General features: G+C 37.5%; 1 protein-coding gene across 1 annotated transcript; it reads right to left on the reverse strand.

Annotated features, from left to right (window-relative positions):
- Positions 1–9,175: 9,175 nt before the first annotated feature.
- On the reverse strand, positions 9,176–87,939 carry st3gal5 (ST3 beta-galactoside alpha-2,3-sialyltransferase 5). The gene is made up of 8 exons (XM_039751785.1): positions 87,822–87,939; positions 46,089–46,179; positions 31,949–32,072; positions 24,224–24,338; positions 23,666–24,006; positions 20,470–20,656; positions 13,512–13,670; positions 9,176–10,133 (listed from the first exon to the last, which is right to left on the reverse strand). Exons 3-8 carry the CDS (start codon positions 32,053–32,055, stop codon positions 9,861–9,863), a joined length of 1,182 nt encoding a protein of 393 aa, XP_039607719.1. The 5' UTR covers positions 32,056–32,072; positions 46,089–46,179; positions 87,822–87,939; the 3' UTR covers positions 9,176–9,860.
- Between the last annotated feature and the right edge of the window lie 56,240 nt (positions 87,940–144,179).

Genomic DNA, 144,179 nt, shown 5'->3' on the forward strand with positions numbered 1-144,179 from the left:
GGTCACCGAGAATGACTTCTTTGAAAATGGAGCACCAAACAAGTAAGACATAAGAAAAAAAATATTAAACCGTGAAGGCCTGGCTGGCTTTGTAAAGGAAATCTTGTTCCTTCTCCTCTCTATATACTTTGTTCTGTACACCTACCTCTATTCAGCAGGAATCCAGTGGCTTACAGCTCAATCAGAACATGACAGCAGCACAGCAGACGTTTTAACTCCAAGTTACATCCATACAAAACAATCTTTTCCAACCATCCTTAACTTGAAAATTTTTCAATATTGCCATTACGACACTTACAAATTTAAATATTAGTGAATACTTTTGCATCATTCAAACTTTCTCAAACTTAAACTTCCACTAATCCATTTTCTTGGGATGCAAGTCATATATTTGGTTACAGAACCCCTTTCACTTTCTGCACACTATATTGTTGTATATTTAATTTTAAATAGATACATTTGCCATTTTTGCACACTAATCTTCAATAACCCATAATGACCAAATGAAAACGTGTTTTCCAAGAGGTTTGCAAATTTATTACAAATCAAAAACTGAAATCTCCCATTCACGCAAGAATTCTAACCCTTTGCTTTGATCTCCATATTGTGGTCAGGTGCATTCTGTTTGCTTTAATCCTCCTCGAAATGTGTCTAGAGCTTGACTGGAGTTCACCTGTGGCAAACTGAACTGATTGGTCGTCATTCAGAAAGGAACACGTGTATCTGTGTATAGAAGGTTCTGCGCGATTCACATTGCATTTCGGGACACAAACCAAGCCATTAAGTCCAAGGATCTCAGCGCAGACCTCCATCGAACAAACTGTGGTAAGGCATAGATCAGGACAAGGGGATACATTTATATCTAAAGCTCTTGAGTGTTCCCAGGAGTATAGTGGCCTCAATAATTGTGAAATGGTATAAGTTTGAACCCAATCAGGACTCTTCCTGAAGCTGGCTATCTGATTGAACAGAGTAACAGGGGAAGAAAGGCCTTTTTCAGAGAAGTGACCAAGAACACAATGGTCACTCTAAAAGAGCTTCATCTTCTGAGATGGGGGAATGTGACAGAAAAACGACCATCGATGAAGTGTTTATGGTAGAGTGGCCAGATTAAGTCACTCTTGCATAGAAGGAATAGGACAGATGTTCAAAAACTAAACGCATGGGGAGAAAGATTCTATGGTATAATGAGACAAAAATTGATCTTTTTACAGAGTTTCAAGCACTTTGTCTGGTGAAGACCAGGCACCGCTCATCACCTAACTGGTACTATCCCTATGGTGAAACATTATGATGGCATCATCTTGTAATAGGGCTGCTTCTCAGCGAAAGGGACAGGGAGAATGCTCAAAACTGAGGGAAAGATGAATGCAGCCAAATACAGAGAGGTCCCTGAAGAAGACCTGCTCCAGAATGCACATGACTTCAGACTGAGGTGATGGTTCACATTTCAACATCACAGTGACCTGAACCCAAGACAATACTAGAGTGGCTTTAGGATAACTCTGACAGTTGAATCCAATAGAACATCTGTGGAGAGACCCGAAGATGGCAGTTTACAGATGCTTCAAGTCCAGTCCAACAGAGCTTGGGCGGGTTCAGCCAAGAAGAAAAGGACAAACTGCCCAAATTCAGGTGTTCAAAGGCAGCAGAGACTATTCCAAGGAGATTCAAAATAAATCTACAACACAGTAAAGCATGCAGAAAGTGAAGGGCTCTGAATAACTTCTGAATCCACTATATAAACTGCTCAAAAAAATTAAAGGAACACTTTGAAAACACATCAGATCTCAATGGGAAAAAGAAATCCTCCTGGAAATGTATATACTGATATAGACTGGGTAATGTGTTAGGAACGAAAGGATGCCACATCGTTTGATGGAAATGAAAATGATCAACCTACAGAGCCCTGAATTCAAAGACGCCCCAAAAATCAGAGTGAAAAAATTATGTGGCAGACTAGTCCATTTTGCCAAAATTTAATTGCAGCAACTCAAAATTGTACGCAGCACTTTGTATGGCCCCTGTGTTCTTGTATACATGCCTGACAACATCGGTGCATGCTTCTAATGAGATAACAGATGGTGTTGTGGGGGATCTCCTCCCAGATCTGGACCAGGGCATCACTGAGTATGAGACAGTCTGAGGTGCAACCTGGTGGCATTGGATGGACCAAAACATAATGTCCCAGAGGTGTTCTATTGGATTTAGGTCAGGAAAGTGTGGTGGCCAGTCAATGTTATCAATTCTTTCATCCTCCAGGAACCGCCTGCATACTCTCACCACATGAGGCCAGGAATTGTCGTGCACCAGGAGCCACTGTACCAGCATAGGGTCTGACAATGGGTCCAAGGATTTCATCCTGATACCTAATGGCAGCCAAGGTGCCTTTGTCAAGCCTGTAGCGGTCTGTGTGACCCTCCATGGATATGCCTCCCCAGACAATCATTAACCCACCACCAAACTGCTCATGCTGAATGATGTTACAGGCACCATAATGTTCTCCATGGCTTCTCCAGACCCTTTCACTTCTGTCACGTGCTCAGGGTGAACCTGCTCTCATCTGTAAAAAGCACAGGGCACCAGTGGTGCATCTGCCAATTCTGGTATTCTATGGCGAATGCCAATCGAGCTGCATGCTGCTGGGCAGTGAGCTCAGGGCCCATTAGAGGACATGGGGCCCTTGGGTCACCCTCATGAAGTCTTTCTGGTTGTTTGGTCAGAGACATTCACACCAGTGGCCTGCTGGAGGTCATTTTTTAGGGCTCTGGCAGTGCTCATCCTGTTCCTCCTTGCCCAAAGGAGCAGATACTGGTCCTGCTGATGGGTTATGGACCTTCTATGGCCCTCTCCAGCTCACCTAGAGTAACTGCTTGTCTCCTAGAATCTCCTCCATGCCCTTGAGACTGTGCAGGGAGACACAGCAAATCTTCTGGCAATGACACGTATTGATGTGCCATCCTGGAGCAATCAGTCCATTTATAATGCCAACTATAATACCGAGGATAATGTAAATAGTAAAGTGGAAAACTTTAATTCTAAAGTAAGAACTGCTGTTGACATAGTTGCACCTGAAAAGACAGTTAAAAAATCCTCTAGTACTGTTGTAACGGCCGACCCCTTTACCCAGCCGGCAGCTACACCTCCAAGACCTGTGGCCTGGATAATTTACTGAGAAAATCTAACTATCAAGCCGTACTTCTACACAATTAAACTTTTCCCCACAATCGACGGTATAAATGCAAGTACACAAAAGCAGGATGTAAAATTAAACGGATTAAATGTATTAAATGAAACAAGACATGCCACAAAACAGATATAAATATAAATATCCCTCCACCCCAGCAACACCAAGACAGCACCAAATATAAATACAAAAACCCTCCCTTGTCCCTGTAACATATAACACACAACACGAACAACAAAATGACTGATAAACAGAATGATTGTGAACTTGAGTCTGAATATAAAAAATGTCCTGAATACGGATGACTGAACTAGCGGCAATTGTGGTGTTTGATTTTCCCGGTGATTGGAGCAACCTCACCGTGATTCCTCGGCGTATGGTGGATGGTGAATCGACCCCGGGGTCTCAGCAGATGCAGGTTGAAAGACAGTCCGGAAAATGAAAAGCAAACTGGTGAAAGGCGCGATGTGAAGAAACAGCAAGCAAGTTGAAGTGGTTGAAACAAAATGGTCTTTTTTCCTTCTCCTCCCTTTTTCCTCTTAAATAGTCTGTGACGGCTGTGATTGATTAATTAAGAACAGGTGTTTTCCAGGTTTGCGGCTGTGGTCTCCTTCCATCATCCGTCCTCCTTTACGGGGACGGCATTAACTGATACACATACAAACAGCAAACGGGACAATGAAACGAGACTCACTCAGAACTGACATTTAAACACTAACTATGTGGCCCCGCTACACTGTTATTCCATGGAAGACCCAAAGAGTGTCTGATTTAAAAAGAACATACACTGTTATTCCATGGAAGACCCAAAGAGTGTCTGATTTAAAAAGAACATGTCGTAGAGCTGAGCGTAAATGGAGGAAAACTAAACTAACTATCCATTATGAGATAATAAAGGCTAAAATAACAGAATACAATAACACAGTCCGTCTTGAGAGGCGCTGCTATTTCTCTAATATTATAAATAACAATGCTAGTAATCCCAGAGTCTTATTTTCAACAATTGATCGTCTGTTAAACCCAGGTAACACAAAGGAATGCCCCCAGAGTACTTCCAGTGAAACCTGTGAGAACATTGCTGTATTTTTCACTCAAAAAATTAATGATATTAGAGATAACATAGTATATCTCCCCAACACTGCAGAACCTCCAAAGCCCCGGTACTCCGTTATAAACAAATTAAATGCTTTCACCAGGATAGATTTACCTGAATTACATAGTATAATCTCTCAACTGAGACCCTCCACCATCGTCCTTGACCCGATACCAACCAGGTTTTTCAAAGAAATATCAGGCGTGCTAATTGACAATATTCTGGACATAGTTAATTGTCATTAGATACGGGGTCTTTCCAGACTGTCTTAAGACTGCTGTAGTTAAACCCCTGCTCAAGAAAAATAATCTTGACCCCTCTTCCTTTGAAAATTTTAGACCCATTTCTAACCTGCCCTTCTTAAGTAAAATTCTAGAGAAGGCAGTCATTATGCAGTTAAATGACCACCTCAATAAACATGCTATTCTTGATACATTTCAGTCAGGCTTCAGAACAAATCACAGTACAGAAACTGCACTCGTTAAAGTAGTAAATGACTTGCAGGTAAATGCAGACAGAGGCCATTTATCTGTTCTCATCCTCTTAGATCTGAGTGCTGCATTTGACACCATTGATCACAATATTCTTAGAAATCGCCTTAGTCAATGGGTGGGCCTCTCTGGCAGTGTCTTAAATTGGTTTGAATCCTACCTGGCAGGAGAAAATTCTTTGTGAGTTGTGGTAATCACATCTCAAAGACACATGATATCCAATATGGTGTTCCACAAGGCTCTATCCTGGGTCCGCTGTTATTCTCAATCTACATGCTTCCGTTAGGTCAGATTATCTCAGGTTACAACGTGAGCTACCACAGCTATGCTGATGACACACAGCTGTACTTATCTATAGCACCTGATGACTCCGACTCTTTGATACACTAACACAATGTCTTACTGGTATTTCTGAATGGATGAATAGTAATTTTCTCAAACTAAATAAAGAGAAAACTGAAATTTTAGTAATTGGCAATAATGGATTCAGTGAGGTTATCAGAAATAAACTTGATGCACTAGGATTAAAAGTTAAGACGGAAGTAAAAAATTTAGGGGTAACCGTTGACTGTAATCTGAATTTTAAATCGCATATTCATCAGACCACTAGGACAGCATTTTTTCACTTAAGAAACATAGCTAAAGTTAGACCTCTTATATCATTGAAAGATGCTGAGAAATTAATTCACGCTTTTGTTTTCAGTAGACTAGATTACTGTAACGCACTCCTCTCAGGACTACCCAAAAAAGACATAAATCACTTGCAACGAGTGCAGAATGCAGCTGCTAGAATCCTAACTGGGAAAAGAAAATCCGAACACATTTCTCCAGTTTTGATGTCACTACACTGGTTGCCTGTGTCATTCAGGATTGACTTTAAAATACTGCTTATGGTTTATAAAGCCTTAAATAATCTCGCTCCATCTTATATATCGGAATGCCTGACACGTTATATTCCAAATCGTAACCTTAGATCCTCAAATGAGTGTCTCCTTAGAATTCCAAAAGCTAAACTTAAAAGAAGTGGTGAGGCGGCCTTCTGCTGTTATGCACCTAAAATCTGGAATAGCCTGCCAATAGGAATTCGCCAGGCTAATACAGTAGAGCACTTTAAAACACTGCTGAAAACACATTACTTTAACATGGCCTTTTTATAACTTCACTTTAACTTACTCTATATAAGTATATATATAAGATACTCTGTATGTTCAATTCATCATAATAACTATTCATAGTGGCTCTAAAATCCGTACTGACCCCAACTCTCTCTTCTGTTTCTTTTTCCGGTTTCTTTGTGGTGGCGGCCTGCGCCACCACCACCTACTCAAAGCATCATGATGCACCAACATTGATGGACTGAAAGCCAGAAGTCTACGTGACCATCATCATCAGGTCCTTCCATGAAAACCCTAAATACAAAGAGGACTGTTTGACTTATGTTAGGTAGATTGCCCAGAGGGGACTGGGCGGTCTCTTGGTCTGGAACCCCTACAGATTTTATTTTTTTCTCCAGCCTTTGGAGTTTTTTTTTGTTTTTTCTGTCCACCCTGGCCATCGGACCTTACTCTTATTCTATGTTAATTAATGCTGACTTATGTTTATTTTTTATTGTGTCTTCTATTTTTCTATTCATTTTGTAAAGCACTTTGAGCTACATTTTTTTTGTATGAATATGTGCTATATAAATAAATGTTGATTGATTGATTGATGGCAATGTTCACCTAGGAGAACTGCCCCTTACAATAACAGAGATACAAATCAGATCGTGACACATGCACCACAACTACCACTGATGTCGCAAAATGATACGCAAAGACAGCCTGGCAGCCAGCTTCCAGTGCATTCCTGTCCAATGTGCACCCACAGCATGCAGCAACAGACATTTTATGTTGATTTCTGTGTCACACCATTGATTTGTTTGCTTTACAGAAAGCAGTGTTTTTTGGAAACATTAATCAGCCCTCAAATAATTACAAAGCAACTGATGGCCAGTGTATATACACAGAAGAAAAACTGGTCATAAAACACCTTTAAAAATTATCTATTATTATTAAAAAATACAAATATTATGTACATATTTTCATTATATGTTAGTAAAACACAACACGAGATTTTCTTGATATAACACTACACTTTTGATATACAGTACACAACACTATTGCACTTTTAAAAGGTGATGAGAAACATTTTTGGAAATGCTGCACAGTGTTATGCTACCGCACTGAAAATATTCCCTGATTAACTTTACATTGTAGCCTTACCAATACATTTTTATCCTTGAGTAATGTACCAAATTTCAAAAATAAAAAACACATACAAATAAAAAACAACATATTTTTAATACAGTAATGGTGCTCAAAAACAAATCCACTTTTAAGACATTCCAGTACTAGACTTTGGAAAAACGTATAATACTGAATTTGTCACAAATATAATACTATTCAAGTGTTCTGGAGCAGAAGTGAACAGGAAAAAATGAAAATGTTTGAGTGAAAAAATGAACCTGAACACTAATTTACCAAAATGAACTGCATAGATATGAAACAAGACAATAAAATAATAAACTGCATAGAAAATTACTCATATTTCATTTTTACTAAGAGAGAAGAAATAGCTGGAGGGAAATAAATTTAGGGCAAAATATAGGAGGAAAATGATTTTGAAATATTAAAGGTTATACTGTATACCACTTGCATCAGTTGCACTGCTTATTTATTAAGTGGCTATGTCTAAAATCAGAAGTGTGAAGTATAGCTGGAATAAAAGATACACAGCTTATAGCAGAGGAGGTCATGATAACAGATATTTCACACAGGCTTAAAGGTAATTTAACGCAGAGCAGTTAAGACTGTTTTTGTTCTTTCATTTCAAAGGGTAATTCTAGGAAATTAACATCATGAAGCAATTATTTCTACTGTATTTAACACTAGAATTACCAGAGTCTACGAAAAAACTTGTAGATCCGTCCCACCTTAAAACGCTTCACACCTCTCCGTCACATCTTTTGTCTTCTAAATTTGTGGCTAAGCAGCAAACAGCAAGCAGCCTACTATCACACCCCTCACCGGCGCACAGTTTTCTCAGCTCAAGTCTGTTTACCTGTGTGTTGGTTGCTTAGAGTTGTACAGAGTGAGAAGTCAAGCAAACACCTTTTATAAATACTATATCGTTATTTGGAACACTTTCATTTCATGTGTGTTCCGTGTCTACATAGATCTACGTACACACATCGTTAAAAAATAAACGTTTTTCATGTTTTAGTCATAACTGACAAAATGTAGACATGAAGTGTATAATGTGTGAAGCCTGAAGCCCAAATATCAAAGAAACAGTTTCACAAAAAGTACAAATGTAATAGAACAAGTGAGCTTTTATTCAAAAATATAAGTACAGAAAAACAACCCGTGTTAGAGTGCGATATTGACACGCATTCACTAAGAGCGCTGTGATAATGCAACAGTATCAGCTCTTGACTGGTAGTCTGAACTTTACGGGTTCAATTCCAGATGAGTCCGTTTTAAAAAGTGGGCTACACGTATTCTTACTATTTTAAAATAAAAATATACATTTGATTCTAGTCTGCAACAGCTGGTGTAATTTATGATACTTGTAAAGGTTAGCTTTTTCTTTTTATTCTGTTATTCTCTCAGCTGCATTCACGGTCCCAACTCAACCACACCGAATCCCCCCCATATATCACCATTTTACACTGCTGTTTTCTCAGAGGCACTATAACAGAGGCAAAATCACATCATGATGACTGTTCTACATCGGATCAAGAATGCACATTTGCCATCGCTGTGCTTTGTATATGTACATGGGAAGCTCTGCACTCGTGACTTTGTGCTGTAGGAAGTAAGTAAATAAATAATAATATTCAGGAATGACTTTATCTATTCTAATGACGACTTTATATATTCAGGAATTACTTTATATAATGACTTTATGTATTCCGAAAATCATTGTAATTGCCTGTTTATCACCCCATAGGGCACTGTATAATAGATATATAAAAAAACAGCTAAGGGGATAGATAGGCACTATATGATAGGCAGACAGGGAAGCTGCTATAGAATAATAAAATTACTGTTATTACTATATAGATAGACAGGGAGTTAAGGCAGGCAGAACGGCGAAGGTTAAAAATAAAAAAAATAAAAACATTTTTTCCCCAGCGGGTAATCAAACTCGGGTCACTGAGGTATGGCAAGTCTGCTGCACATTACGTGACAAAATCTTACCAGTACGCCACTGAAGCTGTTGTGACATATTTAAACCTTCTATGAAAGTGTTTATTTGATCTTTGGCCTTCAGGCTTCACACATATAGTTTATGCCTACATTTTGTAACATTTATTACTAAAATATGAAAATGTTTCTGTTTTAACAATGTGTTTACACAGATTACTGTAGAAATGGAACACACATGAAATGAGTGTGTTCCAAATAATCTATTATTTCCAGTCTAAAACTCCACTTCTCTCTCAGATAATCAATCTAGGAATGAGCTAGGAGAAATTTGTGCACATTCTAAGTCGGTGGGGGGATGGAATAGCTGGCTGCTTGCAGTTTGTCTTTATCAGCACATTTAGATGAAGAAAAGAGGCTGGTGGAGAGGTAAAAACTATTTTAAGAAGCGAAGGTGGGACGGATCTACGAGTTTTTTTCGCAGGCTCTGGTAATTCTAGTGTTATAGAATTATAGAAGCTTGAAAAATATCTCACAATGTATACCTTATGTACCAGTAGGATAACACTACAGCATCAAGTCTGAAATCTACATCTAAATCTATTAAAAATCTGTAAAACATTCCTAGATATAGCTCAAAAAAGTGCATTCATTTCAATACAGAGACATTTCTAAAGAATGAACAGTAGCAGCATTGTCTATTGTTTCATATGAAGGCAATCTACTTCAGCAACATTGGGAATACTGTACAAACAAACAACACAACTTGTAAATTACTTTCAGCAATGCTATACATTTGCATAATTTATTAATTGTATGACATTGTTGAAAAATAAATATATAAAATACTGATATTGGACTATTTAAATTATCATAAAGGCTAAAAAAAAAGTTTCAGATGATTAAAGCTGCAAAGTCTTCATTTTGCAGAATGTACAGTGTATGCCACCAGTGAGGTCCTTAATCACACCAGCTTTCACCAAGGATGCCAGAAACTGTCTTTCATTGTCCACATTATGCATTGTCTGACTTTTCATAGCATCCATACGAGTATTTTCATAGTAGTGCAGGGGTGCTTCTGGTTGGCTGAGGTCATATCCAAAACCCGCCAAACTCACCTCATCACAAAGGTATGTAGCCATAATTGAAGCAATGGCTCCCAGTGTGGGCACATTCTGAGGAGAAATGAGAAACAATGTCATGCACTAATGTTTAAATAAGTGCCACAACTTAACCAGCTGATTACATTACTAACATAACAGGTCGTCTGCAATCTGACTAGTCTATAACAATAGTTTAAATTTAGTTTTCTTAAATTCTACTATAGGATTTCTTATGTGTTTCTCATCTTTCTGCATGACCCATCTAAACTTCTCATGGCCCCTAAACAGCACCTAACAACAACTTCATGTTTTAAGGTGACTGAGGAAAAAGTCCACATTAACTTCTACTTCTACAGATGCATAATGCACAGCTTACTGATATTTAAATGAGTGTGGACCATTAAATCATGAACTAACATCCAGTTATTTTCTAGAACCAGTTAACCAGCTGCCAGTAGACCAGTTAAACACCTGCAATACTCATTGTATATTGCTAATTCAACGTTGCTGACCATTCCAAAGCTCAAATGCTGGTCCTGTTTGTTTGCTGCTTGTTCCATCCATCCATTATCCAACCAGCTATATCCTAACTACAGGGTTATGGTGATCTGCTGGAGCCGATCCCAGCCAATTCAGGGCGCAAGGCAGAAAACAAAGCCCGGGCAGGGCACCAGCCCACATGCACACACACACCAAGCACACACTAGGGACAATTTAGAATCGCCAATGCACCTAACCCTTTGGACTGTGGGAGGAAACTTGCAGCTTGTTCTGTCTGGTAAATACCACTCAACTGTATGTATTATGGTCCTGACTGATGTTTACTGTACAGTGTTTCGTCAGCCTCTGCTGATGGTCTTTCTGAATCCAGGAACTCTTGTTGGAACATGGCTGCATTCACTTTAAGTCTGGATGGAAATTTCACTTTAGTAGTGTTCCAGTTAATTTGAACTAATGTTCTCACGTTAAAGCTTAAAAAAGCACTATGTGGTGGTACACATTAATGACAGGTTGTACTAGTCGTGTAAAACCACAGAACTATATAAGAAAGGGCAGAGTAGACTTTTTTTAAGAGAATGAATTCCTTTAATGAGGGTAGTGACATCCTTCACATCTTCTACAACTCTGTGATAACCAATACAATTTTCTATGCTGTGGTGGTAATATCATTCCAAGAGAGGCCAACTGAATCAAGAAACTAATTTAAAGGGCAGGATCAGTTATTATACACAATCTGGACAAACTTGGAGGTAGTAGCGAAGAAGAGAATGAAAACAAAAGTACCATTACAAACAATGCTGTACATTCTCTCTCTGACACACTGAATACTTTCAGCGAATGAATTATTCAGCAGAAGTGTGTCAAGAAATGCTACGGGGGCTCCTTTATACCAAAATAAAATAAATATTAACAAATATATTTATTTATATTTAAAACTTAGATTAAAGACAATAATTTAACGTAAGATCCACATAAAATCCTGCAGAGAGGCCACAAAAATCGGTTGTGTAATGTTAAACAGACTCTGGCTACTTGAGAAAGGGAGACAGAAAAGCAAATGTTAAATCAAAATGACTGGAGCATATAAAGATTTATGTCAATAATTACTACAAAATGGATGCTTCCTCCTACTAGCTAAACAACAACAAATTGTTTTCCTGCTTTGCAACCAACACTGACAGGATAAGATCTTGTCCAGGTGTCCGTAAACCAGATTAAGTGGGGTCAAAAGTGAACAGAGAGGTTTATGCTTTTTTTTTTTAAATAAGCATGTTTAGTTCACTCTCAGAAATAATAGTCTTTAAGAGTCACAAGACAACTCCAGAACTACAAAGAAAGAGTTAAATAATGTAGGGATCTTGCCCAAAAACAAATACAGAATCATAAACTCAGTGGTCATTTACTGCAATTCATTCTCACATTCACTGTCAGAGCACAGCCTCTCCTGGCGCATTGCCTACACTTGCACCTCTTACTGTCATTACTGACTGTGCACTGTTGCAGCTGAAGATACTCATGATCACTAAGTATGAAAGCATGCGGTATCAAATTATTTATCTGCAAAACTGTAAATAAATTATAATCCTAGTACACCAATGGAAAAGGAAATTTTGTTCTGAGGCAGGGTGTTTAAATTGATACTAATTAGAAAAAAGTGTTAAGACAGCATAAAACCTATGTGGGTGTACTATATATACATTTTTCCGAAGCTATAAAAAAAAAAATGGATGACCTTTAGTAAAGCATTTAAACAAGCAGTACTGTCCAGGTGGTTCGCAAAACAGACTAAGCAGATAGACATGTCAGAAGTGCCATGCTCTGAAGTTAATTCTGAAGATGCAAAGATAAATTATACAACTAATCTTGGTTTCAGAATGTGACTAATCCAGCAACAAGCAGTAAGTCAATTGCTTTAGAAATATAACTACACGTATAAAAACCGCAGACTAGCACATGTAAAAAACTCACGTATAAGAAGTGTGCATTCTACAGTATAAACCATATCAAGGACAGACAACTATTCCATGTAGGGAGGTTGCATAATGGCTTCCAAATCACTGTAGTTGATAAATACTCGAACATTTGCATACGCCAAGCACATTTTAGGCTGGCTTTGTTATCAAGGAAATTTGTTTTTTAGAGGATTCATTAGCTGAGGTATTACTGTAGACAAAAGGAAAGAAAACGGGAAAAAAAAAAACACAAATTGAAGAGTAACTGTAGTGTGCACCACATTATGTGCACTCCTTGAAAAAGTCAAAATGTGGCCATATGTCAGTATTTTCTACAGCAGGTGGCAAACAAACTGGACATATCTCAATTATTAAGGCCTATAGTCCTGGAAGGAAAGTATCAGCAAGTTTTTCAAAAGCAGCAGGTGTGTCATCACATGGCACAAAACTTAAAGATAGTAACATTTTAACATGTAGGGGAGCCTTTCCCTCATTTTTGGCAAGCATTTACTCAATTAAATTCCTGCATGTTTCTCCAGAGAGGCTGTCCAAGATGGGCTAGAGCATCTAACTAGCTGTGTGTATCTGTAATTGTGAACACTTTTCCTGTATGATTTTATCAGCACCCATTTTCTGCATGCTTTTCCCCTACACTTTGGTTGATGCACTGCCATTGCCAACACATCATATTGTGCTCTACGTGATTTGAAAACCAAAAGAAAACTTAAATATATTTAACAATATATGTGAAAATTATCACTTTCAGTGAAGTGCATTATTCAGTTATATTCACATGGCATTACCAAATTAAACTGAGGTCCATGAGGATGTTATTGCAGTAATGGCAGTAATTTCTATCGAAAAAGGATGCATTTGTATTACATTAGCTGTTCTTTTCATTACATGAACCATTATGACTAATTAAACATTTTCAAATCGTATAGGCAAAGCAAATACTGCCAAAAATTACCAGTAAGTAAAAAACATGCAATTTTACCTGGTCCTGACCCCACAGTTTCCAGCGAGGGGGTGGAAGCTGAAGAAGGTCCATAGCTGTTTGAATGACTATTTCAGGGTTTAAGATTCGAAACTGTGAGGGTTTGATGGGAATACTTCCTGCAACTTCTTGCCAAAAGAAAATCCAGTCAAATAAAGACTAAAAGATAAGAAAAATAAATTTTAAAAAACTTTTGACAATATTTAGCATTCACATAACTTTTAACACTATAGAACCATTTACAAATATTTCCACATAGGCACGTCAAGCTTGACATTAATGGTTTACCATTAAATGCCAGTAATTCTGCAATATTATTTGTATATATACTACTGGCATTATCCCAAACTGAAGAGCACACATTCAGAGTAATGAGTGCAAGGTATGATTCACAAATAGTTGGATGTAATTCTGCTATAGATCTTATACCTGAATTTAATACCTAACTTCAACAGACTTAAAGGCCACTTTAAGAGACACCTGCTATTAATACTTAATTTACAGAGTTATTATTGTCCCAAACAGAGAACTGTCAATCAGTGACAATGTCATAAGTATGGACCATCCTATTTAGGGATTACAGTAATTGTGTGTACCATTCAGAGGGGCTAAATATTTAAGTGGCTTTGTAAGAGGCACACCTAAGAACAGAGGCAACCCTGCTGGGGATTTCACACACAACAATGACACATATAACATGACAATAAACACTAGTTGTAAATGAATCGTTAATGCAAATGTTAGACAGATGATGACATGACATGTGCAGAGTAATCTGGAATGAGACAGGTCAACTAAACTTCATTAGCAGCAGTGAAGTTCGTCAGAAAGCATATTAAGGGAAACCATGTGATGCTTTGTGGCAGATGAAAGCCATTTGAGGTTGTACTGATGGCTCACTTGCTTTTTTGCCCTATTTTCATTATTTATTCTCCAAAATCTGTGGATGATAAATAGGGTATGAGGAACAAAATGTTATGAAATACCACCTCAATGCTCGTTTTGACTTCAGCTGTATAGTAATAAAAGTGACTTGAATATTTTTTTCTTTATTATGCCTCATTCTTTCAGGCACAGAATGTCAAGTCAGCAGCCAACACAGTATAAAGAAATGTGAGCTGACTGAGGTAACTAAAGTGAGCATTACTGACATTGAACAGGCTCTTTAAGACTCGTTGTGATAACAAAAGGAAAAAGTCAGAAATATAGTGGGCATTTTTCCACAGTCTTTAATGTAGCTAGAGTTTGCCTGTAGTTATAGATGTTTAATAGTTCTAGCACAAAACAGCTAGAAATCAAGGATCTCATGTTAAAGAGGGACTTTCAGGTTACCAGTGAATTGCTTAAAAATCTGTTATTACTACAATGGTAGAGCCAGTAGACTTTAGGGTAGAAAAAGCTGTCCTGAAATGAGTTGTTATGGATTGTTTTCAAGGAGGTCTCCTGTTTTACTAATGACCATACAAGCTAACAATGCAAAAATACAATTAGGCTCATAGTGGAATTACAAAAATTGATCTGAAAGATACCGCAATATTGTATAAAGTGTGGAATGATACAATGGCAAGATTAGTGTATGTAAAAGAAAAAAAAATAAACAACACACTATTCCAATTCAAATGTTAGTTTTTGCCTTCAAGCACATATTTTTATTTTTAAAATGCACATGTGAACTGTGTCATTCAATTTTACAGCCCTGCTGAATCCATAGTGCTAGGGCTGTAGTACTCGAATCTGGTCTTATGTTCAAGTAATTTCTTCTGTTGACTTGGATTTGTCTCAGTTTTGGCCCTAATCAAGACTATCTACTTGCCAAATTATATTTATTTGTATTTTTTCTAATTTGTTTGTTATGTCTCTGCACACAGGGCATATTCTAGTCTGGACTTCATTAAGTACAAGTTTGAACTCTTTGTTCACTTTTGTAAAAAATATTTTATCTGTTTAATCTTTTAAAGAATTACTATTCTCCTTTTCTTTGTAATAAAAGCACAGTTCTTAGCCAGTAAAAATGATCACATGCACAACACCATTTCTTTTGTTTTTTTAAATTATTACTTGAAGAAAATAACATTCCATACAATCAAATTGAACTTAACAAGACAGAATTCAACCCCCACCTGAGAGAAAAAAAGGAGAGTCATCAGCAATGGCAAAGCTTTAAAAGCAACAAAGAAGGGAGAAAATCTGACCCGACATAAATACTTATTCTAAATTTTTGTTGATTAGATCTTGCCATATTTTAAAAACGTTTTGAACAGATCCTCAAAGCGAGAAATAGATTGTTTCCAATTTCAAATAGCATATGACATCAGTTAAGCGTTGACATAAAAAAGGTGGATTGGGGCTCTTCCAGTTGAACAAAACAAGTCTACATGCTAGTAGTGTTGTATAAGCAACTACAGTCATTTGTCCTTCTTCAATTTAATCCCATGAGGGAGTACACCAAACACAGCTATTAATGGGTTGGGAGTGATTATGACACCAAGACTGTCTGGTAGGCATTCAAGGAGTTTTGTCCAAAATTATGTAAATCTGGTGCACTTCCAAAATATTTGGCTCAGTCAGTCCGGAGCTAGACTGCAAAGTTCACAGGTTGGATCTGTGATCAAAATGATACATTTTGGACAATTTTAAACAAAATAAATGTGATTTTAAGTTGAATGAATGAATTCTTTGCGCATATGGAGCTACAGTGTATTCTATGCATTGCTGCCTTTAAATTAATTTCTGAGATATTACACCACCATTTCATGAAGACAAGGAAATGACTTAGGCTTGTTCTGGACAAGAGCATTCACGAGAACTTTCTGGTTAGTACCTTGGTCTGATTTATTAAACTGTTAAGAATTTAACTGTACTGACTTCTACTTGTTAGAAGACTGTTCAATCTGCCCCTAAAGTACAAAGACTTGTAACAACAACTGCAGCTTCATTTGTTTCAAATAACTATTGCTACTGCAAGTAAAGCTTCCTTTGCTATGTGAAAAACCAGTTTGTTCTCAGGATGTGCATTATAAAAGTACTTCACTGGAATGATTTGAAAACTTTTTGCCTAAATATGAAGTATATTGTCAATTGCTTAAAAAAAGTAATGATGCATAGCCTCTATCACCTAGGCAGATTTCATACACTACAGATAGCACAGTTGCAAAGACTACATATATATATATATATATATATATATATATATATATATATATATATATATATATATATATATATATATATATATATATATATATATATATACTGCTCAAAAGAATTAAAGGAACACTTTTTAATCAGAGTATAGCATAAAGTCAATGAAACTTATGGGATATTAATCTGGTCAGTTAAGTAGCAGAGGGGTTGTTAATCAGTTTCAGCTGCTGTGGTGTTAATGAAATTAACAACAGATGCACTAGAGGGGCAACAATGAGATGACCCCCAAAACAGGAATGGTTTAACAGGTGGAGGCCACTGACATTTTTCCCTCCACATCTTTTCTGACTGTTTCTTCACTAGTTTTGCATTTGGCTACAGTCAGTGTCACTACTGGTAGCATGAGGCGATACCTGGACCCTACAGAGGTTGCACAGGTAGTCCAACTTCTCCAGGATGGCACATCAATACGTGTCATTGCCAGAAGGTTTGCTGTGTCTCCCTGCACAGTCTCAATGGCATGGAGGAGATTCTAGGAGACAAGCAGTTACTCTAGGAGCGCTGGAGAAGCCATAGAAGGTCCATAACCCATCAGCAGGACCAGTATCTGCTCCTTTGGGCAAGGAGGAACAGGATGAGCACTGCCAGAGCCCTACAAAATGACCTCCAGCAGGCCACTGGTGTGAATGTCTCTGACCAAACAACCAGAAAGACTTCATGAGGGTGACCCAAGGGCCCCATGTCCTCTAATGGGCCCTGAGCTCACTGCACAGCAGCATGCAGCTCGATTGGCATTCGCCATAGAATACCAGAATTGGCAGATGCACCACTGGTGCCCTGTGCTTTTTACAGATGAGAGCAGGTTCACCCTGAGCACGTGACAGAAGTGAAAGGGTCTGGAGAAGCCATGGAGAACATTATGCTGCCTGTAACATCATTCAGCATGAGCAGTTTGGTGGTGGGTTAATGATTGTCTGGGGAGGCATATCCATGGAGGGTCACACAGACCGCTACAGGCTTGACAAAGGCACCTTGGCTGCCATTAGGTATCAGGATGAAATCCTTGGACCCATTGTCCGACCCTATGCTGGTACAGTGGCTCCTGGTGCACGACAATTCCTGGCCTCATGTGGTGAGAGTATGCAGGCAGTCCCTGGAGGATGAAGGAATTGATACCATTGACTGGCCACCACACTTTCCTGACCTAAATCCAATAGAACACCTCTGGAACATTATGTTTTGGTCCATCCAATGCCACCAGGTTGCACCTCAGACTGTCTCATACTCAGTGATGCCCTGGTCCAGATCTGGGAGGAGATCCCCCACAACACCATCTGTTATCTCATTAGAAGCATGCACCGATGTCAGGCATGTATACAAGAACACAGGGGCCATACAAAGTGCTGCTGCATACAATTTTGAGTTGCTGCAATTAAATTTTGGCAAAATGGACTAGCCTGCCACATAATTTTTTCACTCTGATTTTTGGGGCGTCTTTGAATTCAGGGCTCTGTAGGTTGATCATTTTCATTTCCATCAAAGGATGTGGCATCCTTTCGTTCCTAACACATTACCCAGTCTATATCAGTATAGATATCCAGGAGGGTTTCTGTTTCCCATTGAGATCTGATGTGTTTTCAAAGTGTTCCTTTAATTTTTTTGAGCAGTTTATATATATATATATATATATATATATATATATATATATATATATATATATATATAATATAAATTTTCACATTTATATATATATATATATATATATATATATATATATATACATTTTCACATACACACATATACTTAATTAAATAAAATTGAATACAAAAGTGCTATGATATTCAAGTATTTAGACTAACATTTTCTGTAAACAGCTTACATGTGCTCTGTGGTAAAAGTATAGTGGTAAAAGTATAGTTATAAAGTATCATTAATAAAGCATATACACATATAGTCTTACTCAAAACTCTGATGTAGGTTTTTGGCAAGAAACATTATCAACAGTTTAATATCAACTTTTGTCAATTTCTTTATTGTGTATGACCTCTACACCACTCTCATGTTCTGACTAGCTCATTACACCAAAGATTTACTTAGCTTGCCTTTACCTCTGCACTGCTGCCAGCTAGTTATCTAACAAAAGCGTAAACATCATAATTTCTTCAGTTGTTCACATGTGAGTTAGCCATAACAATGCTTGGACAATGCTAAACTTAACGAGATTTTCTGTCAGCTGGTTCTAGTTGAATGTGCATTTGGAATGAAGTACAGATTTAAAGGGTCATTACTGTCACATATAGACTACAAAGGAATTGTTACATGCATGAGCCAATCAACATATACCACGTCACCGCTCTCCGGTACTATGATTAGTGAGTATACTACCAAACCTTCAAAATTCTGTCTTAGAGACTCATGTTCCCACAGTATTCATCTTAATAGTTTGTAGCAAGTCATAGATTTAGGAATAGGAAGTGGAACTAAAATACTTGAACTGTTAACAGCTTGATAGGACTGTTCTTACTATCTGCTAACTGGTGGAGGAAAGTAAAAAATGTGTCACCAACCTTGCTCTTTATTTTATGTTTTATTTTTCAACCTTCCTGAATAAAAGCAGTTTAGAAATAGTTCTGCTGGTGATGTTGTCAAGTGACAAAAATAATGTATTGTTATTAAGTGCATTGGAAACTGAAACATTTTCTTAGACAGTCAGTCAGTTGTTCATTATCCAACCCGCTATATCCTAACACAGGGTCACGGGGGTCTGCTGCATCTTGTAAAATATATACAGAGCAGAACACAAGGTGTTTTTTTGTTTTTTTTTCCCCAGGAGAATTATAGGCAATACTGGCTGCCTGCTCTGCCCACCACATTCCTTACATTTCCAAAGAATAAAAAGCAAACCTTGCAGCCATAGTATGTAAGTAACTCAAGTAAAACACCACAAGTACTGGATGAAATCCAGTTCATAAAAATGGATGGCTGGACGAATGAACCCATAGCTGGTGAATGCTGCCAATTGCAGTCTTTATTTTATTAGGAAGTAATCAATGTTTTCAAAAAGTATTTAATGCTAAAAATGAATAATTGCCCCAATATTGCTTTGAAAAAAAAAAAAATAGGCTGATAATAAGTCATCCTCATGACATTTCTGGATGGGCTATGTCCTCATATCTGAAATCAACTAATGTGACAAACGTATTCGAGAATTTTTTCAAGAATGTTTTTATATTGTTTGCTCTTGTTCAACATTCTCAACTGTCGTACTCTACTGAAGTGCACTGTATAAGAAGCATAGTTATCTCTGTTCAAAATATGAAATGAAAAATTATTTGTGATAAGTACAATAACATGGGGGATAAGGAAAGGATTAAAAAGATTATCATTTTTGGGTTGAGTATTCCTTTTAGACAGGAGCCAGGAATCACCTTGTCATGTGAGTTGTGGAAATCTGGAACAAACTACCAAGTTATGTAGTTAACAAAGAAAAACTGACAACTCTTAAAATGTATCTGGATAAGAAGATATTGGAACACTTACTTGGAACACTAGCTAACCACAGAAGTTTGTTGGATTGAATTTTCTTCTATTACTTGTCAAATTCCTATGTTCTGCTTTTTGACACCCTACCAAAGTCTTTCTCTTATGTCTTACTGAACACCAAATGCTTAATGCTGAAAAAAATGTCATCTGCAAGTGGAGGGATACTATAATTTGGCAAGAAGAACAGGTACAAAGCTGAAAACAATCTGCAAACAAAGACAACCTGATGAAAGTACCATGAAAAGATATTCTGCTTATAAAAAGTACTCACCAATTGTTCTTTTGTTACCATTGCTTTAAGCCAGTTAAAGTCAACTCTTTTGTAAATGACAGCAACAAACAATATATTAGGATCAAAATCATCCCATGTTTTGGGGGAACCTTCAGGATAACTCATTCTGATTGTAGTTCTGGTGCCAACATCTTTAGAAAAGTCTTTGACTGGAGCATTGTTCAGTCTGAAAATATTAAAGAGAAAATACTTTTCAGATTTTTTTATTTTTTATAAACACAATGCTACCTTTGCGGTGGGCTGGCACCCTGCCCGGGATTTGTTCCTGCCTTTCGCCCTGTGTTGGCAGGGATTTGCTCCAGCAGACCCCCGTGACCCTGTGTTAGGATATAGTGGGCTGGATAATGACTGACAATACTTAAACTTTAAATACATTGCTGTATTTCCAAAATAAGCTTTATCTATTCTTTGGCTATTTACTAGATGTTAAATTTTACATTTGTTTCTTTTCAGACTACTTCTGACATGCCAAAAGCTTTACCATACCTGCCATTTTCAGGGCCCCTTTATACACCCGTCCCCCCACCTGCAAAACCCCTATATTACATTATCTAAGTAGCCTAAGGCACAAGGTAGGAACAAACCTGACTGAGCTAGTCAATTGTGACACACCTGATGAAGGCTACATAGCCAAAAGATTGTGTTTAACATTCTTTTCAATGTTTCTTTTCAGCATGGAAATTAAACTGAACCCTTTTTCCCTTTTATACTGTTCACATATATACACTTACTCATACTCATTGCGATTATTACAACAGTCACATATTGGGAGTTTGGGAGAAACCCACAATCCAAAAGAGCTGCTATTCTCCTATACCAGATAGATTATGATTCCTTATCAATATAAAATTTTAACTGCACAATGCTGTTCTCTATAGCCCATATAGAAAGCGAAGCCAATATGCTTTCATCTTGACAGAAGAACACAGCTTTAGTTCACACTATTGCCTTGACATATTTACCATCGACTAGTTATAAATTAGCTCTTACCACTTTGGGAGTGGTTTCTGGCAAAAAATGTGTTAGAATTAGACACAATTTGCCTTTTCTTTTTATTTAATCATATTGTTAAAGAATTATGTTGTTTAATTAATTTTTAAAATATTCTGGTAATATTTATTTTATTATTTTAAGAAAGTAAATTTTTCCTCATTAAACAATAAACATAAATGTTTTTTTTTTTCTTTTCAATATTCCTTTCAAATTTGTATTTCCCAGTTAAATCTATTTGTATCAGTAAGGTTTGTAAGCTAGGCCCCAGATAAACATCTTGCTGTACTGCAGCCATGTTTGTGGCTCACCAAAACTGAACATGACATTTACTACTTGCAGAAAAGCTTTCTAGCAGCAGTTGGGAGCAGACAGTTAGCAGTGCCTTGATTATACTTGTAATAAGTTCACAGTCACCACTTAATTCATATGCTGTCATAAGACAGAACACTAAAACAAAGCAGTTCAAAGAATTTGAAAAAGGAGTATGCATAAGTGCAAGTGGGTCTTTATACTATGTCATGCTGTTACAAATCAGACAAAATTAATATTTTATTTGTACAATTAAAAACTTTAACCATGACAGCAACGTATATATATAATCTACACTGTAGTATATATTATCAATATGGTACATACTATACATTAGGGCTGTGGAATTAACTAAAAAATAAAGGTTTGAATATCTATATTAAAAAAAGTAAATATTCAAATATATTCAAATGTAGGCTTAAACATCTAGATGCTACATATACATATACATCTTTTGATGTTTTTCTTATTTATATTTTTGTTTTATTGCTTGTGGTATCTGCAATGCAGTAACTGTGACTAATGCACCGTTACTTAAAACATGTAGCATCCAAACTACTTGAAAACATAGCCCTTTACAAAAACAGGATTCTGTGGGAGTAAAAAGTGATGCAATCAAAGAAAGTAAGTAAGAAAATGCATCCAGGATGTAACATTCATGTGCATTTGAAGGATTGGAGCAGCTCACTGTTTACAGTTTCCATGTTTTACTCATGTTCATGGACTTCACCAAGGTGCTCTGGTTATGCTGGAAAAGTTCAAGGCTGATTTCTATCATGTGCTCAATACTCTCCCCAACACATGAACCGGTACCAGGAGAAGTCGACTAACTAAATGTAGATCAAGTTAACACAGAATTGTTGTGTGGATTAGTCACAATATTTTTTCAAATCATTATTCTTCTTAATTCGCAAATTCCTTTTGCACATAATGTATTTCTAAACCATTTCATTCTCACTTTAAAAGAGTACTTAAGATATCCTGCTGATTTAAAAGTATGACTTTTAAAGTAGGCTGGCTCAGTGGTAGTACTGCTGTTCTAAAGTAAGAGGAGCAAGGTTCGTGTCCTGAGTCCTCCCTGCATGGAGTTTGCATGATGTTCAGTGTGCCCCGGTTTCCTCACAAAGTCTAAACACATGCAGGTTAGGTGAATTGGTGTTGGTCGAACTGGCCCTAGTATTTGTGTTTGTGTGTTCATCCTGCAATAGACTGTAACCCTGTCTAGAGATTATTCCTGCCTTATGCTTGGTGGGACAGGCTCCCCCACAGCTCTGCTCAGGATTAAGCATGTTTAGGAAATGCTATGGTATTTTTAAAATAAAATGTGCTTTTTTCCTTGAAAATTTACATCTGTTACTATATTCTGAACGATTGTTTAGTTTGCATATAGCAACGTCCCACACATATCTGGACATACCATGGAATAAAAATTGCTATTACACCATCTGCAGAAAACTAAGAATGTGATTTAAGAAAGAAAGAAAGAATCTTAAAAATATACAGTAATGCAAACCCAATAGGAAAAATATATTTTATAATAAAGTCAATTTCACAGGAAATAATTCTCAACCTTGTTTATAACACTGAAAGAACATTTTATATATAAGAGAAAGAAAGGTAAAGACCTCTGTAGGTTAAATATCAATCACAGCATCTCTGGACAAGCTACCTTTGAAATACTGAAACACAACAAAACAATTTTTAATGCCCAATTGTAAATGCGTATAATAGCCTGATATATATCCCCCCCAAAAAATACTATATAATTACAATTAAATAAAATTTAACAATTCAATTTCTCAACATATTCTAATGTTAAACAAAATAACTGGTTATAAGAATGCTAGGAAGACTTTAAGCATAAAAGGCTTACCTGATTATCACATCAAATTGATCCAGCAGATGACCAAGCTCTAATCCACGTAGAATTCCACCACTTCCTACCACAACACAACGTTTACAGGGTTCCACTGTGACTTTATTTTTCGGTAAATCAGGAAAAAGACTTAAAATCTCTTCCAGTTTATGCTGAAGATTATTAAATCCAAAAGGTGGAAAGTACTGGAATATTGTGTCATTCAGAATTGTATCCTTTGTCAGAAAAGGAAGGATGTAAGGTTTGTATTTTCCAGAAAACAAGACTGACATGTTTTTTTTAACTGAAGATGGAATGCATTCCTGCTGCAAGACTTTAGATACAAACTTTTGGACAATCTGTAAAAAATATTATTAATAACTATAATTATAAAAAACAGGAAAAGAGGGTATGTAAATTGAGTACCACAGAAAAAGCTATTCTAATCTTTCTCTTAATTTGTTTCCCAAATTAATTCTTATATGAATACCCCACCCAAAAATAAGTAACCAGGGATTTTTTATGTATATTTTATATATAATACATATTTGAAGATTAAAAAGAAAGTCTTCCAACCTCAACATAGTTTGGATCAATGCTGTTCTGCTCCCATGGACTGGATTCATTGGGAGCCTTGTAAAGAATAAACCAACGCAGAGTGATGATAAAAACTGTGAAGACAACTCCAATCCTAAAAATAGAAACCAAATTAGTTTTTTGTATATAATTCTACTCTATTTTACACATTTTTGGTAACATATTTAAAAAATAGATTAAAAAAAAATAAATTCCTGGACTGCTGTAACAGACAAAAAAAAAATCAGATATCATAATTGCATGAGCATTTTTGAACAAATTTATGTTGGAATATTTATATAAGATTTTTTCATTTAGTCATAAATAAAATATTTTTATCCCCAGAGACATGACAAATGAACAAAGAAAACAAGAAAATTTCACTAAATTTAAAAACATTTACATAATTTAAAAACAAACCTTAGGTAACCACTTTTAACAAATGAAAATGGCTTTGTCTAGATATACTGTATGCACCATACTAGTGAAGAAACCTATACCACCAATATGATGTTACTTGCAATGTTTTGTGTCAAAAATCCATATGGTACTCAAGAGAAAAGAATTTCTGGAGCATTTTCTGGATTTTTACAGTGACAACCCTTCATTAAAGAATATTTTCTTACAATAAATACATAAATACTGTACATATACTGCACATATATATATATATAGCCCAATTTTGCTAATTTTTTAAAATTTGCCAAAAATGGGTTTCTGATAGATCTCTCCAGAAGAGATGTACAAGACTGAATTTATCTAGTACCTGTGCTAGTTGATGAAAGATTTTTGTTCAGAAGCAGTACAAGTGGTGTGCTCCAGTAGACAGACTCACATGCAGAGCCATTCTATTCCATTTTCCTGACTTTGCAAGCTGTGCAGCAATAAACAATGCATTTGGAAGGTGTAAGAGAAACACTTAAACAAATTATATTTCTTCTCTGTACTGTTACTGTGTCTTTTGAATGTTGAGAGCACTTTGATATAAATAGACAGATCATGTAGCATTTATTCTTTTACATAATATTACATTTTTTAATTAATAATTAGATTATGATAATCTGATGTGTTTTGTCATCCTTCATATATCATATTAGGTTCTTAATAAAAAGTACGCAGATAGCCAACATATCATACTTGGTTAAAAGCCAGAGAGTAAATAGGATTTAAAGACAGCTAGCGAAGGAGCCTGCCTAACGTGCAATGGCAAATCGTTCCAGAGTTTTGGGGCTGCAACTGAAAAAGCTCAATCACCTTGGAGTTTGCATCGTACCTTGGGAACACATAAAAGCATCTGGTCTGCTGACCCTAGAAAGTGAGACAGTACGTAAGGGTGCAGCAGTTCTGACAAATAAAGTGGGGCACAACCATTAAAAGATTTTAAAACAAATACAAGGATCTTAAAATGGATTCAAAAACAAATTGGAAGCCAGTGAAGGGAAGCCAAAATTGGGGTAACATGCTCATGCTTTCTTGTGCCAGTTAAAAATCGAGCAGCAGTGTTTTGCACCAGCTGTAGGTGAGCAATGGAGGCCTGGCTAATTCCAAAAAGAAGCGCATTGCAGTAATCTATACCAGGGGTCCCCAACCCCCGGTCCGTGGCCCACTACCAGGCCGCAGCCCGCGAGAGAACTGCCAGCAACGGCGACTCATTCAGACTTTTCAGAACACTTGGCGGCCGGGGCTTTGCAGTGGCGCAGAGAGAGGAGTGAGACCAAGGTGAGAGAGTATTACAACAAAGTATTTTTATGGTCCCAACAGTTTCCCCATATGACACAAATCTATAGAAATCTCGTTACTACAAAGTACATTCAGCAGATACTTTCATTACAACGAAGTGACCTTGAAATGCCTAAATGAATCATCCTCAGAGAAATTAGATCTGTGGTCGCAGGTCTGTTGTTCACATTTGCACAACAATCCCCAAACAGAAACATTGTAAAAAAAATTCTTTCTTCGAACTTTCCTTGTACTGTTTTTTTTTTGCTGTTCTTGTTTTCTGTGGTTTTCAGTGATACCTTTTGCTTATTGCTCATCAACATTTGAAAAACATCCATTGGAATTTAACTCATTGTCACCCTCCTATAGAAACGGCAGACACAAAAAAACGATAACAGTGTTAATGTTTGTGATGTGCAATCTGTTGGAATGACAAATGCAATACAAGAAGAAAAATCTCGGGTTGCAAACGTATGCAAACTGCTTAATCTATACTAATAAAAGGCAAAGCCCTCAATGACTGACTGACTGACTGATTGACTGACTCACTGACTCATCACTAATTCTCCAACTTCCCGTGTAGGTAGAAGGCTGAAATTTGGCAGGCTCATTCCTTACAGCTTACTTACAAAAGTTAGGCAGCTTTCATTTAGAAATTCTATGCGTAACGGTCATAATTGGAACCTACTTACGTACATATGTACGGCCATAGCCTGCAGCTCGGTCGCCGTTTGAGGCAGAGTTGCGTCCCTCATCGTCACGCCTCCCACGTAATTGAGTGCCTGCCCATATAAGGCCGTCCGTCAGCATTACACAATTGAGAAGGCAGCAAAAGAATATGAAGCGAGTGACGCATACAAGCATATTCGTAAGTGCGGCTACTGCAGAAACAAAGCACGGTGTAAACCTTAAGTTTAAATTAAGTTCATAGACACGCTGCCGCTGGCGTTTGTCATGCCTACGACGAATACGATATTCGCGAGATACAAGTTTAATGAGAAGACGCAGGGTATAAACGAGACTTTTGATCACGGCTCACGTGAACTGACTGTGAACGCAGTACGCACACAAAAAGCAAGACCTCCAAAGAGCGCTGAACAAAAAACGCATTACACAATTGAGAAGGCAGCAAAAGAATATGAAGCGTGTGACGCATACAAGCATATTCATAAGTGCAGGTACTGCGGAAACAAAGCACATGGTGGAAAAAGTCAATGTCCAGCTAAAGGAAGTGTAAAAAATGTGGTAAATTGAACCACTTCGCTAAAGTTTGCAGGACTGGGAAAGGTAAACCCGTGCATGCAGTGTGTGATGTCTCAGATAAAGAGGAAGACGAGCTGACAAACACAGAATATAACTTGAACACAACACATCCTCCAAATATGAACCTGATTGAAAGAAATAATGATAATCAAATCCTTGACTTGATGACAGCAACACTCATAACAGTCACAAAACAATTACACTGACAATCATGTTACATTATGTTTAAAATGTTTCCTTTCCTTTTTCATAACTTCTTTAACACACTACTTCTCCGCTGCGAAGTGCGGGTATTTTGCTACTAACTTAATAATAATAGAAATGTAATGAAAATTGGGTATAGAACTACCCTACAAATCCCCAACCCTCTTCCCCCCAACCCTCAGGTCCTTGGAAAAATTTGCTTCTAGTAAAGTGGTCCTTGCTGTCAAAATGTTTGCAGACCACTGATCTAGACGAGATGTTATAAAAGCATGTATCACTGTTTCAAGGTTGCGCTTTGACAAAACAGGCTTGATTTTTGACAGCCGCCTCAACTGGAAAAAGCAAGATTTTACCACTGATTTCACATGGCTATCAAGTTTTCAAGTGGAATCCATTTTCACACCTAAATTTGTGATCATGGATTTCTCAAATTGAGCCAAGGTCGATGCAGGGGGTCCCTCTGGTGCTATTGGGTCTAAATAGTATGACTTATGTCTTGTTCTAATTAAAATTTAGAAAATTTAATGCCATCCAACTCCTTATGTCAATAAGGCAATCAAGCAGGGGCTGGAAAGAACATTGACCAAGGCGCTTCAGAGGGAAATAAACCTGACAGTCATCTGCATAAAGATGAAAGGAAATACCATGTTTCTCTTCAGTTCTTATGCATTGATGTGTTTCTGTTTCATTTACCCTTTGGTTTTGTGTGTCTGATATGTTGGGTTTTATTTTTTTATTGTACAGCACTTTGGTCAGCCTTGATGTTGTTGTTAAAGTGCTTTATAAATAAATAAATATCACATTAGGTTAATAAAATACAAAATTATTGTATATTATAACTGCTAATGCCAAATATTTACAGTTTCTAAAACTGTGGAACAAACCCTATACTTCAGCTCCTAAATGGCCACTTTCCCCACAGTACAGTAATCTTTATAAAAACATGGCATCCACAAGATGTGGATATACTGTATATGTTTGTACTTGCCTATATGGCTGTGGATGTCTTCATGGTAATATTTGTGGGCTATATGCATGACCACATTAATGGAAAATAAAAATTCATAACACATCTTCATAGCATTGGTGTCTGTAAACAGCTTTTTATTGTTAAGCTAGTAACATGACAATGCAGTTGATATAAAATTTTTAAAATGTTATTATTGATTTGTAACTATTGCAGGCAGTATCCCTAAACTGGAGGTGATCCTCGTGAAACAGCTATACAGCACAGCACCTCAAAACATTTCTTTGCTCTTGAAGACGCAAGAGTTTCTTCCTTGCATTGTTATCAAATAGCCATAGCTGCTGTATCTCACTCTCCGTAGTGTCTTCTCTTCACACTGTTCACAGCTCTTGCCTCATTTATCCCAACCTGGTTTCAATTTATTTGAACACATAGTGTGTAAAAAGATTTGCATATAACTGAGTCATTGGATCACACTGTCTACTTGTTACAACAGCAAGGTATTAGGATAACATATTATATATATATATATATATATATATATATATATATATATATATATATATATATATATATATATATATATATATACACACACAAACAGGTGCATCTCAATAAATTAGAATATCATTGAAAAGTTAATTTATTTCAGTAATTCAATTAAATAAGTGAAACTCCTAAATTATATAGATTTATTACACAGAGTGATATATTTCAAGTGTTGATTTCTTTTCATTTTGTTATGGCTTATAGCTAATGAAAACCCAAAATTCAGTATCTCAGAAAATTACAATATTGTGAAAAGTTCAATATTGTAGACGCATGGTGTCCCACGCCACTCAGCTAATTAGCCAAAAACACCTGTAAAGGTGTCCTGGGCCTAAAATGTTTTCTCAGTCTGGTTCAGTAGGCCACACAATCACGGGAAGACTGCTGACTTGACAGTTTTCCAGAAGACAGTCATTGGAGAGTAAGCCACAAAAGGTAATTGCTAAATAAGCTGTCTGTTCACAGATTGCTATATCCGAGTATATTAATGGAAAGTTGAGTGGAAGGAAAAAATCTGGTAGAAAAGGTGCAATAGGGATAACCACAGCCTTTAGAGGATTATGAAGCACAGCCCATTCAAGAATTTAGGGAGATTCACAAGGAATGGACTGCGGTTGAGTCAGTGCTTTAAGAGCCACCACACACAGACGTATCCGGGACACTCCTGAACCAGAGACAACGCCAGAAGTGTCTTACCTGGGCTAAGGAGAAAATGGACTGACTCTGCTCAGTGTCCTCTTTTCAGATGAAAGTAAATTTTGCATTTCATTTGGAAATCAAGGTCCCAGAGCCTGGAGGAAGAGTGAAGAGGTACTAATTCAAGTTGCTTGAGGTCCATTGTGAAGTTTCCACAGTCAGTAATGATTTGGGGAGCCATGTCATCTGCCTTATGTTGGTCCACTTTGTTTTATCAAGTCCAAAGTCACCACAGCCATCTATCAGGAAATTTTATTGCACTTCATGCTTCCCTCCGGTGACAAGCTTAATGGAGATGCTGATTTCATTTTCCAGCAGGACTTGGCACCTGCCCACACTGCCAAAACTACTGATACCTGGTTTAATGACCATGGTATCACTGTGCTTGATTGGCCAGCAAACTCGATGACCTAAACCCCACAGAGAATCTATGGGGTATTGTCAAGAGGAAGATAAAAGACACCAGACCCAACAATGCAGATGATCTGAAGGCCACTATCAAAGCATCCTGGGCTTCCATAACATCTAAGCAGTGCCACAGGCTGATCACCTCCATGTCATGCCACATTGATGCAGTAATTCATGCAAAGGAGCCCTGACCAAGTACTGAGTGCGTACATGGACATACTTTTCTGTAGACCAACATTTCTGCATTAAAAATATTTTTTATTGGTCTTATGTAATATTTGAATTTCTGAGATACTGAATTTTGAGTTTTCATTAGCTATAAGCCATAATCAGCAAAATGAAAAGAAACACTTGAAATATATCACTCTGTGTGTAATAAGTCTATATAATATGAGTTTCACCTTTTGAATTGAATTACTGAAATAAATTAACTTTTCAATGATATTCTGATTTATTGAGTTGCACCTGTCAGCAAATTGGAGAATAGCCCAAACACAAAACAAACCAAAGATGGAAAAAAACTCAGTTTGTAAAGAGATTTGTTTTAGGAATGTTGTCAAAGAATACAAAATGTTTTGGATGGCACTAGAAAAATACAGATAAACTGCATCATGTATGTAAAAAACTCTGTAAGAGTGCTATAACAAGAGTTGTGTAACATCTCATACTGTATAAGATGGCACACTCTGTCCTACATATATCCTCAATGGTTGCTTAAATTCATATGTTTCTTAATAAGCCAATGTAGTTTGTTTACTTTAGAATTCATGAGTTCTTTTTCCTTTTCAACATTTTAAATTTTTGTATTTAGGGTGGGGATTGATTTTTGTTCATTTTGCCACTAACATCTTGGTTTTGGTGTTCGATTTCCTATATTACTGTTTCATGGACTTCTGCAATAAAAACTCAATGCACAGACAAAAAAAAGAAAACCATACCACAAACACACCATATTCTATAAACAGGAACTCCCGGCATTATTAGCTATATGAAAAACTATATCAATGCCCAAACATACTGTGTTGAATACCTTTTAAATAACTCATGACAGTGCATTATGTAAATATAAAGAAAACTTCTGTAATTTTAAGCCTGTAAAAGATCTTGCTTGAGACCTTTTCAAACGATCAGGCAATAAACCATTCCTGTTAAAAAGTATTTTTATATGGTTTGCTTAAGTACTGTCAACACACAGATTTGATCGTTCCTTGTGGAAGACTTTGCAACCAGAAATTGACTCTGATCTGAAAAGCTTAAATTATATTTTTTAATTTGTGTTTAATGTATTCCCACATAAATACTTTTACTAGTCATTAAATTACATTACTGCAGCCATGCATGTTTATGTTAGGCAGCATGGAGCAAAATATTTAGTTCCAAAAAACTGGGACTGAATCCCAGTCCACCAGTTGATGTGGAGCTTGCATGTTCACCTTATGTCTGATGGGGTTTATCTTCTCCAGGTTCCTCAAAAATTTCAAAAATATCCAGTTTAAGATGACAGAAGACTCTAACTTGACCCTATTATGAGTATAACTTTACCCATCTTTACATTCTACCTTATAACAAGTAGTAATACAGTAAGTCCCTGCAATTGTGACCTGGAATCAAAATATTCAGAAAATGAATGGTATGTTACAATTTGACCATTCATTTCTTAACCCATTTATTGCAAAAAATCGTTGCAATATTAAGCTGCAGTACTTTACCAATAACTGTGATCCCCACTGCAATCTTATATTACATGCACCTTAGTTTGGTAGGTTTTTAATCAATTTTGTACAAAGGTAGCATGAGCATCTGGGAGGTAGGATATCATTTGGCTTCAATTCTTCTGTAAGAGGCAAAACATACAAGAGACCCTAGCGTACATAAATGAGCCTCAGCTTATAAATGCTCAAATGTTAATGGGTACATACCTGAATATACCTCTGTATAAAAACATGGTCCTTGGCATGTTTTTATTTGGCACTTCATATGGCTTTCTATTCCACACTGCATTTAGAGTGGTTTGTCTTAACCTCATTAGTGTTGGATACAAATCTGTAGAAAGAAAGCAAACACAGAACACAGCATGAAAACAAACACTCAACTAACATTTGCTGCTAAGCAATTCTTTATTAAAAATTTCAAAAAAAGTAGGATTTTGATCCTCATAAGTCATTGTTTCTTGGATTTACACTCTTGTTCACTTGCCATATTTCTTAAATATTACAAAATAACTTTATTCTCTACTCTGTGCCCATTTCATTAACTGGGCAAGATAGTCGTATTATGTATCTTAATCCATGCAATCTTTGGTTCGCCAATTTCTTAATATAATGAGAGTAGAGAGCATTTTGGAATTCCACCATTCCTTTGCTCTGCTTTCATATCTGCTTCCTTAAAGTGTAAGGTCGCAAGAGGCTGGAGCATCACCTGAAGTAAGACAGAGGAATGGGAAGTTTCACTTACAATAAAAAAAATGGTCAGATATCAAAGAACCACCCACACACCACTGCAAAGGACATCTCTAGCATAGTTCAGTTAACCTTACTCATAGATAGATAGATAGATAGATAGATAGATAGATAGATAGATAGATAGATAGATAGATAGATAGATAGATAGATAGATAGATAGATAGATAGATAGATAGATAGATAGATAGATAGATAGATAGATAGATAGACAGACACTTAATCATCCTCTCAGGGAAATTCAGGTATCCAGTAGCTTAAGCACATCAGGATAAACTGCTACAGTTAATTAAAACAGGTAAGGAGAACAAAGCATACATACATACATACATACATATATAAAATAAATAAACAGTAAAAAGTACAAATGGTCAATTGCTACAGTATCGGAAGGTAGTGTTGACAATGGAGTTATAAAATCTCACAGCAGTAGGAACAAATGATCTTCTAAAGCGTTCTGTTCTGCAGCACAGTGAGGGAAGACGACTGCTACGTTTACTTCACTGACCTACCAAAATGTTGTGGAGAGGGTGACTGCTATTGTCAAAGATGGCCTAAACCTTCCTCCCCATGCACAATTCCCAGTATGATGTGCAGAGACTAATTGTAATTGTTTTAAATTAATGGCCTCAGCACAAAAGTCAAACATTTATGTTTGCAAAACAGTATTTAGGAAACCCAGAAAATCTATTGAACAAAATGGTATGCACAGATCAAAAACAATTAAATAAAAACTGGTAAAAAAAATTGAAGGAAAAACACTGTCCACTAACTCAAGTGTTTGCTGACATGCTGAGTTGCCATTCATCATTATTGTCATCTTTCTAAAGGTTCTACTTTTTTCTTTTTTTTTCTTATTAACTTTTGGTAGATAATGAACTACAGATATATTTGATGGTTAGTGAAATACAGATTTGTGAATTAAATGGGAGTGGGTCTGAGTGTAAATGTGTCATCAGAACGTTAAAATGTCCTGCAATGAACTAACACCGAGCTCAGAGCTAATCCTGATAACAAGGCCACAGCCCATGCAACAATGAACTGGAGTCTCATAGTTAATAAACAGTGAAATACTACATTGAATTTATGACTTCTCTAGCTAAAATGCATTTTTATGAGTGTGTGTAGAAGTATTGCCTTAGAATGGTTGAAATGGGTTTGTAAAAACATATTGCAGAGGTAGCATGGGTGTAAATTAAAGATTTACTTTGAAGATGGAGGAAACTAACAAATTACAGAAGAAAAATGTTTAATCTTTAAAATTGTCACTTTGCAGAAACTACAGCAAAATGAGTTAATAAAGTGTGGCACTTTAAAATGCTTTAAATAATATGGAAATAAAAACAGCCTATGGGCACATCATGACAGTTCTATGGTATCATCTGAAAAACACTAGTCAGCATTAACTTCTTTGTCAGAAATCTGGAACCAACCATTAGAATGTCAGGAAAATAAGTGTTTATATGGCTGTAAAATGATGTTGATGGAATACAAGCCAAGGTCATATGTGTTTTATTTTACTAAGAGTATAACAGCAATTGATTATTATAAGTGAATTTTTATGTTAATCATCAATGTATTGATAACTTTATTATTTCCTTTTTCTGCAGTGGGCTAGCACCCTGCCCAGGGTTTGTTTCCTGCCTTGCGCTCTGTGTTGGCTGGAATTGGCTCCAGCAGACTCCCGTGACCCTGTAATTAGGAAATAACGGGTTGGATAATGGATGGATGGATGATTTCCTTTTTATTAATTTTATTTCTTACTCTACGGCAAGCACCCAAGTGCTAAAAGTTGTTCGATTGTCCCCATAGAACCACACAGCCAAATGAACAAGGTAAAATTCCTTTGTTTTACTTATTTGAGCCTTTGATATCTTACACTTTGTCCCCTGCAGCAAATAGCTACCTGATCTGCTCAATTCAGAATATGGCACAAGTGTGGCAGTTTCTTTCAGAACTGTTGCTACACTGGTTCCAGGCAAATTTGCTTTTGGAGATGTGAATACTGATAGTACTGGCACTTTGGAATAGGTTCATTTAGTTAAGGGCTGCTAAATGTGAAAGCCATTTTTAGTAAAACCTATTATGCAAACTCAAAATGTACTGCATGATGTAACTAGAGGTTTTTAAATAAATGATTTGTTTCTTCACAGTAAATGAAGAACCTTGATTGCAAGTTCCCCAGGTGTTTGAGTGCTATCATCCAAACAATCAAATTTCTTCTTAAGAGTTCAAAAGCATACATATTGTTGTTTTCAGATAACTCTACAGGTGCTCTGATGTGTGTATGTAATGGTGCTCTCTGATGGATTAACACCCAGTTTCTAACAGGATCGTATCTTGAGTGTTTTGTAGTTAGCATAGGCTCAGAGGAAGAGACAGAATACAGTTGGTAGGTTGATTTTTTTTCTCTTTTTTCACAGTAACGTAGCAAAAAGAACTCTTACTCAGGAGCAGGGAAATACCTTTAAAAGATAATGGTTACCATCTTATTGAATTAACAGTAAATGTAAGAACAATATAATGCAATAAATCATTATTTGTATAATGAGTAAATATCTGTTCAATACCATAGTCAAATAAACTCCAGTTAAACATACAATGCTGTATCAATATTATAACACAAAGAATAAGAGATACTTTCTGAGGTGTGTATACGAGGACAGTTTTATTGCTTTGCATATTAAGGATCATCTGCAAAGGGGAGATTGTGTTATTGCTACTGTATATTTATATTTGTATCGATTTTCTTTATCTCCACCAATTTCTTCCAGTATAGGCAAGCAGGGGAATGAATAATAAGCAAAATGCAAGAAGCAGCTCAATTTGGGGAAGTAGTTATTAGGCACCCACTCGCTCATCACAGGCCAATTTAGGGTTGCCAATCAACCATAACGTGTACAATATATTTGTAGGAAAAGGGGAAACCTGTTAAACATTAGAATGTGCGTCTTCCTAAGCTTCTTTTTTCATTTCAAAAAACATTCCAATATACATCAATAAATAATTTTTTAAGCAATTAGATTCAACAATAACCTAATTTATTTGGAACTCAAAAAACATCCATGTATCCAAAGAGCGACCCTACAAAGACCTAAGGCAGAAGGTGGCCTGGATCTACCCAGTTTTCAGTTTTATTACTGGGCAGCAAACATACAAGCTATAAAAACCTAGACACAAATAGATGAACATACACAGGCTTGGTCCGCAATAGAAGTAAAATCCTGCAGTACTTCTTTATATTCCCTGCTTTGTGCCCCAATAAATGCAAGTTATCAGCAATATACTAAAACCCAATTGTGCTTCACTCACTCAGAATATGGAACCAACGCATAAAGCATATTAAGATGGAGACTCAATTATTTGTGGCACCTCTGCAAGAGAACCACCTCTTTCAACCAGAGGATGGATGGATGGATAGATAGATACTTTATTAATCCCAAAGGAAAATTCACATAATCCAGCAGCAGTATACTGGTACAAAAAACAATATTAAATTAAAGAGTAATAAAAATGCATGTAAAAACAGACAACAACTTTGAATAATGTTAGCATTTACTCCCCCCGGGTGGAATGGAAGAGTCGCATAGTGTGCGGGAGGAACGATCTCCTCAGTCTGTTAGTGGAGCAGGACAGTGGCAGACTACTCCTCTGCCTGGAGATGACACTGTTCAGTGGATGCAGTGAATTCTCCATGATTGACAGGAGTTTGCTTAGTGCCCATCGCTTTGCTACAGATGTTAAACTGTCCAGCTTTATTCCTACAATAGAGCCTGCCTTCTTAACAAGTTTGTCCAGGCGTGAGACGTCCTTTTTTATGCTGCCTCCCCAGCACACCACCACGTAGAAGAGGGCACTCGCCACAACCGTCTGGTAGAACATCTGCAGCATCTTATTGCAGATGTTGAAGGATGCCAACCTTCTAAGAAAGTATAGTCGGCTCTGACCTTTCTTACACAGAGCATCAGTATTGGGAGTCCAGTCCAATTTGTCATCCAGCTGCACTCCCAGGTATTTATAGGTCTGTACCCTCTGCACACAGTCACCTCTGATGATCACGGGGTCTATGGGGGGCCTGGGCCTCCTAAAATCCACCACCAGTTCCTTGGTCTTGCTGGTGTTCAGGTGTAAGTGGTTTGAGTCACACCATTTAACAAAGTCTTTGATTAGCTTCCTGTACTCCTCCTCCTGCTCACTCCTGATGCAGCCCACAAGCAGTGTCATCTGCGAACTTTTGCATGTGGCAGGACTCCGAATCATATTGGAAGTCTGATGTATATAGGCTGAACAGGACCGGAGAAAGTACAGTCCCCTGTGGTGCTCCTGTGTTGCTGACCACAATGTCAGACCTGCAGTTCCCAAGACGCACATACTGAGGTCTGTCTGTAAGATAGTCCACATCCATGCCACCAGGTGTGAGTCTACTCCCATCTCAGTCAGCTTGTCCCTAAGGAGCAGAGGTTGGATGGTGTTGAAGGCGCTAGAGAAGTCCAAAAACATAATTCTTACAGCGCCACTGCCTCTGTCCAGGTGGGAGAGGGATCGGTGTAGCATATAGATAATGGCATCCTCCACTCCCACATTCTCCTGGTATGCGAACTGCAGAGGGTCGAGGGCATGTCGGACCTGTGGCCTCAGGTGGTGAAGCAGCAGCCGCTCCATGGTCTTCATCACATGTGACAACAGAGCAACAGGCCGGAAGTCATTCGGCTCACTAGGACGTGATACCTTTGGGACTAGGGTGATACAAGATGTTTTCCAAAGCCTCAGGACTCTCCCCTGTTCCAGGCTCAGGTTGAAGATGCGCTGTAGAGGACTCCCCAGTTCCAATGCACAGGCCTTCAGCAGTCGTGGCGATACACCATCTGGACCCGCTGCTTTGCTGGCACGAAGTCTCCTCAGCTCTCTGCTCACCTGTGCTGCTGTAATTGTGGGTGGGGATGTCTCACCTATGCTGGTATCAGCAGAAGGATGGTTGGAGGATGCAGTACTCGAGGTGAGAGTGGGTTAGGGTGGTCAAACCTGTTGTTGTTCATTTGGTTTGCTCTCTCCACATCTCTCTTGAAGGTGGCACTCCACTTCGAGCTGCAGCCAGTGATGATCTTCATCCCATCCAACACTTCCTTCATGCTGTTATTCTGCAATTTCTGCTCCAGCTTTCTCCTGTACTGCTCCTTTGCCACCCTGAGCTGGACTCGGAGTTCCTTCTGCACGCGCTTGAGTTCATGCTGATCACCGCCTTTAAAAGCCGTTTTCTTCTGGTTCAAAAGGCCCTTGATGTCACTTGTAATCCATGGCTTGTTGTTAGCATAGCAGCATACTGTTCTTACTGGAACTACAATGTCCATACAGAAGTTGATGTAATCAGTTGTGCAGTCAACAGCCTCTTCAATGTTCTCACTATGTGACCCCAGCAGTATATCCCAGTCTGTAGTTCCAAAGCAGTCTCTCAGAGCCTGCTCTGCCTCAGGGGACCACTTCCTGACTGATCGTGTGGTTGTAGGTAGCGCCTTCACTCTTGGTTTGTAGTGAGGCTGAAGCAGAACCAGGTTATGATCTGCTTTCCCAAGCGCAGGTGGCGCTGTATGCATCTTTAACGTTTGCATACAGTAGGTCAATAGTCCTATTTCCCCAGGTTTTACAGTCCACATACTGGGAGAAGGCAGGTAATGTTTTGTCCAGCGTCACATGGTTAAAATCTCCAGAGATTAGCACAAGTGCCTCAGGGTGCTGCGTTTGTAACTTAGCAACTTCAGAATGGATGATGTCACTCGCTATCTCGAGGGAGGATGTAAACAATGACAACAATCACGTGTCCAAACTCTCTTGGCAAGTAATAGGGACGCAGACTTACGGCCAACAGTTCGATGTCCCTGCAGCAATTGGAGCTTTTAACGTTTATATGTCCAGATTTGCACCACCTTGTATTCACATAGAGAGCGAGTCCTCCTCCTTTCCGCTTCCCGCAGGTGTTTGCATCTCTGTCCGCTCTAACTGTGCTAAACCCGGATAGCTCGACGTTAGCATCTGGGATGGTAGTTGTTAGCCACGTTTCACTAAACCACAGCAAGCTGCATTCTCTGTAGGTTCTGACATTTTTCACCAGCAAAGCCAGTTCGTCAATCTTATTTGGTAGTGAGTTCACATTTCCAAGGATCACAGAAGGCACTGACAGTTTATAACGCCATTTTCGAGCAAGCTGCTTGGCTTTTATCTTATCTTTTATCTTTGCGCCGGCTCAGATGGCCCGATATCGTTTTCTTACCTCGTCAGGTAAATAGGGAACCACATCGGCGTGGGCATTTCTTCTCAGTTCTTTAAGTTGACTACTTGAATAGACGAGTCTCGGAGTGTAAAAATCCATGTCAAGTAGTAAAAAATAGTAAAAAGTGTCTAGATAGCCAATTCCACATAAAAGAAAGTGGTAGAAGTGATCAGTGAAATAGAGAAAAATAGAAAAAAGGTAAAAAGATAAAAGTCATACAAGGAGCTGCTGGAATGGCTGCCACTCGCTGCAGCGTTTTTAATATCTGGAAAAGATTTGGGATTAAATTGACAACATCTTTGCATCCTATGAACATTTACACTCCAAATTTAACTTTCCAGCCCCACATTTCTTTCACTATCTTCAAATTAGAAACTTTGTTAAACAGAACCTGCCCGAGTTTCCTCATCTTGCACCCTCCTCCATACCAGAAAAAATATTGCTCAATTTCAAGGACTTAGACACCATCTCTGCAATATATAAAATTATTTTACAGTCCCTCCCTTTTAAAGATCCAAGAGGACAATGGGAAAAATATCTCTTAATCAATATATCAGAAAAGGAGTGGAAAATAGCAATCCAGAGACTTCACTCGAGCTCCATATGCGCAAAGCATACAATTATTCAACTCAAAATTATATATCGAGCACATCTGTCTCGCCTAAAACTGTCCAAAATGTTTCCATGGCAGGATCCAACCTGCGAACGCTGCAATCAAGTCCCAGCCTCACTGGGTCACATGTTTTGGGCCTGCACCAAATTAACATCATTTTGGACCAAAATTTTTAAGTGCCTTTCAGACAGCCGTGGTGTCACAATCCCTCCTAACCCGTTAACAGCTGTATTTTGTGTTCTTCCAGATGGGTTTAAAGTGGAGAAGGACAAACAAATTGTGATTGCCTTCACTACCCTTTTGGCACATAAAGACTTATTTTGCTAAACTGGAAGAATCCTAACTCTCCACTTTTAAGTCAGTGGGAAACCGATGTTTTATACTATTTGAAATTGGAAAAAATCAAATATTCAGTTGGAGAATCTGTACAGATTTTTTTCAAAACCTGGCAGAATCTAATCAGTAATATTTTAGAATAAGCTCTTAAAGCACTGAGGAAGCAATTATCTCTGCATTTCTTTTTCTTCTCCATTTATCTCTATTGCCCTATTAAACTCATCAATTTAGGCATGTTTACAGTCTTAAGTTTTACTCCATTGGCCATGCTCTCTCTCTCAGGGGTGGGGGGAGGACTTGTTTTTCAATCCTATTTTTTTGTAAAAATTGATCTATTTGTATGGAATGATTACAATAAAATTAATAAAAAAAAAAAAAAAATTAGAATCTGCATTGAGAACTAAAAAAAGTCACCACGCAGAAATTTTGAGCTGATACAAATGGCATCAATTTGGACACAACCAAGGACGACTGTTATTTTTGTTTAAATAACATACAGTTCTAAAGGATCAGGAAATCTAAATTGATTATATGAGTTTATAATGAATTAATAAAGTAGATATGGTTAGATTTTCAGCACCTGCATAAAATACTAGACTAGACAGCATACACAATACCAAAACATCTTAAAGTGCAGCCTAAACAGGAAAATAAATCACATAACAATAATTATTAAGTACCACGTATTTAGCTGTATTTAAACCCGGGCCCACCGACTACTACAGTACTCCATCCCATGCCTGCCCACCCCCACATACACTTGGCCTCATTTGTCCTGTTCCCATCTGCACTGTAGCAGTTTTGTCCCACTCCTGCCTGCCAATTGCTTCAATTCAGGGGGAAAAAAAAGTTATGTATGGTTGATAAGCCTGTTTAACATGATCGTGTACAAGAAGGTAGCTGAAGCTTTCCCCTCTTTGACCCAGTTGTCCTTTTCACTTTTTGGTAACGTTTCTGCTTCATCAGTATTTATTACAGACCTTCCGATGGGTAATAATTTCTAAGCACAAGTCTGCACGTCTTTCTGCAGAAATGAACGTAAAAGAGCAGTGTAAGCAACATGTCCTGTTAAAACTTTGTATGTAACCGCTTACTATTCCATATGAAAATGAAGTATGAGCCATGTTAAATATTCATTCCACAAAATGTGGAACAGGCACAGAAGGTAGATGTTGTCCACGTACAAGTTGCACATATAGATTTTGCTTAAAACATAAGCTTTTCTAAGCTTTCATAAGCTTTTTATAAGCTGTACTTATCAATAGTATCTGATGACACGACTCTCTCGATTCACTAACACAATGTCTTACTTGTATTTCTGAATGGATGAATAGTAATTTTCTCAAGCTAAATAAAGAAAAAACTGAAATTTTAGTGGTTGGCAATAATGGATTCAATGAGGTTATCAGAAATAAACTTGATGCATTAGGATTAAAACTCAAGGCAGAAGTAAAAAACTTAGGGGTAACTATTGACTGTAACCTGAATTTTAAATCGCATATTTATCAGACCACTAGGAAAATATTTTTTCACTTAAGAAACATAGCAAAAGTTAGACCGCTTATATCATTGAAAGATGCTGAGAAATTAATTCATGCTTTTGTTTTCAGTCGACTAGATTACTGTAACGCACTCCTCTCAGGACTACCCAAAAAAGACATAAATCATATGCAATGAGTGGAGAATGCAGCTGCTAGAATCCTAAATAGAAAAAGAAAATCTGAGCACATTTCTCCAGTTGTGATGTCACTACACTGGTTACCTGTGTCTTTCAGAATTGACTTTAAAATTCTGCTTATGGTTTATAAAGCCTTAAATAATCTCGCCCCATCTTATATATCGGAATGTCTGACACATTATATTCCAAATCGTAACCTCAGATCCTCAAATGAATATCTCCTTAGAATTCCAAAAGCAAAACCTAAAAGAAGTGGTGAGGCGGCCTTCTGCTGTTATGCACCTAAAATCTGGAATAGCCTGCCAATAGGAATTCACCAGGCTAATACAGTGGAGCACTTTAAAACACTGCTGAAAACACATTACTTTAACATGGCCTTTTCATAACTTCACTTTAATTTATTCCTGATACTCTATATGTTCAATTCATTATAATAACTATTCATGGTGGTTCTAAAATCCTACTCTAACCCCTACTCTCTCTTCTGTTTCTTTTTCCGGTTTCTTTGTGGTGGCGGCCTGTGCCACCACCTACTCAAAGCATCATGATGCTCCAACATTGATGGACTAAAAGCCAGAAGTCTACATGACCATCATCATCAAGTCCTTCCGTGAGAACCCTAAATACAAAGATGACTGTTTCATTTATGTGAGGTAGAATGCCCAGAGAGGACTGGGCGGTCGCATGATCTGGAATCCCTGCAGATTTTATTTTTTTTTCCAGCTGTCTATAGAGTTTTTTTTTTGTTTTTTCTGTCCTCCCTGGCCATCGGACCTTACTCTTATTCTATGTTAATTAATGTTGACTTATTTTATTTTTCTATTCTTCATTACGTAAAGCACTTTGAGCTACATTTTTTGTATGAAAATGTGCTATATAAATAAATGTTGTTGTTGTTGTTCTAGTCAGCATACAGTATTACTGTTAACAAAACACTTCATGGCGCACAGTACTTTATGCTTATCAACAAAAACACAATGTATCCAAGCAAAGCACTGTCAATATTCAAGGCATCTCTTTGCCTACTCACTAGCTCTGTGAAGAAAGAGGGTGGTACTAACAATGAATTTCACTGCACACATTGATTTAGTGCAGTTGCATTAATGCATGATTATCACAAATTATTATAAATCTCTTCTTGCATCTTTGCAATCCTCCTAAATAAAAGACATTTGTGGGTTCCATTGCATGTTTTCTGTTTATTGATTATATCCTGTCATAAAAAAGCTATGGGCTGAAAAATGCTCCTACTTTGTAGAACACATGGTTAGAAATTGGTGCTGAACAGTTTGTTGACATGTTGTTTCAGACAGCATACTATCTGATTCTAAATCAGTCGTCATATCTATGAATGGTTTCAGGAAAGAGACCACCATGGTTGTATTTTTTTTCAATAAAGACAATTGACAGGATCTAACCAGAAGCAAACATACATTGTGTTCCTATGTGAGTATCTTTTGGTTGGTGCGGACAGTCATGAAACTGCTGCAGTTTTTGGGCTTTTTCTACTACGTGCCACAATACTTTCATTGGAGGGGGCAGTATCTCTTTAAACTTCATACTTTCCAATTCTGACTGCCATGTCACACACTGACACCAGACACTTTGTCGAAAAGCATTATATCCTTGCAAATAAAATCTGCACATTCTTTTAAGTGTTGTTTCAAAGCTCTGCAATCTTGAGAAGGCTGTGTTAGACAATATATGCAAGTGTCCTATCTGCTTAGGCAAATAAATGTGTTTTGAATTTCCCAGACTCTAGCTCCCGCTCACACAGGTGTCAACCCCTTACTTCACCTGCAATACTAAAAATCAGTCCTGAGTCACAAGCAATTATATTGGGTCATGTGAGTCCCATCGGAGTGCAGACCTGTATTTTAGAATCTACTTCTAAACTACTTTAATCTGCATTTATGCAGATTATACAAGTAGATTTAGCAGCATTCTGGAAATAAGGCAATTCCTAAAAAATGCTAATGCCATCAGGGATGTAAGGCAAATAAGGTATCTTTTCCATAATACATTAAAATATCAAGCCAAATCGCAGGACTGTTGCTCCATTTCTCACTTAATCTGCCATTTTTCATGGCTTTTTTCTGTTTTCCTGAGGTTGCCAAGAACAATTTAACTTACATCATTTCCAGGATGATCTTTTTTTCTAGTTCCCTGGCTCCTTTTTCAACCTCTCTCTGGACATGTTTTCAACCTCTCTTTTGACTTGTTTTGAAGCATGTTTTTACTTTCAAATATTAAAACAATGACTTCTGAGAAAATACCCAGAGTTTTTTTAGGTTTGCTATGAAACTAATCCTGAAAACTTAAATCTTGATCCTGCAGTAATGGTTAATCATCACTCCTGTTCTAACCTTCCTTTTATATAAAAAGTGCCCAAGACAACTGCTGTTCTGTAGTTGCAAACCTATCTAGACTTTAGTAAGTTAAATTAAGTCTTCCAGATTCGTTTTCAAGCATTCAAAAGTAATGAGAGTGTATTATTTACAATTGCCGATTATCTAATTATGTCAGCACACTCTAGGGGTCAGATTTATAAACTTGCATACGCACATAAACTGGCCTGAAATGTGAATATGTGAATTTACAAGCAAACGCTGTCATATGTTAAAGTAACCTTTATGACAGAATGTGAAAAAATCTATGGCAACTCTAACCCATTTCATATACAATGTTTTGAAGAAAATGGGAAAATAACACCTTTGATAAAGCAAGGAAACACAGCCGAGCCAGCTAAATGATAACTTGCATGTAAAATAATTCATATCACTGAGCCGTTATTACAATGTGCTGATGAAACAAGCATATTAAACCTATAAAATGATGAAAATGACATATACTCTATTGTAGCTAGCTGCCTTTTAGAAGGACCAATGCTGAACATTTGTAGTGAAGAACTTACTTGGGTTTTCCTTGGTTTATATAGGTTTCCTGTTGTCACTTCTCAGGATTATTAACCACTGCAACGACTTATTATCACTAATTGAATTAAGTAAAAACATAGGTATGATTCACTTGTATACAGAAAGCTATAAATACCATGCTGTACGTATCAGTGCAGTCAAAGTCTAATGGTTTGACTCGGCATGGCTTGTTTGGTGCTACTGAAGCAATGGTTGGCTTTTGTCAGAGGATAAAATAAAAATAAAATCTCAGCCATGCTTCAGCTCCATCACGCCTGCTCTGCCAGAAGCCATAAACCGACTGACAAGGCGCTATATTCAGTTTCCATATGGTGTGGGTATACAAGTCAACATAAAAAGGCAAACTGCGGCAGCGTATAGTTTTCCTAACATAATGAAGCTGCATTTGTTAATCATTAGCAGTGACAGTAAACAAAAAGTCACCTGTGACAGCAAGATGAGACCGATAAATGCTGTGGCTTGGTGGCCTGTGTCAATGCATGATTATTATACCAACCCATTTTTCTTTTTGAGGCAACTGCTATCCACAACTGGCTTCATGTTGCTCAATTAGTAAAGAGCAGGTATAGAGTTGCTCCGTTAGTCAGTCAGTTTCTCCTGTCAGCTTTTCCTCAATTTTATTCCCTCTCGCTCTACTTTGATTTGCACTCTTGAGTGGTGTGTGCATGTGTCAGTTCACTCATAGATTTTTTTCTCTCTCTCTCTGTGTTTCTGTTTAAATAGTTGTCTCAGGTGGGGTGGGATGGGCATTTTTTTTTTCGTTCTTATATAGCCCAAAAACCTGAATTGTTCCTGTCTGTTAAATTTAACTTTCTTGTCTTCTAGATGCACACTTCATTACACTGGTAGATTAAGTACAAGTTTTTTTCACAGAGCTTGTAGCATACAATTAAATGTTTTGCCCTATTGGCAAGTTTGAATATTCTTATATAATTATCCCATCAGGACCTTGTAAGCAAGACTGACATTTTCTCCTGACCATCAGGAAGCAGCAGCTGGCTCTAAGTTTGGAAGAGTGATCCAAAATATAAACTAGCCCCTTCAAAGACTGTTTAGGGATTAATTAGGTGGTACAGTCATAACTAACTTTGTCTATACTGATGGCTCTACATATTTGGAAAGGCAAAGCAGACCATAAAATGGAGTTTAAATGCCACCCCTTACTGGTGCCTAGACAGTGTTAGAATGATGTTCGCTCATTTGTATGATTTGATTAAAATGAGCACATAAATCAAAACTTAAGAGTCTCTGTCTAATTACTACAGCTGTGGATATTACTCTATACTATGCATATCTCCATGTCAAAAAACAAAAAACACACAATGCTTTCTGATAAAAACTTGCCTAAGACCCCAACATTTTCCAATCAAAGGGTTGTAGACCTAATTTTACATATGCTTCAGCATTTTTGTGTTTAATGCAGGAACACTGCTTTTGAAATCAGTCAATTACATCAGTGTAACAAGTGTCTCAGTGTCTAATGGATGACTGAAGAAGAAACATAACTGCATGAATATGGATGTTCATGAAGATCTGCTTAGTTTAGGATCTAAATACACAAAAAGTGTTAAGCTTACATTGGACTCCACCCCCACCCATGCTAATTCCAAGGAGGATTAGGGCAATGTTTTCATGGTTAGAATTGTTGACTCTGTTATAGAAACCCATTACATATATAATGTCAGATGGTCAGAAGTGGACCACAATAACTACATAAAGAAGTTTAGTTACTCTGTTTGTAAATTTCAGTAGAAAATCTTTAGAATCCCCACCTTGGTAATCTGGAACCGTTTTTATCCTCTCCTTCTTGTTTACATTTCATTTTGGTCACCAACTCTTATATATACAGACCACTCCATCAGCCTATTCAAAAAAGCAAAAATAAAAAGGAGGAATATTAATGTAGATGAGTACTGCAATATCACAATAACTTTTTAAGTTAATACAGGTGGAATACTGCTGTAATGAAATTCATGGGATTATAAAAATAATCGTTATAATGGAAACTTCATTATAACGAATATGAGGAAAATGTACATACTACTGTGGCTGAGGTTGCCGGAAATTCACCATCTCTAATGGCAGCAGGGCAAGACACCTCCATGGCTGTCCTGCTGTGTCTTACCATGTAACATGCATGTTGCACAATGTTTAGAACATTTAACACCCAACCTGGACTCAGTTTTCTATCTCTAGTGCAAAAAACTCTGTGACCCAAACTTGACAATATCTGTAACTAAAAAAAACAGTGCTTCTTAAACTGCAAAAAACATTTTTATTTGAAAATGAGACATTAGATGTAAGTTTTTCTTTTATTAGAAAAATATAAATGCACTTGTAATTTTTTTTCGTTCAGGTCCCTCGCTCATTCTTTAACTTTGTCTTCTATTTTTTTTTCAGTCCTTCAAAATTGTTCACAGCATTGAAGTTGCGATTCCAAATGCTTTCGTCACCTTATTTTCCTTTATTCCAGAATAAACTTTTTCACATATTGTTCATTTTTCTTTTGGCATAAACTGACACCACTTTTCACTTTTTTTGTTCATTGCAAGGAAAATTTTGAGACGCTCTATAAACTCAAACAGTACAATATCCACACACGAGACTGGCCAATACTGGAAATTTCATAACAGAGTGTCACATTCTTTTGGTCTATCATTAAAGAGACGGCCTGCTGCAAGTTTCCCGAGGCTCATCGAAAGTGTGAGCACGGCATTAAGTATTTTTTGTATTGCATTATCACTTTCAGTTGTCATTTTTGGTAAAAAAAAAAATGTTATACTGAAATTTAAATTTTGTTAAACAAAATCCATTTAACAAAATTTTAATGAACTTTTGTCCAGGCCAACAAAAAGTATTTGTTATTCTGAAAATTTTGTTTTTGGTATTCGCGTTAACAGGATTTGACTTATATGTGGTGACAGCCGGTATACTACTTGGTGTAATTACTATTGTCTTTTTGAAGCAAACAATGGCTCAATGTGATGAAGATAGGGAAGGCTGCTGGTTCACTTTAGCAGAATACTTTTCAATTAAATTAATGCAATGCTGGATCAGATAAAGCAACATTCAAGTCTTGTATTTAATGTTAATAAAAGCCTTTAAACATGACCACTTGTCTAATACAAGGTCTTCTTCAATCAAAGTTTGTCTGTCTTTCAGCTCCTTGACGAGAGCAGTGCAACAACCCACATCTGGACTGCAGCTCTGATGAAAGCGTCTCAGAACTTTAAAGAATATAACAGGACAACTGTAAACAACTTAGCAACTTACCAGAGAAGTTCTCCACCCCCATCCCTCCCCCAGTACTTTCTTAAATTTAATTTTATATTTACTTTTTAGTTTTATTTCTGATTTTAGATGATTTTGCAATCTTACCAATTCTTGTTACGAGTGTAAATAAAGCATGGTATAAAAAGAAAGTCTCTGGATCATTTGTACAATGCACAGCTCAAAATACGATAGTGTAATAAATGCTATATCACATTTAAACATTTAAAAAAATCATGGTTTTATATATGGTCCCTGCTGACAAAGCGTTTTGCCTTTAAAAACTTTAATATTCTGTAATAAACGATTGTATGCATGACTTACCCCCTAGCAATTTAAGTAACTTTTAAAAGGTCTGAGTAATTTTGCAAAGCACTGTAAATATTTAACAAGCATAAAGAAGTATGCTGTACACCGTATGCATTTCCAAAATATATTCTGTTTTGATAAACATTATTCTAGTATGACAGCTCTTTTACACAAATTCAAACATTTATAAAGAACACTTATTGTACCACTTCTATAAAATTTAGAATGACATGAAACCATGCCTGAGCTAAGCACCTGAAAGGTTTTGCAAAATAAGTTAAAAAAAGGTGTATGGTGTAACATTCAGGTGCATTTGGCGTTCTTTGCTAACTGATTTGAAAATTCAGAGCTAGAGTTTGTTACAAAAACATTTATTAAACAAAAATGTGGTAGCAGCGAGTCATATTTGAAAAAAACAGTGATAATAGAATGCAATTACATGTGTTAGCAGACGTTAAATAAACAATTTTTAACAGCCCTTTACAATGTCACATAGTTTGTGCTAGGTTATTTAGGCACCCAAGGCCAAGCATATTAGTGTGCCAACCAACTATTGGGTAGCTAACACGTGTGACTGGGTACCTCCCTCCCCTTATGATCTGCACACTAGGAGAATGCCTAATTCACCTTAATGGTGGCACCAGCCCCGCATGTAGTTACAAACGTAGCACAAATAAACAGGTGATGGCTCAATAGCTTTCCACAGTCAGCAGATTCCAATTCAAGTGATGTACTGTACAGATTACATAATTGATGTCCTACAGTTGGAGGTTATGTTATTAAATATTGCTCAAATTCCTTGAACATAATATTTTTAAAAGAAGTGAAGAGTTAGGTTCTCTGTTAAAGTCTTAAAGTAGAATTGTTGGTTACTTCACATCATGAAGGGAAGAGGTCTAGAGCTTTGATGATAAATTATAGTGTCAGAGAAATACTGAAACATAAATTGCAGATAATGCAGCCTCAGTTTGTTTTTTTTAGTGCAGCGTAAATACATATTTGCCTGCTCTGTGCTTGCTTGGGTTGTCAGATCAAATACAAGCCTTTGAAAATAATGTAAATTTATTTAAAGAAGGTCTTATTCAAAGGTAAAAACTGATATTCGATTGCTAAAGAACATAGGGTTGCTGTACCCTCATTAATTCTGGCATGATTTATTCCAGATTTGCTTTGCAAAGCTGCAACATATTGCAGATCTGCATATGCACCTAATTTCTATGCTCAGCCTTTTCATAAATTGTTCTCACTAGTTATCTTAATTAGTAAAACATACAGCCAGACACCTTCACAGCAGTTATTTTTTTCTAACCCACTACTTTGTGCATTTGGAGCATTTTTTTTCTTACTAACTGACCCATATTCATGCAGTAAGCCACAAAAAGAGATTTAAAACCTTATGAGATACATGTGCTGGCACCACTATTCGCTTCACTATTAATAATATTTTTCTTTTATCTCTTTTTTTTGACTCTCAGTTCCTCTACAAAGCATGAAGCTCTTATAAAAATGTTGTGCAAGTCCCATTTGTAGAACTCAGTTGGTTTCCTGTGTTACAAACATATTGTGATGCATCTTGCTGCTACAAGGGCAGCTGTGAGGAGTGGAAGGCAGGGCTGGAGTGGAGCCATGACGGAAGCAATTTTTGTGAGGGCACAGAGCACTTCTGAAGGAGGAGTTGAGTGATGGGGGTGAGGGATAGTACTCTCATACCCAACAGGCTAAGTGTTTTATCACTTGAACATCCAGTTGTCTATACTAAACTGAAAACAAAATGGTGGTGCAGATGCTTCCCTTTTATAGGGTGCAGCTGCTTGGGATTTTGATGGCTTTTGTATTTAAATAACAGCTACCCTGAGTACTGCTAGGATTTTTTTTGTGGTTTCTGGTGTTTATTCTTGCAGTTGTTCAGTTGTTACTATAATATTCTCCTATTTAATTGGTCAGTTTGGCTTTGGTGACAAGACGAAAGATGAAGTGCAAGTGTGTGACAAACGAGGACATGAAGCATCATGGGAGGCATGTGGACATTTGCCTTCAAAGGCGCCAGTTATGAAAGTGGAAAGAATGCAAGAAAGTCACCCCGAGTACAAAAATCATGCTCAAATATATGTTATTATTTACTTATTTTTAGTTTAATATTTAAACAAGCATTAAACTGATAGTCAAGTAGAACACGAAAGTACACATAATGTAAGTTGAAGTGACCTCTCTCAAGTTAAATTGGAATCAGTAAATTAATCTGTAAATGTTTGCAGCATGTTTATCTGTTTCAAGATAGTCTTGATCAAAGATTCACCAAAACATTTCAATGGGACACTGAAATTCCAAAAATTTTTACAGCAGACTCAATTTTTTTTTTTTTTCCCAATGAAAATGAAACTTTCCTGAAGAAGAAGTGTGCTAAATTTTAACAAAGACTTCTCTGGCATCTGAGTTGTTTCATTCAGAAAAAACAGTTTGGTGACATACATAGAAACTGCGGTACATGCCTTCTATGCAAGTACACCTAACAAACACTTTCAAAAGCAAAAGCCAATGTGTTGTCAGGTTTTACACTACAAATAAAAATCTGTGCATGGATTGGTTACAATGCTCTAATTTGATGAATAGCTTAGGAAGTAAATTAAATATCGGTTCTTTATATACATTGAATAAATCAGCAATTAACACTATGTCTTCAATCACAAAGTGTAGATTTACTCCACAACAGAAAATATCAAAAATTTCTGCAGTTTTACATGCATGTGCTAAACTCCTAACCTTTAAATCAAGTACAATTTTTCTGATCACATTGTTATTAACACTAGAATTACCAGAGCCTATGAAAAAACTCGTAGATCTGGCCCACCTTAAATCCGTTCACAACAGGTACACACGTCGTAAATGTAGGAACGACGGTCCTTGCGCATGTGTGTGAACTGTTAACATTTGAATTTGATGATTGCATATAGCGCTGAACTGACCTCTCTGTACTATTCTTTCCTCTGCATGTCCTGGAGTACAAAAGAAACCACCCCATACAGCAACATAGAGAAAGGCAAGATCGGGGGGGGAAAAAAAACCCCAAGGTCACTGATTTATAACCGCAAGATGTTATGCGAATGATTATGAATAATATGAATAATGTTGCATCTGTGCCACAATGTTTTCCGAAATGTACTATACAGGTCATAAAATTAATAATTCCAAATATCATATATACCTATGTCTCTGTGTTTTTTTTGACATCATAGACCATAAGGCGCATACTAATTCAGCATGAGCAGGACACTCAATAAAACTGAATAAAAAAAAAATCAAGCGACAGTGAGATACGAAGAAGGCAGATTTGCCAGCGTTTGTGTGTCAGCTTTTATCCCTCCAGATCAGAGAATGTCCAGTTCCATTGCCTCAAAACACCACTCACATCTACAGTTATTCCCAGTTTCAAATAAAAACTAACAGCGTCAGATCCCTAGGACGGTAGTATGTATCGTGATCATGACTGAGAGAAAAAATAGTGAAAAAAAAAGGTAACTTTTATAAGTCCTATAAGTGTACACCATCTGTTACAGACAGAAACCAAATGTATGTGTGTACTGTTTATTAACTACTAGCCAAACCGCGGCGTAGCATACGCTGCATAATTATCAACGTGGCTCACAGCTACATGTGGACCAAAGTGAGTGAGGATGTTTTTGGTAATGTGTTGGGGGGCGGGCACATGAGCAAGCAGTGCGCATGCCTCGACAGCAAGGGTGGACACGGGAGGAGGGTGAGAGTTGGTGGGTGGGGCTCTGTCGTGTGTTCCCCATGACGTGGGAGAAGGGTTAGAGTGGGCGGTCAGGGCTGTCTCGGTTCACGACCAGAGTTAAAATTATTCCGTTCCAGACCATATGAACTGTATGTAAATATATATATTTTTATATATATTAAAATAAATATATAAAAAATAAATATATAAGTTTTTAAGCACAAATATATAGTTAATTATACCATAGAATGCACAGTGTAATAGTAAACTAAATGTAAATTCATTGAATAACACAGAAAACCTTGAACAACCAAAACTAACACTGCAAGAGTTTGCGCTATAGCGCTACGAACCGCTCGATAAAAACACTTTTTTAATGAGTTTTAAGCACAGGGAAAAAAATGAACATTTGAAAAATCCGTAATTTAATAAACAACCAAGAAAAGTAACATTGCAACAATGCACACGCGTACCTGTGTGTGTGTGGGTGTGTTGTCTCTCTCTCTCTCTCGCGTGCATGCGCACGTGTTTATTCGTCCCCATAAACAAACCAACATGCAAAAGACATTAGTGGAAATTAGTTATGTGCTGCTAATCAGGGTGGCAGGGTGGAGAAGTAGTTGGCACCACTAACAGACAGATCCACAGTCCTGCGTTTAAATTCTACTTCAAGTCATTGTCAATGTGAAATCTTTAAATTCTACCCAAGTCTGTGTTAGTTTTTCTACAGGAATACCAGTTTTCATCCGACACCCTCAAAGACAGGTATTCTGGATTAACCATGGACAGTTATTTGGCTTGTGTGAGTTTGTACACAAGCTGTGCCTACAGTGAACTCTTACCCATCCAGGCCTGGGTCCACCCAAACCTGCTGGGATAGGCTTTGGCACCTTACAAGCCTGAACTGGATTAAGTCATTTTCAGAATGTTGCTGATGCTGCTAAGCAAATGTGCTTAATTAGTTGATGATCAGGTAGTGTTATGACATATGTATGTCACATTTAAATGTTGCATTTAACTAGTCACATTGTTAAATAACGTTTTCTGAAGTTTTATTCTGGGTACAATTTTGCACTAAATAGGAATTTGAATACTATTAAAATAAGAATACAATGGATTTACAAAAGGATAACAACTGTTGATAAATAAATGTTCAGTAAGTATTAAACCGAATTGGGGCAATTTTTTTGTGCATGAATGTGTACACCTATTGCTTTAAAGAGGTTACTTCTACTAAATGAAGAGTTACAACCCATGTGTACTATAAACAGAGCTGGACAACTACCATATAAAGGGCTTGAGAAACCAGATTGTAACATCACATTTATAAAAAAAGATAGGTACACACTGTGTTCACATTCAATATGGTACATTACTGCATAGAACTGAAATTTAAACATTTAGAAAATAACTGTGTTCAGAACATGCTGTCAATGTCACATACAGAAAATCCTCTGTATCAAGTTAAAGTAATATTAGTTAGGTTAGTTTGGGTTAGGTAGACTATATTATCCCAGTGGGATAATTGTTACTACAGGAAGAAGGTAACAAGCATGGAAGCTACAATTATCCAAAATAATATTTTTGGGATTTGACAGATTCTGGACTTTTAATGGTAGGCTAGAGTCCCTCAAGTGAAATGCAGTAGGGATGAGCAGACAAAACATGTCAAAAAGATGCCTTCATTGCCAAAATGAAAAAATGAATTGCCAGCACTACTAGTTGTGGGGTCTGCACATTGTGGTAGATGGAGGTAATCTAGGACAAACTGTAGGGTTTCAAATGAGCCAAAAATTAAGGTTTCAATACTCAGGTTAAAAACAAGTATTATACAATACAATATTCAAAATTATTATATTATAACGTATCTTAAAGGAAAAGTTTGATATTTTTCAAGTTGAAGTTATTAGGAGAAAGAAACAGAAGCAGGAGTGCTGGCCTTAGATCCACAAGTCGGGACAAACAGTTTAAACTTAACGGGTCCCCCATGAGCTACTTCATTACAATATACATTCTACCCTACAGACTTTGAAAGGACACCCAGCCTTCAGCCTCAAAAATTGTTTACATGCGTGTCTGCTTACTTTGAACAAGGATGCCCCAGCCTGCCCCACTCTCCAAAATCTTTGTTATTTTCATTTGTTTATGCTAAAATTTAATAAAGATAATATCTACTAAAATTATTCCTTCTATCTACACATTAAGATCAACACATTACTCTTTCTGAAGAATACACTTTCCTGTAACACTGTTTTTTGCAATGAACATCAATAAAAGCCAAGTCACTAGGAAAAGAAGGAACTGATGTAATGACGGAATGTTTTACTCGTGTACAATTGTGTAAAGCATGTCATGAGCTTCAGTAACCTAATAACCTTTTCATTTTGATTTGATATACTTTGCTAATCCCCAATGGGAAATCATCTTTTCACATGAACTTTGGGAGCCAGAAGGCAGGGTCAGCCATTGTATAATGGCAATTTTCAGGTTAAGGGATTTGCTCAAGGGCCCATTAAAGTAGGATTCCCTCTGGCAGTAACAGGATTTAAACTGGCAAATACAGTATCAGCACAGATCCTCAGCCCCAGAGCCAGCACTTCTTATTACTTATTATCTAACTGATGCCTTTATCCAAGGAGACATAAAAAATTTGAGTTAAACTGATTACATTTCTTTTGTTTTTCCATTTGAAGCACATGCAGTAGAAATCCACATGGTCACAACGACAGTAGCAAGATTTCAACCCACAACCTCTGGGTATGACGTCTTTGGTTCAAAACCTTAACCACTATACCACACCACCTGGCAATAAAATTAACCCTTAGTAAAATATATACATACTATGTATTTACTGTACATAGTAGTTTTTTTTAGTTGTTACACCACATTCTTTATGTAAAAAAAAATCAATATTCCTGTCTTCACTCTCTCCTAAAGCCTGACCATCTATGTTTATAGGACTTTCGAGGTGCAAAATGAGACATGTTTCTTCTTTGAAATAGACCAATTTACTGATTGAGCCATTTAGACTGAAAATTTGGTGATTTAGATCATCAGGCAATTGATCAGAACATCACGAACATTCAAAAGATATTCAAATGATATTTAATATGACAGGCCTAACAGACAGTTTAAACAAACAGTAAAAATGGAGGAACAAACATAACAAGGCTCTTGTTAAAAATTATGTGCAACACATACTTGGTAATACCTGGCAGCCTAGCTGTGGATATCAAATTGATCTCTGGCACACTCAGCCTCATTGACCAGGAATTTGAAAAAAAAATTAATTAAAGAAAATTCTAAAAAATCGAATTTTTTATAAGTGTTGTGAGAATTACCCGGACACCACCAGTCGGAAACCACATATTTATAAAACAAACATGTTTATTATTCACAAATAAACCCAGGTTTCAGTCCCGAACACCACACAATGCACACAGCAATTAATCCCCACATTAATTCTCTTCTCTATCTCAGTTTTTGGCCGCCTGTCTCCTCCTGAGAGCTTTGTCCTGCTCCCACTCCTGACTCAAGCTCTCCGACAGTAAGGAGGCAGCACCTTTTATTCCCACCTGGATGTGCTCCAGGTGGCTGGTGACGATCTTCTGGCAGCACTTCCTGATGTGGCGGAAGTGCTGCCCTTTGCACTGGAAGCACTCCGCGTGTCCCTTGCAGGTTCATCCGCCATCTTGCCTGGCGTGGCGGAAGGGACAGTTTCCCTGGGTCTGACGAGGTTTAAGGCACACCCTGGAGGTGGCCACGGGTCCCAACGAGTTAAAATCTTTTCCCTCTTCTACCGTGATCCTTTCTTAGTCCAAGGCGGTTGCCCCCTTGTGGCCTGGAAGCTATACTTGTCCCTTTCCGGTCCTTCCAGGCATCCTGGCCAGGTAATGACCCCAACAATCTGCCACAACATTTACTGACAACTTCATCATTCAACATTAACATATTTATGTATTACAATTTAGCCTGTTAACCCTGAAGAGCAAAACAGCCAGACAATTTAAATAAATCATCACTGAAAAGGCAAAGAATGGGAATCTGTCATCTCTTTAATGAAAGTATGAAACTAAACACATTATTTTAAATAAGTACACAAAAACACTTACTGTACAGCCTTATCCTAAAATTCTATACTTCTAAAACACAATGCAATGTTCTGAGTTCGCTTTCTTTTTAGTTCTCTAATAAGAAACATATACTATAGATATAGAAACAGATGTAAACTATATGAATATCCGAAGAAACAGGAAGTTGCGATGCTGTATTAAACACCTCAGAGGCCTATTATATACAACTGCTTCAAGCAAAATTTGTTACATATACTACAGCTCTGCTAAATAAATGACTCATTGTGAAAACAGGCACTCGGTTTCTCTGGCTTGATAATTAGGTTGGGCTACTGGTCAGTTCCTGGGAATACAACTGAACAGAACATTCACTCTCACTTAGTTTCATCTTTTGCCTTTAACAACCTGATCACGAATATGCTGTAAACTAAAACAAGCTACACATTGGGTCTGAAACTCATATGTGATGGGTATGGGGAATTCTGCCCCCAACACACCCTCCAGTGCAACAACAAATTAGTTGGTATATTATTGGCTTACAGGGGATTTCAGAGTAGGGTTCATAATGAGAGGTATCATCATTATGGACTACCTGAATAATCTTAACATACACATGTAAAAAGTGCATTCACTCCAAAAATATTTTCAAACTGACATTACTAGAGAGTGGATATTGACCGACATACTTAATCTTCACTAACTGAAAAATACTGATTAAAATGAACACAAATTCAACATTATTACAAAATTGTCACTATATACCACAGTAATTCAGGACAATTACATTTACATATACTTCTTCTAACTCTTTTGTCAGCATCAGTAAATGAACACTAGCTGGTTAATAATACTTATGAAAACTATAGTAATATTTATTACATAACTCAAATTAATGCATGTTTCAAACACTGAATGCTTTAATTATCCAAATCACTCCCTCTGTTTTAGATTGGTCACAGCTTAAAGGCTAATTTTGTGAAATCGTTTTTTTTTTTTTTAATTTAAGCTTATTATTTCAGAATTCCTGTAAAACAGACTTTGTTCTGTTGTTTTTAAGATATCTTACATATGTGATCAGACTTTGATGTTGCTTATGCCTGGGCACTAGTCCAAAATTAGCCACTGAATTAGACTTCAAGTCTAGTAACTACTTCTAACAGGAGATGCCATCTCCTTTGCTTCTATCCCTTTCAAACATTTGTCAGACTATATATGCCTCTAACCGTTTTGCCCACATGTTGGTAGTTATACTGTACTAGTAAACATTTCTTTGGCTTCAAAAACCCAAAATATGAAAGATATTTTAATGTTCATTTTCAGTACTAATATATGCTGTATTAATAGCCCCACTAATTTCCCCTCTGTGACTATGTAGTTCCATTAACACATTACATGCATTGTTGAAGAGGTTTCCTCATGCTTCAAAATTATATTTTAAGTTTAAACCTTTACAGTAACTCATTCTGTCACTGTTGTAGGCAGGTGTGTGAAATGTGTGCCCCATCCAAGGCTGGGCTCTGTCTCACACTCAATACAGCAAAGATGTTCCCAGTAACCCTAAACTAGATAAGCCTACTGCAAAAAGAACTCAACAGACTGCTGTAGTCATGTCCATAACAGTATGAGGAGGAATGCAATTTTTTTTTCTTTATTGAGGGAATGTATGACACCTGACTAAAGAGCTAATATCGCTATCACTATTATGTGTGACACTATTATGTAAAATGATTACAATTCGCAGCATTTTTACCAATTTAATGAGTTAAACCACGCAGAACCTGCACCGAACAATAAGATCTGATATCCAATAAATATCGTACAACTAAAATTATTGATTCTTTTTTTTAGACTTTTTAAAAATTACAGGGTGCTAGACCAAGGCAAGAAAACAAAATAGCCTTATTTTCCAACTACAATCATGTATCATTCAAGAAACTTACTGCAACCTGAAAATACATTGTGGGAATATAATTCTATTTTACTGTTTTTAATCAGTTTCTTCAGTGCCTGATCCACACTTTCACATATACCTTAATGTAGTGTGTAAAATGAAAGGTGCCGGTGTTTATATGGTCTATAAAAAGACTGCTGTGGGGACACAGTGCTGCCTGCCATGTTTCTGCTTCTGTTTCCCTTTTGATGTATATATTTTCATAATAGGTCTTTGCTTTTTGCTATCTATCCAAATTGGGCAGGAGTGTGACTTTTGTTTACTGTGATTTAATGCAGGTGGTATTGATGTTTTCCAAATTAAGTGTCAATTTGCAATCATTAGAAAACTACCATGTCAGTGGACAACAGCATACAGATTATTTTCCATTTTTGCCTTGCAGTTGTACTGTTAATGGCAAATTAAACTTATCTTAATCATTATTAACTTATGCACTGACAAAACATGTTCATAATTCTCATTAATGTACACTGAAAACTTTCAGACAGTGCATTTACATGCACTTCAATAACGAGATTACTGACAGAAATCTGATTTCTAAAATGCCATATAAACAATATTCCAGTTATAGAAACTAGGTTTTTGGCCTCTGAGAAACCTGATTAACAGGTAGATTTTCTGTGAATAATCTGATTATATTGCAATGTAAACCCATAACCAGGTTACTATTGTTAATGAATATTGTAGTATACACATGTTATTTGCAATCTGTCAGACCATGCATGTATTTGGTTTGCACACGAGTAAAAGCGTCCAAAAAATTAATTTTCAAGGGCAAATGTTTGGGTGATCACATTACTCCTTCCCCTGGCTGAAATAATCAGTCTCAATATTTCACAAATAGCTACATTAATGTTGATGACCTGTACATACAGTGCTAAACTTAGCAACAGAATCGTGAGAACAGTAGGGTAATAAAAGTAATGGGTTAAATAGTTTAATTACTTTTTAAAATACTGAGTAACCAAATACAATGCTTATCTTTTTTAAGTTAAAGTTACCTGTGCTTTTATTATTCCAGCAGCATGGGCTTAAGGCAAGAAGCACACTGGCTCCTTGCAGAGCTCAGTCACAGTCAAGCACAAAAGAGTGTGCTATGTGCATTCCAGAAACAGAAACATACAAATAAATCATCAATTTCACTAAACATTTTTATAAAACACAAGAATATTATCACGTGTCCTGTTTATTTTCAGATCCAAGGCCAATGATGAGATTGAGCAGTTTAATGTAACTGGAGCATTTTGCCAAAGGAGAAGTCCATAAGGTAACTTGCACATCCATAGTAAAGATGTTTTGTGCTCAATCTGCTACATTTCAAACTCTTCAATCCTCATTCACTCAAACATGGCAAAGCCAGGTTATTCTCCAAAAAATTTTCTGGATTGATCAAAAAAACATTGGGCCCTTTTGTTCAGTTTTGAAATATGGTAGAAAATTCCATTGAATTCATGATAGTACAAAATGAGGTTGACAGGCTCAAGTGACTGAAATCACAAAAGGTTCCAGTTTGAATGTCACAACATTCAAAACATTAAACCACTAAATAAATAAATACAGTTGATCTTAAAAATTACCTTAATAGTATTCAGGGAGGCTGTCCTGACCTCAACTTTTGGAAATTTCTCATCACTACTTTGAAAGGTGGAACTAATAAGTCCCATTTGCCTTTCATTTCAAGACAGTTGGTTCTGTTTCATTAGCACAACCCTCCGAGCTTGCAGGATGCGATTAGCTTTGTGCCACTTATAATTTAATTTTCACCATAAAAGCCTTCCAAGGATTGAATAAAGATTACACAGTTTGGCACATGCCTTGTAAACACAGATTTAGTATACTGAAATGTCTTGTAATGCCTGTCAGAAACATAAATTTTACAAGCCATTGCTCATTCTTTAGCTTTGGGTAGTTTAAACACTTTCTCTACTAAAATCTTGCAGATGACATTAAAAGACTCAACAAGCTGCTTCAAAACTTTCACACTACTGACTCATTTCCATAATCAAGAGGCAAATCTTTGTTAACACCATCCACCTTCTCGACTAGAGATCAAAACTGCCAGTGGTTAATGAGGAGTCAGTAACTGCTGGAAATTAATAGTTTTTGCTATTTTGGAAATCCACCTTTTTTACAGTTCTTGCTGAAACAGGCAAATCTTTAACTTCGGACAATTGTTTCTTTCTTTGGCAATCTATCAAATAATCCCTCAGCACTCTGGAGGAATGCTTCTTTCAAGTACTCCTGCATCTGTAAATACTTTCCTATATTTGGCAAAACATTCTTAGAGTTTATAGCTGCCTTCTGTTTAAACAGTGTTGCATAGCGTTTTAAACACTACTTTGCTTCTCACACTTTGTTCCTGCTTTTTCTGACAAATTCCATTGTCTGCTTTTTCCAGATTTTTTGTTTTTTGCAAGGTTTGAATCAAAGTGATGCTGTGCACTTGACGTTTAGCACATAATATTTTCACAATGCAGAGTACACATGGCTCGATCCTCTCTCACAACAAAACCAGACTCCTTTGTCCACCTGATTTGAAAAGAATGACTGCTACACTTGTCTGCCATTTTGCACCATATTAACACAATGGCACATTGAGCAGGTAGTTTTGACAAAAGTTAGGCCAGGTTTATAACTCATGCGACATGCGTTCCAGCAGACACCACTATTACACAAGCGATGTACTGTTTATACTTGTGCGTATACATTACATAAATCTGGAAGGTTCCACCAGGTAGCAGTGTGAGATATCATCATAGTGAAAAAATGTTCGGGATCCCGGTGTTGTGAATTGCATGAAACATCCATTAAACCCCAAGGATACCTTACCACAATATCTCTGAAAAGGATGCTTAATGATTACATCCATCAATCCAGAGATGCGCCCATTCCAGCAAGCGCGAGGGCAGAAATAATCCCTGGACGGGGCATCAGCTCATCACAAGGTGAATACAAACACATACATACACTAGCGTCATTTTAGCATCACCAAATCCCCAAACCTTCATCTCGGGAGCACACTGTGGAAACCCATGAGGAAAGCATGCAAATTCCAGGCAGGGAACGCCAGGGACGCGACTCCTTGCAAGGCAGCAGCGCTACCACTCTGCCACCATGCCACCTCCACATGTGTAATTATTAACAGTATTCACACTGAGTGTCATCCAAAATGTCAACATTTCCAATCAAAGTGTTAATACAGTGTGTGTGTGTGTGTGTGTGTGTTTAAATTTGTATTTCCTTCATTTATAAAACTCTTTTTTATATGTACTTGCAATTTAAATATTCTGTGTTTTATTCAATGTATTTCTTTCAGGTCATTAAACGTAAGTAATCTGTAAGCAACTGAAAGAAAGAAAATGTATTGCTGCTAATGTGTACCATGCAGTTGGGCAAACCACGGTTGCGTCTGTACTGAACTTTTTCTTGTCATTTTTTCCTAAACCATACAGTATTTTATTGTAACAATTTACATAGCATTTATATTATATCAGGTGTTATAAGTAATCTAGAGATCATTTAAAGTATATGGGAAGATTTGCATAAATTTTATATATGTGAATTTCACCTTGGGATTAATTTTATCTTTTTACCTTTTTTTTTCTATTTTTTTTTCTCAATTCACTGATCACTTCTACCATTTTCTTTTATGTGGAATCGCTCCCTGGAATTTAATATTTTTTTTGTATCAGTATACTGCTGCTGGATTATGTGAATTTCCCTTTGGGATTAATAAAGTATCTATCTATCTAAAAGTATCTATCTATCTATCTAGTATTTTGCAAATAATGTGCCATTTTATTTTATATAGGGGACTTGAGCATCAATAGGTACAGAGGGCCAAGTGTATTTTAATTTAAACAAACTCTTTAAAGCAATTTTCTATTGTAAGATTTATACTTGCATCATTATCCAATTAAAAAGTAATATTTAAAAGATAAGTTAAACTGACTCAGTTTTCAAATGTCACAAAATCCTAGCGGTTTAATTTTCCAATTTTCTATTTTTTTTAAACCATTTGTCTAAACATTAAGGTTTCCTTTGTGAAATCAAACTTACCAGATTTATATTAATTCACTGTTTCAGAGCTCCTGTAAAATATACATTGTTATGCTGTTTTCAAAGTATCTTGTATGCCTGAGAAGATTTTTGCTTTGCTTTTTAGCCTGTGATCTAATCTAAAATTAGAATATTAACTGGAATGATGGTACCTGCACTCTAAGTGGTAGCCTTCATTACACGTTCCAACATTCCTTTCAAATATACGTTATGTGCTTTTACTACATTCATCACACTTTTAGAGTTATTCTAAAATGAATGACACAGATGTAGAGTTTACATATTATATACCTATCAATGAAGTATGCCGTTTTGCCTGTCCTCCTAAAGAATGTGTCACTTTAGACTTCTTTTCCAGCGATTTGTAGTTGTAGGCTTCATTTATATAATCTTAGCCAGTCGGAGGCAGTCAGCAGCGCACTCCCAAGAAGCCAATCTAATGTGCCATATAAGGATTGAGAGTAAATTGTCTGCAATTAACTAGGATAAAATCAAACATGTTTTTCTCTTTAGCCAGGGGGGCAGATTGTGTACAAAGGAAGGCTGGCAATCAATTAACCAATGAACTCTCATCCATAAGTGCAATGTGTAAAATCTAGCAAAGAAGCAAGGAACACACGTTGTGAACCTCACAAACAGAAGTGAAATTCATCTGTCGGATGTCTTGTATTTTACATACTATAACGAATGAGAGAAAAAAATTAAAGAACAGATATTGCTGCTGAACTCACTACAGCTACTAATCCTTCAAACAACACCATGACCATCAGGCAGCATGCTATTAGCTGTTAGAAAAGGGGCAAGCTACTACTGTGCTAGAAGATCAGCGCTTGGTTGGTAAATGTGACATGGGATGTCATTTTCATTCATGTAATTTGATAGGGTGCAGCAACAAGATCAGCAAATCTGACATACCCCATGACAAAAAGTCATGTAACGTGTCATTAGCTTAAGTGGCATTATTGCATGCTATGTGCTTTAAAGCAATAAATAAATAGATCTAAAAAATGTCTTAATAGTATTTTGGGAGGCTGTCCTGAGCTCTGCTTTTGGAACTTCCTCATCACTACTTGGAAAAGTTGAAGTAATCAGTCCCATTTGCCTTACATTTCAAGACAGTTGGTTCTGTTTCATTAACAAAACACCCCCAACTTACAAGATGTGATTAGCATTGAAACATTTATACTTACTGAGGTACTCATTTCTCTTCTGGGTCCAGAACGCATTTGCTAATGCTTGTACCTGTCTCCATGGACACTTGAAGAGGTCCTTGTCTGTGTAGTTGCCAAATGTACCTGGTAACTCTAGCTTCTGGGTTAATAACATAGTAAGAATGAGTAGGAATGGTGAAGCAAGGTCAGAGGAAGCATAAATTAATAGCCTTGCATTAATAATTCGAGACACTTCTTAACTGACACATGATTTGCTTTGTACTTTATTGGCAGAACATTTTGTTTGTAGCAACATGGAGTCTAAAATTCACTGGCTTATGCCAACCATGCACTCCAGTGCACCCTTCATGTGTGATACATGTGGGGAGTTGAATTCCTATTGAATTCCCATATACAGACATTCTTGCAGAGATGCCACAAGGAATTACTACTGCTGCCAGCATCATGCCCCATGACCAATTTTAAAGTAGCTCAAACAAAAATGGCTCCCCAATCTGACCCAACCTGCTTGACTGGACCTTTCATGGCAAAAAAAAACCTTTGCAAAACATTGATACATTGATATAGCTGGTAGATTTCATGGACTCAATAAGCCCATTCTCACACAAATGTTTTTCTAGTGTTTTAAAGCAAGAGAAGAAACACTCCTCAATGTATTTGCCCTTATTTTAAATGACTCCATTCATGTCTATGTGTTTTAACAAAGAACGGTTTAGAAAACTCATGTCTACAGCGGTTTTCAAGCAATTTCAACCAAAGGCTTGATCCATTGAAATGAATGAATAAATACCCTTGTAAAATGCTGGCTAAAGAAAAAAAGCATGGCAGCATTTTTATAAGATGTCACTATACTTTCCTGTGGGAAGGGCCAGAAATGATGTAGGAAGTTTCTAAATTACACAGGGAAAAAACATGTCAATTAAAACTTCTCTCCAAGGGGAGAGACCTGGTCAAGAAGCACCCTGAACTCTATGACCTAGGCCAGGGGTCCTCAATCACGGTCCTGAGAGCCGCAGTGGCTGCAGGTTTTGCTCCACCCCAGTTGCTTAATAAAAGCACTTATTGCTAAAGTAACACTTCTGCTTCACTTTAGTGATTTTGAGCCCTTATTGCTTAATTTTGTCTTAAACAGCTATTTTAATTGCTCCTTATTATCAATAATATGCAAATGACAAGAGAGAGCAGCATTTCTCCATTTAGCTTATTTACATTTACACCTGTGTGTTTTTATCTGCACTATTGGGTTTAATTAAATACTTGGGAGAAAAATGAAGAGAAAAAAGTAAAGGACTGAGAATTACTCTATCATTTGCATGATAGAAAGGGAAAGAAAATCTAGGATATGAGAATGACCTGACCTGATATAGCAGAGTTAATTTAATTTCATAGCTTGTTAGTGCTTTATTGGCAAGAATTGCTTTCAGTGTGTCCAGACTGGGTGTCGTATTATCTTAGGTCTTTGATAATTAGGAACACCCCATTATGTATTCAAGCCATAAATTGTTTCTTAGGGAATGCAATTATTCTATTAATGAATAAGAATGTCATGAATAAATAGCGTGGTTGAAGTACTCAGTTATTAACTTTGGGGATGCAAGTTTACATTGGTAACCATTCACTAGGGCTACACCAAACAACAATTTTTTAAATGATTAGTCTATTGATTATGTTTTCAATTGATCAACTAATATAATAAATAACTTGTAGCATCTACAGAGACAACTGTTATTTTAAATGTAAGGCTGATAGGATTACCTGCGTATTATGGTAAATACATTATGGTATATAGATAAAGGAAGTAAATGGCACACGTGTAATAAGCCATCCTGTGGTTCTGAATACTTTTAATAGAATAAAGTGGCAGAAAATAAAACATGGTTTAAGAGTATAAAACTAAAAAAGTAAACAGTTAAGGATGTTGCCAGAGTTCCTTAACCTTGAATGGACTGGGATTCAGAGTGCAGTGATTTACCAATCAGAACTAAAAAAAGTAACTAGAACATACGGCACTATCTTGGAGGAGTCTTCATAGAAAACTCCAGAATACTTCTGTCTTAGATGCTCCTATATAGCTGTTGTGTTGCTATAATACATCATTTCATACCTACAGAGTGTACAGAACACAGCATTATTTGGCTTTAGCTTAAAACTAGAATCCCTGAAGCCTACGAAAAAAACTCATAATTCTTAATTAACCTTAAATTCCTTTGCACCTCTCCATAAGGGTGTTTTGTTTTGTAAATAAGTTGTTCAGCAAAAGCAGCAAGCAGCCTGCTATTCCATCCCCTCCACTGCTGCTGCTCAAGTCAGTCAAAAATTTCTCCCAGCTCAAGTTTGTTTATCTGGGTGTGAGGTGCCTGGACTTTTATAGGGTAAATAATATATCGTTATTTGGAACACATACATTTCATGTGTGCTCCGTGTCTACAACGATCTATGTAAATGTAGGACAACAGGAAATGCGAGTCAGGAATTAGTGTTGTGATGTGAGATTTTGCATTTAACTTGATAAATATTTTGTATGTCTTTATTTGTAATTTAGGCAAAGCAATGTAATTTAGTGTTTACCCCCAACCTATGACCGAGTCTTTTTGAATTTTGCCACAGAGTTGGGAGAGGATGTGTCTTAAACCAGTTTGGCGAGTATTTCTCTGTTAAAGTCTTTCAACCCCCCCGCAAGGAAGCCAGGATGTTTAACATATGGTTTCGGGGCAGGTGTTAAGATGTTCTTTGGTCTGAGGTATGGCTGTTTGGAATTGACCAACCTATACTGTTAAAGGCTGATGGCAGTCAAGAGTTGCGCCATGGGTAGGAAAGCACAAGAGGCAACTAAATCAACCCCAAATGTGTGAAGAGGGGCCACAGATGTTGGTTTGTGAACAGTTTATGCAGTGGCACATGTGCTCTCACTTGGGAAGAAGTGGTTGTACTGGCACCTGTGGCATGTTACCTTTCAAATTTTGATGTTAATTGTACAGCTGCATATGGTTAAACAGATAGTTTGGGAAGTGTCTATTTAGCAATCAGACACAAAACCAGTACAGATAAAGAATTTACACAATAGACTTAAATTTCAGTGGGCTAGTTTAGTGGAAGGTGTGGACTTGTCTCATTTTGAACCACCAGATCTGATGACATATGAAGACTGCAGAAAGCTAAAGAAACAGTTGAAGCAAGCCAGGGCAGATACAAGTCATCAGGAGCGCTTCCAAGTTCTTCAGATGGTCTTTGAAATAAAGAAGATATTTAATGGACAAATGGTCATGGACAACTTTTAACACTGGGAGAGCAAATACTGCAAATCAATGCACAAGTTATTCAACAGACTCTTTAAACAATTAAGACTGTTTATAAAGACATTGTACAAAACATTCATCGGGGTGGAGTGTTGTGATGTGAGATTTTGCATTTAACTTGATAAATATTTTGTATGTCTTTATTTGTAATTTAGGCAAAGCATTGTAATTTAGTGTTTCCAAACCCCAAACCATTATACGACTGTGTCTTTTTGAATTTTAAAACAGAGTTGGGAGAGGATGTGTCTTAAACCAGTTTGGCGAGTATTTCTCTGCTAAAGTCTTTCAACCCCCGCAAGGAAGCCAGGATGTTTAACATATGGTTTGGGGGCAAGCTTTTAAGTACCATGATGTCCTATTAGCTCTAGTGTTTGGACAGAACATATATAAATGTACATGCTTAACCGCACAATCTCTCTCTTACTAACATCTGAAAGAAGCTCTCTCTTGCTAACCTGTGATGATGTTGAAGTCTCTCTCTCTTAGTAACAACTGATGAAGACCATCACAATAAAGAGCACAGCTTGGCAGCCATATTGAGACAGAGTTGTGGCCTGTTCTGAAGAAAGCTGAGCACCAATGATGCCTTAACTTGAGACATTAAGTAACAAACAAATCTGTGTGCCACCTGAAACTACACATCACCATTTAATGTTGTATGGTTGCCAATATTCAAATGTACTTTGCATTTTGTTATTATTTATTAATATTATCAGTAATACATAGATAGACAGATAGACAGATAGACAGATAGATACTTTATTAATTATTTTATGTGTAACTTATCTCCTGCTTGTCTTTTTACATCTAATTGCCTGAGGTTATAAAAGGGAATGTGGGGATAAATTATATAAAATAATATCTTATAAACAGTGGTAAGTCTGTGAGATTAGGCATTCTAAGGCTACATGTTAATAATACAATAGGAGAAAGTACAGCAATAAATATTACTCTACCAAGATAAAACACAGTTAAAAAAGAAACATTTTTCATGTGTTAGTAATAATTAACAAAATGTATACATGAAGTGTTAATGCGTGAAGACTGAAGTCCAAATATCAAATAAACACTCACAAAAGGTACAAGTATAACAAAGCAAGGGCATTTTTCTTAAGAATATAACCGCAGAAAAAGAAGTACAAAGTAGATACGTCTGCTTGGTTGGTGTAGCAACCGCCACCCCATAATCAAGAGGCTGTGGGTTCAATTCCTGGGTCCTCCAACATTTACCATTTTGAGTACTGAACTGCTATTTTTATTACTATTATATAATAAAAACATACATTTGATATGAATCTCTAAAAGCCAGTGAAAATTTATGATACTTGGAAAAGTTAACTTTTGACACTGCTAGTTTTCAAATAAAGACGTGCTATAACAGAGGTGAACACAGATGAGGATTCTACATCGGAGAAAGAGAACAGAAACCCTCCCTGCAAGAAACGTCCACTCACACATAAGAACAATGCAGCTGCACCAGGCATAAATGCGAAAGATGGCACCGTTTGGATGCAGCAACAGGTTGGGTGTCATCCTGCCAGTGAATCTCGCACACAAATGACCTTCAACGAAACAGCAGGGCTTACAGTGCTCGCCAAGGTATCATACAAAGTCCTGTTTGTGATTTTATTTTGTGATGGTCCTTATATAAAATAAATAATTTATATGCTACTTATATAAAAGCCAGAACAAATGTTATTTATCTTGATTTATTTACTTATCTTCCTATAGTGTAAAGTCACAAGTAGACTGCACAGCTTCCTGTGTTTGATCGACACGGGCATGCTGAAAAAGTGCATGTGCAATGCTACTTCAGTACGGGGATAACTTTAGCTGCAGGTGGAAGCTCCTGTCACACTGTACACAACTGTTGTTATGGTTCTGCCTTTGTCCAGAAAACGGCTCCATAAGCTTTATGACCTTAATCTCAGAAACTGTTTCTCCCGTGGGACAACTGGGATCTTCTCCTAAATAAGGAGTGGCATTGCACATGTAGTTTGACAGCTCTGAAGACTAGGCCCATGAGTATGTTTTAATTTCAGGAAGACAGAAACGGAAATGTCCCTAAGTTTTATTAAGTTTGCAGTTTGCTTTTGAAAGATTTCAATATTGTTACTAGTGCTGGGCGGTATGACCAAACTTCTATATCACAGTATTTTTCAAAATTATACTGGTTTCACAGTATTCAACTGTATTTTTTTCCCATGCATGAGTGGATGTTTCACATTTTCCACTGCAATTACTGCAGTAGACTGGCTAAGAATAGCCTATTCCACTGTCATGAGAATTGTTCATTGTACAAAGCAATATTTTAATGTACACACAAGTATTAATACAGGTTTGCATGGCCCCATAAAGTGATAGCTTTCAAGGGGGTGGCACTAACGAATAGAAGGAATCACACTGCATGACAGTTACAGTCAAAACATACTAACTTATTATCCTCTTTAATAAAACCCTTGTATGCGTCCAGTGTCCGTGTGTGTGCGTCTTCTGGTGAAGTGCGCATGCGCGGGGCCACACAGCACGTGTTCAGTCTTTTCCTGTGCGAGTCACACACGCGCGACACACAGACACACAGGCGAGAGACAGACACACACACAGACACAGAGGCGTGCGCTTGAGAGACACACACAAAGGCGCGCAGAGAGAGACACACACACAGGCACGCGCGTGCATTGTTGCAATGTTACTTTTCTTGGTTGTTTATTAAATTACAGATTTTTCAAATGTTCATTTTTTCCCTGTGCTTAAAACTCATTAAAAAAAGAGTTTTTAGCAAGCGGGTCATAAGGCTATAGCGCAAATTCTTGCACTGTTAGTTTTCTGTGTTGTTCAAGGTTTTCTTAGAGTTAGTCAATGTTTTTACATTTAGTTTACTATTACGCTGTGCTTTCTATGGTATAGTTAACTATATTTGTGCTTAAAAACTTAAAAAAATATATATTTACATACAGTTGATACGGTCTGGAACAGATTATGGTCGTGAACCTAGGTTCCACTGTATTACTGTCATACAAAATTACAGGCATTTCACGGAAATACAAACCAGTATTACTGAGAGAGAAAATTAAAGGCACACAATACAGTGACACATATTACAGCCACATACAAGGTCCCTTGCCATTTAATATAGACTGTTCATACAAATGTTTATGCACTACTGTTCTAGCGCCCGTTATTTTACCAGGCTTAATGTCTAGTATATTAGATAATAAAACTGCAACTTGCATTTATAATGCTATTTTTGGTATAGCCCTACAGAAGCGTATTAGGGTCAGGGTGAACAAAATAAAATATGAACACAGTGAAGAAAAAAAAACTATGTCAAGAATAAAGTCGACATGTTAACTTTATTCTCGACATTTCCATATTATTCTCGCCGTTTATGTCGAGATTAAAGTCAACATTTCCACTTTATTCACATAGTTTATTGTCATTAAAGTAGAATGTCATAAACTAAACTTCATCCTAAAATCAATGTTTAATTTACTAGATTTTCTCTAACCCCGTCATAAGTTAATGTAGCACATTAAATGCTTTGTGTTAAGTGTTCCCTGACCCAGTTCTTAATCGCTACGCGCTTATTAAACTGACTTCCCCTATATTAAGAGGCAGCACAGGCAGCGATCACCACACATAATCCATTCACTTCATGATATTCCTGCTTTCTGAAAATTTTGAATGCTAAGATAAATACTTGACATCATTGTCATGATGAAATGCATTATGCGTGTATTAAACATGCACAGTACTGTGGCGGTAGGTCTGCTCCCTCGCAGTAAGGGGTCCCCAGGTGTACGTTCAGTGTAGAGAACATTATGGCAGGTGTGATGAGGCTCCAAAAAACTGGATGTATGAATGGGTATCGCACGGGTTTAACTGAAATATTGTGTAAATGTTGGGTTTGTGATCTGGTGGTCAGAGACAAGAATACAGAATTCAATGGATGTTCTTCTACACAGTGTTGTCACTACACTGGTTACCTGTGTCATTCAGGATTGACTTTAAAATTCTGCTTATCTATACTAATAAAAGGCAAAGCCCTCACTCACTCACTCACTCACTCACTGACTCATCACTAATTCTCCAACTTCCCGTGTGGGTGGAAGGCTGAAATTTGGCAGGTTCATTCCTTACAGCTTCCTTACAAAAGTTGGGCAGGTTTTATATCGAAATTCTACACGTAATGGTCATAACTGGAAGCTGTTTTTCCATTTACTGTAATGGAGATGAGCTTGAACGCCGTGGGGGCGGAGTTTCGTGTGACATCATCACGCCTCCCACGTAATCACGCAGTACATAGAAAACCAGGAAGACCTCCAAAAAGCGCTGAAGAAAACATGCATTATATAATTGAGAAGGCAGCGAAACAATAAGAAGCGAAGCGAAAGTGACATATACAACCATATTCATGAGTTCTGCTACTTCGGAAACAAAGCACGATGTAAACCTACACTTTAAATTAAGTTCATAGACAGGCTGCGCTGGCGTTTGTAATTTAGTGCCTGCCCATATAAGGCCGTCCGTCAGCGGCAATCCAATAGCAAACTCCACTAAATATTCACGGGTGAAGGACTGTGCTTATGGAGAGGAAGATGAGATGGTCAGGGTGGTGTTTGACACAAACTCAGCGAAACTGCGAGAGAAAGTTTTAAGTGCCAGGACTAAGGTAACATTAAATACAGCCATGGACATAGCACGAGATGGCCCCAGCACAGCTGGGAAACTTTGATGCATGTACACCGAAGGCTCACGGAACTGACGCGAGTGCACAGATAAAAGCAACAGTTCCAAAGAGCGCTGAACAAAAACCGAATTACACAATTGAAAAGGCAGCAAAAAATATGAAGCGTCTGATACATACAAGCATATTCATAAATCCAGCTACTGCGGAAACAAAGCACACGTGGAAAAAGTCAATGTCCCGCTAAAGGAAGACAGTGTAAAAAACCCGTGCATGCAGTGTGTCAGGTCTCAGATAAAGAAGAAGACGAGCTGTTTATTGATGCAGTAAGAAACGAATCGATGAATGAAACCTGTCATCTTTACAACGATTGACAAACACGGAATGTAACTTGAACACAACACATCCTACAAATACGAACCTGATTGAAAGAAATAATGATAATCAAATCCTTGATGACAGCAACACTCAGTAACACTCACAAAACAAATACTGTATATTGACAGTCATGTTACGTTATTTTTAAAATGTTCCCTTTTCTTTTCTAGCTTTTTAACACACTACTTCTCTCGATACGCTGGTATATATATATGTATATATATATCCCGATCTACATACTCGAATAATGGATACTTTATTCGCCATCAATGATTGTTTTGGTAAAGCCATACTCAGTGTATTCATTAGATGAACGGTAAAAAGTAAGAGCGAGGGAGGATGACTTATTGAGGCATGCAGGCTGTAGTCGCGTCAACTCTATCTGAATTGCGATCACATTTGAAAAAATATATCTTTTCAAGTTCTATTTAGTCCATATGTGTCAAACTCAAGGGCAGGGCCACATCCGCCCGGCGTAATTATATCCGCCCGCGAGATCATTTTATATACTGTATTATTGTTATTAATGGCCCGGTATATGAAGCGCTGGTAACACAATAAACTACAGATCCCATAATGCAGCGCTTCAGCTGCCTTGCCGAACACTTACCGCGTTAATCAAGTCTAGCTTATGATGCTGCAAGTTATTGCGAAGCTAGCTCACACGATGCTGAAGAGAAAAGTTGATTCTGAAAATAGAGCCTTTAAAACCGATGGGAGGCTGAGTATATGTTTACTGAACCCGTGTGTCTCATTTGTGGAGCTAATGTGGCTGTAATTACAGAATTTAATCTAAGACGGCACTATGAGACAAAACATCAGGGTAACCTGAATGCAATGCAGAAGATACAGAAAGCAGAAGAATTAAATAAGAATCTGACACTTCAGCGGACGTTTTACCGTGCACAATCACAAAGTGATTTCAAGTGAAGCTGCTTTTATGGGAGACACAAATGCACCAGTGCAATTTGCCCCACTTTCCCTGTTGCCAAGTAATGTTAAACCAAGTCGTCACTACGGTGTTCCCAAATCGCACTTTGCTGATAAACTGAGCGCACTGAGTTTGCACGGCGCTTTGGTGACTTTGAAGAACAAAAAAAGTCCGTCTACATGCGGCTCGAACCTTGTGCATGTTTGGTAGCACATATCTGTGTGAGAAGCTCTTCTCAGTGATAAAGACTAACAAAACAGCACACAGGAGTCGCCTCACTGATGAGCACCTGCAATCCATCCTGAGAATCTCCACAACACAGAACCTCACACCAAACAGAAACGAACCTGTTGCCAAAAAGATGCCAGGCGTCCAGCTCTAAAATGACATATGAGCAAAGACAACTGAATGATTTGATTTGTTATTGCTGAAAGGAACACATTTTATTTATATTTCCAGGTTTTGTTATGCAGCATGTTCATATTTGAATTTGTATAATTTTGACAGGATATATTTTTATGGAGAGCAAAATCTTTTGGGATATTTAAAATCTAAGTTTATTTTTTATATAAAATTACATAAGAGTAAAGAAATTTGAATGTTTGTTCTTTTAACGTTTACTTTATTTCTAACTTGTATAATTTAGACAGGATATATTTTTATGGAGAGCAAAATATTATAAGTTGTTTAAGGTTTGAGTTGATTTATTCACGAATAATATTCCTGTCTGTTTTTACCATTCCTACCAAAGATATTTCTGTCGACTAAATAAAAATTCCTTCTATTTAAAATTTAAATAGAACTTGAACAAATACTATAGTTCATAATATCCACGCAGACTTGCACGTAAGAGCGGGAGTTATCCGTTTTAACAAGCAGCGTATTGCACTGATACGAAATAGCTGTGTGTGTATATATGAAGATATGTAAGTATATGTATATATATGTTTATATATGTGTGTGTATATATATATATATGTATTTGTGTGTATATATGTAGATATATATATGTATGTATATATGTGTGTGTGTATATATGTGTATATGTATAGATATGTATATATATATGTTTATGTGTGTGTGTGTGTGTGTATATATATATATATATATATGACAACAACACTCATCACTCACAACAGTGACAAAACAATTACATTGACAATCATGTTACGTTATTTTCAAAATGTTTCCTTTTCTTTTTCATTGCATCTTTAACACACTACTTCTCCGCTGCGAAGCGCGGGTATTTTGCTAGTCTATACTAATAAAAGGCAAAGCCCTCACTGACTGACTGACTGACTCACTCACTCAGTGACTCATCACTAATTCTCCAACTTCCCATGTAGGTAGAAAGCTGAAATTTGGCAGGCTTATTCCTTACAGCTTACTTACAAAAGTTAAGCAGGTTTCATTTCGAAATTCTACACGTAACGGTCATAACGGTCAACAACGTCCGCCATGTTGAACTTTCTTATTTACGGCCCCATCTTCACGAAATTTGGTAGGTGGCTTCCCTGAGCTAACCAAACCAATGTACATACTTATTTCGTGGTATGACGCCACTGTCAGCCGCCATATTGAACTTTCCAACGTCACTAATTCTCCAACTTCCCATGTAGGTAGAAGGCTGAGATTTGGCAGGATCATTCCTTACAGCTTACTTACAAAAGTTAAGCAGGTCTCATTTCGAAATTCTACGCGTAATGGTCATAACGGTCAACAATGTCTGCCATGTTGAACTTTCTTATTTATGGCCCCATCTTCACGAAATTTGGTAGGCGGCTTCCTGCACTAACCAAAACCGATGTACGTACTTATTTCGGTGGTATGACGCCACTGTCGGCCGCCATATTGAATTTTCCAAACTCACTAGTTCTCCAACTTCCCGTGTAGGTAAAAGGCTGAAATTTGGCAGGCTCATTCCTTACAGCTTACTTACAAAAGTTTAGCAGGTTTCATTTCGAAATTCTACGCATAACGGTCATAACGGTCAACAACGTCCGCCATGTTGAACTTTCTTATTTACGGCCCCATCTTCACGAAATTTGGTAGGTGGCTTCCTGAGCTAACCGAAACCAATGTACATACTTATTTCGGTGGTATGACGCCACTGTCAGCCGCCATATTGAACTTTCCAACGTCACTAATTCTCCAACTTCCCATGTAGGTAGAAGGCTGAGATTTGGCAGGATCATTCCTTACAGCTTACTTACAAAAGTTAAGCAGGTCTCATTTCGAAATTCTACGCGTAATGGTCATAACGGTCAACAATGTCTGCCATGTTGAACTTTCTTATTTATGGCCCCATCTTCTCGAAATTTGGTAGGCGGCTTCCCTGCACTAACCAAACCAATGTACGTACTTATTTCGGTGGTATGATGCCACTGTCGGCCGCCATATTGAACTTTTCAACAGTCTTTGTTACTTATGGCCCCATCTTCAAGAAATTTGGTACACGGGTTCCCAACGCTAACTGAATCCTACTTGCGTACATATATACGTCCATAGCCTGTAGCTCGGCCACCGTGTGAGGTGGTGTTGGGTCCCCCATCCCAACGCCTCCCACATTGTTGGCTGCCTGCCTATATAAGACCATCCATCACTCCGGTCTCTACATTCCCTTCCTTGCTTCGCCACGGGATTTACGTCTCCCTACTGATAACTAAAGCCTTTTTGTTTAATCCACGGCTTTTCCACTGTTTTATTATTTGTTTATTACAATTATAGTTATTGTATAGGTATTTTAGACTTACTTTACATTTCTCAGGTACCCATTTCCTTTACCATTCCAACCCCCATTACCATGTCTATCGAGGTGATCACGATCGATCAAAGAACTGTCACTTACCGAGTGGTTTCCATGCCCGGAGATGGCACCTACCTTTTCCATTCTCTTTGTTACATATTGCACGGCCATATCAGGCTCACTCTTGATATCCGGAGGAACATTGTGTCTTATGTACTGAATGACTGGGACAGGTTCAAGGTGTGGACTGATGACGGTACAGGAGATAATTATACTACACAGGAGCACTAGAAGAGTAAAATGCTTAAGCCCTTCACCTATGGTTCTGCATGTGAGTTGATGGCTGCCGCTGAATTGTTCGGTTGTCGCTTTCAAGTGTACCGAAATGGCCAAATATTTTACACCTTTCGACAACCGCCAATGCCTCTTAAACATCTTAGATTCACAGGTGACGATTTCAGTAGTGGACACTTTGATGTTTATGAATGTTTCAACTTTCAAAAGCTGGATGTGATTTTATCGATGAAACCGGTTGTGTGCTTACAACGCTTGACAGATGCTGAATGTCACTTCAACACAACAAATCCTGCAAATACTGTTGTAATTGAAACAAACCATGAAACTGAAACCGATTAAAGAGTAAGTTCAGTGCACAGCTTGGTCATGTTACAATCGTTGGGCCAAACTGACAACATGGTATACAAAGAGATCCTTAACAAATAATTATTGGCACATTTTCCCTCAGTTTAAAAAGGTTTAATTTTCTTCTTAATAAAAATTTTAATGCAGTACTTCGATGCGAAGCGCGGGTATTTTGCTAGTGGTTTATAAAGCCTTAAATAATCTCGCTCCATCTTATATATCGGAATGTCTGACACCCTATATCCCAAATCGTAACCTTAGATCCTCAAATGAGTGTCTCCTTACAATTCCAAAAGCTAAACTTAAAAGAAGTGATGAGGCGGCTTTCTGCTGTTATGCACCCAAAATCTGGAATAGACTGCCTATAGGAATTCGGCAGGCTAATACAGTAGAGCACTTTAAAACACTGCTGAAAACACATTACTTTAACATGGCCTTCTCCTAACTTCACTTTAACTTAATCCGGATACTCTGCATGTTCAATTCATCATAATGACTATTCATAGTGGCTCTAAAATCCGTACTAACCCCTACTCTCTCTTCTGTTTCTTTTTCCGGTTTCTTCGTGGTGCGCCACCACCACCACCTACTCAAAGCATTATGATGCTCCAACAATGATGGACTGAAAGCCAGAAGTCTACGTGACCATCATCATCAAATCCTTCCGTGAGAACCCTAAATACAAAGAGGACTGTTTCATTAATGTTAGGTAGAATGCCCAGAAGGGACTGGGCGGTCTCATGGTCTGTAATCCCTGCAGATTTTATTTTTTTTCTCCAGCTATCTGGAGTTTTTTTTTTGTTTTTTCTGTCCACTCTGGCCATCGGACCTTACTTATTCTATGTTAATTAATGTTGACTTATTTTATTTTTTTACTGTGTCTTTTATTTTTCTACTAGACATTAAGCCTGTTAAAATAACGGGCGCTAGAACAGTAGTGCATAAACATCTGTATGAACAGTCTATATTAAATGGCAAGGGACCTTGTATGTGGCTGTAATATGTGTCACTGTATTGTGTGCCTTTAATTTTCTCTCTCAGTAATACTGGTTTGTATTTCCGTAAAATGCCTGTAATTTTGTCTGACAGTAATACAGTGTAACCTCAGTTCACGACATTAATTCGTTCCGAAACTTTTTTGGTCGTGAACCGAAGTAATTTCCCCCATAGGATTGTATGTAAATACAATTAATCCGTTCCAGACCGTATGAACTGTATGTAAATATATATATTTTTAAGTTTTTAAGCAGAAATATAGCTAACTATACCATAGAAAGCACAGCCTTATAGTAAACTAATTGTAAAAACATTGAATAACACTAAGAAAACCTTGAACAACAGAGAAAACTAACATTGCAAGAATTTGCGCTATAGCCTTATGACCCGCTCGCTAAAAACTCTTTTTTTAATGAGTTTTAAGCATAGGGGAAAAAATGAACATTTGAAAAATCTGTAATTTAATAAACAACCAAGAAAAGTAACACTGCAACAATGCATGCGCGTGTGTGTGTCTCTCTGTCGCGGGACTGCGTGTGTGTGTGTGTCTCTTAAGCTCGCACCTCTATGTCTGTGTGTGTGTGTGTATCTGTCTCTCTCTCTCTCTCTCTCTCTCTCTCTCTGCACAGGAAGAGACTGAACACGTGCTGTGTGGCCCCGCACATGCGCACTTCTCCAGAAGACACACACGGACACCGCGCGCCTGTGTGTGTGTGTGTGTGTGTGACGCACGCGGGCCTGTGTGTGTGCGTGACTCATGCGCGTCTGTGTGTGTGTGTGACTCGTGCGTGCCTGTGTGTGTATCGGTCTCTCTCTGCACAGAGAATGCACAGGAAGACACTGAACACATGCTGTGTGGCCCCGCGCATGCACACTTCACCAGAAGACACACACACACGGACACAAGGGTTTTATTAAAGAGGACTCTTCATTATGTAAAGCACTTTGAGCTACATTTTTTGTATGAAAATGTGCTATATAAATAAATGTTGTTGTTCTGAGCGGGCTTTCTTTATTGCATGCGTGCAGTCTCCATCTGACGTACCAAACCCTCAGCTCCCATCCTTCCTTTTTCTTTTTCCACCAACCAATTACCACATAATAAATGTCATTGTGAAATTAAAACTAGTTATAAACTTAGACCACGGAGTGTTCAGAACTTTAAAAAAAATCTTAGTTGTACATGTTTAATTATGCCATCCATTCAGGGTTGCACCCATCCCAGTAAGCATCGTGCACGAGGCAGGAACAATTCCAGTACAGGGCGTCATCTCATCGCAGGGTGAATACAAGCACACACATACACACTAGCAGGGTCAATGTAGCATCACAAAACCCAACATCCTACTTGACTTTGAAAGGAAACTGAAGCACGCCGAGTAAACCAGAAAAACATGCAAATTCAAGGCAGGGAACACCGCCACCGTGCTCCCACATGATTAATACATGCTTTAATGCATTTCATCATGAAAATGATGTCAAGTATTTATCTTAGCATTCTAAATGTTCAGAGAGCAGGAATATCATGAAATTAATGCATTCTGTGTGGTGATCGCTGCCTGTGCCTCCTCTCAGAGCAAGAGGAAGTCAGTTTAAGAAGCACGTAGCAATTAACATGGCTCGGGGAACACTTAACACCAAGCATTTAATGTGCTACATAACTTATGACGGGGTTTGAGAAAATCTAGTAAATTAAATATTCATTTTAAGATTAAGTTTAGTTTACAATGTTCTACTTTAATGACAAATTATGAGAATAAAATCAACATGTCGACTTTAATCTCGACATAAACAGCGAGAATAAAGTAGAAATGTTGACTTTATTCTCATTATAAGCGTCAAGATTAAAGTAGAAATGTCGAGGATAAAGTCGACATGTCATCACACTATTACACAGTACCCAGGTACATTACACAGTATTGAAAAAAATAAAACAAGTACAACTTGGCTTGCAGTATTATCCAGTAGTATAGAACCAGTATTCATACATTTGAACATAATGGTCCACATCCGACCTTATAAAACCAAAGCATCTCCAGACAACAGACATGACTTCTTTTTTCGGCAAAAGTTCTTCTGTGTCATCATGTTCAACTTTATTGTCTGCTACAGCTTCAGTTTCGGAATGTTCCATTTTCACTGTTCAATACCTCCACTAATGCATGTACTCCTTTGCATTTGTGTTTAGCAGCAATGAGAAAGGTCCCCCCTTAAACAGTTTCCTGCTGCGCCACGTTCCGAACATTGTTTAGGATATTTAAACTGGTGTTGCAGTATAAGAAAAATCCTTATCATAACAAAGATAAAAAACAGTATTTGGTATGAACCGGTATACCATCCAGCACTAATTTTTACCACAAGTTAAAGAATAAAGTGTGATTAAAATGACCATTACTGTATTTCTGCAACCAGATACAACACATATCTACACTCAAAATGCTGAATGACATCTCCCCTTTAATACTATCATCACCAGGATATAAAGCACTATAAGTCACATAAGGCATTCTGAAGAAACAACCTCACAACACAAGAATGCCTCAGAACCCACAAAATGGTGACAGAAAATTATGTTAATCATATTCTACCTGCAAAACACTTTTAAAAACACATGAAAAACAACCTATAAAACAGCCAAAAATCATCAATATATGCATGAAAAATGTCAAACTTTGGAAACTTACAAAGCTCAAGTGAGAACTCTATATGTACTACTCTGTTACTCGTACTGTACATGTAAAAACAATGGCCTACTGCTTTCTTCGAGTTGCACCTCCTCTAGCATGTCAGATGACCACTCTTGTCCCAGTGCCAAAAATATCTAAACACACTTAGGCAAAGACAGGAGAACTCCTTAGATGTTCTGCCATCATCTACACCTGCTACTTTCCTCTAAGTTTGCAAGGTCAGGAACAACAGAGTTTACAAACTTCTTGCCAGCAATAATCCACAAACCCTAATAGCGGTCTCTGTTAGCCGTCACCCCAGTGCTTCACCTTTTCATGTTAATGACCTAGTAACAGTCGGGTGATATGACCTTGCTTTGGGAAAATGACTGGATTCCTAACCTCTTGATCACTAACGGCATGCTCTGCATATCCACCTGTCCCAATCAAACTATCATTAATAAAAGGGTAAATGTCCCAAAGAAGGTTTGTGTAAAAATTGGCAAATACCTGCAGTCTTTATTTTCTTGGACTGGAAATGCTTCCTCAGCATGCCTTAAGAATAGAGACAATTGTAAGGAAATGAGATAAGAGTGCTGCGATGGGCTGGCACCCTGCCCTGGGTTTGTTTCCTGCCTTGTGCCTTGTGTTGGCTGGGATTGGCTCCAGCAGACCCCTGTGACCCTGTAGTTAAGACATAGCAGGTTGGATAATGGATGGATGAGATAAGAGTGTGTGCACTCTGTATAATTCACAACCTTTGGTCTAGGCAACCTAAAAGGTAAGGGGATAAGCCTGCTGTTGTGTTTGCCTCTATATAATTGTTCTTGCATGGTTTTTAAGAGCTAACCCTTAAAGGATACAGCACACTTGACATTGTTTCCATGAACATAGTGTGCCAAAGTTTGTCCATCACCTTCACACTAATACAGTAATTTTTGAACACCTGAAGAAAGACCCCATCACTTGGCCCCCAACCATAACTTGGTCTCTCTTTCACTCTTTTGTGCTTCTGGCAAAGAGAAAAAAAAAGATGGGCATGCACTGTGCAAAACATTTGTCTTAAAGACACTTACAGCTAGTTTGTGAGCATTATCAGTGCAAACCTATTTCACTATTACCTACTTTGATTCTAAAGGCTAAGCAAAGGATGCTATCAGTTATTGGCAGCAGTTACACAGTTGGTCAAGACGTTCCTTCCTGCCCCGCCACCTAGGTGCATTCTAAAAGGTGATCTAATAATAAAACAGCATCATATTATGTAGATATTTACAGTATTCTTAAATGGTTACAAGTATTTGTATGCAAGTACAGTATTTGTAAGAGATTTCTTTTCTATGTGAATACTGTACTGTAATATTCTTTGAATGAAAGAAAATGATAAAATAACTGAAAATGAAATAAAAAATTTATAGAAAATGCATATCTTAGAGGGCAAAAAGTATGCTAATATTAATGATAAAAAATGTAAAGTTGTGAATAGTATTGTGCAATGATGTACTGTTAAAAAAGTTAACACAGACACGTTTTGGGAATAGGACCAAGCTGATTTTGCATTTGCACAAAAGCAGCAGTTTTCTACACTAATTTTAAAGTTTCATTTACATTTATGTTTATTCTAAAAAAGTAGACTTGGCAACTCTGAAAGTTCTCAAAAACATTAACTTCACAAATATACTTAATGCAAAACAATGACACTGATTTTGTGGATTAGTAATAGCACATGGATATACTGTGATTTCCAGTCTAATTCAATTAACACTATAATTACCAGAGCCTACGAAAAAACTTGTAGATTCGTCCCACCTTAAATCGCTTCTTAAATCCGTTCACACCTCTCCGCCAGCATCTTTTATCATCTAAATGTACTGATAAAGAAAAGCTGCAAGCAGCTGGCTATTCCATCCACCCACCAACTTAGAACACGCACGAACTTCTCCCAGCACATGCCTTGATTGATTATCTGGGAGTGAAGTGGAGTTTTACAGTGAAAATAATAGATCATTATTTGGAACACACGCATTTCATGGGGGTGGGGCAGGATCAATGCACATGTTGATCTTTTTTTTCTTTCAGTACATGTGCCTTCCCTGTTTATTTATAAATTTAGTGACTTCTCTACCTGTCTGTCTCTCTATTACGCAGTGCTCTGTCTGTCTGTGTGCTATGGATCTTAAAAATAACAGTTATAAGGACACTTGTTCATATTAAACAATATCTCAATTGTTAAAAAATATTTTAAAAGGAGCACCCCACATGAAAATATAACAATCTCATTAACTGACAGTGTATACCAGTTTATAAATTTTATGTCCATTTGAGGTTAAAAAGAAAAAAAAACAACTTCTCCCCAACGTAGAATCGAACCCGGGTCTTTGAGGCATGACAAGCCTACTGCCTTCTGAGTCAGCAAATCTTACCGCTAAGCCACAGAAGCTGTTGTATCATTCTTGAACCTTTTGTGAATGTGTTTATTTGAAGTTTGGACTTCATGCTTCACACATTCTATAATTTATGCCTACATTTTGTAACATTTATTATCACAAATATGAAAAAGAGAGAAGTCACTAAATTTATAAATAAACAGGGAAGGCACATGTACTGAAAGAAAAAAATGATCAACATGTGCATTGATCCTGCCCCCATGAAATGCGTGTGTTCCAAATAATGATCTATTATTTCCACTCTAAAACTCCACTTCACTCCCAGATAATCAATCAAGGCATGAGCTGGGAGAAATTCGTGCGTGTTCTAAGTCGGTGGGTGGATGGAATTGCCGGCTGCTTGCAGCTTGTCTTTATCGGCACATTTACAGGACAAAGGATGCTGGCGGAGAGGTGTGACGGGATTTAAGGTGGGCCGGATCTACAAGTTTTTTCGTAGGCTCTGTTAATTCTAGTGTTAAACCTGCAGGTCGAGAATATACAGTACAGTGGTGTGAAAAACTATTTGCCCCCTTCCTGATTTCTTATTCTTTTGCATGTTTGTCACACAAAATGTTTCTGATCATCAAACACATTTAACCATTAGTCAAATATAACACAAGTAAACACAAAATGCAGTTTTTAAATGATGGTTTTATTATTTAGGGAAAAAAAATCCAAACCTACATGGCCCTGTGTGAAAAAGTAATTGCCCCCTTGTTAAAAAATCACACCTGAGTTCAATTTCCATAGCCAGCCCTAGGCCTGATTACTGCCACACATGTTTCAATCAAGAAATCACTTAAATAGGAGCTGCCTGACACAGAGAAGTAGACCAAAAGCACCTCAAAAGCTAGACATCATGCCAAGATCCAAAGAAATTCAGGAACAAATGAGAACAGAAGTAATTGAGATCTATCAGTCTGGTAAAGGTTATAAAGCCATTTCTAAAGCTTTGGGACTCCAGCGAACCACAGTGAGAGCCATTATCCACAAATGGCAAAAACATGGAACAGTGGTGAACCTTCCCAGGAGTGGCCGGTCGACCAAAATTACGCCAAGAGCGCAGAGACAACTCATCCGAGAGGTCACAAAAGACCCCAGGACAACGTCTAAAGAACTGCAGGCCTCACTTGCCTCAATTAAGGTCAGTGTTCACGACTCCACCATAAGAAAGAGACTGGGCAAAAACGGCCTGCATGGCAGATTTCAAGACGCAAACCACTGTTAAGCAAAAAGAACATTAGGGCTTGTCTCAATTTTGCTAAGAAACATCTCAATGATTGCCAAGACTTTTGGGAAAATACCTTGTGGACTGATGAGACAAAAGTTGAACTTTTGGAAGGCAAATGTCCGTTACATCTGGCGTAAAAGGAACACAGCATTTCAGAAAAGAACATCATACCAACAGTAAAATACGGTGGTGGTAGTGTGATGGTCTGGGGTTGTTTTGCTGCTTCAGGACCTGCAAGGCTTGCTGTGATAGATGGAACCATGAATTCTACTGTCTACCAAAAAATCCTGAAGAAGAATGTCCGGCCATCTGTTCGTCAACTCAAGCTGAAGCGATCTTGGGTGCTGCAACAGGACAATGACCCAAAACACACCAGCAAATCCACCTCTGAATGGCTGAAGAAAAACAAAATGAAGACTTTGGAGTGGCCTAGTTAAAGTCCAGACCTGAATCCAATTGAGATGCTATGGCATGACCTTAAAAAGGCGGTTCATGCTAGAAAACCCTCAAATAAAGATGAATTACAACAATTCTGCAAAGATGATTGGGCCAAAATTCCTCCAGAGCGCTGTAAAAGACTCATTGCAAGTTATCACAAACGCTTGATTGCAGTTATTGCTGCTAAGGGTGGCCCAACCAGTTATTAGGTTCAGGGGGCAATTATTTTTTCACACAGGGCCATGTAGGTTTGGATTTTTTCTCCTAAATAATAAAACGATCATTTAAAAACTGCATTTTGTGTTTACTTGTGTTATATTTGACTAATGGTTAAATGTGTTTGATGATCAGAAACATTTTGTGTGACAAACATGCAAAAGAATAAGAAATCAGGAAGGGGGCAAATAGTTTTTCACACCACTGTATGGTAAATTAGTTGTTCAGGTGTTTGGTTGAGATTTGCTTATGGTAAGGTTTTGCTCAAAATACAGCTAACAAGAAATTCTGTCAGCCATTTGTGCATGCTACCTTATCTAGAGGCCAGATGTAAACCAATTTAACCTTTTGATGTAATTTTGGTGCTGCAGGTCAGGGGATGGTCTGTGAATTTACTGCAAAAATACAAGATTATCTATTAAACTGTCTTAGCCAATGTACCAAATCACAGCAATCAATGAGGACACTGACAGTGCCTAAATTAGAAAAAAGGTAGGTTTGAAAGAACATTGTCAAGAATGAACGAGTTCATAATTAAAAAATTATTGTATAAAAATAAACCTATTAACAATAACAAAAATAAAAAGACAGGTGTTTATTTTACAATGTCAATTATGAGTGATTTGCTTGTTGTTAGAAACATTTAAAGTAAATATCACTCATCATGCATCATTGCAAAAAGATAAACTAAGCCAACATTCACGGCAAACAAGAAAGTGACAACGGTTATTATTTTAATTTGTCAGGCTATTCAGTAATACAATGGTTCTTTGGCACAGTTTATTCTAAATGTACACAGTACTTGATTGACAATCACAAAGATTATGTTTTTCCAGGAGGTGAGACCCAACTTGTTATTTTGGGGCAAGAAATATAATTTTGGTGCTACAAGCAATAGCTGGTAGGAGTGAAGTTTGTTCTGTATGTAAATGTGCAGGAGATAGATGAAACCTTCAGAATACAGCTAGGAATAAGATTAAAATTCAGTCATGTGCTGCCCTCAAGACTGTTCTACAAAACACTTAATCTGAAATTACCTACTTGAAGAGTACCATTAACAAGGAATATATTAATTCTTCAATTTGTTTTATTGACCAACCCTTACTCCAGGTAAGTAAATGTACTAAAATAAACACACTTGTAATACTTTAATTTTTATTTTTCAAAATCCAGATCTGCACATAAAGCAAGCAAAAAAAAGTATTTTAGTTCCACAAGGGTTCCAAGCTTGTTTCAGATTCTATCATTTTTTGTTATAATTTTCATTAATGACTCATATTCTCAAAACAACTAACTGCGCTAATTGAAAAGCACAGTTAAATATTAACAAACTGAAAACTGTGCTTGAATATTCCTACCAAGACAATGGCCTAACTGTCTAATGTCTTGGCAAACTGTTTTTAACATTGCTTTGCTTTTGACGAAAATTACCATTAATGGAAAGCAATTTAGGCCCTTTCTCTCAGCACCACCCATTCCTTCTGTGAGAAGGGTTCATTCTCATTTGTCACATGATTTCTGAAACTAACCTATACAGTTTAGGTTGCATAATGCATTAAATTTCATCAATGAAGCCTGTGTTCTGATTGACACAGAAAGAAATGTCAAGAGTTGTATAAAGATCTATAACAAATTAAGATCCAACTTCATTCCTCTTAGCATCAGTATTTTTAAGCTGAACCACCTAAAAAGATAACATTTTGCGTGCTGCGCAGAAACATTTTGAGTAAAATAAGATAACATGGGCTTACTTTTCATTGCTAAGTATCACAAAATGTTTCTTTAACAGCCATGAAAGATCTGTGGCCAAAGAAGCTGATGTAGGTTGGCTATAGTGCAGCAAATGCATCAATGGTTACATGTGTTATTTGGATGAATACATTAGCTAATACAGAAATTAAGTTTCATGCTAGGACAGGCTCCAGTTGCCTGTGGGCCCTGCCCAGGATAACCAGGTTAGGAAGATGCCTTTTTTGCAATACCACTTGACTTTACATTATATAGATACCCCCAACATGTGCCAGCACACAACAAAACTGCACTACTATAACAATATACACCAAAGCAAGAAACATGGAATGCACATGCAGCAGCAATTCATAATGACAGGAGTGAGTTGACTTCAAAATCTGAGGCACTGAGGCAGAACCTGATTAAAGTACTACTCTGCTTTGTTTGACCTGCTCCACCCAATGCCAACCAATAATTACTGCAGTTAATTTGGTATTTACTACAACTCCATTTTATATAGTGAGGATAAACCATGTGTTACTCACAAGTCTTTCCCTAAATGAATGTGAAAGCATGCAACGCAGACCCTTTAATGAACCTGAAAGATTACTGGATCCTTAAACCCATTACCACATACTGTATATACAGAGCACAGAAAAATCTTTGCACACCTTTGCAGTGACACCGATTTCTTTATCCATGCTCCAATCACTCATATGACCTTCACCATCCTTTAACACATGAAAATTAATTTCTGCCACCCTCAAAAGATTATATAAAAAAAATAACTAAAAAATATGAACATTCTGATCACCACTTTAACTGTTGGTTATTATTAATGAATTATTAAAAATGGTATTTAAAAATGTAAGACCATTTAATCTTTTCTTCTGTCGGATTGACAATTTGCCTCAACCAATCAAATCTTAAAAATAAAAAACTAAATCTGGCAAATTGTTAATGTTTATTTTTAACGAAATGGAACTTATTAGACTATGTAGTATATGTACAACACTAGATTAAATAAAACTTTGGGGAGTGAATTTGTTTTCATGTGGCATTCTGTATCAAAAGCAAAAGGCAAACAAGCAGTGGTCTTCAAATTTATATACTTAACATCTAACCTGGGGAATACAATGCTAAAACACCTCACAGAATTTTACTAATAAAGAGAAATATTAACTTAAGTGAAAGCACATTCAAGTCAAGCAAGTGGCTAGAGTTTGCTTCAGCCAAAGTACAATGTTCGGCTTCACAGAAATGCCGAAAAGTGATAACATTTGATCATCTGTGCACAAGGTTCTAAAGAACTTCATATAATAAAAGCATTAGATTGTTTATATATGGAGTAGACAGGAAAAGTAGCACAATTAAATATACTGAACAATTGGAAAATGTAAAGCATCAGTCATTCAGTACAAAAAAAATATCCTTCAAAAAAAATTAAACAATTCCACTAGTAATGCAGAAAATATACCTAGAATCCTACATGTTATTTATTAATTTATTTATTCAGTAGCAGGTAAATTTCTATTCTTTCTAAATTTCACGGTACTTTTGTTTCTTGTTTATATAAGGATATAGACAATAAATTGATTAACATTTAGTTTACATATTCTGTTTCCAAGAACATGTTATTAAAGGTGCTACATTAAACATAAATAGTATTGATGCGCGGAGATCGTGGAGGTTCATACGAAAACGGGCGCCTTCTGCTTATTTTCACAAATATTTGGGGCTCCCTCTTGAATGCTAAAGGTTTACTGCTGTGATGTTATATCGTATCGTCGTCTCCGCGTAACGCTAACCTGAAGGAAATAATTCTTAGTAACGAGCAGTGCATTGACGTTCACACAACGCTTCAAAAACCATTCAGCCCTGACCGAAACACAATAAGAAGACTGATAAATGTGTCTCTCTGCCTCCCATCCACCGCGACCCATCAAAAATACGTAGCGTGAGCTTATGGAATGAATGTTATTTATAAAAACTCGTAACAAATCCACTTCTTGTGGGCAGCAGGCCTCCCATCTTCTGCAACCCCGCAAAGGTAGTAAGTGTAGCGGTTCTAAGGTTCGTCATTCAACCCGAGTTCTCAATGACTCCCACCGGGCTAAGACGATGGCTTTCCACGGTTACGTATAAAAGAAAAAGGTCTGTTTAAAAGACATTTGCCAGTCGTATCCTGCGTTGGAAATGCCAATAAAAAACAAAAGTTCAAAACGTTGCGCTTTCTTTCTGTAGGCTGGCCAGGAGAAGCAAACATTGTCAGTGACCAGTGGAGCGCATTACCATCCGCAGAGAATCGATGTGTAAATTAAACAAAATAACGAAAACGCGGGTACATAAATACACCTATCGGCTACAGAGACACAAAGCACACTTAACCCTTTCGCAAGAATAAAATAATCCTTTCCATGCGATTTATTTGTTTTAACCCGAAGAAAGCACGTCCTCCAAGTCCCTGGAATGCCTTTCTTTATATAACATACCATGAGTCAAAACACTCTTAAAATCAGACGGACATATAAAAGAATTAAATAACTTCGCATACCTTTAGCTTTCGTTGTAAGGAAACCACAATAAGTTGTACCTCCACATATTACTCATCAAGTAAACCCCCGGCTCACAGTTAACAAAAAGACTATTTTCGGGAGTCCGGCTTATACTGTATTACAGCACCCTCCCATTACATTTTTGATTGGATGAACTCGCTTGCTTGACAGGCGAACAAGCAAATTACTGAAGCAGTTACAGGCTCTGTCCGACAACTGGGTGATGTGCGTACGAACACATAATTACAGGCGACAGTTACCCTATAGTGAATCCGTTAACTGCTTTAAAAATAGTGTGTCTTTGTAAAATGTCGAGGTAATTATAAAAATGGATTGGCCTGAAGGGATTTTCTTGTTCATTTTAATTCGATGTCAACCATGAGAAAAAAGTCTAACGTACGTGCAGTATCTTATGATTTTAGATGGTTTGAGGTGTACAGAGACAGGCAGGTTAAGTTTGGAATGTCAGTATTAACAGGCTTTAAAATGACACCGTTCTGTAAAAGAAATTAAAATAAATTACGTGTCTTAATTTATTAACACAAGTTTAAGAAGAAGACATCAAAACTGTAGCAGGCGCAGGTTGCCTTTGGAAAATTGAGATGATGTAAAACTGAATGAACACTTGCAAACAAGCATACAGAACCATAAATAATACCATACAATTGTAATGTTTAGTGCTTTAAACAAGCTTGAAATTACAGAAGTGGAGAAAAAAAATCTCTGAAATACTAAATGAAAACGAATTTAACATTAACACACTCCCAGCTACAAATGCAGCTGCAATGGTAAGTCACCAGTATGATGAGCAGTGTACATGTCAGCTATAAAAGAGGTCCGAGAATTAATGTTATGTGAGATTTCAAAGCAACATGATGCAACTGCAAGTTCCAGACAGGCCGGATACTGTAGTTATTTGCAGGTGCATCATTCTTGGAAACTACAAAAATATTTCTTGTGTTAAAGCAAACAAAAAATTAGAACCCTGTAAGCCACACAATGCAAGCTGCACTGCTAAAAAGAAATAGTTGCCAGCTGAAGCTCATTGCCGTGGATAAATAGACACTTCAAAGGGTAGTGGCTAAATGCCACAAAACCACAGCCCCTACAATTCCACAGGACTGATTCAGCATCCGCTTAGTGTGACCCAATCTCAACACAAACTGCCAAAAAAAAAATCACAAGTTGCCCAAAACTTGCAGGGTTGCCATTTAAAAATCACTTGCATTCAGTGCTATCTCACAGAGATACCTTGTCTGGTGCAAGGAGCATAAATACTGGATTTCTGAGCAACAGAAAAAAAAACGTGCTAATAATGAACCTTTCACCTTATCTCTTTTATCTGGTTGAGTTTTTATTTGAAGAAATCCAAATCTTTCAGTCCAACATGTCTGTTACAAAATGTTAAATACAGTGTGGGATTCATAAAGGTGTAGGTACATACTGTATCTCATGGAAATAATTTAGTCTGATAATTGCTTTGTATTGTCATATAATGGCCAAGCAATGTCTAGCCTTTGCACAAGACAATACAATACAAATACAAGACAATTTATTTTTGTATAGCCCAAAATCACACAAGAAGTACCACAATGGGCTTTAACAGGCCATGCCTTTTAAAAGCCCCCCAGCCTTTACTCTCTAAGAAGACTAGGAAAAACTCCCTTAAAAAACCCTTGTAGGGAAAAAAAATGCAAGAAACCTTAGGAAAGGCAGTTCAAAGAGAGACCCCTTTCCAGGCTGGTTGGGTGTGCAGTGGGTGTCAAAGGGAAAGGGTCAATACAATACAATACACTGAACAAAACACAAGTAATCCTCAATACAGTATAACAGTAAAATAGAAATATTACAAGTACAGAGCAGAATTTAACAGCAGATATTACATAATACAATTTGGACCAGGAGTATCTTATACTGTACATCTTTCCTTCACAATGTAATCCCTATAACCAGGATGATAAGTCTTCACACACAATGTTAGGATAATTTAAGTGTGCCTCTCCAGTCACTGACTCTAAACATTATTTTGCCTTTTTGGGACTTTCTGCAGCACAGAGTTGAAAGTACGTTTTCACAACCTTCAACATCAAAAAACTGGAGGCTCTTCACCTTAAAGAATGGTGAAAATCCTATAAAAATAGTTAAGTACTTCTATGACAGCATTTCAAGAAGGATGGGACTTGTTCTGAAAGAAAAAAATAGCCCTACAAGTTATTAGGTCGTTGAAATATAATGTAGTGTTAGGAGTTTCTATTGTTTTGTCCATATTCACATAGTGGCTTTCTGCCAAGAAAATATTTTTAAATAAAATAATTTTAAGAAAAACTTTTTTTTGCATCAATCCAATATCCAGTTTTTGGATTGGTGATGCCTACAGCATTAGGTTCAAGGCAGAAGCCAATCCTGTACAGTCCATCAGATGACATACTCATGCAGAGAGGGTCAGTTTTGTGTTACTTATAAATTTTACTCACACTTAATCAAGACATCAGAGTAGATGAACTCAAGCCTTTGTAGGGTATTGACAAAGTTAATCCTACAGCCTTTTTAATTAGACAGAAAAATACAGACCAAGAGATATAATGACAAAATACTGTAAGTGAAAGTTTTTATCCATCCATCCATCCATTTTCTTACCCGCTGAATCTGAATACAGGGTCACGGGGGTCTGCTGGAGCCAATCCCAGCCAACACAGGGCACAAGGCAGGAACCAATCCCGGGCAGGGTGCCAACCCACCGCAGGAAAGTTTTTATAAAATTAAAAAAAAATAGTTATGTAGGCTTTAATAGGTTAAACAACCATGCAGCTAAAGATGTTGGTTTGTTCACTTTCAATAAAATGTTGGATAAGATCCTGGGGCCAGTCTCCACAATTGATTTGGATATGCTCAATAGCCCTCTTTCATTTGTTATTTTTATGCCAATATGCGGTATGTACTATGTGGTTTAATACTAATTTTAAAAGAGTTTCAGGCAAATTTAATTATCTTGAGAACATATCTGTTATTTACTACGTAAAATATAGGTACCATAATCTTTAAAATTAAAGGTGCCAATGTGGTTAAAGATTAAAGAAACACCTTTTATTTATTTAGGTCAGAAATAGGTTCTGTAAATAACAACAGAAAGGTGACAACTGATTTGTAAAACACCGGCTGGTTCCTGATTTTAAAAGGACTCTTTCTGTGTACAATAACACAGATGAAGTTCAGGTTTTCTTGATCTGTTAATATCATGATAGGTAGTCTACTATACATTTAAAAATTCTGTTTTGTCCATATATTTGGAACTTTTTCAAAACCCAAAGAACCAATTTCACATACTAAAAGCCCTTCCCAGGAAGAAATAGTTCTTTGCCAAACAACTATTATACAAGGAATCACACAAACCACACAGATTTTTACCAATTTACATAGCATAATAAGCTATCATTAATTTGTTCATTCATTTTCACTTTACTTTTCTTTATTGAACTTGTGGGGACAAAAGCTGAGCTAAGCACATCAAGTTATTCTTACTAATTTGTTTACCTTCTCCTGGAGATTTGCCAGATATTTCCAGGCCAGTCAAGATATAGTATTTATTCTCTCCATAGTTTTCTAGGTCTACCACTGAGTCTTTTTCCATTGGACCATGTCTGGATCCTTTCAGAAAGAGCACATGAATTATATTTTAGTTGCTTATACTTGCAGTCTTGTTCCTTTTTCAGTACCCAGAATATGTGATCAAAGGTAAGGAAGGCAATGTAGTCAAAAGCTTAGTGTGGTAAAATATCCATAGAACTGTAGCTGCTTTCCCATTTTTATAGTCAAAGGTAGATACCTCTACCTTTACCTATAAACAGAACCAGAATATACTTGAACCCATCAATCTGCAGCAGATGCTATCCCTATATCTGCAGAGAACAAGCCACAATTTTTCAGGAGAACACCATGACCTCAAATGTGGCACCCTATCTGCATTACACTCACCTGTGAACTACCAGATGTGCCCCAGAGATCATAGTGCACAGGCAGTCATGCTCCATTTTTGTATTGGACTCTTGTAAGTGCCGTTTTAGTTTGGGTTTTTTCTGACTGAATGAAGGCAAGAATAATAGTAGACAGGTTGCGGACAGCCCTCTAATCGAACTAGTACATTTTCCATATAAGTTTAGAGATGGTTTGTGATGACTCTGGCAGTAAAACCTTACATGTCTCTTCCTGCCATTATGTAATTACTGTGGGCGGCTTCCTAGCCCCCAGCTCACAGTTTGTGATGTGCAGCTATATGATAAGAGTGACTGCTGACTCTCTGAACCTCCTGTGAGAATAAGATATTAACCCCTTTATAACCTCTACCTCATGTGGGAACAAAGGTTTCTATAAATAAGGGAAGCAGCACACTCTCTAGGGTAAAATACAAAATTAGGGAAATATTCAAACAGCATGTGAGTGCTTTGAGAAACATTTGTAAGCATTTAAATGAAGTAATTTGACTCCTTAGATTGTTTGTGTGTTCTTTTTTGGTTAATTTTGGATAATTTCCAGCTGTTTGGCTTGTCACACATGTGCGATTAGGAGGCAGCTAATGGGCTTACATAACGGTAATACTATGCCAGACCAGGGAGTGGCAGAGTGTACAGACTGTCTCTCTCAGTCTCTTGGAGACCATTCTCGGCAAAATCCCCTCAGGTCTTCCAGCACCACTGATGATGTCACTTCTAGTTCCGGCACCACTGACGACATCACATCCGGTCCCCGAAGACTTCACTTTCGGTTTCGACATGGATGACCTAATTTAAGGTGAACAGAATTTTTTGGGCCAATCCAGGGACATGGGTGTGTGCTAGTGTAGACTACATACTGTACGTCTCGAGAAGAATTCATGCCTGGTTGTGAAAATGCAGTTTGATTACGACGTGCTATCGTAGACGAACAAGCAAGATTTAACGCAAGATCGTGCAAGGACTGGAAATGTGGACAATTTTGTAAATCATAAATACATTTTGTATAGTCTGCATCAGTTCAAGAAACAAAAATTTTGTATGGACATTAAATTTACAATTCCGTTTACTGATATAATTTACGTGTTTTTTTCCTGGTATTTTCAAAAATGTCGAAATTGACACCGTGATGCGTCCAAAACACGTAAGCATCCTTTAATTTTAATGTTAATTAAACCATAGCATTTTTTATTAAAGTGGATAGAAATCCACGTCTTACCTTCCCACGCAGTACAGGCTCATTCTTTTATTGTGTGTTCTGATTGGATTGTCCTTCCGCAATGTACATTTCAGAGAAATGAATCTTTTACAGTATCCCCTTGTTTTCTGACTGACAGAGCTTCTGGAAGAATTCTTCGCAAGACATTGAGAAGTTTACTTTAGCTGTCAGCAAGGACCGCATTGTATGCACTTTCATTTTCGATTTCTCTGGCGTCCAGAAAAAGTTCATGTGGCTGAAAGTTCTTTCCACTGTCGCATTGCTGGCTGGCAAACAAAATGCAAGTTGAATTACGTTTTCTATGTTGCTATGTGGCAAAACTTGTTCTTTCAAGTGTGGGAATATTTCTTTCCATCCCAAAATGTTGTGATACTCTTCGTTAACAAAATCACAAAACTCTTTCAGTTTCTCCACACGTACAGTGTAAATGTGGAAATACCTAAAAGTTTTCTGGACAAGACCTTCAGCATCTATGGGCAGTGTATCAAAGGCAGATTGTGCACAATTGTGAATTATGGGCATTGCAGCCCACTCCAATAATTTCTCTCTGCAAGTGAGACTTCATTTTTGTGAATACATTTTCTTTGCCTCTTTTCAAAAGTCCGCTGAAATTTGTGTTTGTATTGTCCGCAGAAAGGGCAACAACTTTGTTTTGCAGTTCGTGTTTTTTAAGCACTTCCATCACACCTTCTGAAATACTTTCTGCAGTTTCCCCCGGCAACTCGACAAAGTCTTGTAACTTGTTTTTCACAATTTCAGGTGAGTCGTATTTAAAGTACCTGATCATGATTGGCAAAAGTTTAGTGTTTTTATGTTTCAAAACAACAACACAAATGCTTATGTAGTTCACATCCTTAACTTCGTTCAAAAGTTCTTCTCGTCCCATGGAAAAAACAAGTTTGTAATTATAGCCTCACATTTTGTTCTGGCACAGGCTAATCTTTTGTCACTATTTTTTTTTTTTTTTTGCAAACTACTTGTACAGTCTGTGGATCGGAAACTGTGATTATGGTTCACTGTGTGGAACGCGAACATACATTCATGAATTGCCAGCTGGTACTCTGCATCTGATGGTTCTACTCTTCGAAAAAATTGAGTCACTACTTTTGGAGATGCTCGACTTCGCAAAGCTAATTTGTGCCTTTCTCTCCTCTCATGTTCTGTGAGTTCTCCCACCACCACCGATGGAAAACTTTGAGTCGCACACGCTGCAGATAACAACAGAAGCATCCGGGGTCGGACGCAAATACGAAAATTCACGCTAAAGCCCATCATTGAAGTGACACTTCCTTTTAACACTCATGTTGAATCACAGGGATCACCATGCCAAAATGCAGAAACAACAAGTGGAAGAAAAGAGCCAGCATGCTGCTCTCGCATCCAGAAGCAAGCCACACGTAGACACAGCCACAGGCAGAGGCAGAGCACGGTGTGCCTCTCTTAGAATCTACAGATCACGAGTAGGGACTCTAAACACTACAGAGTACAAAGCGAAAGTTTATCACGTGATTTTTCGCTATGGTTGCAGGATGCAGTAAAGCATAACCTCCATCAAAACACCGTGCATGTGCGCCGATTTCAAATTATCGTGGTAATGAGATACATTCAACAAAGTGAACCAGCTGAAACCGGGGGCAAAATCTTAAACCGGGGACACAACGGGGACATGTTTCTGAGTGGGGACAGTTGTCTGAAAAAGGGGACTGTCCCCGGAAAATGGGGATGGGTGGTCACCTTACCTAATTTCCTCTCCAAACCTTTCAAACTACCATCTTATCTCCACTTGATCATTTCTGTTTTGGACTCTGTTTTGTAAACATTGCAAGCCTTTTTTTCAAACCTTTTGCAGCCAGGAATATATTATACAGGTGGATGCCCCAAACCATTGTGACTGTCTGGAGTCGATTTTCTTACAGGCTATAATATTGCTTATTTTTGAAATGTACCTTTGTTGCAATTACACAAGGACATATTCGTCTGGAAATCAGTAATGGAAAAGGCCTGCATGGACAGCTTCGTTTCAATATTGTGAAATCTGTTAAGAAATACATTTTAACTCTTGCAAAACTGTATGCAAATCGAAACTTGTCACTCTTCAAATATTTGCTCCTAAGGACCTTATTTTTTGGTTGCTTCTGAGGAGCTGTGAGAAAATTGTTAAAGGTTTTTTCCCCTTAGAAGGCTTTTATTTTTGCTTTTTTTCACCTGCACAGGAGCAAAAGTAGCTGAGTGTTTGGGGAAGAATTTGGAAAGTCACTTGTTACTTGTACTTGTTCTTATTACTTGTACTCAAAACTAACATCGGCAAGGAAGGCAGGAGAAGGTAACTGAAATTAGCAAGTCTCTAAGTAAATAACTGATGTTGCAGCCTTGAATAGTTTAAAGTAACAGCAATTCCTTAGTGAGAACTGCTGATATAAGTAGCCAGAAGGAGGTAGTGTGTAGAAAAGTTTACTTGATAGAACAGTTCTTAGCAGTCAGAAAAGTGACAACATAAGGGTTTATTAATAGGAAGGAATTCATAAGGAGTAAATAGAGAGCTTCAAAGTAAAGAAGTAATAAGTGGGGTACAAAGTTAAAATAACAGACAGGGAAAAAACTTTAATAACTTCAAAGAAAGACATAAAACAGGCAGTCAAGGGGGAAAGTGTTACTGGAGCTGGTGGAGCCAAAAAGTGTAAACAACTACATTATTTATTTTATTCATTTAATTTATTAATTTGAATAATTTAAGTTAAATTATTTAAATTTAATAAAAAGAGTTACGCGGTTTAGTAATCCTAAGACAAATTTTAAAAGTGAGGCCAGTGCAATGCAAGTCCTGTTAGATGTTGGACTTTTTGGAGGATGGCTTGTAGGAGTCAGTCTTCCTTGAAAGCTACATCTGGAGGAAATTTCAGTTGATCCAGCACTCAAATTCAGGGGCACTGAACTAGAAGAGGTGTTGGCTGGCCTGTGTTATAACATAGAATTGGCGGACCTGTCCCAGGTGTCCTATAGAGAGAGAGACAGTATGTATCTCATAGGTGGCATTGGAGGAGAGAGAGAATAATTTTGAGGCAATAGTGGTTAAATGTTTGGTTTGAAGTGCATATTGAAATATATAAACATTTGTTTTCAAATGTCAAGAAGAGACTGTTGAAATGGTCAAGCAAACAAGAAGAATGTTCCAGGTGGATGGTTCAAGAAATTAGTAAGATTTGCTAGTTGGCACATATATAGTTTTCATAACAGAATAAGAGTTGTATTCAAGAGATTTTGAAGAACAAGGATATAATAGAGAAAGACTTTTATATTAGGTTGCTTGTGCTCTATACTAAAGCACCTTGTGTCTTTTAATCAATCAGAGTATGATATGTAAGCATTAATTCAGCATTGTTATGCAGATTCAGTTGTTTATGAAATAGAACTCTGCCTTTATTTCTCTGACCATTCTGTAACAGACTGCTGTGATGGATGCTCCCTCTTCAGCATGGTGCTGCAAGAGTAAATAAATGACACAGATGGACAAGCTTTCTCCTACCTGATTACTGACTCAAAAATAAAAAATGGCAGAGGATGAGTTTCTTTCTAATATGTTTGAATTCTACAACAAGACTCCAGACCAGACAGGTAGACATAGGTAGGTTAAAGTCACAAGGTACATGGCAAAGGGTGAATGTTGTCGAGGGAATCAAACCCACAATTGGAAGTTTCAAACTATTTTCAGGCCCTGGGGCCTCATGTATAACGCCGTGCGTAGAACTCACACTATAACATGGCGTAAGCAAAAAAGCCGAAATGTGTTTACGCACAGAAAAATCCAGATGCAGGAATCTGTGCGTACTCTAACTTCCACGTTCTTCCGCTACATAAATCCCGATCAGCGTGAAAAGTAACGCTCGTGCACACGCTTTATGTAACACCCCAACTCCTCCCAGAATTACGCCTCTTTGAATATGCAAATCGATATAAATCGCCCTTAAGCTTAGCCTTTTGTGAAAAGACAATGGGAAAAGCACGGGGGAAAATATAAGAATTTCAGCGAATACCAAGTGGAGGCAAAGGAAAAACATACTATTTGTTTAATTAAACCATGGTATAATCAAAAAAAGGAAGTTGATCGAGTGACATAGTGTGTTGGAGAAACTTGAAAGCTCACGTTCACAAAATCGCACAGTGCCGGAAATAAAAATGAAGTCACATATCAAAGTCGCCGTGAAAAGGCGAGTTGTAGCCCACTGTCTGAGTGTCATATGAAAGTTTATTAGGGTACAGAGAAAAAAAGGCACACAGTGGGGAAAAAGCACGAAATGTCAACTTCAATCTCGAAATTTCCACTTTAATCACGTAGTAAATTTTGTCATTAAAGTAGAACATTATAAACATCATCTTAAAATTGTTTAATTAACCAGTTTCTCAAATCACATCGTAATTAAATTAGCACGTTAAATGCTTTGTTTTGTATTTGATCTTCTATGTGCTCTATGTGTGTGAATCACTACTTGCTTCTTAAACCGGCTCTCTTCCTCCAACAGGACACAGAATCCATTACATTCGTGATATTACAGCTCTCTGAATAACTAAAAGACTGAGATGAATACGTGATATAATTTTTATGATGATAGGAGTTAAAGCACATTATTAAACATGAGTTTCACAGTGCAGTGATTGTGTGCGACCTTCGATGAAATAATTTATTGCAGCAGTACCCAGGGGCGGCTCTAGGCTTGTGGTGGCACTGGGCAGAGGAAGAATCGGTGGGTCCTTCCCGCCAATGTCAGTAAGGCAGCTTATGCACGGTGGATGGCCTCGTCCGTTGTAGACACTGCATAGCCGCCTTGTGCTCAGGACACAAGCATTTAACCTTTGCCGAAATTTGTCGCTGCATTTTTAGCTGTGTTGGTATTTTCTCTTTCTGTTTTATATTCAATATATATTGGCGTAGCCGCCACTACAGTCCTTGCTTTTCTTTCCCCAAATACCCAATCACCACACAATCAGCTCTGTAATAGAAGTTAAGCCATCTGTAAGCTTAAAGCGCCGATTCTTCAAAACTTTTAAGGAACATTGAAATATCTTCGTAGTACATGTTTAATTATTCTATCCTTCACGACACTCCCAGTGAAGAATATAGATTACTTAAATGAAGTTAAAGTTTTATCTGTATAATATAATAAACATATTTTGCTGCATATTACCTTAAAAATGATATCGTCATCATATGTAAATACGCGCTTTATAAAGTGGCTCAGGTTGTGTGATATTATAACTGTAGTGCAGGTTTACAGTGGGGTGATTGTACTTATAAGTACTAATAGTTCTACAAGAAGCAATTGATTAAGTGCATTTAAAGTTCTTGGGATGTAACTGTTTCTGAACTGCGAGGTCCATACAGGAAAGGCTTTGAAACGTTTTCCCGTGGCTGAGACAGTGTGTCCTTGAAGCTGTATACCGATAATTCTCTTTCCGATCAGCTGCTGCTGTGATTCACACTCAGATACAGTGATATAAATACTCTGAGTGGTGCAGTGAGAGTAATATGGAAAAAGATGATTCGCTGTGGCAACTCCTAACGGGAGGAGCTGAAAGAAGAAGAAGAAGAAGAAGAAGGTGCAGTGAGAGTAACAACGCTAAAGCAGTTATGGTATTTGGAATACTATGGCTACTATGGCCTGGACCATTATATTGTTGCAAGTTAATTACAATCAGATGCGGTACACTAATAAACAATATGCGGTTAGTTTCAGTGTATTTATAAAGCCACGTCAGGAAAATAAGGTGTAACCACACAGGAACAGTAGCATTGCTTTGATGCTGGGTGCCGCCAGTCTGCAAAACCGAGCGGAGAACTTGGGTACGACAAGGTATGAGGTACCGTGGAAAAGTGCGTGGCTTTACGCCAAGTGTAGGTTTTATACATCGCGATTTGAACATGGAAAAGTTCTCACACAACATTTCTGTGTGTACACATCGTTTATACATGAGGCCCCTGGACTGTAAACAGTATCTCATAAGATTGTGAGGTGGCAGGCAGGCATGAGGAGCCCCTACAGGTTACTTCAAAACTTGTCCCCAGAAAGACAGAGGTTGTAATAGCTGAGGACTCCATCATCGGAGGAGTTGAAGAGCATGTTCCCTTCAGAGACAGAGTCCCACTCGATGTGTTGCATTCTGGGGGCACAGGTGAAGACCTCCCTGGAAAGGCTGATAGGCTCTTGGTCAGATTTTTTTTTTCTTCGGTTATATCTTTGAATAAAAGTGCACTTGTTTTGTGAAAGTGTTTATTTGATATTTGGACTTCAGTCTTCACACTTATACACTTTTCATCAGCATTTGGTCATTATTACTATAACATGAAAAAAGTTTCTGTTTTAGTTATGTGTTCTACATTTCTTGCCTTGCGTTTGCTTTCATCCTATATTTACATAGATCATTGTAGATACAGAATACACATGAAATGTATGTATTCCAAATAATGATATAATTTTACCCTATATAATTTCAAACACCTAACTCCCAGATAAAGAGACTTTAGCTGTGAGAATTTTGCATCTGACTTGACTTCAGCTGCCTCGATAGGGGATGAGTGAGCAGGCTGTTTGCTGCTTATCTGATTGACACATTTGCAAAACAAAGACACTGATGAGACGGTGCGATGGAATTTTAGGTGGCCCGGTACTATGGATATTTTCGTAGGCTTCAGGGATTCTAGTGTTAAATCAAACAACAAGGACCAGATAATATTTATCCTTAAGCACTTAAGAAGGATAGTGAGTATGTACTGTATGTAGACATTGAGACTATATAGGCAAATATTACCCCATTATATAAAAGGGGTGATCGAACATATCTAAGTAACTATAGGCCAGTAAGCTTAATGTGCATCACAGGTAAATTAATGGAAGGAATTATTAAGGATAAGATGAAGCAACAAATGGAAAGAACAGTTAGCATGGGTTCAGACAAGGGAAATCATGTTTACTAACATGCAGGAATTCTATGAAGAAGCAAGAAAACAGTAAGATCAAGATAGTACATATGACATTATTTATTTTGACTTTCAGAAAGCATCAAATAAGGTCCCACACGAGAGGTTTGGCATGAAACTAAAAGAAATAGGAGTTCTGATGTAGTATGTAGATTGGCATAAAATTGGCCTAAACACAGGAAGCAGAGGATAGTGATGTAAGGAACCTTATTAGAATCAGGTTGAAGTTAAGAGTGATGTTCCACTGTGGTCATTGCTAGGGCCATTGCTGTTTTTAATATATATATAAATGATTTGGACAGGAATATAATAACAAGAATTCTCAAAACAAAACCTTAATCACTTTTCACTGTGGGAAAATATAGGAGTCAATCAGTGTTAATTGTTTTTGTTTTTATCAAATACCAATGTCCTTTGTAACCTTATGATATTTTAAACAAACGCTTACAAATACATGTCTGTATAAGAAACTGTACAAAAATATTTGCATAGTAAAATCCAGAGTTGATTTTAAAGTCTGAACATGATTCATCATGCCTCCAATTCCTTGGAACATTTGGCCTGAATTAATTTAAATAGCAGAAAAAATACAGAATAGATTCATATGAATTTCAATATACCTACTCCAGGAGGTTTCTTTTATACCTGAAAAGGGTAAAGAGTTCTTCATGTAATAGACATTAATCTTTCAGCTTGATTTAAAAATTACACTAGTGATTAAACAAGTGTCTTTTTTTTACCAAGTAGTTGTAGAAACTAGATTATGGATGGAAAAAGAAAATCTTTAATTAACTAGGTGAATTATTAAATGTTAAATGATACAGCCTATAAAGGGGGAAGCTCGACCTTTTCCACCTATACTTTTTATCTGGGAAATTTTAGCTTGTTTGGATTATAAATAATAATAAATATCCAAGTCCCATCACAAAGACTACAGTATAAAGAGCCACTCTGTATGTCCATTCATTTTTTTAACTCCAGACACACTTAACCAGTTCAGGGTTGCAGGAAACCCCTGTCTGTAAACAGTTAATGTAACCCCAAAACCAGAATATTAGGGCCACCATGCACAAGGACTGGTGGATAGCTAGTGTCAATATATAATTGCTTCCTTGAGCATCACACAACGCTGAAGAATTGTACCAAGTAGTGATAACCACATCATTTTGGGGTTGCTGTGCAAATATTATTTTGTCAATTTATAAAGGTGGAATGATCAGATTTACTTATTTATTCATGCAAAGAGTTAAGGTAAACTGGAACAACATACAGTATCACACAGTTAAAGTAGACACTCTGACAAATTTGCAAAAAGTATTTTAGTGGGATAATGTGAAAAACTTAGCTATTAGCTAATCAAAACAAGCTAGATGAACTTTGTGGTGTCCTGTCATTTGTGAAACTTCTTAAGTTCTTATCTTCTTATTCCCCCCAGAACCTATTTAGGGCATTTTTCATAGGTTATAATTGTACCATATACTTTTTAAATGTTGACATTAAAACGCACACTCTTTGCCCTATGTTAACATATGTCAGAAAACTTAAGGTGGCCGTCTCTCAATGTTCCTGTCTCTTGAGACATCATTCTTTATTCTACCATGCTTTCTAGTCTTTGGTGGTGCCAGTGCCCCCATATTCATAGGCTGCCATCCTTTTTCTCGGTTTAATCCTAAATTCTGGTATAGTGTCCCTTTAAAACAAGTTAGGTTGCAACCCTCGTGTTCTGTCAGGATAGAATAGCATAATTTAGAATCATGATCAGGAAATGAGAGCTGAGGAAAATCTAACTCAAAGTCAAAAAGGGTAATGGTCAAAAGCCAGGAACCCAAATGATACCACATGGTGGGAAGAAAAACAGACAAAACATTTGTGCCTGTGACAAACAAAATGCTGGCAAATCGGTAAATAAACTTTGTTTTGAAAAAACAATAACATATTGAAAATGGCACAATTTAATTAAACTCATCACAAAAATAAAAACCCTAGAATCATTATACCTATTTAACTAAGGATAGATAGATGGTTAACAGTTTTTACAAGATATTGGGTCAATCAACAAAGAAGTAAATCATAACACAGCAGGGTAAATAAAACAAGTTAAATAATTCCCCACAACTGGAAAGGCAAAAAATTAAAACACACGCTTCTTTTTCTTTTGGCTGCTCCCGTTACACAATGACTTATAATATTCATCCTAGGCTATGTGTTAATCTCACATAACTCTTGTGCTGATCTTTGTGTGAATTTATTTTATTGTTATGTTTAATGTGAGTTGTTTGTGAAGTTATTATACTTTATATACCATATTAAATTCATTACAAAAAATGTATGTCTGCTTCTATTGGTGTTATGAATTGTATGCTCTGCAACTGTGCAGTTTGTGGTGTTTTCCCCTAACATTCTGCAACCTACTGAAGTCGGGTAGTTTGTGTCTGTAGGTGACAAATTATATGATACTGGCTGGCCTGGACAATTGCTAAATGGACTTGTATTTAAATTTATGTGCAGAAGCATCAGCTCAACATCCTTCAATTGTAGCAAAACTGTTTTCAACTGGAAGTGAACTTCCTTTAATTATACATAAATCAGGCTGTTATATAGATTAGCCATCCTAAAGGGTACATCAGTCAACGTTGATTTTCCTAGTGGAGGACTGTAATTATGGAGGATATGTGAAATTAACCATTTTGGACACAACTGGATTTTAGAGCTATATTTTTTCAACTTGAAAATACTTCTTCAAAGTGCATAAATAGCTAAAGCAAGCTGTCTATAGCAAGCACATTGACACAAGTATAAGTTTTGCAATCACAGGATGGGGCCAGTGATTAAACATAGCTCACCAGAGTATTTAAAAATGCTGCGCCCAACAAATGCACAAAGCAGTGTCTACATAATTGTTTTATTTTAAAATCAGACACACAAAATATTTTTAAGAACACACTGGTAACCTTAAATTGGATGTAATTCATACTTTTGAATGACCGGCTTAACTTAATAAGATTCACTGACTAACTTTATTTTTATATGAGGGAGATGAAAACCTATGATAGGGAAGTCAATTACCTTACTGTACTATTACACTCCTCTCTAACTTCTGCCCCTCTTTACGGTTCCGGAAGATCACACTTTATATCACAAACTGTGTTCCTTCTACACCTTATATTTCATTCATTTTTTTATTCTGCTAAATAGAACTTCATGTTTCATGTTTTTTTAATTTTGTTTATTGTGTTGCTGCTAGCAGAGGTATTCATTGCAAAGATAAATCTGTGAAAGTTTTCACAAAGGCACCTAAAAAACTCTCCAACTATGACAAACTAAATTCTCTGCTCTGATGAAATCAAGATTGAACCTATTGGCCTCATTTCTAAGTGTCACATCTGGAGGAGACCAGGCTGTGCTTGTCACCTGTGCAATACCATTCCAACGCTGAAACATGGTGGTGGCAGCATCGTGATGTGGGGTTGTTTTTTTAGTGTCAGGAACTGCAGGGCTAGCCAGAGTTAAAGGAAAGCCAAATCTAGCAAAACACAGAAATATCCTTTTAAAAACCTGCTCCAGATTCCTCTATACCTCAGACTAGACTTAAGGTTTAGTTTCCAACAGTACAGTGACCCTAAGCACAAAGCAAACATGCCACAAGATTGGCTTTGGGTCAACTCCATGAATGTCCTTCAGTGGCCCAGCCAGAGCACACAGACTTGAATCCAATCAAGCATCTCTGGAGAGACCTGAAAATAGCTGCCCACTGACAGTCTCCATCCAACTTCATAGAACTTCAGAGGATATGCAGAGACGAATGGCAAAAAAATGTTAGTGGAAGGATCAGAGGAGATAACATATACAGGGCATTGTCTTCCCCAGAGTGCTACGTACAGTATATGGCACTCCTGTTGGGTTCTGTGGATGCCACCAAAGGGTGCAGAGCCCTACTTTGTTGGACGTCCGCCTCACCCTGAAGTATTTCTGGACCAAGCTAACGGGTCACCAGAAGTACTCCCGGGTGCTGGATAAAAGAAGCCCGCTGCCACTGCTCCAAGAGCCAGAGTCAGGAGAAAGGTGATAAAGCTTGCTGGAGGAGGAGTGGAGGCAGACAGAGAGAAAGAAAGAAGAGAAAATAAGAAAAGGCACTGCTGTGTGCTGCTTTATTATTGTACAGTATACCAGGTTGGAAAATGACTGACTGACTGACTTTGTCCTGTGACTGTGCTTATTATGTGGGAAATGATTGGGAAGAGTTTCCCAGGGCAAAATAAAAGCTTGTATTGTGCTGGACCTGTGCCTTGTGCCTGCCTTGGACGGGTTGGGGAGCAACCCCTGCAGGCGACACATCTTATTTATCATTCCCTACTACAGTTTCCATATAAATAAAATAAAATTTGACTACATTTTTATCTAATGAAATAATGCACAAGCAAACGTGACAATATTTGATTTACAAGAGCTACAGGAGCCCCAAGATCGCGCTTCGACTTTCGCGGCTTCACTCTATCGCGGATTTTATATGTAAGAGTATCTATACTAATAAAGGCAGTATTTTAGACTTCCTTTACATTGTTCAGCTACCCATTTCCTTTATCGTTCCAACCATACCCCTATTAACATGCCTATCGAGGTGATCACCATCGATCAAAGAACTGTCACTTACCGTGACAGTGGTTTCCATGCCCGGAGATGGCAAATGCCTTTTCCTTTCTCTTTGTTACATATTGCACGGCCATATCAGGCTCACTCTTGATATCCAGAGGAACATTGTGTCTTATGTATTGAATGACTGGGACAGGTTCAAGGTGTGGACTGATGATGGTACAGGAGATAATTATACTACACAGGAGCACTATAAGAGTGGAATGCTTAAGCCCTTCACCTATGGTTCTGCATGTGAATTGATGGCTGCTGCTGAATTGTTCAGTTGTCGCTTTCAAGTGTACCGAAATGGCCAAATATTTTACACCTTTGGACAACCGCCAATGCCTCTTAAACATCTTAGATTCACAGGTGCCGATTTCAGTAGTGGACACTTTTATGTTTATGAATGTTTAAACTCTCAAAAGTTGTATGTGAAGTTATCGATGAAACCAATTGTATGCTTACAATGCTTGACAGATGTCGAATGTCACTTAAACACAACAAGTCCTACAAATACTGTCGTAATTGAAACAAACCATGAAACTCAAACTGATTATGACAGCAGCAATCCAAGCTGTGAGATTTGAAACAAGATTACTTTTCACATGGCCAACTGTACGTTGCATGCTCAAAACTAAGCTCAGTGCACAGTTTGGTCATATTACAACTGGAGGGCCGAAATGACAATGTGGTATATAAAGAGATCCTTAACAAATAATTATTGGTATATTTTCCCTCAGTTTAAAAAAGGTTTAATTTTCTTCTTCATAAAAAATTTAAGGCAGTACTTCACCACTGCGAAGCGTGGGTATTTTGCTAGACTAAATATATAACGCATATTTTTCGCTGCTTCTGTGGACAATGGATCTTTTTACTTTTGGTACATGCTTCCTCAGTTGGTTTGCCCAGTTGATTTCATACAAGGGACGCATTGGTGGATGGCTAAGAAGCTACCCAATCAGAGCACGCAGTTAAGTTCCTGTGTGCTGATTGACTCAGCGACAGAGTGTCGAATTCAATTGCGGTTCGTTAATCAGGAAGTCTCATCTCACTAATTCAGCATCAACGTGTTCCACTGTGAAAAGAGTTAACTTCTGTGCTCTTTTGTGTTTATCTTTGTACATAGTCAAGCCCTTTGTTATGGCTCCAAAACGATCTATCGTAATGGCTGTAACATATGTGATATCGGAGACGCTCGATATCTTTAAAATAATATTTAGGTTTTACTGTGTGTTTAAATACATAATTTCAACGAATCTTACCTAATATCTAAGAGAATACAAAGGGTTTATGCTGTATAACTGTACAGGAAATGTTTATAAGAGTGTGGGAGAGTTTATAAGGGCTTAAAATATATAAAAATAACCATATGAACATATGGTTTTTACTTCGCAGATTTTCACCTTTTGCGGGGGGTTCTAGAATGCAACCCCCGCGATAAAGGAGGGATCACTGTAATATGAGTTTTAATATTATATAAATATGCAAGCACAGAGTAGACTAAACTTATAGACGTGTATCTTTTTGAACTGGCAGTAGGGATAACAATGGTTTCTTGACATCAACAGAGACTAGTTTGTGCATTCAAATAAGCTCATATATCAAAAACGCTAAACATCCTGGGAAATTTACTAAGACAATGGGCCTTTGTCATAGTGCCAATGGTTAATCAGATGTACTATGTAGCTATATACAAGTCCAAAAACTTTACGTTCTCAAGAATCTTTAACATAATACATTACTGGCCTGTGTAAAAAGGAGAAACATCTATACTCTTCTCCTCTCCCCAGTGTCTTTTATGTTAGTTATTTCTCTTATATCTTCTTTTATACTCTACCCTCCTCTCAACAAGATGGTATCCTTCCTTCAAAATTTTGTTCCACAATTAGTTTTCCTGTCTTTACATTATACAGGGCAGTCCTTTCAAAATAAAAGTAAAAAACAAGAAATTCAGGATTCTTCCACCCAAAAGATCTTTTACCAGAAAAACAATAGTTTATTGTAGATTTGCCACGAAAACAATGCCGAACCCAAAGAGTCCCTTTTCCATTCTTTTATTTTACTTGTTGCAAATATGTGACCCCAAAACATCAAAATGCACTTGTTTGGGTTGCTTCCTGAAGCAGTAAAGAGTATACACCTACTTTCGTACAAGATAGCTTTACAATGCATAAACTCCTTTAATTTCTATTGCACTTTTCACAGACAGAATATCCCAAATGCATTTTGTACTTCCTTAGACATTAGCACAAGAAAATAGTCATTAACAATTCTTTGTATTGGACCTTTTATATGATAAAGACTACTTACAATGGATTCACAGGATGTGATGTTTCTCTCTCTCTCACCCTTATCATAATCCTTGTTAGAAAGTATCACAAAACAGAGTTAATGGTCACATTCCTTTGAAATCTCAGTGGACACAGCCCTTTTTTGTGAACAAGTTTGTGAGGAGGTTTAACAAGAAAAACTGTTCAGTTCATAGAAGGTAAATACAGTCATAAAGCCCAAATTGTCAACAATACAAAAGTAAAAAGAAGCAAAAACAATAAAAACATATAAGAAGGATGCATCACTCACCTTTATGACAGCCCTAAACAACTGAAATGGAAAATATTTAGTTCAACATTGCCTGGGCACACAGGGGAGCAAGGAGTAAAGCACAAACAATTAACTGTATCATAAATTTCCATTTAGTGTTCCTATAAATCCTCACTACAGACATTTTAAGAAGAGTGAGATTGAAAAGGTCATTGTCTCAGAGATGACAAGAAGGGGGATCTGCTGATTTCAAGTGGCAGGCTAAAACCAGTGGGCATTCTTAGGACATACATATAAGTACCTGTATACCAGGAACATTTGCCTGACAGAAATGGCAGTTTAGATGGGGAACCAGAACCATGGCAAAGCATTTCCAGGGAGTTAAGTAAAGGCAATAAATACAATTGATGGGGACGTTTTGGAGGTAACAACCACTTCCTCTTTTCGTAAACGGGCTGGATTTTTACTTTTTAGTACATTCATATTCAGGCACTACTGTAATTTTGAAATGTGAACACATTTTTTTTAACTTCTTCCAAGCAGCAGAATGGAGAAAATCAGGTTGGCTTTGATATGACTTTTTTTACATAGCATTTCTACGCAAAGAGAAACACAGACAAAATGTCAAGTAGTGTGGTAAAGAGGTCAAAACTCATCTTGATGTTATTTTGGAGAGATTAGAAGGGCAGGGTTGGTGAGCTTTGTTGAGCTGAATGTCTTGTTCTTGTCAAAATGTTCTAAAGCTCTAATGTGTTCAAAATACAGTATGTTTCATTCTGTTTAAACATTTTCATTTTCTGTTTACTCAGTGATAGTAAGGTCCTACTTTTCTTACCACTAGCAGCACAAATACTAAACTGTCTATACCGTATTTTAATATGGAAAACAGTTATATTCACATATTACCAGGATATCAGAAAGAATTACACTTTTCCCTACAAAGTTGGAAAGGACACTCCTATCACACTAGTGAGCTGAGGAAGACAAGAGACATGTACAAAGGAATATACAGGACAATGACAAATAAGGGCACGCCATCATAAGCAAAGTTCTTTATTTGAAACCTAATGAATGACCTGCCTGTTCACAAAGTATTGGACATCTCCTTAAAAGCTGGATATTGTAAAATTACTATGTCAATACAATACAATGCAATGCAATACAATTTATTTTTGTATAGCCCAAAATCACACAAGGAGTACCGCAATGGGCTTTAACAGGTCCTGCCTTTTGACAGCCCCCTGGCCTTGACTCTCTAAGAAGACTAGGAAAAACCCTTGTAAGAAAAAATGAAAGAAACCTGGGGAAAGGTAGTTCAAAAAGAGACCCCTTTCCAGGTAGGTTGGGTAAGCATTGGGTGTCAAAAAGAAGGGGGTCAATACAGTACAGTACACAGAACACAACACAAGTAATCCTCAATATAGTATAAAAATATTACAAGTACGGAGCAGAATGTAACAGCAGATGATATCACATAATAGAATTTGGATTTGTTTAGAGTCCTGGAGATCTCAGCAATCAAATACAAATTAAAACTCTGGATAACTAATTACCACTCAGTTTCCCCATGTTTACACGCAACCCATGTAACAAGTGCAGAAATTACTTAAAAACACGAACATTAATCTTTTTTGTCTGAATGAAACCAAAAGAGCTGAATTGCAACAAACCGCTTGAGGCCTCTCTCCATTAGCTCTTTCGAAACTGACTGATACAACATGTGAAAGTTTCAAACAGAAAATCTTCATAAAAAAGCTTGCTAAATCAAAAAGTCACACATTGGTTTTTTCTGACAAACTTAGAACAGCCTTTTCTGTATTTCTGGTTCATTTGTATAGCCTCAGTCATGTCGATATAGTCAGTTGTCCTATTTCTGTAATCCTTGTGTTTTTCAATAATTTGTATCATTCCTAAACATATGTGTCTTGACATACAATAAGTCTAACTGCTGGGAATTTCAATTTACAGAGCAAGCTAATGGAATCATAATGTAGGAGACTTATACAAAAATTATTTTCCAATATGAGACACCATTCACCAGGAATTTTTTTGACTTGAAAATATCAAGCATTAAAATTTTTCTGTGTTAGTGAACTCTTGACTTGTCACTTGTGGTGAGAAAAGCGCTACACATGTATAAATGCAAAGAATTATTATTATTTTGGACTTCTTATGCTTCGGCTTACATTGTCGGACTATGATTTATGTGTTTCTCTTTGAGATGTTCTTACCTCAATTGTGTATCAATCTGTGTTTACCTGATCATGTGTTTGCTTTTCAGGATTTATATTAAATAACATCAAAGTTAGTTTTCATTGTTTGCTTCATATATTGTAAGACACCTTTAGGTAGCCAACTGAGACCCATCTAGAATCTGATAGATGCCTTTTGGCAGAAGGCCATGCCCTCGGAAGTGAGTAGAGTTTAACCACATTACTGACTTCACATTTGTTCATGTACTAAGATATTATCTCTTCTGGTCTTAAGCAGAAACATGATACAATTCAAAACGCCAGCCTTTATTGAATTGAATGCCAGCCTTTTCCATTCATGGCATTTGGCTTGGTGTTCTTTTGCTCCACCGTATTATTTACAAGTGTAGCAGCATTTCTCAATAAAGTGTTATGTCCTGAATTAGTAATAATATCACCTGCTTGAAAGTGTGATCAGCGCTCAATTATCCATATTATTTGAACAACTCTGTAAACTAATCTTTATGAATTGCATATTAGTGCTATATAAATGTAAAGAAATATTATTATAAACACTTTGCTTCCCATGATTCTTTGTTCCTTTGATCACAATGCAGAACAGAAGCTTTTCATGTCTTCATGTGTCCCCCCAATGTTCTACCCATTTTAAACACTCCTTGCATTCCATGAATAGATATTTTTAGTGTCAGTGTGCATTGCTATTTTAAAATGAGAGCAAGCATAGTCAACCTTTTTTCCCCTTCATTTATTAGATTAAATTGAGCATAATCATGTATTTATCAAATGAAAAGTATATTGTTTGAACCCAGATCTCTAATGAATGAATTCTTTGATGGATGGTCTTATGCTTCTTTGCGGTTATTATGTGTTTGAGTGATGACACTGAAATTTAAAAAGTACTGATATACAGTGTTTACATAGTATATGCATTGAGCCTTAAGTTAATTTTATTTTCCATCCACCCCATTTGCTTTCTATGACATAAAATAATGCTGTGAAGCTCATTTTATTCAGATCTGAGTCAATAGAAGCCAGCCCCTAGGAAAAGGTAACATTTTCCTGATATTTTAAATCTATTTTACTTCTAAATTAGGTTGATTTTATTTTGATATAGTTATATAAGTTAAATGAAGCCAACATCCCTGTCCAGCTTGGATCAGTATCAATAATAATCAATAATTTAGTTCACAACCTTGGTGTAAGAGCCAGTTTTAGAAAGTTTAATGATAATGTTAGAATTGCTTAATTTTAAAAATAGAATAGTGGTTTCTTACATTTACCTAGAACATGGTATAGTCTTTTTACCACTTTAAGTTAACATGAAATAGAACTTCCTTTGCTTCTATACAGTATATCTGTAAAAGTGGGTACTAATTAAGCCAGTTAGGAAATAGTCTTTTTGCTAGCATGGACTGTCAGATAAGTCTGCAAACAGCAGATTGCCATACAGATATGAACATTTGAAAGTAAAACTGTTTGACCAAATTTAGAGAAATGAAACAAGACAAATAAGCCTTAAACAGAACTATTTTTAAAGAAGCACTTTTCCCTTCCTCAAACAGAATTATTCTTAAACAAGAACGTTTCCCTTGTATAATCTTATTGTACAGTGTACTTTTTGTTTTCATCGAAGTGATCTCTCATTTGTTTGTTGAATATATGAATTGCATATATATTGCATACAAGTTGATAAAAAATTTGTATTTGTAGTTTTATTTGTAACCTAGGCAAAGCAATGTAATATTAGTATTTAATTACTGAAAAGTATTTGTGTTTAATTCCTAGGGCTAAGTCAGGATAGTGAATTTTATGACAGGGTTGGGGGAAGTGCTTCAAACAAGTTTGGCAAATGTTTCTCTGCTAGAGTCTCGCAGTCAACTACAACAGGAAACATCAACATCAGTACTTGGCTGAGGATGGGATCCTCCAAGGCTTCAAATGCTTCCTCAAATGGGCCCAGATGGACTTTAAGCTAATCAAGTCCCTGTACCAAGTTGTAAGGAAGGGAAAGGTAACAGACAAGTTCCGTTTTTCCCTAGCAGGAGTTCAAATTCCATCAATCACAGAGAAGCCAGTTAAAAGCCTGGGAAAGGTCTTTAAATGCACATTGAGGGAGAGAGCCACACTACAATAGTGGCTAGAGTTGGTATAGAGTTAGGAACCTGGCTTGAAGAGGTGAACAAGTCAGGGCTGACAGAAAAGTTTAAAGCCTTGATTTACCAGCATGGCAGGAGCCACAACTCCTCTGGCTGATGCTGATTTACTATATCCGATGACTTTAAGAGGAAGATTAGCCACTTCTTACACAGCTAATTGGACCTTCCTCATAGTCTAAGCAAAATCACCTTATATGGTAGTAAGAATAAGCTATGACACCCCTTTAGTAGCTTGTCAGAAGAATTTATGGTTACCTGGGCAAGAGAGGTGCTACTGCACAGAGAATGCAGTGACACCAAAGACTCCTTGGCCAGTATAGAGGTAAGGATGGGGAAAAAGTAGAAGGCTCAGGAGGCAGTTGACCATGCTGAAGCACCACTGTGGCACAGTGTGCTGCTGGGGGCAGTTGCACCAGGACAAGCAGTAGCTGGTAGCATCCAAAGACCATAGTACAACAAGGCCCATGGAAAGGAAAGATGCTGGCTGGTCAAGGAAGAAATCCATACATGGGTGGAGGAAACCAGCACCTGCAAGATGTTTATGATGTGACAGCAAGGGGTGTGGACTAGATGGGTGTAGGCAATGGACCAGAATCTCGTGGTCAAAGTTATGGGAAGCTAAACCACACCAGATTAAATTCCTTATCCAGTCAGTCTACAATGTCCTACCAAACCCAACCAATCTCTTCTCATGGGGACTGACAAACACTTTCGTGCCTGCTGTGCCAGGGGAGAGGATCCCTGGAGCTGTTGCCCAAACACCCTGTGGTTTATTGGTGGTGCCACAACCAGGTGCTAAGGGTTATCACAGAGGCCATCAGTGTAGGGACTATTGCCTTTGACAAGACCGGTCAGAAGCCAAACCAGCATTCGTGCCCAAAAAGGGGGCTTCTGGCAACAGCCCAGGATTGGCATCTGAAGGCTGACTTAGGGAGTCAGTTGCTATTACTAGACACCATTTCCATGACCTCACTCATTCTTGTGTGACAAGTATCAAGGCAGGTGGTCCTGCTGGAATTGACTATGCCTTGGGAAGACCGGATGGGAGAGACATTTGAGAGGAAGAGAGCTAAGTATGAGGAGCTCTTAGGTGAATATTGAAGCAGGGGATGCAGGACCCAGTGCTACACCAGCAAGGTTGGCTGCCGATGATTTGCCGGCCAGTCACTCTGCAGGGCTCTCAAGGAACTGGGAACTGCACAAAAAGAGAGCCACCAGGAACATCACTGATGCCAGTGAGAAAGCATAAACATGACCATGGATCAAAAGGAGTGATCTGTGGACTATATAAGCTACCTAAACACAAGTTATGGACTGATCACCCCTGGCTGGGTCGCCTGGTTGAGGGTGTATGATGTTTAAAGACTCAAAACATGTGTCTAGGTTGCACTGTAAGGTGTGTGTTAAAATCAATTCATCATTGTGATATATGCTTTAAATAGTTATGTAGACATATACATTTTTCCCTATTTTCATAGGAAAACCTTTAATTATAAGCATCCACCATAAACTGCAAAGCAAATCAGGGCTGAAGCTCACACATGGTATCGCTTACATAACCAGGGACTTGACAAAATGTTTTGGTTACACTTGGGTCAACCAAATTGCTTATCTGACTAATTTCATAAAGATACTCAAATAAGACGAAAAAATAGCAACCATCAAATAGCATTGTTGCATCTAGCTGCCTGGCTGTCACAGTGCTTTAGGATCTGAATGGTATCTACTATTCCTCGAACCTCATTTCTGAAACAAATTACTTGAGCACCTTATCTGAAGAGTTAAGAATTCAGCAACAGAATGGAAATTTGCCCATGATTCCTTTTTTCCTGTTAGACCAGATTATCTTATTTTGATAATGCGCTTCCTTTCTGTTCTTTGACAGCTGTTTTTTTCAAAAAGTTACACCAAGATTAAAGGTTGGGCTAAGTGTTTGAGTGTTTTGTCCTTCTGTCATTTCTTTTAGGGCTTATACCCAATGGTGGGAGACAAAAAAAAACTTTTGCTTTTAGGAAATGTGTACCCCCTCAAAATATAGGATCTAAGCATATTTGTTAATAAATGGGAGAATAAAAATTGGACTTCTAAATAGATAATATGCCCTGGCACACCTCACTGAGTTTTGTAAAGGGACCACATGGGTACTAATCCTAATCTTTTTTGATATGTGGCAACATAATCCCATCATAGGACTCGTATGTGGAGAGTGGGAATCCAGAACAGGATTCATTCAGGAAAGTCAGTATAAAATGCAGAAATCAGTTCCACAAAAAAGCTGCTATAGTGATTTGATAAAACAGGTTTTTATAATGTAGGGATGGAAGGATGATTGTAAGAAAAATCACTGAAGCAACTGTCATTTTGTGCTTTAAGGTGTTGCCTGATTTGATTGGCTGTCAAGCTTTTGTGTTGCTGTGGCAATGCATCCACTAAAAGAAGCACCCTTTGAAATGTAGGGTACTGAAGCAAACAGTAAACCTACTTTTCTTTGTTTCATGCTTATCATACTACACCAGAATGAAGTGTAAGTTTTCATCTTTCATACAATGTGACAATACATTCCGAATTCTCTCTCTAACATGTAGTAGATACTGTCCTCAGATATACAAGAAAGTTTTAAAAAGTTTACCTCTGTTGTTTTCTTGCTTTCATTTTATTTAAACTCCCTTTTTATCACTTAAATATCACATACTGTAACTAAGAAACTTGACTTCCTGCTTTAACCCATAAAATTTATTGCAGCCTGTTTTATGGCTAGGGTTTGTTATTTATAATGCTATATATAGCATATTTTTTATTTGAAGTGCACATATCCTCTGCACAACACATATGCAAAGATATTTAGCATGCTGTAGAACAAATGAAACTAACATAAATGAAATAGTGGAACAAAAGACTACCAACAAAAAATATTAAGCCTGCAAAACTAAAATAACCAACTTATCTTTCATTACTGTTTCAAGATTCCTAAATTCCATTTTGAAAATGAGCAGATTCTACATGATGCTTCTTTCTTTTTGCAGTTTTATTTAATGGAAACTTGTCACAATAAACGCCTTTTGTTCCAACATCAATTTATTACCTTCAGGCAAGATTAAGGCCTTACAAAGAAGCTCAGCTCTGGAATCACATGCTCTTCCCATACATTAAACCCAAGATTAATCTATATCTATATATGTGCAAATTTGACTTGACTTGGGGATCCACTAAGAAAGGAATTTCTATATATCAATTTTTAGAGGTAACTCCCCCACACCCATTAAAAAGACTAAATACCCTAAAATCTCAAAAATGCCCTTGACAGATTTTTTTTTATTTGTTGATATTTGTCATTACTGTAATAATGCTCTAGTGAGTATGAAATCACATCCCTCATTTCACCACTGCACTGACAGTGATTCCACTGAGAAATGGGCCATGTTGGTTCATGCAAATCTGCAGAAGCAAAGTAAAAGGAGTAGAGTTTGGTGAAGCTCAAAGAAGACACGTTTAGTAAGTACTTGCCAGGAACTGTGACTTTGAGTGTAGTCAATTTCATATAACTTATCCGGTAAGAAAGGTATTTTTAAAAAATAAACTCCCTTCATCTTATCTGCAACTGAATGCAAATACCAAAGTTGGGACTGCAATTCCCATCAACTGATATGTGCACTATTCTAATCTTCTACTTGTACAATTGTTTTTTTATTGTCAAAATTCAATATTATTATTATTATTATTATTAAGTGTGAATTACTTATTTTGTTGCTTGCTTTTTATATTTTTTGTATTGTTTGGTGGTCAAAGTTGTTACACAGTTATGATACTATTCTAGGATTTTAAACTAGAATATAGCTTGTTGATTTGAAGTGAATAAATCAGTGATTCAAAGGTTTGGATGAACTGAATTTTTGTTGAACTGAACGAAATGAATCAAATCTCTAAAAAGAATCATTTTGCACATCACTAATGCACACACACATCTACATTTTGTAAGTAGCACTATATCAGATACACATTGATGCTGACATATTGCTGAACACTGAATAAAACACTGTTATTGCAGATCAGAAACATCTTAGATAACACATCTCAGTTCAGATAGTGCTGTTTTTGAAGTGCACCTCTACCTTACCACATGAATGTACATCATCATTAACATGTTGCTATATTGACTCCAGGAATAAAGTAAAGAGCTCATTTGATAACTCTCTCATGTCAGATAAAGATCTGTTTCTATGAAAAAATATTCATCTCTTTCCTTTTACAGTACAAAGTGTCTCAGACTCCAGTGTAGCAAATAAAGTATACTGTGTATCTATATATCTAAAGCTTCTTCTTTCATAACTCAATTCTCACATATATGTGGTGAATGGCAAACATGTATTACATTGTTTTGTAAATATTTATTACAAAAGGAATTTTAAAGTTAAATTAAAGTGTTCAGACTTGGTTTCGCTGTGCTAACACAAATCCAGTCATAACAGTTACTACTACATAAGCACAGATCTACACAAAGATTAAAGTAAAATAGAGTACCAAATATAATTCAGAGACTGGTAGCTTTGAATCGCCTTATGTCTGCTTTTCAAAGATACAGGCTACACACCTCTTTCAAATGAAACAGTATGAGTGTAATTCTAGGCTTTGATTTCAGTGCTGACTACTGATAACATGTATTTAATGGCTGTGAAATAAGCAAATGGCTGGTACAAAGTTGTATTATCAGAGTGTGCATTTTCGCATGTAGAGCAGTATTTCTGTAGAATACAGGCACTTTAATTATTAATCTTCCAGATCGGCTTATTCAATTTTAAAATTATAGGGAGCTAAAGCCCTACCTGGCAGCATAAGATGCCCATTATTTAATTGGTTACCAGTTACCAATTAACTCATCTTTATGTCTTTGAGAGAAATCTGGAGAAAACAAAGAATAAAACACACACACACACCTGAGTCAAAAGTACAGTGACTGGACAGGCTCTTAAATACAGTTATCACATACTTATTTGCCTTTATCCAAAATGACTTACAAAAATTGAGATACAATTAGTTGCCTTTTCTTTTTTGTTTTTTGAAATTAGAGCACAGTCTGGCAAGATGGTTTGTTCATGGTCAAACGATATCAGCAGCAGGATTTAAACCATAACCTCAGGGTTTGAATGACAAAGCCTTAACCACTTTACCACACTGCTGAGGGCAGAAAGTGTGAGCCAACATCACAAACAACCTGCACCACCATGGCACCAGAACACATCCAACTGAATGTATTAATGCTCGAGTTCACAAACACTTCTCGCCTTTTTGCATGATTTATATATTTATTAATTATACTGCTTTTTTTCTGATATATTTTTGTTGGCATTTTATGCATTTACTTTTGTTGTGGAAGTGGGTTTTAATTTTCATAGATTTGATTCTTCTGTTTTTGGTTTATTAATTTTTTTTTTATACTCATTTATTTTATTGGTATTTTAGGTTTTGTTTTTTTGGTTTGTTACGGCCATTTCAAGACAATCAAGACATGGCTGTGCCTACATTGTTTATAGTCACTATGTTTGTGTTCCGTCACAAGACTCTCATCTGTCTGTTTAGAATATTTTCCTGTTCAGGTTTCTTATTATTGTTTTGATTTCATATAATCACACCATTTACTGTTGCACATTTGGCTAATTGAACCCAGTAACTGATCTGAATTAAACTGGAATTGAATTTCCAATTTGTTTGAAGTCTGGACCTTTTCTAACTATAGTATATTAAGTGTTGCCCATGCTGCACAGATTCTGCCAAATTTTCACAGTAGGAAAGATGCAGAAATTTCATTATTGGTGGATGTTCCTTAAGCTTACTTAGCCACATAGCTATTTTAATGCACTTATGTATGTTTCCCCCCGTTTTTGTCTTGCATGTATGCAATCTTTAGATTTATAATGATCAAGGATTATTAAACTTTGTTACCAAAATATGTTAACTTTTTATCAGTTTATATTAAGTGCCTCAAAAAAATGTAAAGAGTGACAGGATAATGCTAAATGATGATCATGACATGATTTCAACAAAAATCAGGCACTGAGAAACATGTTAAACTTAAGATTAAAAGTTTAATAAAAAACAAGTGAAAACATTATCAAGAGGAGAATATGCCTCTTTCTTGTGCATACCCAAAATGTTTGAACAAGCAGAAGGTCAATTCACCCATTCAGATTCACAGCATGCTGTTAAGTAATCCTGTTGTGGCTCACCACTAGGAATGTAAATGTAATTAAGAGTGGCAAATCTACAGTTCAAATACTCATTCATGCCTGAGTGCATTTCATTTTCTTGCATAAGAGCTTTTTCCAGAGATGATTTATTTAACTACATTCTAGTAAAAATACTTTATGGTGTTATGAGTATATAACTTGATATGTCACTTATGCAACATACGTAAAGTGAGATTTTTTTTTTATGGATGGATTTGATATTGTTTGCTGTTTTCCAGCTTTGGTCACCATAGACTTCTATTCCATCAGAAATGTTTTTCTGTCATTTTTGCATACACCATTTTTGAACACCAACAATCACTGTTTCCTACCATATTGATATTAACATTGTTGTTAATTACCAACCAATTGATCTGCAAAAGAACTTCCTTGATGAGCTGGAGGTACAGATCAGTTGTAATCCTCAGGGACCTGAACATCTACTTGTACAGCCTTTCTTTTACAGACTTCCTTTTACCTTATTTTCTCTTTCAAGTTGACACTCAGAGCTAGTAAATGTCTGAATCTTGTTCTTTCACAAAATACACCTACTAACACTAATGGCACTCCACTATATACTGTATACCCTACCACTTTTTCATTCATTTTTCTCTGCTTCTTTCCTCTTTTTCCACTTCTGTTTATCTCATTCTGTCCTTCCACTGTCTCATCCACTCTCTCTCTCCCACCTATTTCTCTTCCCTCGTCTCCTCTGCTCTCCCTCTCCGACCACTTCTGCTCTTTTGACACCAATGCTGCCACCGATACCATATTCTCAACTCTGTCCTCTTGCCTTGATACTGTGTATCCTCTCCACCAAGCCTAGTCCGTAGCTTTCTGAAGCCCTGTGCAGTCTACAGACAGGGCTTAGAAAAGCTGAAAGAGAAAAGAGGAATTCTAAGGCCCAGGCTGACTTAGATAAGTATCAATCTTCAATCTTCTTTCTCTTTTGCTACTTCACTATCATGATAAGGAGAATTTCTTTCAAAAGAGGACTGAGAACATTTCTGTTACTCATGGCTTGTTCTCACCTTTCACCACTCTCCTCAACCCTCCACCACCACCACCATCAAGTTCTTTGACTATTGACTTTGCAACCATTTTTCAGGAAAAGGTGGATGCCATCAGTGGTCAATTCCTATCACCCCCTCCTGCCAATCTGCTCCATCCTGAACACACCATAACCTTCTTCTCTTTCTCTCTTCCATCGACCACTGATGTTTCCAATTTCCTCTCTAGTCGCCCCGCTACCTGTCCACTACCCCCTCACAATTTCTCCTATCTAAGGCTACCTAATCCTTAGTCATTTTTGCAATTACACATGTTGTCAACACCTCACTTGGCACAGGCAGTTTTCCTACATTGTTAAAACAGGCCCTAGTGACTCCTCTCCTCACAAAGCTCACTCTCAAGCCATTTCAGATATGTAATTACAGATGAGTGTCTGTCCTCTCCTTTTTATAGAAAACACTAGAACATGCTGTCTCTAATCAAATCTCTTCCTTTCTTCTAGAGAACTGACTGCTTGATCCTAATCAGTTAGGATTCTAGAAGGGCCACCCTACCGTTCAACTCACCATTTTCAACACAAGTCATTTGTGCTCATCCTACTAGATCTCTCCTTAACCACCAGATCCTTCTTGCCACCCTCTCTGACCTTGGCATCACTGGGACTGTTCTCAAGTAGTTTGGGTCCTGCCATGGAGAGATGTCAAGAATTGGTTTTGAGCCCTCTGCTCTGTTTGCACCACTTCTCTTAATACTATCCTCAATCCCATGGGCTTTCCTGTCAGTGCTATACTGATGAAATGCAGTGAGACCTGTTGTTTTCTCCAGAGGACCACATGGTAATGGCTAGAACCTCTATGTTTCACTGATAATGCGACCAGAATGAAGAAACACCTTCTCCAGATTATCCTGAAAAGGACTGACCTTTTTGTTTTCCCAGTTCATCTGTCTGTTCAGTACCCCATCTCTGTTCATAATTGCCAATACCCATTATGTTGATTCATAACCTAGGGATGGTGATTAATAACAAGCCTGTTCTTCAGGTACCATGTTGGTATGGTCGCTTGGTCTTGCAGATTCACAAGATCAAATTGTATCTGATGGAATATGGAGCACAACTCCTAATCCAAGCTCTGGTCTTGTCACGTCTGGACGACTGCAACTTCTCTGCTGGCAAGAGTACCAGCATGTGTCACAATGCCGCTACAGATGATTCAACCAAATGAGATGGACATATACTATTCGTCTCTTAAGATCACTACACTGGCTTTCTGTAGTGGAACGTATTAAGTTCAAATCCTTGATGCTTTCCTACAGAGAAGTCAATCGTTAGTACTTATTTATATGGAAACAGTTATGAAGTCCTATGCTCCTTCTTGACCACTCAGATCTGCAGTTGAACAGCGTCTGGTAATACCACCTCTGCATGGTATCAAATCCCAATACAGACTCATTAGATGTGTAGCTCCTGGCTGGTGGAACGAGCTTCACAACTCCATTCAAAATTCTGACCATCCCAATGTCTTTAAGAAGTTTTGGAGACTCTTATTTGATGAATTTCTGTGTAACTGATAGTGTTAGTTTTGTAACACAGGAATTGTAACTCGCTTATATTTTTCTTTATGTGCAATGATCAATCTTGTAACCTTGTTCTGTAACATTTATTTCCATACAGTCCCCCAGACAGATGCTTACTAGATTATGTTGACCTCTTTTGTTAGTCGCTTTGAATAAAAGCATCTGCTAACCAAATGCATGTCAACATAAATGCATGAAAAATCACTACAAAATGCATCGGGTAAGTAGCATTTAAAAAAATATAATTTTTAAGTGGAATATTCCTTTATGGTCACTACATTAAATTTTATGTTCATTTTTAAAACCTTTTATACTTTTTAAAAATCATTCAATAGGTTTGGACTTTCTTATATTATGCTCATGGAATAAATTCCTAATAGATCACTCTGATCCTTTATCGTGGGCCTTTTAACTGTTCCTAGGGTAAGAACAAAAACTTATGGGGTTGAGGTTTTTAAATTCATTCCTAAAACATATCTTACTTTGGCCAAACTTTAATGTTCCTCTGAATACTGCAATATTTATAATTTTTTGCTTTATTTTTATTACGTTATTTATTGTGGCATCTATCTACTTTATGTACTACTTATTTATTGATTGATTGCAGTGTGCTTTCTCCTCCATTCATTAACTTGTTCTATGAAAATGTTTATTCAGTTAAGAGCTCCCAGGGAACTAAAGTCAAAGTCAAATCCAAAGTATGAACAAACAACAGAGTTGCTGCAAGTCCTCCAAAGGGAACATACACTCACTTATACTGGACCAGTGCAGCATCAGGCTAAAATGAATGTCTTTGGGATTGAATATAAGCAGATTCCATTCTTCTATTATTCAGTAAAAAAAAATGTTCACATTGTTTACAATATGCTGAGAAGAAAGCAGAAGTTTTATTTGGTCATATGACTTGGCAGATTCATTGTCCATTGCCACCACAGGATATTTTTATTTGTGAATAGAATGCTGCTGCCAGCTTCCTGACAGATGTTCATGGAGATTTCCGGCAGCATGTGTAATTTATTTATCTTTTTAAAGATCCAGCATGGACTTGGGAGTGAGTTGTGCACTTTCTGCAGCTATACACTTTTATTACTGTAGATAGCTTGCTTTCATCTTTGGCACTTTGGACAACAGAACCTTACTTTTCATACTTCACTGCTATAACCAAGAGCTTTGGCAGAATGTATATCACATTTCATGCCATACTGTAAGGCCTGCTGTTATCTTATTTCCCCTGGGATCTGGATGTTTCCTGTTGAAATTAAAGTTTCAAATCCCAGCATGAGGCTTATTGACATTTGGTTTTGCTAGGATGTGATTCATTTTACCTTAGAGGGCTTGGAAAAATTCGGTCTTAATGATTTAAATCATTACCATAAGATGTTCAAATCTGCCTTATACTTTTTGGATTGATTTAATAACTTCTCTGTTGGTGCAGGTCCCCAGTGCTCAACTTTATACTGTGGATTAGAGTTTAAACATGATGCATTAAGACACAATATAAGACAGGGTTTGTTTCTAAGTGGCTTTAATCATGGCTCACTATAGCACCTGTGCCTGGGAATAGTCATCTTAGGGGGGATTTCTCCCACAAGGGAATACTAGCTCTTCAGAAGCTTCAAGTCTAGTAATCACTCTGTGGAAAGTTTGCTCCACTTACCATGCTGCCTCAGAGTCACTGCAGCAACAAAATAACTACTACAACAACCATGACAACAACAAAAACAGTCACTATACAAATAATAATTTTACACTTCGCTTGTATTTTGTTCAGTGTATAATCCTGGCATTGCTGAAAGAACTACATTTAAATAGCAGTAGCATGAGTGGTCTAATGGTAGTCAAGACACTCCCTCCTTCCTCCCAATCCCCCATTTCTCTGTTAACTTGATGGACAGGTTGTTGTCTTGTCCAGGTCCGGGTGGAGTGTGCAGAAAAGTCAAGAGGTCAAAAGTCTCAGGAGCTACAGTACATTCAAAGTCTAGAGGTGGTGAGGTTTTCAAAATGGCAGGGTGTGATTTTTGAAACTTTAGGAGCTTACCAGCACACTATTACAAAATTCAGGAAAACAAGAAACCTTCTCGACATTTCCCCTGGCAAAGCCCAAAAAATGCTTTCTCACATATTTGTGCAGAACAAGAATGAAAGCAAAGGAGAGCAACACATAATACAATGAAAACTGAGACCTGTAACATAGTCACAATAATAATCAAAAATAAAAAATATATGTTTTATATTGTATATGAAAGAAAAAATCATAAGCAGGCTATTTATATGAGGGCAACACTTATTAAATCCATGGTCCACAGTGACACACTGAAAATCATTCATCTTCACTGTTGCCTAAACATAGTGAATATTTTAATATTACAGTTCTCCTGGCCTTCCACTGCTATTGCTTGTCTTCTTGTTTTGCAGCTATTAGTCGAAAAAGCACTTAATGAAGATAATAATGGTGTCTAGTGGGAGGTGTTGATGATCCTCTTGATCTTCTTGATGCAATATTCAGTTTTTTAAGGCCAGAGTGTGCTGAAAACTATGTGTAACATTTCCACATACATTTTAAAATGTATTAATGGTTGTATATTATTGTTAAGGTCTGGTGTTTGTGTGTGTTGTAAGGCTATACGATTTTGAAGTTTATCCTATACTTTCTGGTCAATACAATGCTGAAATCACAATACTAAACAACATTCACAGTGATAAAGAAGTCGAATAAAAAAGGGAACTAAAGGCAAATAATCACCAACATGCATAAAAGGACACATATAACATTGCTATGGTTGCTTCAGAAAGAATTGATAAAAAATTCAGCAGAATAAAGCAAATGTAAATTATTGGCATGCCACCAATTAATGAAATGTGTGAAACTGGGTTTAACATCAACCCCCATCCATAAACTACTGTCAATGAAGCAATGAAGAATCCATTGATGTGTCCACTCTGGTGCTAAGTGAGAGCAGCAGTTTTTGTTTGCCCTGCACAGTCCTTCATGAATAATAATATCTTTTGGTTGTTATGGTCTATCAACAGATATATTTTAAATTCAGAAATACAAACTGTGCTGTTATGTGTCATATCTGTGTTTGAAGTTTATGTTTTAGTGTTCCTTGTCTGCCTGTGGTGGGCTGGCACCCTGCCCGGGGTTTGTTTCCTGCCTTGCGCCCTGTGTTGGCTGGGATTGCCTCCAGCACTGACCCTGTAGTTAGGATATAGCGGGTTGGATGATGGATGGATGGATGTTCCTTGTCTGCACTGCTGCCTGTATGTGAAGCCTAAAGAGGCAAGGCCACCTAATTAGGTAGCCGGAATTTTGGCCGCCCCCAAAAGTATTTAAAGTCGAAGCTGAACAGGGATCAACAGCTTTGGTTTATGATTTTGATACCTATTTGTTATCTTTGCTTCTTTTTGATATTGTACTTACTGGCATTGACTTCGGCTTTGTATTTAAGGTGCTGTCTCTTTTGCTGTTATTGAATTTGTTTGGTTCAGGTTTGTCTTTTAGACTAATTTTTTTGGTTTCATTCAAACTTTTGCTTTTGGTTTTTACGGGATCTTTTTGAATTCTTTTTAATTAAATGTTACAGTTTTTGTTTTGTTTAGAGGTTTATATAAAGTCTTCTGTTGTGGACATTTCTTGATATTTAATTGCGAAAAAGTCATTGGTCTATTTTTGGGACTAGACAGGTCTGAAGCCTGCCTTTTGAGTTGGAGTTAGTCTGCCTGTGGTGAGGCCACCTCTACTATGTTTTGTTTTAATTTTATTTTTTTAAAGGCCTGCACCTCTTTTTGTGCTTTACAATGGCAGGAAATCATTACACTCTTATTATAAAACATATACACACTTCCTCAGTTTAGAGTTACCTTCCCTAAAGCATGTTGTTGGACTGTGATATGGAAACGGGAGTACCCAAGAAAAGCCCCTAACAAACACTGGAATTAAGTGAAAGCTCTACAAAGACAGTGAATGGGTGTGACCTTGGACCCTGGACTCTGTAGGTGTGAGGCAGACACAGTAACCAATACACGGCCATGTTAACCAGTACAACTAAATTTATTCTTACAATTCATTTACTACTACTTATGTTAACAAGATTTTCAAACTCACCTTAGCCCTACTCCCAACCCTGGAAAAGCATCCTGATTACGAGTCATTTTGTAAATATTTCTGGAAGTACGCTGGATATTTTACTTCATCTGGTTTTTGAAATTTATTTCTGTTTATTGTTTCCATTTTTTCTTTCATGCTGGTGATGATGTCATTTTGTTGCGTGATGCTTTGCACCATTGCACATGCATCAGCTGATGACATGCCTGACACCATTTTACTTTACCTACAATCCTAAAGAGAAGGTGTGTAAGAATAAATAAGTACAACTGTTTAAATACAGCAGGTTCATGATCCAGATCTTCTGATTTGTCCAATCAGTCAACATCCCTCTTCTTCTATGGCTACAATTCCTTTTGGAGTCCAAACTACTGCACCAGAAGTAATTAGTTAAATAAAACTGCCAGTGAATACCTTTCATTAATTAAAGCCAATGCAAAGGCTATTAGGGTGTACTGACTGCTGGGGAAGTCAAACTTAGCGGTATTACAAAATAAACTTTTGACTTGTGTTTGGCTTAGTGTTTGGTCTCCCTTTCATGTGCCAGGGTAACAATGCAGGTATATTGTTGTGGTGTGATCTAGGTCTCTGGAGTGGTTTGGCCAGAGGTGAGGACTGAATGCTGATGATGTCCAAAATAATAACTTTTGGCATCATCTTAAATGGATCTGTGTTGTTTCTGTTGGAACTTTTTGACATACCCATGCTGTGTACTTTAGCACCTTGATTAGTGTTTTTGATGGTGTTGCAGAGAGAGAATGTAATAAATCTGAACCATAATTAGAAGTGCCACTATGGAAGAATAATTTTAGGGTAACATAGCATTAATCTTAAAGAAATAGCATAAAGGTTTAATAAATGTGGGAAACCAAATAAAGAACAAGTGAACAACAAAATGTACATTTAAATATAAGATTTGGTTTAGGAAAAATACTGAGATAGTCAAGTAAATAAAGAATGTACCGGAAGAAAGGCTGATGTAATTTACAAAATGTACTGGAGGATGACTAAGAAATCAGCAGATGTACTAAAAGCAACAAGAATGGACAATTGTTATATGCACAGAAGTTTCAAGGGTGGTGGCGCAACTCAAAAATACAAGAATATAATACAACAGACTTTTATTTTATATAAATCATTTGGGTGTAAACCAATGAACCAACCCACCAGAGTAAAATGTATGCATTGACACTGTATGTAAACTCAACACTTTATAAAATTAACCACTATCCTTTGTTTCTCTGACCATTCTGATCATTCTGACCATGCTGTAGCAGACTGTTTTTGAAGAATGCTCCCTCTAAGGCATTTTGCTGAGGAGTAATTAAAAGATACAATGAACAGCTTTTCTCCTGCCTTATTACTGAATTGTCCTGTTAGAAGATGTTTCTCTCTTTAATAAGATGTTAAATTTCAACCACACCACTTATGTTGCTTAGAAGAATATGAAACTCAGAAATGGGATGCTGCTGAATCTTTTCTTGTGGATCATATCATAGAAGCAATATATGGCCTGTTCTGAATAAATATCTTTGTGGTGGGCTGGCACCTTGCCTGGGGTTTGTTTCCTGCCTTGCGCCCTGTGTTGGCTGGGATTGGCTCCAGCAGACCCCCGTGACCTTGTAGTTAGGATATAGCAGGTTGGATACTGGATGGATGGATGAATAAATATCTTTAAAGGGGTGGTCATGTGAGGCCTGTTTCATATAGGTTTGTTAGCATAGCACAGTATAGTATAGTAAAGTATAGTGATTGATTGATTAATTTGGCTTTTTAAAGAAGATCTTTAAATAAATAAATACATAAATAGGTAAATAAGTAAGTAGATAAATTCACACTTTGGTCTGAAAAAAGAAGAAAATTAAAAAGACAGAATACTTCTGTCTTGGCAGTCAGAGTCACAGTGAGGCATTATGCAGACATATTGTTGTTAGTATAAAGGAGCCCCATAGCGTTACTTGACAAACCTCTGCGGAATAATTCATTGGCTGAAAGTTCTCAGTGTTAGTGTGTCAGAGAGAAGATGTGCAGCTTTCCTCATAATGGCACTCAGTTTTCTCTTCACTTTCTCCTTCACTGTGACCTCCAGGGGGTCCAGAGTGTGTTCTATAACTGAGTTTGGCCCTTTTAATTTGCTTGTTGATTCAGTAGGCCTCTCTTAAAGTGATGTTACCAGTCCAGCACACCACAGCGCAGAAGATCGAACTGGCCATTACAGAGTTATAGAAGACGTAAAGGATGCCACTTCCTACATTATAGGAATGCAGTCTCCTAAGGAAACGAGCCTGCTCTGCCCTTTCTTATATACTTCGTCTGTGTTCTGAGATGGGTCCAACCTGTCATTAATCTTGGATGTATCTAAATAATTTGTTTTTATTATTTTTTTTGCTTGGCTCATCACTATTTGATGTTTATCACAACTGGACTTCCAGATTAAACAATGTTGGTGGCAACAGCCAACCTGTCAACTGTCAAATTTATTACACCACTTTGTTTGAGCCAGGCCAGCGCATAGTGTTCTGCATTCATGCAGCTATCTTTACAAAGCTAGTACTAACTGTAAATAAAGCAGTCTGGCAGTGAGACAACAGAGACGTCTCCAGTCACACAGGAAAATTTGTAACATTGCAGACTAGCACATGTCTACAAGCTGTAGGCGGAAACTGGAAGAGATCCACAGGGACACAGGGAGAGTAGGTACCCTCGCCCTAATGTAATGTGACTCACAAGAAATATTTTCCCGCATTCAAATGAATAAATGAATGACATTTTTACATTATTCTACTTTGACAATAATAGACCCTTCAACCAAAACACTGTGCATTTTCTAGCAGTTCACTGAAGACAATAAAATGTAGAATGTCTAATTCTTCGTAGACTGTGCACAAAGTTTCCAACGACACAGTGTCAGTCCTCTGCGATTTTCTGCTAATGGGGTAGCAGCCTTTAAGCCATTAGGGGCTTTTAATTACACTAATCAGCTAGATGGAGTGAAAGACGTAAGAGTCAGCCAGGAACCGCTGCAGCCTGCTTTTAAGGTGGTCTGAAAAGCACTATATAAAACAAACCTGCTTGAATACAAACATGTATACAGTCCTCATTTTATAGAAGCAGTGCTGATTACTGAAAAGGAAAGGCTTAATTAACCCTTTCAACCTGTGTTTTAGCACAAGGTGTGGGCTCAGACTCCATCTGTCAATTGTTTGTACCCACTTGTCTAATTTAAGAATTCAAGGTGACCACAGCCCTATTTCAGTCTCATTCACCACAAGATTGGATCCAACACTGTGTGAGGTACATGCTCACACACACACTCAGGGGTGTGCTAACCATTTTTAGCATTGACAACAATGATGTTGCCAGTGAAGTTCTGATGTGTACACAGGTGACTATATTATCTTAGCCCTTGTGCAGTGTGGTGCAGTGCAAGGACACTCGACCTTAAACCCAAAGACTGATTTTTCAGTTACTACAACTGGCTGCCTGAACTTAAGCAAGTCATTTATCCTGCCTGTGGTTCAACTGTAAAATATATCTGTAAACCATTATAATGTTTTCTTTGGGTTAAGGTTCTCTCATGTAACACCATGCATATTCCCGTGGACGGGGGGCATGTGTCATGGGTTTTCACATCATTTCTGTTAAAGAGGGCAGTGCAGCTGTTTGTTACAAGAGCACTCACTAAACACAGCACTTAGATTCAATAATAAGTTAGCGTCAAACAGCAACAAGAAAAAAAACATGCAGTTTGTCGAACACACAATTAAATTACTAACCATCAAAAAGAAGCTAAATACTACTAACTTGTTTTTTAAATCTAAATAACAGTAAACAGACTTTTTGTTGTGAATCCAATATTTGGATGCCAGAAGTTCAAACTTAAATAACAGGGGAGTGATGACTCAATATTTTTTTTTGGTATTTGGTACACAATATTAATCCCTGAGGAGAAATTGGTGTTGAGCATCAAAGAACATACATTGGTGTTGCCAAAATAACAGTCAAACACACATAATACATACTTTTATGTGCGTGTGCATAGGGGACAGCTTAAGGACTCTGGTGATTGTAATTCCCTGCCACTCCAGAGGTTGGCACTGTGTCCTAATGCCTTCCTCCCTCTGCAGACCGGAAGATTGGTGGCTATAACACCAGTCATGTCCATTGTCTGTCCACATGGATCCACCTCATCCTGCTGGAAGGATTTAACAATGGAAGATCTGCCTTCTTGAGCCAGTTCAGTTTTCAGCTTGAATCTGGCATGATATTTACATAATTAATTCACTTCATTTATACAAGGTCACCAGGATGGTGCCACAACTCTTTTTCTTGGTCTGTCTGTTCTACTACAATACAAAAAAGACTACAAAAATGTCTTCTCCGTTAACTCGTATCACAACATTAGCTGTTCATAGACAGCTTCTCTTGCTCAGCCCTTAAATGATTTCCTGTCATTTTTTTGTGACATGCCAATAGTACAGCTTTTGTTTGCTTCAAAATAACTTATTTCAAGACAACAACAATCAGAGCTTCACTGTTTTCTAAACAATCATCGACAACTATATCTTCTATTGTTTCAAAATGGTAATGAAAGCACCAATTGTGACTTCTTTTGTTTCAAAAAAATGATCATAACAAAAGACATCAGACAGATATAATAAATATTCAAAGCAATTAAAAATGTACATTGTTAAATGTATGTACTCTAGAGTGTTGTGTAGTATTTATTAGTGCAGTTATGCTACAGTTATACTTATGTTAGGACCACAAATACTGTGGTTACTTACTCTCAGGCACGCTGTACTGACTGTGAAAAGGGAAGTCAGTCCAAAAAATTAAAGACTGAGGATCAGGAGGAAGAATGAAGTTAAAGGGCAAAGTAAGGGTGAAAACCAAAAGTCAAAAATAGAAAAATGTCACAACCATACCAAAAAACATAACTCATAGTCTAAGGGCAGAGCTTTGTTTCAAAATACTAGTAATTAAAATTCAAAATAAGTAGTACACTAAGTTTAGTCCAATCTTGGATACTTGTGACTATTTTAGGTTGACCAATATATAGGTGCTGATGATGTAATACAATACAATATACCCATGGAAATGATGACACCAAAACCACAAATGAGATATTTGTAAGAGATAAGATTGTTAGTATGTCACTTTTTAGGGTAACTTTAAGCCAGTGACATTTTTTTAAAGGTGTAAGCCCCTGATCAAACCTCCTGCTCCCATATGATTTATTTTAATGCCAACATCCTCTAAGCCCCAAGGGGTACACCCTCCCCCTCGGTCCTGGATGTTATACAGTATATGAATATCAAGTTCCTCCAGACCCCAAGGGGGACAGCCCCTCCTTCCTTCCTTCAACGATGTATTGTGAATAACATCATTTGCCAAAGGGAGCTGCAGACCCTGATACAATCAAAACTTTAAGACGCCCCTACTTTATGTGTTGGTAGTTCAACTTTCAAAAGTCATTGGGACAGTGCACTGTGTCCTCCTCATTTTCAGCCTTTCACCACATGAAACTGGCCAGGGAGGACATTAATAATTACTTCCTCTTTCTGCATCCATCCATCCATCCATTTCCTAACCCGCTGAATCCGAACAGGTGTTTATCACAATCAGTGACCATGTACACACTCCACTGTTGTTCCAAATATCTGGGTACACATTCCAAATTAATTCCTTCAATGTACCAATTAGTTTTGTATCTTATAATCTAATTAGGGCTATCCTAACAGATTTGGTAAAGAAAATATCTTTATTTGCATAACAAACACAACAACCCAGATAGCCATTTGAATTTTATTTATGTAAATGCATCATTGACGCCAAATCCTTGGTCAGGTACTTCCTGCCTTATGCAAATGCTGCTATGATAGACTATAATGTAATGTGCTGTACACTCCTCCTTCTATCGTTCCATCTAATCCAATAATATGATGGCGGTAGCCTGGGCCCATGCCAGCATCATTGGGCACAATGTAGGGGCCAACCATAAATAAGGTGTTATAACTCATTAATTAAATCATTTCTGAAACTTAAGGTCACTGTGTCCAAAGAACATCCTAGTAGCACCATCAGGCAGAAAAGAACTTTGGGAAGGTTTCAGCAGTGATACATCTTTCAGAAAATAACTTTGCCCTGCTTTCTACTATATACATATTATGAAAAGAAAGAAGTAAATGCATTGTGGAACCTGTCATTCTAACACCAATCAGAGTTGGCTTGTTCAAACAACTGGCAGTGTGCCGGAGCAGCCAGGATAAGATGAAACAAGTTGATCTCAAAGGCAAGTCTTTCCTTTTACTATTTCTAGCTAATGTTGGTGTGTTTGAGTGACATGTTGGCAGGCAATAGTCATCCAAATATGAATGGTTCCCACAATAAAAAGTGAAGGAGGCAGCAGACTGGAGGCTAAGAAGAGTTGTACTCCCATCAGCCCTTTGATTTTACTCATTATGAAACATTTTTGTTTGTTATTATTTGTAAGCCTAAGCCTCTTAAAATTCCACAAATGAATGCCAAAGGCAGGGATTCAAAGGAAATGAACTGTATAAGCTTAACAATGACTATCTCATAGCGATTTAACACTGCTCTATCCGCAAAGTTGTATTCTTCTTAAATAACACCTACCACGCAGTGCTGCTTACCCTAATTATTATATCCATTTCAATTGGCTCAAAGCTCTGAGGATTCTATTCCATGCTAATCTGTCACACTTACCAATTCTGCTTTACCAGAAATGTAATTTTCCAGTTTCTGCTCTGTATTATCTTTTACTAGCAGAAGTACCCGTTGTTGCCCAGGAATCTATAACTGGTGAAACAGAACATAGAAATAGAACAAACAGTTTTCTGAATCACATTTTATTGTAAGTTCCTCCACTCTGGATTCTGTCTGCTATGGCATCTCAGACACCCTTGAAATAGACTTTCTTGTGGCATCTGAACTGGACCTTCCAATTCTACGTCTTTTTTTTGGTGGTATGGGTATATTAGAGAAAAGCAGGACAATTATAATGTGTTACATGGCACTACATACGGAATAAGCACCACAGTGAGATGAATTTACGTTATTTGCAATACGTCGGAAAGCGAACAAATAGCACCAGTCAGTCAGAAAGAGCAACACTGAAATCGTACTGTGAGTCGGAAAGCAAGCAAATAGCACCTGTGGTATATGGACGGCAGTTCATTCCAGCCAATACCCCCACGCCGCCAAATGGAGTCCTTCTTGCAACATGGAGGTGCCCCGAATTCCAGCAGGGCATCATGGACAGTGGAGTTTTACATCACAGCCCTGCTGGATACAATGGGGGCCACTGCAGGAAGGCATGAGGATTTTTATTATAGCCCGGAAGTACTTTCTAGTCACAGGAACGGAAATAACAAAGTACTTCCGGGATGAAGAAAAGAAGGAGTTTTCCCCTGACCCGGAAGTGTTATGAAACCACGTGGACTGAAGGACAGAAACACTTCCGGGTCACAAACTATAAAAGGACTGTGAGAAACCCCAGCAAGCTGAGCTGAGTTGGGAGGAAGGGTGAGGAAGCATCTAGGTGTGGAGGATTGTGATTATTGTTATTATTGTGGATTGCTGTGGAGGAGCTTTGTGCACAATTTATGAAATTAAAAATATTTCTGACTTTTATCTGGTGTCTGACGTGTGGTCTGAGGGTTCAAGGGGACAATAGCGCCCCCAATCTGTCACACACCATAAATATGGAAAGCCAGTGAGAAAGAGTAGCACTCAAACCATACTGGGAAAAATGGCGGGGAGGGGTGCTCTGTTTCTAAGGAACGTCTGTGTTGAACCGTGATGCCATCCGACGGATGTTGGCGATGGTAACTACAGAGAGAAGTGACATACAACCAGTGCTGCTTTTGGGGAAAATGGTGGGGGAAGGATGCTGTCTTTTTAAGGCGAGTCTCTGTTCAAACGTGCTTGCATATAACAGATGTTGGCGAATGAAAGACAGAACTTATCAGTGTGTGTGGGAGTGTGACGTGCGGAAACGCGGGTGTGTCAGCCAGTCACGTTTACTGGGTCGTTCACGTTTTACATTGATACGGCAGTTCCCCTTCACCCGATCAAAGCAGTCAGCCTTCTCATACTTGGACACTTCCGCCATCTATTAGCAATTTAAAGAAACATGGGTAAAGAGTGACACACAGAGACCAAAACTGCTGCTAGATGGCACCACGGTGAACGTCTGTTGATAAGTACAGGGACGTGTACCTAATGTTGTGTTGGTGAAAAGGTGCCCTGCGTTTCACCACAAACATTTTTCCCAGCCAAACATACCCCATAACCTTCTCCTGGTCACAAAGGAGCCCCATTTCTAGTTTGGTGCCGATCGGGCGCCCAGTGCAGATTTGTATGGCGGACAAACAAACACACATACACATATACATACATCAACTCTGCTTTATATATTAGATGTGACAAAATGTTTATTACCTTCTTCTCTGAGAATTCTTTTTGAGTTGAAATCTGTGATTATAGATTTCCAGCCTAGCTTTCAAGGCACTGGACTTTACCATCGCCATTGTGTCAGTTCAGTTGTCTCCTCTCATTTTCTGTGTGATCCTAGATGAGTCATTTTAACTGCCATGTTTTTCAAATGTGTATAAGCAGTTTACAATGATCATGATAGCTGATGGCATCTTCCAAATATATGGTAAAAAAAGCACTCAGTAGGTTATTTTCTAGTCCATCAAGGTCTCAGAAACTTTAAAAGAACATTTATTCAGTGGACACTTTTCAACAAATGTCCAGTTATTGTACTGTACATTTAAATTTAAGTGAGTCTTTCAGAATTAGCAGTTAACAGTTGATTGAAACAAATGTTTAGCCACTGAGCCATGGTGGGGGGAGGATGCCATTTTCCAATCTTGCTAACAGTTTTCATGAGTGACTCTTTTGTTAGTCAATATCCGTTGTCTTCTACTCATTCATATGCAGCCCTCTCAACGCAAACAGCTAAACCAGGTCCAGACTTGAAAGACCAGGCCAGCTTATTGTCAGCCACATTCTCTAATCACTGCCTTTGTCAGACATGGAGATATATGTTTCTATTGCAGGAGGGATTATCCACTTTAAGAAAGCCTCATTGAAGCAGACTTTGCAAGAAATGGGCCTCAAAATATTCATGAAACTCATGATCAGAGGTGTCACTGGAGCGTGCCATTTTGTCATTATGGCCTTACAGAAGACTGAATAAGGAGAAAAGGCTATTAAATGTAGGGACCTGCCACAAGTTAGTTTGGGTAGTCCTCCTGGCTGAGCATGGGTGCACATGAATGATCATACTGATTAAATGTTGTGGGAAAAATTTTATACAGGCATGAAAACTGCTTAGCTGGAGGCAATCAATCTGTCTTGTGCTAATGTGAGAGGTCTGGCTGGAAGTATGGGCTGCACTTACTTAAAGAGAAGAGAGCATTTCAAAGTGCCCAAGATATGCTACAACTGCGGAAAGCCACTGGAAGGATTCAAGCTCAAAGTGGTTTAAACAAATGATTTTATTTCCTTTATGTGCACACTTTTATGATGCAGTAAAGTCTGACCACTAGTGATGAGCAAACCAGTTCATGCCAAAATGAACATGCAGCAAAACTCAGTGTTACACTTCATTACAAAATCACCAGAAGTGTGCATATCGTCAAATACTATAAGGAGGTTGCTGGTAATTTGGGTTGGAAGTGGCGTCTTTCGATGTATTGATATTTCCTCTGGAAAAACACAGTTATGTGCACTATGCAACTTTTTGGTGTGTCTTTATGTAGAAAATGCATAGCATGTCAGAATTTGTAAAAAGGTTCTGCTTTCTGCAGTAATGTTAATTAAAGGCATAAATAGAACTAATTTTACTGGCATGCATTGCACAGATGAAGAAAAGAGCATAGGCAAACAAAGAAATGTGAATAAAGCCCTAGAGAGCAATATTCCTTTTTATGCTTTCATAAAAAAGGAAAAATCAAAAACCGCAAAACAACCTTTCTAATGGAGTTTTGTGTTTGGCAATTGTTTTAGTGAATTTTAGTGTCAGTCTTTGCAAAACTGTATGCAAATGGAAACCTAACAGTAGTGCTCATCACTACTGCCAATCAACCTCAGCAGTAAACAAGAAGGGCCGCAGATCCACCTAACAGAGTAGCACAGACAGCCAAAGAGGATCCCCAATGTCTAAATGGAGAATGAGCTCAGAGTATAGCAAAGGATGACACCACAGCACTCCAGAGCAGCCTTGGAACCTTACGATGTTTGAAGGAGGAATAAAAGAGGGATTTAATGTAAGAATTTCAAGGAAGAGGCTGAAAACCTTGGTGGTGGCACACAAAGAGCATGAGGTGATTTACATGGTGGGATTTGGGTAAGGCACCTCAGTTAACAAGAGTTAATTTATGCTTAGGTCGTGCAGATTTATACTCCACTCTAGGCTAAAGAGGCAGAAAGTGGACATATCTGTTACAGTCACGATTGATAAGGGACCCTAAGTCAAACAGTGGAAACCTTGCTGCCCCATGTGCTACAAAAAGAAAAAGACTACAAGTTTGTTAAGGACATTCTGTACAGTTTGGCAATAATATTGAGCACATCTGAGGATCTTTGTGGCATCCCCTGTAAATTTTGTAGTAGACTGATTGAAATTTTCCTATGCTAACCTCTTTCTTCCTTTATATTGTTTATTGCCTGTGGAAGGTTGCTCAGGGTGAAGATTGTATCGTGTGGATACTGTTTTTATTTAACTGCTTGGTACTTAATTTAAATCCACAGCTGAAGTCATTATCGGGGGGAGTTTGCTCATTCTCATGTCTGAATGTTTTTTTCTCATACATTCCTGGACATTTTATTAGGTTAATTAGACCATCTAAACCAGGGGTGCCCATGCTTTTTCGGCTTGCAAGCTACTTTTAAAATGACCAGTTTGAAATGATCTGATCTACCTACATTAAAACTGATATATATATATATATATATATATATATATACAATATATATATATATACACTCACCTAAAGGATTATTAGGAACACCTGTTCAATTTCTCATTAATGCAATTATCTAATCAACCAATCACATGGCAGTTGCTTCAATGCATTTAGGGGTGTGGTCCTGGTCAAGACAATCTCCTGAACTCCAAACTGAATGTCAGAATGGGAAAGAAAGGTGATTTAAGCAATTTTGAGCGTGGCATGGTTGTTGGTGCCAGACGGGCGGTCTGAGTATTTCACAATCTGCTCAGTTACTGGGATTTTCACGCACAACCATTTCTAGGGTTTACAAAGAATGGTGTGAAAAGGGAAAAACATCCAGTATGCGGCAGTCCTGTGGGCGAAAATGCCTTGTTGATGCTAGAGGTCAGAGGAGAATGGGCCGACTGATTCAAGCTGATAGAAGAGCAACTTTGACTGAAATAACCACTCGTTACAACCGAGGTATGCAGCAAAGCATTTGTGAAGCCACAAAACGCACAACCTTGAGGCGGATGGGCTACAACAGCTGAAGACCCCACCGGGTACAACTCATCTCCACTACAAATAGGAAAAAGAGGCTACAATTTGCACGAGCTCACCAAAATTGGACAGTTGAAGACTGGAAAAATGTTGCCTGGTCTGATGAGTCTCGATTTCTGTTGACATTCAAATGGTAGAGTCAGAATTTGGCGTAAACAGAATGAGAAAATTGATCCATCATGCCTTGTTACCACTGTGCAGGCTGGTGGTGATGGTGTAATGGTGTGGGGGATGTTTTCTTGGCACACTTTAGGCCCCTTAGTGCCAATTGGGCATCGTTTAAATGCCACGGGCTACCTGAGCATTGTTTCTGACCATGTCCATCCCTTCATGACCACCATGTACCCATCCTCTGATGGCTACTTCCAGCAGGATAATGCACCATGTCACAAAGCTCGAATTTCAAATTGGTTTCTTGAACATGACAATGAGTTCACTGTACTAAAATGGCCCCCACAGTCACCAGATCTCAACCCAATAGAGCATCTTTGGGATGTGGTGGAACGGGAGCTTCGTGCCCTGGATGTGCATCCTACAAATCTCCATCAACTGCAAGATGCTATCCTATCAATATGGGCCAACATTTCTAAAGAATGCTTTCAGCACTTTGTTGAATCAATGCCACGTAGAATTAAGGCAGTTCTGAAGGCGAAAGGGGGTCAAACACCATATTAGTATGGTGCTCCTAATAATCCTTTAGGTGAGTATATATATATATTGTAATAAATAAAGAGTCTTTCAAAAATAGAAAAGATTTGGGGATCGTCCCCATATATTGTCGTCCAGACAAAGTGAAAATATGGTTGATTCAGAATGACTTTTCAGTACAGAATGAATCAATCACAGTAACAAAATGGCGTTTAAATAACAGATGGGATGATGGGAGAGGAAATGGTTGGCAGGAAGTGACGATTGGGGACCACGGAACCAACGTCATTGTGAGTAGACAGGAGTAGTTGAGTGTGGAACCGGAAGTGATGTCATTGGATGGGAACCGGAAGTGATGTCATCGTGGCCATTTTGGAACTGAAAATGGATGGGTTTATTTTTCTTCCAGTTTTCTGTAGGTAGAAAGAGATTCAGGTAAGTACCACGTGATAAACCCTTGTCTCGCGAGATTTCACTCACCTTTGGGCTCTTTGACTGCCTCCAACTCGCACATGTGTGACAATATATATATCATTGGAAGTCTGAATCACAATCTGATTGTATGGGTGGTTACCTACCAAGTAACGCATGTGGTTGGTCTGCAAGTCGGCAAACATCCCTCTCAGTTGCAAGAAGCAGATCATAGAATGTTACATAGTTAACTGTCAAATAATGTAGAGTACGCGACACTTGTTTCGCCCTATTTTGAGCTCATCAGGCGTACACACTCCACTGCACCCCTCAAAAAATCCTCTTCCAGTTCCACATTCAGCCAATACCCTCCTCAAACATTTTTTTTAAATCCCTTCTTCAGTCGATATAAATTGGAAAGCTAACTAGATCACAGCTGGAGTTTTGCAGTAGCTCTCGCGTTTGATCATGCATGCTGGATGACTAGTGTGTTTGAAGAAAAGAGATCTCAGACTGCCCGCCCTGTATGTCAATCAAGTGGCAAATGCCATAGGGAGGATATATGATAGACTAACATTTAAAAAAATGTATTTTGAATGCCACGCGATCTACCTGCACTTCCTTTGCAATCTACCAGTCGATCGTGATCGATGCATTGGGCACCCCTGCTCTAAACTGTGCAAATGTGCCACGCAATAGACTGGCATGTCATTCAAGACTGCCTCTGGCATTCATCCTGGATTGGGTTAAGCAGGTTTGAAAAAAGAATGCATGGAAAGGCGGGTGTGATATTAAGTGGGCATATCAGAGGGCACTAAAGCCATCAAATAAATGCCACAATATAGCATCATAGTTCCACAGGTCTGGATTCAAATTCAAGGTAGGTTATTAACTGTGGACTTTGTGCTTTCTCTTTGTGTCTATTTGGGCTTTGAATAACTTGCATAATGACTTTTAAACAGAATTCTGTGTTTGTATTTCGCTCTCTAGTACTGACTGTTGGTCAAACCAAACTTGATTACAATGCTTCTTCGAGGACAGATTCAATCCTTTCATTGCAATGAAAAATGTCCAAACAATTGATGAACAGAGGCAAAGTTCCTTGCAAAGAGAAGCTAATGACAACAGCAATCATGACATTAAAAAGTTTACTTCACTGTAGTTTTATGTATCTTATTATGGTGGATGTGGTTACAGCAGGCCACTAGGCAGACCTAGACACACTATCCTGGATAATAGTGTCTAGCTCCGCCTGAGGAATTCCCACATACTCCTAGGTTATTTGTTAGATTTAATTGCTTCAGTGTGTCTCAACACCAGTCTAACTGCATGTACAAAGTATATTAAAGAGCTCCTCTCAGTTATACTCCAAGCTCCTGCCATATTGCTGACCTGAATCTGCAGAGTGAACTGAACAATCCTGCCCAGGTATATCTTTTCAGTTACTTGCACACACAGTCCCAAAGTACTACCCACAGCATGTTATTATAGGGGATGACGAGGATGTAGGGTGTGCTTGATAACGTTGAATTTTTATCCAAGTAGCTACTACTTGACATTACTTAGGTTTTCAGCTATGGCTGTTTGATAAAACTAAACTGCTCCAGCATGAGTGAGAGTCAGTGAACAATTGGTGTCCGTTCAAAGGTGGGATGTTTCCTCGAGCCCGACACTGCTACCTTATACAAGGTGGGTACACAACATAAATTAATGAATTACAGAGTAGAAATCTGAGTATTAATGTTTACATGTATTTTTTTGCATTTGTAGCACAGGCAGGTCAAGTGATATGCTAAGCATTATAGCACAACTTAATATAGTGATTCATCTTTCTTTGGGCACTTCCAGTAATTGTTTATTTCACTTTGGGGCATTTTGGGTCATTTTTTACATTATTTGACATTTTCACAGTGGTATCACTGCAGTGCCACTTTTGTGAAGATTGACACCATTTTGTTAAGTTATCTGATGGCTGTGGCCATGTTGCTGGTCACATGACATGGAGATCACATGTCATGCTGCATCATCTCACTCTACATATAAAAGATGCTGCGATCCAGGATCTAGTTATCTGTTTACTGAATCATCACAAAGATTAGATTAATTAGGGGAAGTGATCATTAGTTAGTATGAGGACATTTTGTTTTCAAATACTTTTGACTAGGATTTCTGATTTTGCATTTCTGGTTTAGAAGTTTGGTATTTTCTCGTGTTATTAGATCACCTGTGACTTATATTAAGCATGAAAGGTACAAATAAACCTTTCTGATAATTTTCTCAATATGTGGATAGTAAAAAATGTCAAAACCAGCTATGTACTCATTATACCTGTAACCTCTTACCTGTCTCACTGTCCTTATTGTACCCTTCTTATTCAACTTTAGTTACAGACAGGCTGCCTCTGACTGGGACTGTCTTTTATTTTTTTCCAGTTTAGCACTAATCCAAGATTACATAAGGTGTCCTTTGTAACCCTGAGGAACCACAGTTAGACAAGGAATGACAATCCAGCACTCTGCAAGACTAGTAATTAATAATCAGACAACAACTTATTTGCATAATAGCCAATAACAGGAAATATAAGCAATACAAAAAACTATACAACCTGGGTGGGTTCATGTAGTCTTCTTTCAGTCCCGGAGGACATTTCCCAGATGACAGTTCCTTTGTTACAGATTATGTATCATTAATCAAAAAGTTAAGAAAAAAAAAATCTTTCCTGAAACAGAGCTCCTTGAAAAGCTTTCAGCAACTGAACAAAAAGCAAGCTCTATTTAAACATTTGTGGCTTCTTTCAACGGCAGCCACTCCCACCATCCTTCTTGCCCAAAGTGAGCACCTGGTTTTCTTCTGCTAGAAGTGTAGGCAGATTCTCAGTACACAGGACCGATATTGTACAAATTCACAGTTGATTCCCATGGGAAACAAAAGATGCACTAAACTGCAAACAGAGTGGCTTTACAAAACATTGTAAGGTCCTGTTTTGCCTTTCATCCTTCCCAAAATACACTTCACTTCTGTTCAGTTTGACAATTCTTTATGGCCTCCTCTGTCCGTTGAAAAAGTTAAAGCATCCCCCATACATTTGGATGGGTTATGTTGCAATTGGCAAACCCAAAAATAACACATAAATGGATTAAAATACTTCAACAGAAGCAAAAACCAGACCAGGGTCCTCATGCATAACAGCGTGCATAGAATTCACACTAAAACATGGCATACGGACAAAAGCAGAAATGTTCGTACGCACAAAAAACCCAGATGCATAAATCTGTGCGAACGCCAACTTCCAAACCCCCAATTCCTGTCATTTCTTTTTCCTTCTTCAAGTACCCAATCGCCACATAATCAGCTCTGTAATAGATGTCAAGCCATCTGTAGGCTTAGAAAGTCGATTCTTCAAAACTTTTAAGGAACATTGAAATATCTTCGTAGTACATGTTTAATTATTCTGTCCATCTATCCTTCCAGTGTCGCGCCTGCCCCAGCAAGAATACAGCGCGAGGCAGGAACAATCCCTGAATGGGCGCCAGCTCGTCGCTAGCACTGCAATACCGTGTCCTCACATGTTTAATTAATAACAATATAGATTATTTAAATACTGTTAACATTTTATCTGTATAATGTAATAAACATATTTTGCTGCATTTCATCTTAAAAATTATATCATCATCATATGTAAATATGCCCTTTATAAAGTGGCTCAGGTTGTGCAATATTATAACTGTATCGCAAGTTTACAGTCCGGTGATTGTACTTATAAGTACAAACAGTTCTACAAGTAGCATTTGATGGACTGACTGAGTGCATTTATAGTTCTTGGGATGAAACTGTTTTGAACTGTGATGTCCCTACAAGAAAGGCTCTGAAGCATTTGTCATATGGGAGCAGTTCAAATAAGCAGCATGGCTGAGACAGTGTGTGCTGCATACCGATAATTCTCTTTCCAATCAGCTGCTGTACAACTGTGATTCCCCACTCAGATACAGTGATATAAATACTCTGAGTGGTGCAGTGAGAGTAATATGGAAAAAGATGATCCACTGTGGCAACCCCTAACGGGAGCAGGTGAAAGAAGAAGAAGAAGGTGCAGTGAGAGTAAAAACGCTAAAGCAGTTTGGAATAGTTTGGCCATGCTGTGGACCATTACAGTATATTGTTACAGATTAATTACAGATTCCTTAAACTAATAAACAATATGCAGTTAATTTCAGTGTATATGATAAAGCCACATCAGGGATGTGGATCTAAAAAGAAAAGGAAACCACACCGGAACAAAAGCACTGCTTTGACGCTGGGTGCCGCCAGTTTGCAAAACCGAGCGGAGAACTTGTATATGCCAGGGTTTGAGCTACCGTGAAAATATGCGTGGCTTTATGCCAAGTTAAGGTTTTATACATCGCAATGTGAGCGTGGACACAGGAGTACGCAACATTTTTGTGCGTACGCACCATTTATACATGAGGCCCCGAGACTTCACTGAATCATCCCCAGTAATTGGCTTTACCCAAGGTAGCCTGAACCGAAACTTAAAAGGCAGTCAACAGAGCATAAAATTGTAAAAATTCAGAAGTACTGTACTTTTAAATGCCTAAATACTCAAAAATGCCCTTCAAGGGAGAGGATAACCAAATAATTCTGACTTGAAAAGACAATACAAAATAGTTTTTTACATTAAAATATTTTAAATAAATAATAAAAAGATAAATAAAAATAATAAAAAAACCTGAATAGGCAAGCAGGTATAATCTGTAATCCAGAGACTAAATCGAAAGACGAAAGCAATAATTCACATAGTCAGTAAATGCAAACAGTGCTTTCAATATGCTGCACACACCACACTGATGCCTCTTCACCCTTAATTTAAAGGCTGACAGTGGTCTCTTAGATGTGATGTCAGGTTGTGCCACCCACAAAACACTAGGAACATAATCCAACAACAAAAAAACACAAGACTAAATAATACTTAAACAATACAATAGCAAAGAAAAACATAATACAAATACCAAATAAAACCAAAACCAGAATTAATAACAAAATATAAAATAAACAAGAACTCAAGCCAGGGCAGCTATCAGGTTAACACTTTTGTTTTTGTCTCCAGCCTTTTATCTGAAAAGCTTTTGTCAACTGCTTAGTTTTTTTTTTCCCTTTCCTGTTCATCCTTTTGTGTTCATAAAATAAATGATTTTAACATCCAGCCTAACTGTTTTTCTTAACAGATAATAAATAACATGTAAGATACATTACATTCAATACATATCTAAAAAAATTTACCATTTTGATTCTTATATTGGCCTTGTAATTTAGCAATTGAGAATATGTGAAAAAACTAAACTTGAAATAGCTTTAATTAAAAAAAAAACAGTATCCAAATCTGTATATGTATAAAATCCAATGTCTGTCTGTCTGCTTTTCAAGAGAGAACGATTTAACAGATTATCAGGTTTTTTTCTGTAATTTGCTTGAACATTCCAGTTGATTTTTCAACTTCTGTCAAAGCGCTAAGTATCATTATTTGTTTGCACTAGCAATTTATTTGCACTAATCTGAGACAGGGGCTGTGAGCCAAGGTGAGGGCGAAGTGTGAAGTCAGGAGTGGGGAGCTGGATGGGGACCTCCTCACTTACACTCCAGCCTCACAGCGTACCTTGCCTCCTCTTAGCTAGCAAACAAGAGAACTACTTAACAGATTTAGATCAGGGTTTTTCTTCTAGAATTTGCTTGAACATTCCAGTTGATTTTGCAGCTTCTCTCATCGCGGTAAGTATCCTAGTTCACTTGTGGTACCGATTTATTTGACGAATATGCAGCATTTTTGAAAATGGATTGTTTACACTTGGTTTAAGGTTAGTTCATAAATATCAACTGTTTTATCTTACACTGATTCACTCATAAGAAACTACTATGTACTGATAATATCTATTCAGTAAACTATTAACCAAGTATTTGGCTATTTCATATATTAGACACTGAATACGGACTGTTTTACTTCTGTAGAAATACACGTCATCTACAGTTAAGCACTAAAGATATTTAACTGGCAGTATCTTAACTTCACTGGCAGAGATACTTGCATGTTCTACCAACACACCACAGAGGGTTCAAGAATCAGTGGCAGCAACTGAGATTGACAAATGTCATTCCTCTTTTCAGATCATTTTTGATGCTTGCCTGGGTCGTCAGCACCTAAATACATGTAGACACTCATGAGCTCTTATGCTCCTTCTCGCCCTCTCAAATCTGATAATGAATGACATCAGAGCAGCTAGCTGCTGCCTGCCATTAAAAAGCCCTTGGTTTGCATTCACTTTGTCTTCATAATACACTCTCACTTTTTTGGCTCCATCCTTCAGATATGAGACATAAAACCCAGGTCCTCATTCACTGTAAACATTAAAGATCCCTGGGCATCCTTCGTAAAAAGCAGGATGTATGTTGATGTTCAAAATAAATTGCTCTCCATGGCCTAGTCATTCTTGCCACCTAATCATCCCCTGTCTCTAATTGGTTAACCCTCTCACCACTTCACCACCTAATAGCTAATGTGGGGTGATTATACTGGTGCAAAAATGGCTACCATCATATTATCCAGGTGGTTGCTACACATTAGTGGTTGTTGAAGTAGCTCCCCACACACTATGAAAAAAGTGTTTTGAGTAGTGAGAAAAGTGCTATACAAATGTAAAGAATTAATTATTATTATTATTATTATTATTATTATTAGTGCCTGTACTTCCATTATGGGTATGACATTCATCTGCATCCAGCCGTACAGGTAGGCCCTCCAACCTGCAGGGAAAAACATAGGTATTGGTGGCAGAATTGGCACTCCAGCCACCATAAAAAAATTAAAACTGCTTCATTCCATCTGAACTAGTGTGGTGCTGAAGTGTCACCTGTCACATGGCTGCACTTAGGTTCTAACCTGGGATCCTGAATTGATTTGTCATGTGGTGGGTGCGGCAGTGCGCTGTATTATCAAGTTTCTCAGAGTATGCAGGGCGTACCCAGAATGCAGTCCTGTCCTCCTTGTTGCAAGACAGCAGTAAATAGAAAGCATTTCCACTCTATTGATGTGCTGCTCTGTAGTCCACAGATTGTGTGTTGCATTGTGCAATTTACAAGGGTACAGTCTCTGTTA

The sequence above is a fragment of the Polypterus senegalus genome, chromosome 4 (genome assembly GCF_016835505.1).
Source record: "Polypterus senegalus isolate Bchr_013 chromosome 4, ASM1683550v1, whole genome shotgun sequence".
Classification (NCBI taxonomy): Eukaryota; Metazoa; Chordata; class Cladistia; order Polypteriformes; family Polypteridae; genus Polypterus; species Polypterus senegalus.

What these genes read in the sequence shown, in the direction of transcription:
- st3gal5 (XM_039751785.1), bottom strand. Translation starts at nt 32,055, where the DNA reads ATGAGGTTAAGACAAACCACTCTAAATGCAGTGTGGAATAGAAAGCCA. An exon ending in TTGATCCAAACTATGTTGAG is followed by an intron (nt 24,007 to 24,223) that starts GTTGGAAGACTT and finishes TATTTTTTACAG; the next exon opens with ATTGTCCAAAAGTTTGTATC. An exon ending in AACTGTGGGGTCAGGACCAG is followed by an intron (nt 10,134 to 13,511) that starts GTAAAATTGCAT and finishes ATTTCTCCTCAG; the next exon opens with AATGTGCCCACACTGGGAGC.